This window comes from Amblyomma maculatum, chromosome 6, assembly GCF_055883805.1.
Source record: "Amblyomma maculatum isolate TAMU_Amacu chromosome 6, ASM5588380v1, whole genome shotgun sequence".
Lineage (NCBI taxonomy): Eukaryota > Metazoa > Arthropoda > Arachnida > Ixodida > Ixodidae > Amblyomma > Amblyomma maculatum.
In genome coordinates this window covers 46,808,925-46,953,103 of record NC_139349.1, presented here as the reverse complement: position 1 = coordinate 46,953,103, position 144,179 = coordinate 46,808,925, and the positions used below count along the sequence as shown (strand labels likewise).

The following is a 144,179-nucleotide window of genomic DNA, read 5'->3' as shown; positions in this document are numbered from 1 at the left end:
GAAGACCGCTTAGTTATCAGAGTGCAATTGGTACGCTTCCCACGGGTCACACTGTGCACGTCGCTGTTCGTGCTCTTCGAAGATATTTTTGTTGGTGTCACTACATATCCAACTCTCCTGACGAGTGCGCTAGCTCCAAAATCCTGTACACGCCCGTTTCTGGCGGGCAGGTTTGTGAATCTCAGCTTTCTTTTTTTTTTTTTTTTTTTTTTATCTCCTACTCACAATCGGCCACCATTCCGACATATTCACACAACCTTGATTATCTTGCCCGCTGCTTCTTCGCCCGTCATTCGTTCGTTGCGCCCGCCACGGCAGGCTAATCTTAGGAACAGCAACAGAGCCGGAAACAGGGACTTCAGTTATCATCCGCGAGGTTTCGGATCCTGTATAAAAAAAAAAAAAAAGAAAAATGCTGTAACCATCTCCACTGACATGACCGCCGTTTTCATCCTGACCATAGCCGAAGTGTATCATCGCCTGCGCGTAGTATTCCAGCTCCCAGTGTACTACACAATTCCTTGGATCTCTCAAATGGAAGGCTTTCTTACGCTGGCTTCTTTATATATCGTGCCTTAGTGAAAGTGCGTACAAAACTTTTTTTACGCGCGTTATTTTGCTCTGCTGAGCTGCACATGTTCACGTAACCGCCTATATTTTAAATTCTCTCCTTTAGGTATCTACATTCTTGGCGCGGACGAACTGGTTTAAATGGCAATGTTAGTTCCACCCTGCATTATTTTTTTTTTTTGTTCGAAACCAGAAAAGCCTATCAGTTCGGTCTTTTCTCAAGTGTTAACTCCAGGGGCAAGTACAACATCATTGGTGCTCAGTTCTGTAGTCTGCTGTCGACTCAAGAAGCCGTCCTAGGTGTCTGGGGATTAGGTGTTCACGGATTTAACAAAGCCAGCTGCTGGCATCCGCGGGCTACTCAGTTCGCCTAAAGGTCGTTCTGTGGGCGTTGAACGGAGGCATTAATTGGTAGCAGACACGAAGGCTGGTGAATGCGGTGGTACGAAGAAGAAAGATTACTTTTGCTAGGTTTTTTTTTTTTTTTCTTTTTGTAGGTCAGAGCGAGATTGAAAAAGAAGCAAAAACAAAGCTGATATTCACAAAGTACTGCTAGGTAAGCGGCGCGCTGCGCAGAGACGAAGGCGGCTACAAGTGGAGGCTGCAGTTCGCGGATGGGATCACCGCTCGCACGTTTAAGTCTTTAGTTTACGGCTAATGTTTCGCACGTCCACGCAGTTTGCACCCGTTACTGTACATACACCACGGAGCCTGTTTAGCGCTGTTCTCGCATCAGCGGTGGTTTACGCTTCTAACTTAATCTACACTCGAAGTGCATAATGTAATGACCACATTTTTTCATTGGGGCGAAGACCAGGTTGGCCAGTTTCGAAGGCTCCTCGGCGACCACCGATGGCTGGCTGCCGTCTCAGTTCGCTCGCTTACTGCACCGTATTTCTTGTTATATGTCGTTTTTTGTTGTTGTTTTTTACATTTCCCTTTTTTTTTTTTTTTGCCTTCTGCTGTGCATCACTGTGTAGCACTACATTGCAGCGCGTCCAGAGACGCGGGACATCGCAACATCGACACCGAGGAATGTAAGGCTTTATCTTACTCTAAACTAGAATCCAGCATGCGCGGAATTTTCAGTACTTGTGACTTCTGTGCAAGACCATGCTGTGTGAAAAACCAGCGGGGGCAGTGCGAATGCTCAGTGACATTAAGTTGAATGGATCTACAAGACTCGCTCTAGGGCTACTAGTTTGCTTCCTGACTGAGAGTCTCCAATGAAAATTGTCGTGGTGGACGCAGCCCGTTGGTCTATAGCTTCTAGAGTGCTCAGCCTTGAGTCGTAAATGGACCAGCATACAATGTCCCGCTATCTAGATTCGCAGCAGTGTCCATGTTATACAAAGGCAACACGGTGTTCATTCTTGTCCTGCAAGGTCATTATGTACTCTGCAGGGGAGCCATTGGAGATGCGCAGTTGTTGCTGAAGGGCATGTAACTTGTTCTTAATCACAACGTTGCTAACTTATTTACATACAAAGTGTTGTCCATACGCATGTTCACTGTGGGGGAGAAAGTGTTTATATATATACATATATATAGCGTTTCTATTGTGTAACATATATTTATCGCTCTCCAAGCGTCGATGACAACAGCTCGTGCAATTAAACTTCAAGCAGCGATGATAAGCGAGAAATCATATCATGTCTGTAGAAATATATATATAATATATATACACAAACATATATATAGTTTTGCATAAATATGTAATTTGCCCGCTACGTCGACGACTATTGTACATGCCTCGAGGGTCAGATCCGCGGGTTCTTTTTATTTGCAGTGTTCTTTGTAGAGAATGAAAAGAACCACGCCCGAATGAAGGAGAAACAATGCGAAGTCAAATAGGATCCGCGTAAGTCGATGTCTGATCCATGCTCTCCATACCGGATCTCACATCAAATGGGTCTTGCATTAGTTACTTTCAGCGTGCACTGCATCAAGCCCGTATCTCTAGTATAGAGGTGCCCTCTATTGTTCACTCTAACTGTGCGAAGTACAGTCGAGCCGAGTGTTATTAGCGTTATCGAACAGACAAAAAGTGAACGAGAAACTAATATTTATTCCTGCGCACGTGCGTTGTACTTATCGTGTCTGTCAGTAGAGTGCAACGTCTGTGTTAATTGGTACAAACGTTGATCATGTGGCGGAACATTATGCAGCACCAGTTTTAAGGAAGCAGTGGCATTTTCACGCTAGGACATGGGCATATGCTGCGTGTAATCAAGAAACTTAATCTGAATCGCTAAGCTACAATGGAGCCCTATAGGGTATGAAGCCTACCACTTTAGATTTTTCTTTCCTTGTTTAGTAACACGCCACTTCCGAGTGCTTGTTTTCGGATGTCAAAAAACACTGCTTCTATGTTTCTCTGGTAACTGTCCTTCTGTTTAATAAGTCTGCGTTAGAACTGGCGTCATTCTGAATTAAGCTGACATACATATTTTTTTACTATTTGTATAAATTGAAGCAAAATCCAAAAACTGTGGTGCCGGCTTAAAATGGCTGGAAACAGCTACCCCACCTGCTTTTACTGTACCGCAGCCATTTGCTTAGTCGTAGAAATGTAAATCAGTAAGCTCAATCACAAACTGCGAATATGCCCGCCTGTCTGAACTCGGTTACGTCGAATGTTGCAGCACAATGGGTGTTTTCGACGCAAGGACAAAGATGTTATCTTAGCGCGCATAAATTATGCTCGGTCCATCGCCGTGCCGGTATATTCTCCCAACAGTCGCGACTGTCTCAGCTGTTTTTATTTTATATATATAGCTTTGTCTACGTGTGTAACGTTAATGTACATACATATTCATATTACAACAACACACTCACACACTGCACGTACTAACGTGCGCCGAAGACATCATATACCTTGTCGATTTCAGTCGTTCCGAAAGACACAAAGGTATACATGTATACACAACATAAATATATATCGAAGAGGAAAACAAAAAAAAAAAAAAAACAAGTTGCGCTACTTTGATCATACCTGCCGTAGTGGTATTCTGTACACACAGTACTGTGTATACTGTCCTATCATGTGCAAAAGTGTGTCACTCGTCTGCAAACGTACTGCGCATGCGTCCCCAACGTTACCACCTCCGCGTCGGCCCGATTGACGCGCCGCATCCCCGGCATTCGGCTTTCTGTGAAGTCTCTCCGTACAACCGCCTGTAGTAGCCCTCGTGTAACGTCCATATATTCTAGCACTGGCGGCGTAACAGCTGAATGAAAACGACATGAAACCCTGGGAACACGTGACTGACGTAACAACGTGGTCGCCTCGTACTCTTTCGCTCATATGTTACGATCGCTGCTACTATAGCCCAACCTGTGAAGCTTAACTAAACGCGACCGCAGTTTCGAGTGCACCTAGCAAAAGTGTTTAAGCTTCAATAGCGCAAAAGCGGCAGGGAGATTTTCGAGAATGTTGGCTCTGCTCGGTAGTTTATTAGCTGGATTGCCAGACTCGAGACCAGCTACCAGTCATATTGGCTATCTATTGAGAAAATGGATTCTTTCAAAATTATGTAAAATGCTTCATTTACATGGTTGTCAGGATACTGTGAACAAAGTTTCGCGGAGTGGCTTCCCAAAAATGTAGCCTGCGTTGGCAAACAAACCTCGAAGAACTGTGAACGCTTCTATTGCACCGTGCTTAAATTTTTTTACAAAACAAAATAACGAAGTAAAGTAGACTTTACGCCGTTTTCGTTAGCCGCATACCTGCTTGAAGCATATGTGTTGCGAAGTCAGCACCCGAAAAGAAAAGGGTCGATCTTTCATACGCCGCATATAGCGTTGTTAAGCTTTCAGAAATTACAAGGGAGTTCTATATCGCACATTTCCTGTAGAACCCCCATCTTAGTAGTTGTTTGTGGACTCTGTACACATCCATAGTCTACGTACTTTTACTCGAATAAATGCATTTGGAAAGAGGTTACAACACGTTTCACGTTTATATTGTTCTCTCGCACATTGTCCGTTAATTGCCACACTGGAATGCGAGTCCGTGTGAGGTAGTTGATAAGAAGCCTGTGAAGCCACTACTTATGGCTTGGCATCCGTACTTCCCTCACGACTTATGTGTTTTGCTTTTCCTGATCTGCTGCAGTTTTCTGAATATCTGTGGTTTAACCTGTTCTCCTTCAACGTATTTATACTGCGGAACATTGTTCAGTGACACTTATTAGTATGTGTTTTATTTTTTCTGTATGTAATGAAACCGTGTTATATTTCTTGCGCCTACTGAACGTGAGTTTCGGTGCGAGAAGATGTCTGTAAATAACAAATGATATATAAGATGTTCTACAATTCACCTATTTATTTATTGCTGATCTGAATAAAAGTGCATGTTACCACTCTATCTATGTCTCATTTGACCTCCAGCACGGGATTCACTTGGCCGAAATAAGTAGGATTCACATTCTCCATTATCAGTATATATAACGACAGCACAATTTGACACCTCCTTAGCTCATGAGACGAAGTCTCGTCATATTACTTTGAAACGCGTCCTTCTTGTTTCACAATCACGCTGGGCCACTGTTTGGCTACCTTCCACTTCACATCTCTCCATCCTTTGTCATTGTCCTCTACCACTTGCGGTGTGCAGTGTCACCTGTATACATGTGATTCAAACCATCACTATCATGTGCCTGACATTGGGTTGGGTAAAGAGAATTGTGGGGAGACTAGATGCGCAAGGACACAGGGCAGGGAGCAGGCCGATCAGTGTAGAAAGAAATGTGGTTCCCGAGTGATTGCCCGGAGGCACGTGGCAGTAGTGATGATTCAAAACACACGTGTACAGGTGACACTGCACACCACAAACAGTAGAGTGCAATGACAACGGACGAAGAGATGCGCCGTGCCAGATAAGTCATAAAGACGGCCGCGTAAAGAGGAGGAGCTTACATGTTCACACACAATGGGGCTGCAGTGTTTGGCTGCAGGGACACGGCATGCTGCAGTGACTATACGATCCTCGGAGACATTCTAATTTTTGCCCAAGTCAGCGCAGCAGAGCGCAGAGGCGTAAGTACGAACTGAGTCAGATGAGACGCTGCAGCTCCTGCAGCTCCAATGAATACAGAGGATGCGAGCGACTGAACACATGAAGAGGCTGCCACAGTTATCTGAGCACGGAAGGCAACCCTAGGAGATGGCACACACAAAGGCGCGTAGATTGGACACCTCTTGGGAAGGTCATTTAGTAGCTATTGCAGAGTGATGGCACAAGAAGAGGTTTGCGTGCTGTATGGCTGCTGTATGGCGGGAATCTGGGAAACTGCCATGGAGTACCTGTTGGACAGCGGCGCAAGTAAGGCTGCAAGCACGCGAAAGTTCGCGAGAATAACACCACAAAGTGAAAACTGGATCACTGGAAGACCACAAGAAACCACCGCATGGCTTCCGCGAAAACAGCGCGAGCACGCCAACTGCCGTGCAAAGGAGGAGCCTGAAGACCTGAACGTGGTATCCGCTGCTGAAACTCGGTAGAGTTGAGATGTTACGTGCGCACACAGGCACCCGCAATGTTAGCTTCTTGATGAGGTATTTGCTCAGCGTGCATAAGGCTGGATGCAGGAATTCCGAAAATGCCTGCGTCAGTTCAGGCCTGCGGCGGGGAGACCGCAAACCCGGCAGCGCCCCCCCCCCCCCCCCCCCCAGTTTGGAAGCGGTGAGACAGGCGACTGACCCCATGCTGGAAGAGCAAGACGTCGAGCTGGAGCATCCTGGCAGATTTAGATATATATATAACGTTCCCTAAAAGCTTCTGATGTTTATCTACAGTAATGTATTCAATAAGGCAGGAACGAAGCACGTCTTTTACTATATGCACAAGCAGCCAAAAAGTCCTGCAGAATTTAGATCATTTTCCCGCGAACAGTTCTATCGTCTATGGCTTAAGAGCTGAAATATACTCAAGCATGCTTCTTATGTAACACAAGGCCAAGTAAGAGTTTGTCTGTTTTTGACTATAAAATAAGCACTGTGCTCTTTGTTCCTCTCTTCGTCCTGTTTTTGCACTGTTCCCCCTTTTTAGATGCAAAAGCACTCATTCGCTAAGCCTAACCGGGTTTATGAAGTTGTGCGTCGCCATCAGGAAATCGAATCGGCAGAAGCTGCAAACTTTGGCTTCCAACTTTAAGTCAGAGGTGCTATTCCTACGTCCTGCAGGAACGTTAATTCGTGCGACTTGGTTCTGAAGCGGGGCATTATATCTACCTCGTTCCTGCCAACTTGAACACGTCCTCCTCACAATCATGTTTCTGGCAGGTGGTAGTCGGCAGGTGACATGATTGGGTGGTCTATGGGATGAGTCATAACTGACTTGGTCGCACTCGAAATTTCGGTGGCCCACCCCCAATATAAGGTTGGAAAATTGTTAATGTGGATGGAAAGTCAAGATTTCGGTGCCTTCCCACAGTACTGCATTGGTTAGCAGAATGAAATCGTCTCTCGTTATTTTCAGACCCCCCTATCCTTACACGGATTTCTAAAGCACCGCCATATCACAGGTGCTCGCCAAGGCTTGGAAGCGATCGCTAATCGGGCCACGAGCTCCCGGAAAAACAACAGTACGTGCGCATAGTGCAGCTAGCGAGAAAGAGAGAGAGAGACTGAAACAATATTCTTGAAGGGAAATGACACAGAACTGGGGGCGTGAAAGAGAGCGATACTTTCAGCTAAGCAATCGCTCATTATTTTCGCCTTTCTCATTATTTCATTGTTTTGAAATATCAAGAAACTGCTGTTAGATAGCCTCACGTGACCTTTCAAACTATATGCGTTTCACAGTACAAGCAAAAAACTGAAACTTGTGGATCTCCCTATGTTCATATTAAGTGCAGTAACTGATACTTCTCAGTCTCGTCACATCCGAAGCTTTTGCGTTCTCATTATTGACGTTGGTTCTACTTGCATCGTTGAAATAATTAAGGTCTTTACAACTATCGCAGGTCACAATAACTCAAACATTGTTTTGATTAGGGCCATTTGAATGCTCATAAAGTCACTATGCTGATGCAGGGGCGGCATAAGCTCTACCTTTTGTGAGGTTAAGAGGAGCAAACTTCACATGCCTCATGCAAGCTCGTTTCTTTGTTCCAGAACATCTTCATACGAAGGGGCTACAGGGGCCGCGTGGCACGGTTAATTTCTTAGGAATCCTGGAGTGCCCTTTCTATGAAGTTTCTATAGAATGAGTTCAGATATCCGCAGTGCTATTTTAATCTATTCCGCGGTTATTGACATTGCTCCCAGCGACTGCCTCAATTTTGTGTGTTTATTTCTCTTTGTTTTGTTTTCTACTACCTCGGTTTTGTTCCTCCATCTGGCCCGCCGGCACTCCTCGAAAGCAAAAGTTGAGACACCTCTTCCCTCCGCTCAGTGCATTCCCTCAGTTCACAGACGTAGTGTGGCTCTCTTCCCTTCCCTCGCTTTTCCTTTCAAGCGGCCCCTTTGTGAAGAGTTTAAAGGCGTCGTCGTAATCAGTGCTCCTACTATAACCTCGCCCGCTCTTTTATGCCCTTTATGCCTTCGGCACCGTATATAGCAGTCGATTTGCCTGACCTGTGGTGCCATTGACCGCTAAGTCTTTTTCGCTGAATTTTTATTTTAAGCCAACAGTCAGCGACCTCCGTCTCTTTCTTGTCCTCCTTCTACGCGTGGCTTTCTGCTATGTTTACGGGAAACATGCAATACGCGCGGAAGCAGCACGCAGCGGTTGTCGCGGAGGCAGTGCTTTGAGACGACAATGCGTAATTCTGCGGTTGGCAACATCAGACCAGCAAGGAAAAGTGCACGCGGCGCCTGTGGAATGTCAGTACGAACGACTCGGCAATGATGTGCCATGAACGCGAGGCCAGCGCGGGAAGGTGGCGCTTTTTTGCCTCTGTCCATAATCTGTCCATGGGCAGAACCGTGCATTCTCCTCTTCGAAAGCTAAACATTCGAGAATGCTTCTGCTGGGAACGTGGTTTGGGGATGTTAATTATATAATCGATCTCCGGAAATTGCCCGAACGAAAATAAATTTTTCGTATTATTTTATCGCTTCGGTAAATCCTTTAGCGCTATTATGTTTTGCTGCTGTCAAAGTTAACTGGAACATTTGAGCACCTTTCAGAGCCAGAAACCCGAGCAGCTGTTGCAAACGTTATTCGTCCGTGTGATCGGGCAAAAGTGCGTAGGTACTATACAACGCAAATGAATGGGAACTTGCAAATGCTCTGGCGTAGACGGAAGAGTACGCACGCGGGGTATGAATTCGTCGAATAAAGCTTGGATATATCAACAAAAAAGAGGCTAGTCATTCACCACGAAGTCACTAATTTTATATTTATTACTCACCTCTCTGCGTCACCAGCAACATGAATGTCACAGTGAGCGAGATGCAGTCAGACGCTGTCATGTGTCTCTCATTCGTGTCTGTACGAGTATACAACTTCCTACTCTCGTTGCCGTGATGTAACTTAGGCTAAAATAAATTTGGTTGTCAAAGCGTGCCACAGTGTCTTTTCAGTTTTTGCGCATCCCGTGTATGAGATGGGAAGGACCGGAGGAGCATTATTTTTGATCGCAGGTATTTTTTTTCTTTCAAGACAGCTATAAAATTTAAAGGTCAGAAGATCGCTCATGAAATCCACCATTATTCTTTTTTTTTATCACTGTGAATATAAAACTAGCGGACTTTTTAAGACCAATACAGGCAGCTCTATAGGCCCATTTAATGTCTCAACGGTATTTAAACGGTCCATGCAAGCAAATCGGGGAGTATGCGCAGCCTCCTTACGTTAGGATACGACGTAATGGCGATGACAGTGCTGAGGAAGCGCTGAATGCTGTGGGGGAGGTCATCGGCGCGCCAAGATCGATAGGACAGCCCGATGTCGTCAATGAGTCGGGTGACGTCGAACCGGACTGTACTGATGGAATTCCCCTTTGCCTGTGGCAAAGGTTGCGGGTGCGAACGTAGCACACAGCTGCGGGCAATGTGCATTTCAATGCAAAAGCATTGGTCTGACTCCAAGTGCAAACTAAATGAAGGCAATAATCGCCCAACGAAACATGCTTGATCATGTGCGCACAAAGCACTAATATGAGTTCAATATGTCTAGAAGTGCCTATAGCGCTGGCGTTACCGGTCGAGGGATTGATAGGCAGCAAACAAGAATCCGCTTTGCGTTTACTTTCGCCAAACGCGCCTTAGACTCGCAAAGAACCAAAGTTATAGAAATTCAGTTGTTGCGGTGCACAAAATTTATTAGAAACACACTCACGAAAGAAACTGCAACAGACCAGTCGGCGAAAGCAGGATTAACAGTTCCCGTGCGCCTTCCAAGAGCACACGTCTTTATTCTTATCTGCAATAAATTATGAACGTAATTTAAATCTGCCCACGGTCTCCATGAACATTTTGGAGGATAGGTGACGAATGAGTCTCCTGCGGTCCGGGAAATCAGCTAACAACATTTTTTTTCTCCGCCGTGACCGTTTTGCACAAAGCAAAGGACAGTTCGATTGAATTATGACAGTGACATCACAGTCTGCTGGCTCCATCGAGCAAATCAGCTTGATCATCTTGGCGTACCTGGGTTCCTCAAATAAGGTGATAAAAAGCTAGGACTGCAGGTGTTTAACAAAACATAACAGTCACACGTTGCGTAGCTCCACGCACCTTCCCGAAGAAGATGAGGTGCTCCTCCACGGTAAAATCTCCGTATAAGATGTTGTCCCCAGGGCAGTAGGCGAGTAGCGTCCTTTTTGAGTCGCCGTTCAGGACGACGTCATGTGCGCCGACAGAAATGGTTCTAGAGCTGGGCGCTATCGACCCTGGTAGGAAAGAGGCGAGCCAGTGATACACAGCGTTACATTAGACGCTCTTCAGTGGCGCTTCTCAGACGCACACTCATGAGTCGCGCATACTTATTTGTCAATTTCAAAAAGCAATTAGGCAGACTTAAAGCCATATTGCACGGAAGGAGTGTCCTCTGAAAGCAGCAAATAAAGCGAAATACCCGTAGTTTTCGTTTCTAAACCAATCAGTAACCGGGTAAGTGGCATCAATTCGCAGGATAAGATTAAGAACATCCTATATCCAAATAAGAACGTTACGGAGGTAACGTTCTTAATTGTATAGACCCTATTTACCATCAGGTTTAGCTGGCGGCAGTTGTGGCAACCCTGTATTGTGGAGACGCCATAACGTTAGGCGGTTCGAAATAAAAGCACACAAAAAATGTCTTCGAAGCAATTCCTACTGCGCGCCGTTCATTTGTCGGACACGAGACGCCGTTTGGAACGCCGTCCAACCAGAGCTCGGATTTCATAGACGCCGTTTCATGATTCGCCATAGGCCCTCTCTCTCTCTCTTTCTTCCCCCACTACAATGTTGCGTTGTGCGTACCATAGTTGCCAGTGAAGCTGCAATGACGTCACATGAATAAACTCTATAACACCCTATTCACTATCAGGTTTAGCAAGCGGCCGTTGTGACAACCCTGTGCTGCAGAGACTACATAATGTTGGGCGGTTCAAAACTCGAAAGAGCTGAGTGTGCTTGACCCTACAGGGTTTACATGGACCCGACCCGACGAGCGCAGAGCCGGCTCTGGACGAGCGTAAAACCCCTCTATCTCTGGAAAGTAGCGAAATTGTAAGATCTGCCGCCGTTTCCCTCTCCCGGAGCTTTCCTCCTCACTCCTCTACGCTCCCCTCTCTAAAGAGAGAGTGAGGGCGGGTTTTCTGGTTTGTCGTTGGCTGCCGGGCCCCTTGACGTGACAAACACGTCACCATACGTCATCAGCGCGCGCAAAATCTTGTTTTGCTTGTTTTTTATTTTCTTGCTGCCGCCATTAAACTGCCTCGTCGTACCGTTCCTGTGGCTTGCGCGCTTGCAGTTTCATGCACGCGATGCCGTGCTGCTGCGCGTTTCAGTGTTTAAGTAGAACAGAAACAGAACATAAAATAGTAGAACAGAACGACTGCCGTGATTCGCTGATTGCCATCACGGCTCCGGCAAGGTTAATTGAGTTGAAGAACTTTTCACAGTCTCACATGTCACTGACGAACCCATCGCCAGCCGTAATCGAAACTGTAAAAATTGCTAAGAACTTTTTCCGCAGTAACAGAGAGGGTCTCCTCAAAAATTCAATCAGCACTGCACAACTGCAGGCCCGGATAAAAGATAGCATTTCATTGGTATCTTGCTTCCCAGCCTGCCACGATGTTGTAAAAGAGATTGTGAGTGTTTTCGTGAAAGTACGGATCCAGATTTTTGTCCGAGATGAAGCCTCCAAAATATCTCCAGTGACTAGTAGTAAATGCGGTAGCAAAAGCGTAGGCATGTGGGTCGCTGCAGCTCAGATTCGGTGACAGTGTGCATTCGTAATTTCATGTTTTAATAAGTTGAAACATTTGTGAAAGTTGTGGTTTGAAAATCTGCATACAATTAATATTTTGCCTGTCGCCTGAATGAATCTGTAAATTGTTCAAAATTTCTGGTAACTGCTTGCATTTTTTAAAGATATTCTCGTGCATATCTGAAGCTTATAATCATCGAAATTAAAATTGGATTGTAGCGTGTGTGAAAAATGTTTCTACGAAAATTATTTGCTTGCACTTCGTTTTCATATCTTTTCATTTCGTTAAGGTTTCTCAGCATCTTCCAATTGTCTAACAGCGTTTTTCTGTGCATTTATTTTTATTTGAAAATGTGTGTTTGCAATTAATGTGCCTGCGCCAGTCTTAGGACCCTTTTCAAAGCGACCTGTGCTGTGTCCGTAAAATCAAAGATGCTACTTGGTTCCAATGTGCAACAGTGTTTATCGCTACATTTCTTCTGTATTTGGAACTGTGTATTTTGTATGCGCCACATCTCACGACCTTTAAAGCAAACCAGTATTGTGAGAATAAAATAGGACCCTATTTTGCCTGAGTCACTTTGCCGATCAATTGATTTTGCGAAGAAATAAAAGCCACTTTTTTCGCCTACACTGCCTCTGATTAGCAGCTGTAGGAACACTGCTTCATCGTTTTCTTACAGATGTGATTTGAAAATGAAAACATACAACAATCGACGTTTTTGCTTATAGGTTAGCCAGAAGCGATCGATGTTAGAATTCGCCGGTTTGCCGCTCACACGCAAAGATGCAGAATATTTCTGAAGGGGTCATTGGCTCTCATTCAGGGTCATCTATCTGTCACCCAACACAGATGACACCATAATTGCCTGCTCAGTTTATTTCCCGTTCTTGATGCTTCAGAGTATCCGAGCGCGATGCTGAATGCAAACATTTCTTGCCGTTTTGAGCGTGTCTTCTCCTTCCTTCTTTGTTATTGCGAACAATATGTGCCGCTAAAACCAAACATAACATTTTCAAATCGATTAGTAGTTACCTGTGCAAAGCAGATTTAAAAGAACGCTTTAAAAGGCAGCACAAAAAGCCCCCGCCATTCACTATCATTGACCCTTCCGCGGCGCCCCTCGAGCGCAGGCAGGTTCAGCGTGCCGTGCGCAGCGGTCCCGCCGGTGGGAGAGTGAAATCAGAGGAAAGTGAGGAGGAAAGCAGCCGAAGGGAGGAGAGTTTCGCTACTTTCCAGATAGAGGGGTTTTAGACGAGCGGCGATCACAGCGACACCTCGCGTCAAGGCGAAGAACTAGAAGACGGCACCCGATTCCGATTTTTCCCCCACGGATTAGTAGCGTTTTCCGTACTGCTCTCATCTCCAACCATGCCCTTGCTCAAACCAACAGTGTTTACATGCTTCCTGCGAGTCAAACCTCCTCAATTCACTCTTTGCTCGGGAGTTGGCTAGATTCGGCCCGTCGTCCCCTCGACCCGAGCCGACGGGGTTTACATGAACCCGGTAACCGGTTTTCGACCCGATAATTAAACCCAACTCACTCCTGTCGGGTCCATGTAAACGCCGCTACAATGGGACTGGGGATTCATTGTATCCGCAGAGACTACACACCGCCCGGCCGAAGCCAGTGACGTAGGTCACGCACCACACTCACCACAGGGCTAGCGCCTTTTGGTGCGGGTGTAACTGAATTTCACAGTGTGACACTGCGCGAATGACATCAATTACAAATATCACTCGTTGACAGGGACGTCTAATTTTTAATTTGGGATAACGCAAATAACCTTGCAGCTACAGAATGGTACGGTGAAAATGGTTTTGAAAATATTTTACAGCGCCCGAATGCTGACAAATCGCGGTGCAGGCGCGGCTTCGGAGATTCCGCAGTCCCGCGGTTCCCAGAGAGACAGATCCGAATGGCGGTGCACTAGTCAACAGAAAATGACTGTACGCGAGAGCGGCTCTAAAATCTGGTCGAAAGAATAGTGTTAAAACCGACAACATAGAACGAGAAACAGCATAAGCTATTGGCTGAGGATAACACGAACACCTTTTGAAAGCTGTTATATTTCGGTTCTAGCTTCGCCCAAACCGGTGGCTCTCCCCTGTTGTGGCGCTTGTCCCACGTTTTTCCGTGTATCATGGGGCTATGCGAACAAGCTTGCAGTCTTGTAGTGACCGTCATCCAAACTACGTGTGGGAGGCGGCCCTGACAGGTGAAAAGCCTAGCACAAAGTACAAGCGAGTCCGGCTAGTACGCGAGTCGACTTCTGCCAGCATTTCAACCTGATCTGCTCTACAATGGCAGCCCGAAAAAGTTCAGCATCGAGGACAAGATGAAACCTGCGGAGGCCTGCATGCAGGGCAATCTTTATTTAAGAGCGCGCATTTGATTGTCAACAATCAAACCAGTCACATGCGCTTCTGCTGCTACAATTTCGCCAAGCTGCGTGCTCCGCACACATCGTTGCAGAACGCAGCAATGGATCTTATAATGGCGATGTCTATAAAAGAGCTGAATGAAGTCATGGAGTCTAAATAAGCTGCTACTCGGTCGATTGTGCCATGCAGTGTGCTTTCTGCTGTATTAAATATGACGGCGACGGCTTTTCTTTTTTTTTTTTCTATGAGTATCGGACAGGGGAGCTTAATATCGCGACGTATTTTCGTAGCCGTGCTGATAAGACTGTAGCTAACGCTCTTGCTCACCCAGAAATGCTTTCAACCTGCAAACGAATCATACATTTTACGTGTCAAAAGCACGTTACACGCTTCACGTGTCAAAAGCTCTGCATACTGCTGTGCCAAGAAGTGAATCGTTAACAGACGGTCACTATGGTATCGTTGAGGTGCCTGACGATCGACCCGATCGAAGAATTGGTCGACTTTAGAAATTGTTATTGTGTTTACGCTACGTGCGGTCGATTATCATGTCTCCGCTATCAGAGGAACTTGACACAGGTTCATCGATTGCGGCAACCATCCGCAGCCAGATATTGTTTCTCCACCGCCTCAGTCTGCGTGCAGACGCTAGCACATCGAGTTAAAGAATGACAAAATTGCTTCTCCGCAGCGCGCGTCCCGCAGTGCTTGCCGGGATTGCACCCTTGGAAACGACCAATTTTATGTGTACGTGGCAGGGCAACAAAAAACGATACCCCTACCAGGGCGCCCCGGTGCGGGCGATAGAGAATGCTATGAGACTAGCGTGCTAGCTAGCGTCTGCAAGCAGACTGAGGCTGTGGAGAACACAATATCTGGCTGCGGATGGTTGCCGCAATCGATGAAATTGTGTCCCCATTGCTCTTTCATACTGTGTGACCATCTTCTTCTTCGCGTTCTACCTTACATCAAGCTTACACGTTGACGGTGGCTTCTCACGGTGACAAACGTACAGAGTGCATGTTCTTATGCGCCCTAAAGGAACCTTCATAGCCAAGTATTGGTTCTAAAAACAATTCAATGAAGTGTTATCCTGCAGAGCAATGCAAGAGCAACAGCGTTTGTTGTCGCTGATAGTCCTGAATCACATTACACTTTGTCACGTTATCACTTTTTGCACGTGACACTTCCTTGCCAGTGTGACGTCTGACGCCATCATCTTTTTGTAAGTCTTTCTGAATCACATGACACGTCTTTGTTATCCTGAATCACGTGGCATTTATCATGATTTAACCTGATATCACTTGATTTGCATATAACTCACATGACGCTACATGAACCATTGTGCACTTTTATTTTCGTGCCTCCTGAGTCATAAGATATAATGACAATACATGATTACATGACCTGTTGCAAGCGTCCTAAAGTTTAATATTACGCTATATGATGTAACATTATACTGTTAAGGATTATATATGGCAAGTGAGGCATACTTCTTCGTACAACGGCAAGTGACCTTTTGGGACCACCACTTCCGGCGACACATTTTTTGTACACTTCTGGCGACTGCTTTTTCTTCCGTGAGAGATATAAGGCTTTCGCCTCATTAAGACGTGAATTTTGTGATGTGAAGGTTGAAACTGCACAATGCGGTATGGTGTCAGCCCAAATCTGCTTACGGTGTAGAATGGTAAGCGCTCTGGGTGCGTGCAAACTTCAATAGCAAAGAGAAAGCTTCGAAGGGGAAACTCAAGACGCCGCACCTTATACATGACTGAACAAGAAACAAAACAGCGCACTACACCTACACGAAAATAATGTTACAGGAAACACCACAGTCCTACCACACTAATGGTCCTCAAGCCTAATCCACGAAGTCACACTCATACCGTCCTGTTACCAAACGTGGCTGGCTTGCACGTTATCTCGGACGCGAAGTATACGGACCAAAGCCAAAGTGGTACCTTGTCTCAAGAGACGCCGCTGTTCCATAAGAGGAGCGTGAGGACGAGATGAAGGGAGTTGTTGGTGCTGCCATGTCGCCTTAGCTGGATGTCGGCGTTGGGGCGTCCTCGTACCGGTGACAAGGTCTCGGAGGTAGAAACAGACGCAGGCTGAGTTGGCGTTCCGGAGGCGTTGACACATGGCCCGCGTTCCGAATACGGGGTCAGCGTCGTTATCCACGAGACCGGGGCATCAGCTGATGGGGACCACCCCGGTCGATAGGCCTCACGAACGAACACCTCCTGCAGCAGCTGACGGCCGTGCGCCAACGTGTACACGTAGAATGTTCTTTTGTTGTTGTTGTTGTTATTGTGACTGCAGGAAAAAGAAAAGATAATGCACGGGCCTGCTACTGGCTCTGTAACTGAGCCACCTCCACTGCCTCGTGCAGACAGAAGAGAAAATAGAGAAGAAAGAAAGAGAAAGAAGGTGGCTGCTCCTGGCTCTACGGGGATGGGACTGGTAGGTCACTGCCGCTAGCGGCGGGGGCTAGCCTGCCACCGGATTTGTATCTGTTGCAGGCCGTCATTGCACACACCACCGCTTCGGTGGTGGACGAAGGCTGTTGCGACGCTCGTCTTCCTCCCTCTTTTGTCCACGTCTCACTTCATTTTCTTCTTCTTCCGACTCGTTTTCGGCTTCGTCGTCGTGTTCTCCATCTCCCAAAAGTACCTATGCACTCTCTTTTCTTCCCTCTTCTCTTTCTCTCCTGACATAGGGCCTCTTTGGCGTTATCTACCTCGCTACCCGTGCTGGCACCTGCCGGTGACCATATGGTCTAAGTATTTTATAATAGTCTGGTATAACATCGTGTCTGTGAAAATTAAGTATCGGGGACACGCGCTGGTGCGCCTTCCCAAGCCCCTTAGCGTGCGTAGCGTATCGGTGATGACTATCTTATAGTATAATCTATAATTTCTCCAAATCTAGTGAGGAGTTGGCCCTTATCATAATCCATGGATTATGGGCCTTCCAAGAAAATTCAGCTTAAACGCCAACCCCAACAGTACATGATAGCACTTAAAAGCTGCTCTGCTCTGCTGCTCGACATTCAAGCCCAAAGGGACTTGGTCCAGAGCGCTAGGATGCCGATTTCGGTCACTGAGGTCTCAGATTAGAGACATCACTTGTATGTAGATCCCCACTATGGGGTCTGCACCGCTGTTTATTTTGCAGTAGTAGTAGTAGTATAAAATCATTTATTTGGGAAAATGGGTTATGGGTTTAGGGCGAGGTTATCGGAGTCCTTAGTCCAGGACTCCGTTGGCTGAAGCGGCTGCACGAGCTCTCGCAACAAAGCTACTTTGGGCCGCAATGTCGGGAACTATAGAGAGGACCACTTCCCAATCCGCCCGCGTTCGGTTTTCTTGAAGGCTTGGTTTTTTTGCAAGGCTATACCATATGGTGAAAGTCTGCTTTCTGGCCGCACCGCAAAAAATGCAGTCAGCTGATAACTACGTGCGGTCTAGCTAGGCTGTTGAAGGACAATTAATGTTTGTAACCGCCCGAGCCGACACTCTTATGATTTATCGAGTAAAATATTTTCACCACCATCACTTACGCGGCACTCGGAATCCGTCTAAAGCAACAGAGCAAAGGTCAAAATGTGCAAATGCATCTCTTTATCTAACCATACTGTTGCATCACCGTGCTCCCGGTTTCCACACTTTGTCTTGAGGACATCTGTAATCCGCACTCAGTAACCAGGTAGCTGTGGCCAAAATCTTAAGGATATACTGACCTTTCTCGATTAAAACCTAATTTCAAATTATAATATGGAGTCCATTTTTGTGTAAGTCAAAAACTCCAACCTCTAGCTATATTGAAAGATAGACAGAGATTGAAAGATAGACAATGATTTCATGTGCTAGATTTATACAAAAGGGGATGCCAGAGTAGAGGGCCTTGGTGAAACTTCCGGTCGAAGACAACGACAAAGAGAAGCGACATCGTCGATTTGCCGATTCAGCTGCCTCGATCATATATATCTAAACGAGAGAGTTTTACAGAAAACGCCCTACTCACAGCAGGGAGGGACATACCATCATGGACGCTGCTGAGGACGGCGTGCGCATCCAGGGCCGGCGGCGACGCCGCATCGCACTCCTTTTGACCAGCAGCCGGCTCTACGCACTTGCGTCGCTGGTCTTCTTCGCCGCACTAGTGGCCGTCGGCCTAGTCGCCTACTTCATGCGCCTCGTCGCCGGAGTGTCAGCCGCGCTCAACGCGTCCACTGGTGGCGGTGTGCGTGCGGTCGCCACGGCCAGGCATGTCCTGAAGACACTGGCAGCGCGGCAGAGCACCGCTTCCGTATGACCTGTCCCGTCGCCCAGCGAGGAGGATGACGTACGCCTCATGACGAGGATAAGACGACCGCCAAGTGTGCGTCCGTTGCCGAAGGAAACGTTTGTCTTCGAGTATGGCGCGTCTGTCCTATAACCTGGACAGCAGAGGACTTTGAAAAAGCATCACGTGCCCTCCCCTTGACCTTCACTGCATGGCGATTAGTGCGTTTTATTAGTGCGCGAAGGTTCTGGCTGTTATGGTATGTCGCTAAGAAAATAACCCCTCTTCTAGTAATGCTTGTTTTTTTTTGTTTTGTTTTTTTTTTTCATAACTAAACACATAAGATGGCACCGCTGCCGTTCAAAGGGATCGGAAGGAATATAAAAACTTTATTCATCGACAGCCTAAACGCATTACTGTGTCGTTCGTGCTTATCTATTAAAAACATTCTAGAATTGCCCATTATGCTGCATTCTTGCAAGACTTTTGGGACACTGATTGAAACGGAAAGTTAATGCTAGACTTGTGTGATCAACACAACCTTGTTATCGTAAACAGAGGAACAAAATGAGAGAAATTCACATGGGAATTTCGGAACAGGCAGACGACTATCGACTAGGGAGCAGGCTCACAAAGATGGAAATAGACGAAAAGGGACACTACAGCCTTGGAAGGGATCATAAATGTATTAGTCTACAATGGGGACCCTTTTCAAGAGAGAAATGTAAGAAAGGTAAAAAGGAAACGCACAATTAAATGACTAACAAAAACCTCTGATAGCAGCCTGTATCAGGAAGCAGTAAAGAAACGCCACAGGCCAAAGTGGGATTATAATCGGGTAGAACTACACCCAAGAACGAAAATTAAAGAAGTAAAAGCAGCAAACCACTGGAAAGGAAGAAATTTGTTGTACAAGCCCTCGTCCAAAGTAAAGTAAAGCAGTCCACCGATCGCTGGACTGTTGGACCGCTGAACTGAGGAGGACCAAGAAAATTCTGGAACCATGTAAGCTTGAAATCAGGAAAGAATTCTAGATACAGAGCGAAACTTTTTAGAGGGAGACGACGATGTAAATTAATTACGTCCGTTATAGCTGAGTCATTTAGAAGCGACACGAACAGAGACAACAAGATTGAAAGCAGTTTTGAAGTTACCATTATGAACTTCAAGCATTGCTAAATGCTCATCCGTAGTGATTGATGAAATTGGTCCAAGAATCAAGTGCGCATTGTTGAAAGCTGTAAAAACCGTCATGAAGAATAAGCAAATTCCGGACGCTGGCGGCAGAGTAAAATGAATTTGATTTATAAAGGGAAAGGAGATGGGTTGCAGATTGAATCTTACAGGCTGATTACGATAGCTCCTGTTGTATACCGGCTGGCAATGCAACCGATAAAATTAAGAATTGAATCATGGGTAGAAACTAAGGTACTCGGAAAACTTCAATACGTATTTATAAATGGCATAGGGGATAGATGATAGCCTGTTCGTGCTTACCCAATGCATAGAAATAGATAGAGCGGAAAACAAACCTTTTGTATTTAGCATTCCCAGACATAAACGGGGCATACGACAACGCAAACGGGGAACTTTTGTGGAAAACTCTGGAAGGTGAAGGTCATGGGGTAACAGATTTCCTACAGGAGATATACCGGGATAATAAAGTAGAAATTACATCGGAATGGATAAGAATTAAGTAGAGAAATTGTCATGCATTCAAAAGATTAAAGTAAGGTTGTACTCTATCACCACTACTGTTTCTTGCTTTATAGTAATAAATGTTTTAGTGTGCCGTATAGACTAGGCGGAAAAGCCGTAGAGTACCGTTTCCATGGTTTATGTATGCGAACGATATTCATCTGCAAACTCTAATTCTTATGGAGACGAAGGGGACAAACTATGCTTCAGTTTTAGTGCAATTAAGTCGGGTCTAATTATTTACAATGGTTCAATATACCAGGTGTTTAAAATGCAAGGCCATGAAATACACAGAGTGGCAGAGTATAAATATCTCGAGGTATGGATTGGATGAACGAAGGATTGACATACATAAAAAAGCGCGAACAGTATATATGTTATCCCAAAAGGGTGAAGAGATGCCGGAATAATGAAACACAGGGCATTGTGCGGATACAGCAGGCATGAGGTGGTGATGGGTATTTGGAAAGGAGTTGTGGTGCCAGGGCTAACTTTCAGGAACGCGGTTTTGGGCCTAAATACTGAGCTACAATACATGTACCTAAAAAGCGTAGGCTCAAAATGGAGGGGGAAAAGCTGGGAAACTAACCAGAAAAGCATGCAGAGCACAAGGACAGATAAGTAAAGGACGTTAAACAACAAGTAAAAGACACAGAAGGTAAATATTAGATAAACTCTATGGAAAAGAAGCAGAGTGTAGAAAATATATCAAAACTGGAAAGGGTAGATCAGGAAGGAATCTTTCTTTGATAACTCGTTAGGCAGCGTCCTATGTTTTGAAGCTAGATCTGAGTGCCTTAGAACACGTAGTAGAAAAAAAAATTACAAGGATTCAACGCTTCTGAACCAAATATTGACCGAAAGCATTAGCTGCGGGTGACCGAGCGTTCTTCTTCTTTTTTTCTTCTTCTTCAGCCCACATATAAAGTCCCGCTTTAACCAAGCCGTTTGAACGTGCCTTAGTGGCCTATAGGGGTAACGTGAACGCCAGGGTCCCAGCACGCTGATTCTGACATAACCGTCCCATGTGAAACGAGAGACCCAAGTTGGCAACAGCCAGAAAGGAGTACCCAACACCACACAAATCCCTCAATAAGTTAGAAGAGAACATCCTTAGGAGACTACAAACCAACACATACCCAACACCAGCTAAATTACACCTGTGGTACCCTACACTATACTCTCCGCAGTGCCCACACTGTGGAGATGTAGCTAACCTCTACCATATGGTGTGGGCATGCCAATTTAATCCCTTAGTTGACCCCATTCCTAACCCCTCGGGGGAGCAGTGGGAGGCTATTCTGCTCAGCGATGATCCTGACCGTCAGCACTGGCTGGTGGGGAGGGCCAGCGCAGCAGCAGCAGCCAATGGACTACCGGACTAGGCGGCCCACCCACATGTTCTGAGAATACTGAATAAATAAAGATGTTTTCAATCAATCAATGGCAGCTCCTACCGACCGCTTGAGTTGGTAGCCCAGCTCTCACCCTAGTGTCACGTGGGGTGTGGCGTCACAGCGTCGCGCGGGTGAGACGTGGCTACCGGCCGCGCTACGCCGAAGGCTCAAAACCTAGAGTAGTATGTTTTGCTTTAGCAATAGACTTCGTCCCAGTCTTTCCAGCCACCTGGTTGTCGCTTTGACCACGTTCATCTGAACTTGGTTGGACCACTACCTCCCTCTAATGGCTTCCGGTACATCCTGACAATAATAGACCAATTCACTCGTTGGCCCGAAGCCGTTTCTATTCTGGACATTACAGCGGAAACAGTTGCCAAAACCATCGTTTCAGCATGGGTTTCCCGCTTCGGCTGCCCCTGCATTGTTACCACGAATCGCGGCCGCCAGTTCGAATGCGCCCTCTTCACTTCCTTCACCCGTCTGCTCGACACTAAACACTGCCGCACCACAGCATACCATACCTGTGCCAATGGCGTGGTCGACCGGCTCCATCGTCAGCTCAAGACTGCCCTCACTGCTTGCCTTGATCGCGTGCACTGGGCTTAGCATCTTCCTATGGTGCTTCTTGGCCTACACGCCGTTCTTGGCAGTGACTTTGGCTGTTCGGCGGCCGAACTCGTCTTCGGTGCACCCCTGCGACTTTCCGGAGACTTATTCGTTCCTTCGGCTCCTTCGTCCCAGCCATTGCAGTATCTTCAACGCCTTCAGGACTGCATTCAGCACCTGTGTCCAGCCTCGCCTCGATCATCTAACCGATCACCTCCAGGTTTACCAAGTCTTCGGAATGTCAATGCAAATGGCAGACGCGTCCCAATTGCGTCGGCGTACAAAAAACCCGGCCGCACAAGAGATCAGCCAATCGGACAGTGTCGCCACGGTGTCGCCAGGTCCAGTGCCAGAGCACTGAACCCCACGCCAGGCATTCCCGGAAAGGGAATGGTTAAAGGCTGGTTCTGAGAACCAAGGCCTTTAGGGGGGTTTCGACCCTTAGCATCGATCAAAGCGCTTCCCTCGGCCAAAGGCCGAGATATAATGACCCGAAGGTCCAGCACTATACTTTTATCTTAGCCAAAAGGTCCGCTGGCATCAGTATACAGAGAAAATGATTGCGTGCCCCTACTGTGCGACTCTAACGCGCGGCGGTATATCTCATCTACTCTGGGATTGCCCTATTTTTTCTACTAGACGCTTCGAGACCGAACCCCACCGCCTAAACTTCCGTTTCCTTCTAGAAACTGATGCTAACACACAGATGATATTTGCCAAGTATGGCTCCCTTAGTGGCCTGGTAACAACAATATGATTTGAGTGACGGCCTGTGCAAACAAGGAAGATACTGCCTACTCCCCTTTACCCCCACTCAAGGCCATGGGTTTCTGGAACTCTCTTGCTTTTTCCATGATTTAGCGAAGGCTGGCAATTTGGTCTCTAGTTCCTCTGCCCTTGCGAAACCCAGCTTGCACGTCCGGAAGCTCCCGATCCACATACTGCTGCAGCCTACCTTGGAGGATTTTCAATATCACCTTGCTAGCATGCGAAATAAGCGCGATCGTGCGGTAGTTGGAACAATCTTTGGCACTGCCTTTCTTTGGAATGGGGATGTAAACTGACCTTCTCCAATCCTGTGGCCACTGCAGGGTTGTCCAAATCTTCTGACATATTAATGTATGCAGAATGTTAACAGCGTCATGGTTGAGGTTTTGAAGCAACTCAGCTGGAATTCCATCAATTCCGCTAGCTTCGTTCTTAGCAAGGCTGGCTAAGGCCCATTCAACTTCACTCTTCAGGAATGAAGAGTAAAGGAATGAAGTACAGTTCATTCCATTCAAATACAATCCAATCCTGCCCAATTCAATGCAAACCTGTCCAATCCAAACCAGTCCAATCGTGTCCAATCCAATCTAATCTAGTCCAATCCTGTCCAATCCTAACACAACACGCTACTAGCATCTGTACTAGCCTATCATCACTACTATCAGCCTCATGCTAGAGAAGGAAGATATGCTGCTCACGATCCCGGGCGTGGTGCAGTTGGTTAAAGCGCTCGACTAGGGATACGAGGGATGGAGGTTCAATTCCCGGTGGAGATCGGCCCAGCATAAAATTAGCAGTGGCTTAGCTCGGCTATGCCATCTTAATATTGATTGCAAGTCCAGGTTTGTGTGGTTGTCTAGCTATGTTACTCTTGCATTAAATGACATCTTCTTCTTATAGCAATTGCTTCTTGATTGCCAGATGGCGCGCCAGCTGCAGTGGTTGCTAGGCAACGGCTCTGTGACTCCTCGGAGCACCGCCACAGCGAGACCGCAAATTCGTGGCCAATGTAGCTTTCGCTACAAAAATGGCCTATTATACCCCTAGTTACGCAATGGCTTCACAACGTTATACGAGAGGTGGTCAAATGGCTACAACGGCAGCGTTTGACTAAAATGCTGCGGCACTTTAGTCACGTGGTGTATCGGACGACGGACGGACACGAAATGTGCAAACGAAAGTAGTAAGTGCTTACGCTCTTAGTATAGTCACCAAAAGGATGAAACGCAAAAAAAGTTTTATTTTTAAAAATTCTAGAGGGCACAATGCACCACTAAATTGCGATGAGGCGAAATCTATTATAGCGCGGTGGATCGTAGCCCTGCACTACGGTACCTCTATCACCCTCTCACCTTTCACTCCCACCTTTTTCCCTTCCTTTACAGCGTGGTACAAGTTTGCGCGGAGAATCGTGACAGATACTGCGCCTTTTCTACCCTGTAAATCAATTTCAAACGCCGATGCCTGCTTTACTAACGCCTCCCAGACATCGGCGTTCGAAGAAGCAGCAAATGAACGGCGCTGCACGGATGCCTATAGATCGGATGCCTGGCGGTGTCAGCTTCGTATATGAAAGAATCACCTGGTGACGTCATGACCTGTCGTGACGGTACATCGCGCGCCCCTTATCGAACACTAGTGGTGATTGATTGATTGATTGATTGATTGATTGATTGATTGATTGATTGATTGATTGATTGATTGATTGATTGATTGATTGATTGATTGATTGATTGATTGATTGATTGATTGATTGAACGTCCTTTATTGAATAGGCAGCTTTATTGATTATGCGAAAGCGTTTGACTGCGTAGATCACAGCAGATTGCGGCAAGCTCTCCAAGAGATGGGAGTTCCAATTCACCTCATCTGTCTCCTCAGGAACCTGTATGAAGGGCAAGAGGCCACAGTCAGAACTGGGCATGGTCTTACTCACTGGTTTCCGATTGAGAAAGGAGTGAGGCAAGGCTGCATACTGTCGCCCTGCCTATTTAACCTATATGCAGAGTGCATCATGAGGAAGGCCGGTCTGGACGAGTCTTCAGCTGGAGTGAAGATTGCTGGAAAACGTATCAACAACCTTAGATATGCGGATGATACCACTTTAATGGCAGAAAGTGAAGCGGAACTCGAGACTTCTGATGCGCGTACAAGAAGAGAGTGAGAAGTTTGGGCTTAAACTGAACATTAAAAAGACAAAGATCATGGCGTCTTGCCCTATCAAGTCCTAGAGCATCAAGGGAGAAGAAGTGGAAGCTGTGACAGATTTTCTCTTCTTGGGCTCCAAGATTACCTCGGAAGGAGACTGCAGCCATGAAATTAGGAGACGCCTGCTTCTGGGAAAGAGAGCAATGGTTAGCCTTGACCGCCTAGTAAAGAGCAGAGACATTAGTCTGCCAACCAAGATCCGTATTACTCGTGCTATGGTCTTTCCAGTTGTGATGTATGGATGCGAGAGTTGGACTGTGAAAAAGGCTGACAGCCAAAGAATTGACGCGTTTGAATTGTGGTGTTGGCGAAGACTCTTGAGAGTTTCTAGGTCTGCCAGAAGATCAAATCAGTCGATACTGTCGACCATAAACCCTGACTGCTCATTGGAGGGTCAAATTCTAAAGTTAAAGCTCAGCTACTTTGGTCATCTGATGAGAAGAGAGGAGTCGCTGGAGAAAGATTTGATGTTGGGAAAGGTTGAGGGTGGCCGGAGAAGGGGTAGGCAGCGAACGCGATGGTTACATGGCATCCTCGAGGCACTGCAGATGAAGTTATGTGATGTTAGGAAGATAGTGAGAGACCGGAAAGCGTGGCGTGACATGGTTCATAGGGTCACGAAGAGTCGGACACGACTGAACGACTGAACTGAACTGAACTGTACTTGATTGGACTGGATTGGTTTGGATTGGATTAGATTAGACTGAATTGGATGAGATTAGATTGGATTGGAAAGGACTTGGCAGCCCAGCGCCAGGCAGGCACACATGCTTTCGCTGCGTATATCCTGGCTTAGCTAAGTTAAGCTACGGCCAAATTTTTAACCTACACTAGTGTAGTGTAGCAAACTGCGCGGCGCGACGGAACGCCAACGCGCCGTCGCCGTGCTGTACAACATGCAGCGAAAAACAGGCGGCTGTCGCCAGGCGCGTAGGCACCAGACTACGAAATTTGCACGAGCTGGCCCGATTCAACAACGTACAATTTTCGCACTAAATCATGTTTCAAGATCAACACATAAAATATGCAGAGTCTGAAATGCCATCTGATAGTGCTTATATACATGAAACCTTCTAGTACTCTGTCCGACGCCGCAACAGCTGCATACTGCAGGACCGTCTCGTCATGCAGGATCGCCACTTACAGCTCCGGATGACGCGAGCTCACCAAAGCGATATTGCCCCCCAGTGAGGCGGACGACAGCCTTGTGGACGTACGCTGCGCCATTGACTCTAACTCGCAAGTTCTAACTCACAAAGCGCGAGCCGGTGCAGCGTACACACCGGACATCCTGAGTCAATGGCGCCGAACCAAGATCAGCTGCCCCAACTGCCCTGCTGACTCCGTTGACCTGCAGCACTCGGTCTGGACCTGTCCTGGCACGGCTGGCCTCCGCGCACGCTACACATCTGCTCACCACATTCAGAGTTACGAAGACTGGACAGCCCCCAATACCAACGCCAAGCGCAAGCTTAGTGCCCTGCTAGACTTCATGTCGGAGTCTGGCGCCCTCAACCTCACCTAACCCACCCCCTTCCCCTCTAGGCCTCAGGTCATCCGCATGAATAAAGGTTTATGAATGAATGAATGAATGAATGCTCCCCAGTCGTCGCTAGGCCAGTACCGTTTCGTATTTTTTAGAGCGCAGTTCTTTGGCGCCCGTTCGTGGGTTTCGCGTCGTCGTCGCCGTCGGCGTTGTCCCTCGTAACCAGCTCCACTTTCACTCCCACCTTCCTTCCTTCTTATACGGCGCGATTCAGGTGTCTACAGAAACAAGTGTGACAGATACTGCGCCTCTCCATTCCTCTCCATTCCTATTATGAAAGGCACGCTTCAGAGCTCAAGTAGACGTGATCACACATGGTACACACTGCAAAGATAATAATTCATGAATAATAAGCGCCCACACCGAACTGGAGGGTAACATATGCAGTAACCGAAAATTTATACTCTCATGGAGAAAAGCGTCATATTTCGATGTAGTTTGCACATATGCAGCTAGTTTGATAGTCCGGCTCTCTAGCCGATCGTCCCTTGACTTTTGAGGAAGGCCTGGCCCGGGTCTAGACCGCCCTCATTATTCTTTAAAACATACTGCTAGAAATTAGACGAGACGCTTGCTAACTTGGCTACAACGTTTTCAAGTCAGTTTAAGATATTTGCTAAGGTTTTTTCTTCTCGTCTGCAGCTATGTGGCATTAGTCTCTTCGCCGTGCAACGTTCCTATGGGCTCACGCTGCCTTCCGCAACCTCCCGATGCCCTCTTCATTTCTCCTACCATAATACTTACGTCATGAGAGTCAAGAACTATTAGTGTAGTGTTTCTAGAAGGAGTATTTTTGAAAAATAAAATAGTTGTCTGTAATTGTACATACATGTCTTGCTCGAAATCTTTGCCTCAGTCCATCGAAAAGGTGAAACAGCTGATGAGCTGCGCTCAAATTGCGCGTTAGAAAGTAACGTAATCGTCGGCATCTTTTTTTGTTTTGTTTTTTTAGATCAAACTGCAACACGCTCATATATTGTAGCGTGTGCAACATCAGCCGCTAGGCGGCTGCTCATCGAGAGTCTCGTGCGCGCACTTGAAGAAGTGGCCCCGTGGCGTTCGAGAAGAAGCTGAAGTTAGCCGCCGTCTCTCGGTTCTCCGAATCTGCTCTTCTGCGCCTGTAGCTGCTCAATCCCCCCGTTAAAACCCAACCTTCTGGTTACGGGCCTAAACGGCTACGTGACACTGGTGGAGGTGAGGCCTTGAACTACATGTCTCGGGCCTCTCGCAGCCGCTCGTCGAGTCCCAACCGGCTTCCGCTAGTATCTACACCCGTTCATCGCTGCAGCCGTCGCCTCCGGGGTCTGGCGCCGGAATTCGCTCCTCTACCTGAACCGACGCCAGCTGACCAGCAGTTAGAGACTTCTGGAATGGACCAGGCAAGTCAGCATCAGTTGCTGCTTCAGCAGCCTCGTACGCCTCCCAGTTTGCATGGTGGTACTGGGGAAGATGTCGACGACTGGATCGATCAGTTCGAGCGAGTGGCGCAATTTAATCAGTGGAACCCGGCTCAGAAGCTGCGCAATGTATATTTCGCGCTTGAAGACTGTGCTAAAACGTGGTATGAGAATAGGGAGGCCAGTCTTCAAAACTGGGATTCCTTTCGCCAGCAGCTGCGGGAAACCTTTGCCAACCACGACCGCCGTGATCGCGCACGCCGCCTCCTAGAAGCTCGTGTGCAACTACCGAACGAAAGTGTGGCCATGTTCGCCGAGGACGTGACGCGTCTTTGCCGACGGGCTGATCCCGACATGACGGAATCAGCGAAGTTGCGCCACCTGATGCAGGGCGTAAAAGAACCCCTCTTCGCTGGTCTGGTTCGGAGTCCACCTCAAACCGTCGCGGACTTCATCAATGAAGCTACCCTCATTGAGCGAGCCCTGCAGCAAAGATACCGGCGCACGGAGTCTGCCTGTGGTCAGCCCTTCAGCACTGTGGCCACATTGAACGGGTCCACTGACGATCACTCTCTGCGTGAGCTGATCCGCGAGGTAGTTCGCGAGGAGCTCCTCAAGTTCAATCTTGGAACGCCTAAACCGACTGTCGTGGCTGTCACCGAAGCCGTGCGGGAAGAAATACGTCAAACGTTGTCACCGCCTGAGTCACTGTCGGAGCCACGTTCTATGAACTACGCAGCGGCTCTTCGTCGGCCTGCAGTGCCTCCTGCGCAACAGCTTCGTTTCGAAGCACAGCCGCCGCCCACTTTGCTGCCACCGTTGTACCAACCGTCCTACCAGCCGCCATCTCAGCAGAGCCTCGTCATGTAGCCGTCCGCTCCTCAGCCACTGTTCTACCAGCCGCCATCCCAGCAGAGCCCCGTCATGCAGCAACCGGTTCGGAAGGCAGACGTCTAGCGCACTCCTCGCCAGCGGCCGCTGTGCTACCACTGCGGAGAACCCGGCCACTTGTACCGTCGTTGACCATACCGTGAACTCGGTCTTCGGGGTTTTGCTCGTGATTCCCGCGTCCCCGGGTCGGCGAACGCCCTCCAGAAATCGAAGAATATCTGGCAACCCGTGAAACCTCTTCGAGCGACAGTACACAGTCTTCTCCCGTGCGCTACTCGTCACCCGGCCGCCGTGAGTTTAATCATGTGTCGAGGCGCCGGTCGCCAAGCCCACACCGGGGAAACTGAAGGCGGCGACCTCAGGAGGGCAGGTTGCTGACGAACGGAATCGATGTCCCGAAGACCCTCCCGTGACGACTCAGCCCGATGCTGTGACTACGATGCCTCCGCCGCCCCATGAACCCGAAACTCCCAATCAACCCCAAGCCGATCACGTTGTTAGCGCCGACCTTTCCGTTCTCGTCGACGGACATCCAGTAACCGCTTTGGTAGACACCGGAGCAGACTTTTCAATAATAAGCAAGAATTTCGCAGATCGGCTCTCCAAGGTGAAAACTGAATGGCTGGGGCCGCAAATTCGTACTGCTGGCGGTCACCTTATGACGCCGATCGGACGATGCACTGCCCGAGTAACCATCGCCGGTTCAGCCTTTGTAGCCGTTTTTGTTATCGTCACAGTCAGGTGCGACGACCAGTCCTGTGCTGCCGGTGTTGCCGAACAGAACACAGAGCTTCTGTTACATCATGGAGTCTGTGTTGCACGCGGTATAGTTCATCTGACTAATGGTCTAGCTCACGTGCTGATTACGAACTTCGGAAACGAACGGCAACGCATCGCTAAAGGCACCACGGTAGCTTACTTTGAAGGTGTCGCAGAAGCTGCCCACGACTTCTTTGTTCTTGAGACCAACACGTCTGCCAGCCAAACGCCCAACTTCGACCCTGATGTGAATCCCGCTCTATCACCGGCAGAGAAGGAAAGACTCGTCAGGCTATTCTTTCAGTTCCAAGACTGCTTCTCATCCGCCTCCGCGGTTAAACAGACGCCCTTGACTAAGCACCGCATAATAACCGACGACCGCACCCGACCAGTCCGACAGAACCCCTACCGAGTGTCACCGCGGGAACGCGAAGTCATTGCCCAGCAGGTAGACGAGATGCTAAATGACGGTGTCATCCAGCCATCGAGGATTCCCTGGGCTTCGCCTGTTGTCCTCGTCAAGAAGAAAGACGGAAGTCTAAGGTTCTGTGTGGACTACCGTAAGCTCAATCAGGTCACAAAAAAAGACGTCTACCCGCTGCCACGCATTGATGACTCATTAGACCGGCTGCGCCATGCGCGCTACTTTTCACCGCTTGATCTTAAGAGCGGTTACTGGCAGATCGAAGTCGATGAACGTGATCGCGAGAAGACAGCGTTTGTCACGCCCGATGGACTTTATGAATTCAAAGTCCTACCTTTCGGATTGTGCTCCGCTCCAGCGACATTTCAACGAATGATGGACGCAGTTCTATCTGGTCTTAAATGGCAGATGTGTCTAGTCTACCTGGACGACGTTGTTGTGTTTTCACCAACGTTCGAGGAACACCTCCAACGTCTCTCCGCTGTGCTACGGGCTATCAGATTTGCGGGCCTCACGTTAAAACCACAAAAGTGTCACTTTGGCTATGAAGAGCTCCTGTTCTTGGGTCACGTCGTCAGCCATCGGGGAGTTCGTCCCGATCCCGCTAAAACAACAGCAGTCACCAAATTCCCTACTCCATGTAACAAGAAGACAGTTCGCCGTTTCTTGGGCCTCTGCGCCTATTACCGCAGATTTATTGAAAACTTTTCGCGCATTGCCGCTCCGTTGACACGTCTCACCCGGGATGATGTCACCTTCACCTGGACGGACGAACAGCAAAAGGCATTCGACGAGTTACGGCACCGCTTGCAGACAACACCTGTGCTTGCCCATTTCGATGCGAATGCCAAGACTCTGGTCCACACAGATGCCAGCAACGTGGGTCTAGGCGCTGTACTCGTCCAGTGGCAAGACGGTGCCGAGCGAGTTATCGCATACGCCAGCCGGACTTTGTCCCGTGCCGAATCGAACTATTCCACCACCGAAAAAGAATGTCTGGCTGTTGTATGGGCGGTGATGAAATTTCGACCCTATCTTTATGGCCGGCACTTTCGGGTTGGGAGTGACCACCATTCTTTGTGCTGGTTAACGAACTTGCGAGACCCCTCCGGACGTCTTGCACGATGGAGTTTACGGCTACAGGAGTTCAACATGACCATCGTGTATAAGTCTGGACGTCAGCACAACGACGCTGACTGCTTGTCCCGTTCACCTGTCGAGGCTGCGCGGGAAGACGAAGGACCAGACTTTCCCCTTATCGCAGCTGTCCACTCGCTCACTGTTTCGCAGCAGCAACGTAACGATCAGGCTCTCGCACCACTTATCGATTTTCTGGAAGCGCGCACTACAGAAGTTCCCCGTCTCTTCGCCAGAACGCATTCATCGTTTTGCATGCGAAACAGTGTCTTATACAAGATCAACTTCGCTCCGACGGGAAGAGATTACCTCCTCGTCGTACCACAGTCTCTTCGCGAAGAAATCTTACAGGCATGTCATGACGAGCCCACCGCGGGTCACCTGGGGTATGCTCGAACTCTGGCCCGAATTAAGAAGAGTTATTACTGGCCGAACCTTGCGGCCGCAGTACGACATTACGTGAGAACATGCCATGATTGCCAACGAAGGAAAACACCGCCTGTGAAACCGGCCGGTTTACTGCATCCTGTTCAAGTGCCAAGATGCCCATTCGAACAAGTTGGTATGGATCTGTTGGGTCCTTTTCCAATTTCTGATTCCGGCAACAGGTGGATAATTGTCGCTACAGATTACCTCACGCGTTACGCTGAAACGAAGGCCCTCCAGCGTGGTACGGCAATCGAGGCAGCGAAATTTTTCATCGAACGTATAGTCCTGAGGCACGGCGCCCCGACAGTTATAATAACGGACCGAGGCACTGCTTTCACTGCCAAGCTACTGGAATCTGTCATGCAGCTAAGCGGCACTACCCATCGCAGGTCAACCGCCTACCATCCACAAACTAATGGCTTGACAGAACATCTGAACAAAACTCTCGCCGACATGATGTCCATGTACGTGGATGTTGAACATCGGTCTTGGGATGACGTCCTCCCGTACGTCACGTTTGCGTACAACACGGCGCAGCAGGAAACAACGCAAATGACGCCGTTCTCCTTATTGTATGGCCGCGAAGTTTCGACAATGCTCGAAGCCATGCTGCCTCATGACGGCCGTGACCTCGAAGTTGGCGCCGAGGAGTTCACTCAACGCGCAGAGTAAGCGCGACAGCTGGCGAGGGCACGCATCCGGAACCAGCAAGGTCGAGACGCCCAGCGTTACGATCACCGCCACCGTATAGTGACTTTCGCACCGGGCGACAGAGTGTGGCTCTGGACTCCGATTCGACGTCGGGGACTATCTGAAAAACTTTTGAAGCAGTACTTTGGGCCATACAAAGTGCGTCGTCAGCTGAGCGACGTCACGTACGAAGTGCTTCCGGGCGGCTTTTCTTCTACTCGTCGCCAGCAGAAATCCGAGGTTGTCCATGTCGTGCGCATGAAGCCGTACTTTTCGCGAGAAAATTAGCGCACCGCCTAACGCATGTTTCTTGCTTTATTTTTTTTTTCTCTCTGCTTTCGAATTCATCAAGTTGACATTTTTTTTTTTTTTTTTTTTTTTTTAGAGAGGGGGGTAATGTAGCGTGTGCAACATCAGCCGCTAGGCGGCTGCTCATCGAGAGTCTCGTGCGCGGACTCGAAGAAGTGGCCCCGTGGCGTTCGAGAAGAAGCTGAAGTTAGCCGTCGTCTCTCGGTTCTCCGAATCTGCTCTTCTGCGCCTGTAGCTGCTCAATCCCCCCGTTAAAACCCAACCTTCTGGTTACGGGCCTAAACGGCTACGTGACAATATTCTGCACATGACACATAGCGATATACAACACAGTCATCTGCGCACAATCTCACATTTGAAGCAAGGCTGTCAGTTAAATCATTGATATAAACGAGGATCACGAGTGACCCCAGGACGGATCCCCGTGGCACGCCTACCAAAACGTTAACCGTTCGTGATGTCACAGCCACTCTTTGCTACCTTTCATACAAGTAATATTTAAGCCAGCCATAAAGTGAATCAGGAGGACGAAGATATGACAGTTTGTGTAGAAGTAAGTTATGCGGGACTACGTCAAACGCGTTTCGGAAATGAATGAATGAATGAATGAATGAATGAATGAATGAATGAATGAATGAATGAATGAATGAATGAATGAATGAATGAATGAATGAATGAATCCTTTATTTAAAAGAAGGGATGGCTCTCGGCCGCTGTTTGGGTACTTAGAGAGTTAGGAGGGATGGGAGTGTAGCTTCGTCTTCACGGTTATTCAGTCCGTTGCTTGTTTGCCATGCGGCCGATCTTCGCGCTGTAAGTCGACCTTTCTCACAGTACTCGAAGCAGGCTGCTCTCAATGCCGCATGTAGCAATGGAATGTTGTATTTCGGTGCTTGATAGAATCTGATCTGCTAGGGTGGCCATATAATCTAAGCTTGCTACTTCATATAATCTTCATACTTCATATAATCTAAGCTTGCTGTCGTGTTTTATTTTGGTGCGTACATAGTGCATCATCTATCTGCCAGGGGAGCCTTTAGTGAATTTTAACCGACTCATATGCAGCGATTGCAGAGCTGACGGCACCAACTACAGACGACGCAGTGGCCAATGGCATCAGAAAGAGGCTGAAACGAATGCGGGAAGTTGGAATAGAAATTCAAATTATATGGACACTGAGACATACTGGCATAGACGGCGGAAACGCAGTCGCGCAAGCGGCCGCCGCAAAGCGGATGGGCTTGCTGAAAGGTACAATGCCCCACACCCCAACTCCATGCCTAATCCGGAAATCAATAAAAACAGAATCTGTGTACCATTGTTTAAACCATATGCAACGTCGTGGATGAATTCAACAAGTTGTGTGCTACTATACAGAACAATCACGAGCGAAGTCCTTGCTAGATTGAGATGAAAAAAATGATGGTCATAAATGTTCTTATAATAGGTCCAGAATAAATAGCATGTTCCAAAGTTTTATGATAAACAGATGTTAAAGATACCGGTCTATAATTGATTATCAACTCACGACTGCCACCTTTCAAAATAGCGGTTAAATTTGCAATTTTCCAGTCATTAGATAGGTGTTGAAAATTTAATGACTTGCCAACTAAATCAACCAAAAAAGGTGCAATACTTTCGGAGCAGCGCTTCAAGACGTGATTTGACACGCCATCTGGACCGTGTGTAGTATGCGGGTTAGGGTTGCTCAAGAGCACCCTAACTCCAGTTTCATTCACAACAATGTCATCCGTTTGAAGTAACTGCTCGTACATTTCAGGTATTGGTGTATTATGGCATGCTATGAAAACAGAATTAAAATATTCATTGAAGCAGTCAGCCTTTTCAGTATCATTAGAGAAGCTAGCCTCTATAATTTATTTTGTTAACAACTTCCCTTCGTGCCTGAGAGCAGCAACACTAACACTTTTTTGTTACTTACGACGTATCACCATAATTCCGTTTGGGTTAGAAACCCAAACGCTATAGGTCGTTTTTACGGCTACTCCAGTCTCTGCGAATATATGCAAACACGAGGAACACACATTTCACGTTGAAACTGGTCAATGCATTAATGAGCACCGCACTTCGCTCCAGCCAGGAAACACGGCATATCTGCCAAAACCTTAGAACCACTGTAAAGACTACACCCTCTCCCCCATAATGTCAGACTCATCTATCGCGTGGAAAACGCAGATAGAAAAATAAACCTTAAAAACTTTTAAAATCAAGAAGTTAGGCACTGATTGCGTCCGCGCAGCCTTGTCAGGTTCACGCCAAAAGAGTACAAATTAATGAATGGGACAGTTTTGTCTCATTATATCATCTCCAGCACAATCAATGTCTTCGTTCTCGTTGTTTTGCTGGATTTCGGTGTTGCTTTCACGCATGTGCGCCTTGCTGTGTTGCTGAAAATTCACGAAGTAAAATATCACTTGTGCTCTCCTTGTGAACGCGTCCTTACCGCTGGTATTTTTTTTTTTTTTACGCACCTAATTTCTGCTTGTGCCTAGCTCCTATACTGAATAATTTCAGGCTATAACCATTTTTTAGAGCGTGCTCCCTTTCCTCCATACTATTTAGCACATTCACCTAATTATTGTTATGCCTAGCTCCCCATTTGCCGCTTTCAGGCCCCCAATTATCTTCATTTTATACTTCGTTATGTCAGTCACGTTAAACTTACTACTTAACTTTGATATCTCTGCTTGTTCTACGTTATCTCTTGCGCTGGAGGCTTTCATAATTTGATGTTTCTTAATTACATTTCCCGTCTCGTTAGATAATTTACCAGTATCCTGTCTAACAACACTATTGCCTGCAGTTCTAATACGAACGAACTCCTTAATGATATCTCTGAAATTATAGTTCACTGCTTTAACGTTAAGGCCATTCTCATCGATTAAAGCAGAATAACTGTTCCAGAGCGAGATCCTAAATTTGTCTACAATCCATCTTACAGCTAACTCATTGATGAAGTTCTTCCTGAGTAGTTTGTTCCGTCCCCTGCGTATACTGATTCAGAACCTTTTATTACATGGCCACTACATCTCAAATTCTCGATGACCTCTACATCTTGTGCGCCCAATATGAAATCTATTTCGGGTTATGTCTCGCCATTCTGACCCTTCCGCGGTTTTCCCGTTTGCTGAAGAAGGTAGTCATCATTCGTAAATTATTTTGTTCTGCCAATTCTACAAGTACTCCCCCTAATATTTCTAGATCATATGCCATATTTCCTTAGTGCCTGGTCTCCAGCCTGCTTCTCAGCTATTTTAGCATTGAAGGTGCCCATCAGTACATTTAACTGCAGTATTTTTCTTTACTCGTTGCCGATTCTATACATCTTCAAAGCAGTTTTCCACTTCCATAGTCATCATGACTAGATGCAGGTGCGTACATTAAATTTATACATCTCATTAGCATTAATTACAATAACTGCTACCATCTCATTGTTGCTATCAAACTCATTCATGTTACAGATATATGCACTTATGGACCAACAATCCCCATCTAGTTATCGTCCATTAATTAAAGCACAATGTAATTAGTACGCGCCCGGTCTTTAGAATTACAAATGCCTCGTTAGTCCTAACCTCCCTGAGCCTTATGACATCCCATTAATATCAGCTAGTTCCTTAAACAGTGCTAAAGTAGCCTCACTAGAAAAAAAAAAAAAGAAAAGGTTCAGTTTACAAAGATAACCTTGTTCGAAGTCCGAGATTCTTACCCTCCGCTGCGTTAGAAGTGGTCATTTGCCGCTGTGGTCATTTGCCACCGTGGTCAACGCCGTGGTCATTTGCACCGCGCACTGACACCACATTATCCTAAAGCATGGTTGTCACAACACCGTTGCAGAGCAAAGCAGCTGTAGCGCCAGCCAACCCAAAAACATTGTCCTTCAAACATCGAGCGGTTGAATTATTTGGGCATAACAGACATCACTCAGTGCATTTTAGCTAGCGAGGTTCTGTTTGAATGCTGTCGCTGTTCGCTCCGCAAAATGAAGATCGTAATCATCAAATGTATACGATTTGTGCTCATTTGTTTAATTCGCCAAAACCTCTCAAGAGCACTTCACCGCACGAACTCGCTAGAGATTTGATCATTGACTTGATCATGCAACATATTGCCTCAGGAGACTATCATCAAAATCGACAAAAAAAATCCTTTTAATTAAAGTTCGTTTGATTCCAGTGCAGCAGATGTCCCACAGAAAAACATCTGGGGCGACGACCTCGACAGAGGAAAAATACAGCTGATGAAGGACGTGACTACCGAGGCAAGAAACGTGCCGGCCACTGCAGCTCTGATTGACAGGGGTCCCGTGCTTTCCTGGATCTCTACTGAAATATTCAACACCTCTGCGGAGTTCTTACTGCAATAGGATTATGTATCCAAGCCTTACCGTTTACCCTGCTGTCGGACGACGTCCATACACACTCCTTGGTAGATTAGATCTGAATACATGTTTAAGTTAATTGGGCTTCTCGCCGACAAGGTCACTTGTTACGTACCATGTGGTCAGCATTATCGAGAGTCCATCTGCACCGTACACGTGTCGCCCATTCCTCCAGAGTTAGTGTACGCGACGGCCACTGGCGGTCAATTGCGATTCCAGCCTCGATTATGGACGGGCAGCGGTTGTTACTTCTGCTCTTAATTGTTCAAGATTCTTGGCCGCTTACGTCAAACGCGCAGATAACAAATAGTTCCGGAGTATAATCAGCAGCAATATGGCCAGGCTTAGGTTATTGCAAATAATTTATGTACTAGGGTTAATGAGGCAAGGCGCAGCCTGGAAAGCCACTCGCGGCGCTTTGCCGATAGTGCATTTGTCTCATAAATATTTGTCAAAATATTCGACTCTCGTGTTTTCCTCTCTCCCCGCTTCCATCTGGTCAACCTTCTGCCTTTTTTGTCGGTTATTTCTCCAGCTGAAAACATATGGTTACGGGGAAACTGATCTTGTAACATCTAACGGACAGTCGCTTATGATAACGGAGCGAACTCCGATGAAATAGAGGCGTATTAGGGAGTAGCAGAAAGCCATGAGGGACAGTGAGGTCAGGAAGTGTGCAAAGATAGGCCAGGAGTAACTAGCTTGGTTTGCAACTTCGTTTATCAAAAAAAAAAAAGCAACAGATTATCACGGCCTGCTCACCTGTGCTGCACGTGCTTTATTTGCGACTGTATTCAACATGCTCTTGTGGAGTCACCCTTTCAGCCATGCAAGTGGATCGCGCTGCATTGCATCATCTGTATGATATATGATATGATATATGCTATATCCAGAGCAAAGCCCTGTATGACCAGTGAGCTTTTGATCATCATCCTAAGGTTACTTTCTTGACTGACCTTTGAATGAAGAACCATAGCCTCCCAGCTGCCCACGAGCGACGGCACCAGGCTCGAGATGACTCGATCTTGGCATTTCTCCGCGCTCAGGGGTGGCCCACTTTTCCATGACCAGGAAGTTTGGCACGTGGACAGCTCGTGTTTGTGCGGGCGCAACGTACAGACGGACACGCCTACGAAGGAGCGCTGTGTGTTCATCCTTGCCCCCGTGCCAGCCGACGCTGAGGTCCGTCCACCCCGAGTGATGTGATACAGTGGGCACAACTTAGCCTACAGTGTCCGCCACACGCAGTTACTCCTCGAAAAAAGCAGTCGTCTATTAGAACTTGTATTAGTAGGGAAGCGAAAAGCTCACCATCACTGAAAATTGTAAGCTCAAACATTTTTTTGTCGCTGGCTTATGATTATTTGACCTAGCGACACATCAAAACGCTGATTTAGTTCACTGCTGTGACTGTCGGCCCACTGTTGCTAACCGATGTTTATGCCTCTTATAACGTTATCGCAATTGCCCTGGATTCCGCTGGCAAAAATGCGCACTGGCTTATTTATTTAAAAAATATACCGACGATTACGTTACTTCATAATGCAAAGTATGAGCGCAGCTCATCAGCTGTTTCAGATTTTCGAGAGATTGAGGCAAAAAATTCAAGTAAGAAATGTATGTACGATTACAGACGTTTTTTCACGGATATATATTTCATACCAACTATAGTTCCTCTTCCCCGAGTGACAGATACTGAGCCTTTCCTTTCCTGAAAACCTCTTAACTGGCTCTAAGTTTTGATGTAGGGAAGGGTGGCTGTTCCTGGCCCTACGGGGCTGGGACGGTAGGTCAACGCCGCTTGCGGCGGGTGCTAGCCAGCCACCGAATGTTTATCTGTTGTAGGCCGCTATTGCACCCGCCACCACTTAGGTGGTGGGCGACGGCTGTTGCGACGCCCGTATACACCAACACCGTGTTTACAAACAAAAGGGACGCTCACGGCGCCGCAGCCGACTGGGGTTGAAAAGTAGAGTTAGCGCCCATGGGAATACATGGAACCGAAAGATTTCTAAGCAGTTTTCTCATTTCACAGGGCACATATGATGTCGTTATTTAGCACAGAGCAACCATAAACATCCTAGAACAGAAAGTACGAAATCTCATTAGTGAGGCGAAGTATCTTTAATACACCGCGAAACGTATGGGTTGTTGTTGTTGTTGATTGTGGCTGTAGGAAGAAGGAAAAGAAAATACACGGGCCTGCTACTGGCTCTGTAGCTGAGCCACCTCCGCTGCCTCGTGCAGACAGAAGAGAAAATAGAGCAGAAAGAAAAGGAAGAGGCAGAGAAAAACGCGCGCTGCAACAGCCGTCGTCCACCATCGAAGCCGTGGCCGGTGCAATGACGGCCTACAGTTTGTGCGAGTTGGGAGGGCGACTGATAGAAACACATGTAACACAACTTACCGCAAGATTTTTCTCGGTTCAGCAGCGTTGAACCCTTCTCATTTTTTGGTGAACGTCTTGTACCACGCCCCGACATCATGTTGCATGGTACACCACATTGCCTTGCAGGTACTGCAAGTCTGACGACTTGCGGGACCAATCACAGCACGATAAACTGGCCGCGCACAGTTGCAGACGGCAATGCACCACCGGCTCTATCGCCAGCAGGCGCTCCGGAGCTGGAGGCGGCCGCGGTGGGTATCGCCAGCTGCGCTGTCGTCTGGTTGGTTCACAGGAAGGGAAAGGCGCAGTATCTGTCACACTTGCTCTGTGGACACCTGAACCGCACCGTAGGGGAAGGGAGGAAGGTGGGAGTGAAAGTGGAAAGAGAGAAAGGGGAGCCGTAGTGGAGGGCTACGGAGTAATTTCGACCACCTGAGGATCTTTAACGTGCGCTGTCATCGCACAGCACACGGACGCCACCGAATTTCGTTCGGTCCGTATTGTCGTATGGCGTTTGACAACTGCTTTTTAAATGTAATTCTGTCTAGGATGTATCACTTGAGCGACAGTATTATCAAGCTAATTTACCCCATGCTGCAGCATATCAGACTGTAAACAGAACTGCGCGATTCGCAACATGAGCATTTTGGGGTGTCTGTATTCACAACATAGATTATTCGGTGAGTTTTAAAAGTACGCGCCTCCGCAATGACGCAAAATACTTTTTAAAAGCGCTGGACAATGTTTAACGACCGGCCACCACAATTTTGGTGCTCTGCGAAACGAGAAACATTTTGCGGTAAGTTGTGTTTGTGTTTTTATGGGTCGCCCTCCCAACTAGCACACCCATGCGTTTCGCGCTGTTTTAAATATACTTCGCCTCGGTAATGAGATTTCTTACTTTCACGATCTGTTCTAGGATGTTCATAGTTGCTCTGTGCTAAATAACGACACCATATGTGCCCTGTGAAATGAAAAAACTGCTTTGAAATCTTTCGGTTTCATGTATTCCTATGGGCGCTAACCCTACTTATCACCCCCAGCCTGTCCAGCCTGGCGACAGAAGCGCCACCGCATCGTGCTAACGTCACAGATCGGTGTTGGTCTATTTCTTTCACTCTTCTTTTTCTTTCTTCTCTACTTTCCTTTTTTTTTTCTTTTTTTTTAGGAAGGGAAAGGCGCGGTAACTGTCTCACTTGTTTCCTGTGGACACCTCAACAGCGCCGTAAGGGAAGGGAGGAAGGTGGGAGTGAAGGTGGAAAGAGAGAAAGAGGAGCCGTAGTGGAGGGCTACGGAGTAATTTCGACCACCTGGGGATCTTTAACGTGCGCTGAAACGTGCGCTGACATCTACTTTCCCTCCTGTCCACACGAGGCAGAGGACGTGGGGGAAGGAGGTGGTGAAAGGTGGCAGTTCTTGGCCCTACGGGGCTGGGACGGTAGGTCAACGCCGCTTGCGGCGGGGGCTAGCCAGCCACCAAATTTTTATCTGTTGTAGGCCGTCATTGCACCCGCTACCGCTTAGGTGGTGGACGATGGCTGTTGTTGCGGCGCGCGTTTTTCTCTCCCTCTTCTTTTCCTTTCTTCTCCATTTTCTCTTCTGTCCGCACGAGGCAGTGGAAGTGGCTCAGCTACAGAGCCAGTAGCAGGCCGCGCATTTTCTTTTCCTTCTTCCTACAGCCACAACAACAGGCAGCGGAGGTGGCTCAGGCCCGTGCATTTCCTTCTCCTTCTTCCCACGGCCATAACAACAACAACGGTGTAGGTAAAACGAAGAGGCGTCCGTGTACTTCGCGATGCCAGTGCACGTTAAATATCCCCAGGTGGTCGAAATTACTATGGAGACCTCCACTATGGCATCCCTTTCAATCTTTCCGCTTTCACTCCTCCCTTCCTCCCTTCCTTTACGGCGCGGTTGTTCGAACCCGACCTTGATGGCTGCGTTTCGATGGAGGCGAAACGAAGAGGCGTCGTGTGCTGTGCGATGTCAGCGCACGTTAAAGATCCCCAGGTGGTCGAAATTACTCCGCAGCCCTCAACTACGGCTCCTCTTTCTTTCCACTTTAACTCCCACTTTCCTCCCTTCCCTTACGGTGCGGTTGAGGTGTCCACAAAAAACAAGTGAGCCAGTTACCGCGCCTTTGCCTTCCTATAAATCAGTCAGTCAGTTAAGGTGTCTACAGGACAGGTGTGACAGACATTGCGCCTTTCTTTTTCTGTGAACCCATTATTATTGTTATTGGCTCTCATTAATTACCTAATTAAACTACATCAATCATTTTGTCACTTGCATACCTTTTCTCGCCTCTCTATCCTATGCTACCATTATTTTCCGATAAACCAACTAGTTCCTCCTGTACAGTACCGTCAAAGTCACGCCCACTCGAAACCCACCTCGGCTTCGGAGCTGGTTACGAGGGAAACGGTGGCGTCTACGGCGACGCTGCGAAACACAGGAACGGACGCCAAAGAGCTGCGCTCTAAAATTCCTAGAGCACTGGGGAATCTACACTGCAGAAATGCGAAAGCCAAAGCATTGCTGGCCCACACGGTGCATCACGTTAGCTCCCATTATCATTATCAACTAAATGTCCCGTCATTATGATTGCTAATGTCATCATTATCGTTATCACTAACTGCAGCGTCGTTGACATTGTCCGACTAAAAGCGATGCATTTCACGCACTCCCAATCGTCTTCAAATGCCCAACTCGACAGGATCTATGTTTCGGCTGGCACATTACCTACTGTGTATGGATACTGGGTGAGACCGATCATTTTTAGCGAACACTGCATGGTGTCTGTTCAGATAGGAAAGCATACTAGACGTCTTCTCCAACCGCAGTGCACTGTCGTGACGCTGGGGCTAAGTCGACCCGGCCTTCACTTGGTAGCGTGCAGAGACTCGGGGTTGAAGTAGGATTGAATCTTCGAAGTTGGTGAAATTTGTACAAGCAGGTTTAATGGCACTTTGAGAAACTTATTTACAAGATTATTTACAAGAATATTTACAAGAAAAAGAAGGGTACATCGGCAAAATGGCAAGCGTTAAGAGTTCATAACGAGAAGCGACTGGATGAGCCGTTTACCCAGGGCCCAGAGCGACATTTCGTGCTCTGCAGCGTCCTTAAAACCCCCTATGTCCAGCCCCTCTCTGAAGATGCTGACCAACCAAATCCAGGGCACGCCCCTCAGATATCGGCATCCAATCGAACACATCACTGCACTGATGGTCTGAAGCACTGACTGGCCCGGCATTGTTTCGTTGAGCCTGGTCACTTGTTGGCGGGAAAAGCTTGGGAACGGCGAGGAGGTACATTTCTATTCTTCAGCCAAGAATCGATAGGCAGCTGGTTCCGGCAAGTGGATTTACTTCTCAGAAACCCAAGTGCACGTGGGCGCCGCACACGCTCCCAGCATTGTCCGTTTTCGACAATTGCAAATCTTTCCTGCATTCCCGGGAAATCATCTAATGGCCGTATGCGTCATGCTCCTTTCTTGTCCGGCATTCCCAGGAAATCCTCTAATGGTCGTAATCACCTTGCTCGTTTCTTGTCCTGTACGTCAGCGGACGTGTCACTCTGTCGCCTCGTTTGGACAATAGGCATTCCTTACTTGACCATAGCGCTTCTCGACGGGAAGGGTGAACAATTGAATGAAAGCACTTCCGGCTATCTCCCGCAGGGGACATTTCTTTGTGTTTTTCTAGACGTTCTCTTGACAGGGTCAATTTGGCATTTGCAGGGTGTCCACAAAGCAAAACAGGCTTACAAAACAGGATTCCTGGAAACAGGCTCACTTAGAGCCATTGGACCATCACCACATATCCACAGCACTTATTCATGCCCACAGGCGAACAATAGAGCGCGCCAAGGCGGATGCACGGTCGTAACAGCACCAGCTAAATAAGTGAAATCTTTCAGATAAAATTTTTCAACGCGCTGTAGCTACGTGCTTCAAAGACACGTGGGCTCGTACCGATCTCAGTCCCAAAAGTGGGCATCATCTCGGATCCCATTCTTGAAGCGCCTTCACATTCGTGAATTGACGCACACCTTGAACGAACTTTATAAATTGGAAGAATTTATCCTGGGTCGTATCTTGATGATGTCAACAATATTAATGCACAGTTACAACATTTTAGTACAGAAAAATATAAGGGTGCCTTGAGTAGGTCGCAAACACAAGAGGTTCGTTAATGAACAACCATCTCGCCGCGATTTAATATGGCGCTCTCAATGGGAGCCTATGCGTCGAGACTCTCTCTGGAGGCTGGTGGAGCTAGACTTCAGCACTTGTTTGTTCCCCAGCTTCTTTCAAGGTTATTTCTTTTTTTAATAGCAAGTCATCCCTTATCCCTATCTGTGTTTAATAGGCGATTAAGTGCCTATTTGCCTAATTTGTTCGCGCTCACTGGTCATAGTAGTGAGGGTCCTTTGTGGGGTTTGCTTAAGGAAATTGCCGACACATTCCATTTTCTCACCTTAAGGTTTCCCTGAGAATACATATACAGTCTATCCAGAAGACAGATGACAAAAGTTCTGACTGACACGTTATTTCCTGCATCGATGTATTGGCAACCTTACCTCCCATTTCCAGACAATAGTGTATCAAAGCGGTAGCAACGGATGTATATACAATCAGCCGCAAAGACTTTCTTTTTTAAACTTCACACGTCAACCTTACCTGTCAAAACGTGGCTTCTTGCAAAAGGGACTTTTGAGCCATGGTCATTGGACTGTCGCCTGTGTCAGCAGCCAGAAACTATAAATCATTGCTTTGTGTATTGTCGTGATGCAGTGTTTTTTTTTTTTGTTTTGTTTTTTTTAGGGGGGGGGGGGGCATTCATCAACGGACTCTCAGAAAGGACATTGATATAATGATCTTGCCTACAATGGAAGTTTCTTAGGTTCCATGTGATCTTTGTGTGATCATGGGACTGTTTAGCCTGTGGAAGAGCCGCATAAGAGATCGCCAAGCAGAGCCATCACGTTCATCGAAGTCTCTGTTCAGAGAACAGTGTGCTATAGTGCCGGGGTATGTATATACTGCGCAGGAGCGACCTCCTGCCCGGTTACCTTTACTCGATGCACGTATGTGTATCCCGGAATTTTGATGTGTGGGCAAAGTGAGAGCTCGGTGCTGGTGTGCCTCTTACGACAGGGTTCGGGATTCGACCTGGTTAAATCAGGCTTCAAGTATTTCCATGCAATAAAGTAAAAAAAATCCTGGGTGTAGTGCAGTTGGTTAAAGCTCTCGGCTGGGGAGCCAAAGGATGGAGGTTCGGTTCCCTATGTTGATAGGACTTATTATTTTATTTATGGAGCTGGTTACGAGGGATAACGCCGACGGCTACGCCGCGAACCGCATGAACGGGCACCAAAGAGCTACGCTCAAAAAGACATTTTTACGCATAGATAGCACTTTTATTTTACCATTGATGCAGGAAGCAAGAAACGGCATTTTTATGTATAAACATTGCAAATAGTTGAGTACATCTATTGTAATTATGGAAGGCCAAATGTCACATTCGACCACCAGAAAACATTTTATTTCGAATTCGCTTTATTTCCCTTATCATATTTGTTGGACAAAGGCAAAATTTTGTACGTGCATTTAGTGTGTATATTTTATTCTACCGCCAAGACAACTTTTCAGACTTTTAAAAACGAGGCTTTTGCTATATTTGCGGTGTTCAGCATTTGTTCAAATAGAGGCCTACGAAGCATATGTCTAGCTAAAATCAGTTAAAAAAAAAAAAATGATGTTGCTGAATCCTTCCTCAAAATAACCCTGACGTCAAAATACTTTTTCAAGAAACATATCGAGTAAATATAATCTTTAAATACAGTGAACGGAGAAGCTTTTTTTTTTTTTTTCAACTAAATGAACAATGATAGACAAAAAACGCTCGATCATTTAGCGCGGAATGAGCCGTTATACTTACTATCTCAAAAGACTAATAAAGAAAGCAAAGTAGCCGTCTTGAAATACTTTCCGTTTCCCTTTGCTTGCGCGGCTGTCCGAGTCGCATACATGATGTAATCTGAAGAACCATGATAACCACAGTGGCTTCAGCGGCTCTTAATTGCCGTGAGTAAAGGTGCGGACAAAAGTAAATGTGGCGCACTATAGCCATTAACCATTTTTCAAGTGTTGACTGATTCAGACTGTCAGCTATGGTTTCTGCGGGCTGGTAAGTCTCATTATTTGAATTGAAATTTATATGCATCTTATGACATGAAAACGCGAGGAAGAAGGTGCACGTCTTAAGGGCACCCTATAACAAACCCCCGCGTTCGCATAGTAGAATCACAAAACAACATTCAAAAGCAGAATGATCAATACAGCAATGACGGTATATTTATGCATTCACAGTGAATATAGGCCCGCATACGGCGCAACTGAGTCAAAAGCGAAGATGAGGCAAACCTGGCCAATTAATTGAAAACAAACGTAAGCAATTTAAAAGCAGTGCGCAAAACACAATAAAAAAAAAGCACACAAATTCGCGAGCCGACTTTACATCTCATTGTTGCAAGAGTTGCTGATAATTGCAGGTATTGATTTTAAGCTGACTGCATTCCGATAAAGAAAACATGAATGGGGTTAGAACATATCACGTCAGTGCAAACATGGATGTGTGTATCAGGACCTCAGTCTTCATATTAATAGCAATGGACAAACTTCTTCAATCACGTGGCCGTGAAAATAAAAAAAAAAAAGAGTGGGAGGAAAACAAAAAGCCTTAAAAATGTCAAACACGCCCCCGGGAGGGCTCGAACCTCCAACCTTTCGGTTAACAGCCGAACGCGCTAGCCGATTGCGCCACGGAGGCGAGACGGGACGGTTGTTAGTTTTTTTTTTTTTTTTTTTTTTTTTTTTTTTTTTTTTTTTCTCCCGACTTGGACATTCAAAACAAGACGATGAACAATAAAATGTGCCAGCACACTTTCGGGGACGGTTGTTAGGACTGTTTGTTTATGAATTATTGTATGTGTATTTATGGTGCTGGAAAGAGCTCGATAAAATTAATTAAATTTAACTTTCGCCACGGAGCGTTCATCTCTTTCGCAAGTAACACACATTGCAAGCACACACACACAGCAGAAAATGCCAAAAGCACACTGGAAAATATTTTTTTTTTTTCCTTGCATGAGTCATTTACGATGCTACGCTAATAGAGATTAAAGAGCAAAAAAAGGGAAGGGTTTAATGTGCCGTAATCGTAACCGATTGGCATCGGTCAAACAGCTTGGAAATTACCCGTCGTTTTATGCTCCCAACATGCCCAGCCACGTGCCTGCAAGCACTTTTGCGCGGTGCCGATATTAACACCGGATATATTGTTTTTGCTTTACAAGTGACCAAATGTGGTGTCATTTGAGTGTGTACCAGTCCATGAGCCGACAGGCAAGGGTGCATATATGGGGTGACGGTATATAGTTCATTCTGAGCGCAAGTGTACAGAAGACGTCATATTGAAACAAACACATCCAGTGCGACATTGTTTTAAGTGATAAGGTTATCGTGTTACTCCAACGGTAAGATTGCAACGCAACAGCAAGTACTGCTGGCAGCTGGCCGGAAGCGGCAGCTATTTTTACGGTTAATTTACTCTGTGTCATTACAAAACGTCGTGGCCGGCTTGGTCAGCATGTAGGTACCTCAATCTCACGTGCAATGCAAGAACAAAGCGCATTGATTCATTTTGCTCTCTAAAAATGTTTCATTACATTCCATGCAGCATCCTGGCAGTATCTCCACTGTGATGTTTCTGCAATCAACTTTCAGCTTATTTTTTTTTTCCCCAGCCAGACGAAAATAAAGTACGGCTACCTAAGCGACTCGTAGATAAGCTGCATGCAATACGAATAGCATGGGTTAATAGCTGCAGCTGTTCTAGCTGTCAGCGCGACAGAAAAGAAAAGCAAACATGAATGGACAGCGAAAAATAAGCAGACCTTTTTCTCTGGTGGCGTATCAATGCAGCGATTGCATTTGCTGTCTTTCAGTTTAGAAGTGGTCTACAGATTTTAGTTTTATCGAACGATGACTCCGGAACCACTTTTGTGTGTGCTTAGGGAAAACTGATCGTATGGTATGTATGTCAGACCAGCTACGCGAATTGGTTCCACGTTCTGAGCACTACCTTAGAAGCCGCAGCATCAAGAGCTAAAAAGGACCGCCCCGCGAGAGCGCTGGGTGCGTCGCCCATCCGTTTTGTTACGTGTGACGGCAAACGAGCGCGTCCACTTTTACTCGTCGCGAAATCAGGAACAGGAAAACGCCGCGGCTGCTTCAAAAATGGTGACGCGCGCCATTCCCAGCCACCCAGCGCGCCACGCGCTTTCTGCGGAGCCCGCGAGATGGCGGGGCCTTTCAGCAGGGCGCGCGAGTAGTGAGGGCAGCCGATATTTTGCCATGCCAGTTCTCGCAAAGCCGCTATGGCTGCAGGGTCAGCTCCAAAGTTAACCGCGTTTGTGGACAAGCTCAGCAATTGTACCAAGTGTTTGCGCTTGCCAAGACTAAGTTCACACAACGTGCGGTGGCAACATGCGTCGTGGTTTGCTCTCCGGCAGGTAGGAGTGCTCCGCCGGGCAGCTTTGCATCGTCCTTTTTGCACATGTACTACACCAGCGAAGGCTAAGCCTACCTCTCGACGTCGTCTGCTCTTGTGGTTTCACCTTTGGAGCTTCGATCAGCCGCGTTCTGTGTGCATGTGGTTTATGCGTGCCCGCCGTGGCCCTAAACCTGTTCGTGCAACGCACAAGTAAGTCTCAGCGCATGTAACGCCTTTCTCGGGGCCGTTCACGAGATTGCAGCGAGCTGGATGTCACGAAGTGATGCGGATGCGCCTAGCAGGTTAATTCATGTAAGTAGGGCTGCGTGTCTGCCTCGACCGCGGCGTAGTTTGGCGCCCCAGGAGTTCGGTGATGCCTGACCTTGCCTCTGGAACAACGCAGACAGCTCCCATTCCAAACGATTCGGCGTACGCCACGTTCAGACGATCCATATTAAGCCTACGCCGTGCGAGGAGGATGCGAACGATTCTTCCCGTTCTGAACTTGAACTTGTTCACGGATCGTTGCCACGACGATGGCCCAGCACAAAAAGCAGTTCGGGGCCACGCAGGCACTCAGTCGCCGCGTTAAACGCCTCGCGTTTTCTCGTAACCGGCCTGTCGATTGCAGTTAGGCTGCACAGCTAACAGGCTGGCCACATCCGCCGAGCGTAGTCAGCAGCTAAGGTCACCTGCCGGCTCGCTGTTGCAGCGTTTGTTGCCCGATCAGCGGCTGTCGACTGCAGGCTGGCCGCAATCGGGTCACCGTGCAGGAAGACTGCGATCTCGGGCCCGTTTCGAGAAACGTGTCATTTGTCTCCCTTCCCTCCTTGCACTGGGAGCAGCAAGCGCAACGTCCAGGCGTCGGTTTTGCGCTAGCCTGCAGGCACCGCCGCGCTATCAGACGGCGGCGAACACGTGCGTCAGTTGTGCCGCTCGCTACGCTCTTTTCTTTTTATTTTGTTTTCGACTGAGGCTGCCTCCCCGATTGTACGCGGGTTATTCAGATGGTAGGTCTCGCGCGCCGACTGCGACCCTTGAATTCGACGACCGTATACGTGCGGTAAAACCATTCGTTCTGCTTTCGTTTCGCCCAAGATCACGCGTCTTGATATCTCAAAGGCGTGTGAGGGTCAGCCCGACATCAGCATCGTAAGCGCGCTTGCAGTGTACCTTGGATGAGGCCGTGTGTGTGCGTAGTACAAGGCGCCGCTGCGATCGCTGTGTCCGGTGATTTGCTGCGAGGCCAGTCGTGGTAAAAGTAGTATCATCCGACCGCCGTACGACGGAAGCAGGTTACATGTGGCGGAAACGGGTTAAAATCATTGATTTACGTTAGCACTGATTATATGGTGCTGATGTGGGTTCATTGTTTTGAGATAACGCTGCATGAATCTAAACAATGCTGTGACTTTATCATTTCATACACAAAAAAAAAATAATAATTGTAGCCATAGCCTGATTGCATGTATGTCTATTGCCAAGTTTCTAGTTGGTACTCATGCCTTCTTCAGAGTCATTTTTGTCCTTGCCACTCATGCATTGTGTCACGACTTTCACCCTCGGTATCTGGCTGTGACCTGGAAACTTTTGTGCCTTTTGATTACAACCAATGATTTTCCTGCGTACACCCCCTAAATTTGTGTTATTTTGTGTGTGTGTGTCACAAATTAATTTGTGCAGAAATTCGTTTCTAGTACCGGACTGGCTTATTTTTCAAACAATAGTTGCAGAGTAAGGCTGGTCTCGCCTAGTATGTGCAGAGACGCATGAGTCATCTATGAGCGTACCTTGACATACTACCCCTAACCGCAACAATGACAGCAGAAAGATGGCGAACCTGGCCATGTCTTCTCAGTTGAGGCAGGCTGTAGGAGGCGAGGACAATACGGTTCGTCCCTTTCGAAAGCCTAGAAGATGCTAGCACTTGCAGCGAGGGACGTCGTTTCCTGGAAAAGCACGTGCAGCGAAGCCCTCCCCTGTTTTCCCGAGGCATCCCGGCGAAAATGGCGATCGAGGAGGCTTCGCGCATGCGCTGTAGCGCTAATTGAAAAGGGTCCCTTCCCCGGCAAACCTTGATTAAAACCGCCTTAACATACAGTGGCTGCCAAACTTCTTGTTGATATCGGAATCTTTTCGAAGCCAAAGTGTAGTGTCTGTCGGGGTACCCCGTTCCTTCCGTCTTTTGCGAGATTTGGGTCGTGACTGCGGTTTATCGCGATACTGTTGGCCTTCTGTCTACGCTGCAGTTATCGCTGCGATAACGCCTTGTGTGCAGCATCTCGGATGACGTCACGCGGCTTGCGAGATTCAGCAGGCATTCCGCATTCTTCCCTGATCTGTGCCTATTAATCTAGGCTGTCATCTGAAGTATGTGTCTTCCGTGCAACGAAATGGGAGTGTAGTATAATGTCCCGCATCTGTTTTTTTTTTTTTTTTTTTTAATTTACGCTGCAATGCAGCGGCTGTCGATTTAAGCGCCACACTGTGCCACTTCACCCAAGTTAGTTTGAAAGCCACTTTGAGGTGCAGGACAGACTCATCATGATCACCAGCCTGACTATACCTAGTGCAGGGCGAAGGTCTCTTCCATATCCCTCCGATTAAACCTGTCCTGTGTCAGTTGCATCCATTTCATCGTACCAGCTTTCTGCCGCCCCTTGCTACGCTTGCCTTCCCTTGGAATACACTGTCCCCTAAGGGTCCATCCGTTATCCTCTCTTCGCGCTTTGTGCCCTGCCTATGTTTGTTTTTACTGCTTGATTTCAATTAGGATGTCATTAAAAGTTTGTTCTCTTACCCGCTGGGCACGCTTCCGATCTCTTACACCTACCATTTTCGTTCCATGAACTCTGAGTAGTCTTCAATTTGAGTTTAACTCTTCTCGTTATCCTGTATGTTTATGTCCCGTAGATAAGTACCATGCAGATGTTATATACTTTCTTCTTGAGGGATATTGGTAATCTGCCAATCATGATCTGGTATTACTGGCCGAATTCACTCCTTCCCAATTTGATTCTTTATATTTCCATTTCGTGATCCGGATCTGCGGTTATTACTTGTTCCTAAGTAGACTTATTCCCTTACCACTTCCAGCTATTTGCTACATATTGCAGGCTGCTGATCATTTCCGAGGCTGTTGAACATTACCTTAATCATTTGCATGTTGGTTTCAAGCTATTTTCTTTTTAGACATTTTGCTATTTGCAGAGTGCATTTTGTGGGGTTCCCGTGCACACTTAAAAGGTGCGAAGACGCCAGTTATTCGATTCTGTTTTGTTCGAATCCCCTGTTTGAGTGGTGCCAGATCTCAGTGTGTAACCCGGGATTGATCCCGGCCACCTTGAGGGTATGTGTGAAGACATTCTACCGGAGCGTCCTTTTGCTTTTCAATCATTTCGTCTGTAACGCGACACTATAGGTGTTCAGCGATCGCGGTGATATCCGAGGATATCCAGTTGCTCATAGGAATGTGAAGGGAAAAAACTCTCTGTAGGTGACACGCACAAAAAGAAAGGGAAAAAAAAAAAAGAGGTGGCGTACGAAGCAATGCTGAAGTAACGCAATGTTGTCAGACTCCATTCTTCATACAGTCCGGCGTTGTGGGCGGAAGATTATGGGCATATGGCTATACAGGCGAGAGTTTGCAGATAACACATGACAAGGCGCAGATCGGTCGATGAGTTGACATCACGAGACCACGTAACATGGCAGGGAGCTGCCAAATCGGGTTGCCCCAACCGATGGGACTCGAACCCACCGGGACCATTGAACCTCCTGTCAGACACCTACTGCATCTAGGGCATGTATTTCCATTTGTACGGTTTGGTGCGACTCCGCTTTTCGTCGACGCTGAGCGGTCTTTCATGTAATGTGGTATATATAGCTTACGACTGTCCTCTAATGACACCTGTGAGGTTATAGAGGTACAAACTAAAGTATCAGCGATTAAGGAAGTAGCAAAGGGCATGTACGGGTACCGTTAAAGGTACGCTATCAATGCTGGGCTCAGATGCCGGCAACGACTACCTCATCAGCCTTCTTTTAGCCACTGCCCCATCCATCGCTGTCATTGGAAAACCAAAGCAACGAAAGTAAATTCGCCTCATTCTAACATGCGTATGCCCGCATGATGAAGCCTGTCTGGGTTTTTTTTTTTCTCTCTCTCTCTCTCTCTCTCTCTGCTTTACAAGAATTTCCTGTACGCTCCACAAAAGTCCTATATTTTATCGTTTCGCAGAGACGATCGTAACATCGTCACTTCGTTTTGATAAATGTTTCTGATATAGAAACAGCCGGGCGTTGTCTTCGAAATGGGCAACCACCTTTCTCACCTGCCTACGCCGGTCTCATGGAGAGCAAGCGCGAAGAACACGCCAGCGCAAACTCCCACGTGTTTTCATTGTCATAGTTCCATGCATTGTACCTATTTCCAAAAAGTTTAGGAAGAACCGGTTCCGCTGCGACTTCCACCGTCGCACGAGGGATAGGCTTCTCAAGCGTTTCCATCACAAACCGCGGCAGTCAGTGAACCAGCAGTGATTATTTGCCCCAGGAGTACCTTACAAGTGGAGGTCTGAGTAATATCCTGCGCGTGCTTCGGCTGCTATTTTTGCTGATCGTGCTGGGTGAAAACTGCGAGGGGAGTAGAAAGGTGGAGAGTCCCATGCACCTGTTCTTCTGTGGACGACGTTTCCTCAGTCAGTGACACCATGAATTTCAGGACAATCAATAGGTATACTGTGCTCTTCCCAATGGTGCCTGTCTGCACCTGCCTTTATACAGGTCAGGTTCGCCAACATTGTCAGTGCAGGGTGAAAGCATTTTCTTTGCGCTACGTTCCTAAAATACAAATGCACTAACTCGCCCAATTCAGCATTCTTGTGCAGGGTGAAAGGTTTCTGAGATGTCTCTACTCACGCCTGTCTGCACTGGCAAGCGAAAGCGGACCCAGAGGCCACTCTCGCATTATTAGAAGAAACGAACAGACGCAAATTCCCCTCTCTAAATAAACTGAAATGTCTCCAGTTGACTTCAAGGTGACTCATGGAGAGGCGTGGAAAATACCACCCCTTCGTATGTAAAGAAGAGGATGAAAGGGGTGGAGATTGTCTAGGGCCTTACTTCTCCAGCAGATTTTCCGTGAATTCGTCAGGCTCACTCCCTGTCACGTTTCGCGAATCGCCAGCGTGAATGCGCCGGGAAGAGGCATCTGCATCTTTTTTTATCCAGAAAGAAAAAAAGTGTGGTGTGTGTATGTGGGGGGAGGGGGAGGCATGCCTGTGCACGTTGCCTGTATCAGTGCGGACAAGAGCAAACAGAGCAGGCTATTTCCTTCTAGACGTTTTCATGCTTTGCATAGTCGAAACAGGCACTAATGGTATATGCGAACCGGTAGTAGACCCTAAAGTCTTTAGTAGACGCCAGTGCCCTTTAACTTGGGCAAATATTGTTTTCTTATCTCTGGTGCAGAAGGCTCGATTTTAATTTGAACGGGAAAAAGCGTGCTCCGTTTACTTATGTCGGCACCTGTACGTGTCCTGCTCTAATGACGCCTATTTAGGGCGCCTTGTCCCTGTAATTTGTGACCTAAATATAATAAATAACAGTCGGCGTTCAGACTTGTAAGCTATTCAGAAGTAGCTGGTTTGTACACTAATCAATTATTAACAGTTTCTGGCCGCCTCGGTGATTTAAGATGTGATTAGGCAAAGGGTGACTAATGGAATGTATAAAGCTCCCTTTCTCCTTGTAGCCAAACCTGTTTGGGGCGGAAATTAGATGCAGTGTAGGAGAGGTCTATTGTGACAATAATGGACATGTCCATTTCCTGCACCCCTCTTCCTTATGTTGCTGCAGCAATTATGGGATTAAGAGCCCCTCAGCAAAACCAATGCCTTGCAAATGCTATTCATACTGCTTCCCCCGCCCCTACTTCCTCCTGGTTTTCAATAGGAAAGGAATTTCGCTTTCCGAGTTTGTGTATAACATCAGGCTTAATTATAAAAGTATTCTGCCCTGCAACTTCTGCCCCCAAAACACGTTTGGCCGCCATGGTGAATGGGTTTTTGCTGTGCGGAGAAGCTGACTTCCAGAGTTTTTCAAAGGGTCCCTGGGAAAATGTCACCGGAAAAAAAGGCCCCTGAGAAAACAGCAACCAGGAATAAAAGTCCCCAAGGCGAAAATGGGCCTTACGAATGAATTCTTCTAGAATGATTTCGGCAAAAAAATTTTACATTTTGTTGCATTTTATCTTGACTTTGAGAATAGATGTATCCATAATTTGGGATCTAGGTCCTCTGGCGCCTGACATGATTGCAAGCACTGCAGAAGGTATTGTAATAAAGCATGATGAAAGCCCGTCTAAAGTGCAGTATATGGTCCTGAGCTCCATAGCTCAATAAGCACCCATTAAGACACGTCTAATCGGCTGGTTATATTACTGTGAGAGGTGCTACCGACTTAGCGCGTGGTAGTCTTGAGGCCCAGCCCACAACAGAAGGCGTGACTTGACACACTCGCCAGTCTTACGTCGATAACAGGGAGCAGACCCATCCTTAACAGGTCGTTGACCGTGGCCACGTGCACTAAAGCACTGTTTCAGGCGTCTGACCAACCGAATCAGTGGTCAGCGCACCCTTTCTCATATCAAGTGAAGACACGGCGCTGTTACTTTCAGTTGCCGTAATTTTTTTATATATATATGAACGCCCAACATCGGTTCAACGTTAGGCCACTTGCAGCTCGTCACGGGGATGAGCCGGCAACTAATCGTCAGTGACATGCTTAGCCCCTGCTTGAAGTTAGAGCAGGCTAACACCCTTTTGGGGACATTTTTTCCTACTTCGCATGGTGGGGACTTTTCTTGGCGGAGATGTTTTTTCCGGGTACGTTTTTACCGGAACCCTATCATCGCATATCCCGCGTTATCTTTCGCATGTCAAAAAGTTGCTAGTAACTACACAAGCACTCGTACATTCTTGTTATTCATAATTGGCTAAGGTGGTAGTATTGGCCTCGAGATCGAGCAGAGTCGCCACCTAGCGTCATAGTGGCGAACCCTACCCAGTGTGGATGCGTGTTCGCGTCGCGTGCCAGCCCGAAGGGATTTACGTGCGCGCGTGCGGCGTGTACAAGGGTGATTTTTGTTTGTTTCGCGGTTCCTGTGCGCTTTTGCTTACTTATTTGCCCTTAGAAAAGAAAATAACCAGGCTATTACCCTACGCTTCATTAAAAGAAAAATACTTGTCCGTATTGAGTATGTCACGCTGGAAAGGACATATCATCAGTCACGGTCTTCGGATTCTTTGACAAGCGGTTGCTTCAAACGAAGCGCTGCTTTTGCTAGGCGCCGAGTCAAAGCAAAAAAAGGTTGCTGCCTTCAATACAACCTAATGCAAAAGCTCAAATATTGTATATTCCCGTTTCTGTTTGGAATAACGCAACTGCTGAAACATGCGACCGCAGACTGCTGCATAGCAAAATCAAGTTTGAACAAGCCACTCTGTGCCTTCGGTATTCACGATAAAGTTGTCTGAGTACTTTTTTTTTTGCTGTTATCATCATCATCATCATCATTTATTAACCCTTAAAGGTCCCGTTCGGGACATTACATAAGGGGGGGCGGGTGTAGTATGTTCAGCAGTCATACATGATCATAAATATAAAAGTAATATAGAAGTATAGAAAGAAAAAGAAGTATAGAAACCTCTGTTGCGTTGTCTCAGTGGTAGGGCGCTCGACTGCTAATTTCGAGAACGGGGGGTTCGATCCCGGCTGTTTCGAAAGGCGCTCCTCGGCTGTGGAATTTGACTGCACGTTAAACAATCCCAAGTGGTCAACGACACCGAGGCCCGCCCTTACATCATCCGTCATATACCCGATGTCGCACGTTAAACCCATATATGCATTTCATTTCTTCTTTTTTTTTTTCTTTTTTTTTTCCGTTGAAGGATTCTGCGCATCTGTAAAAGCTGGTAATGAGCACAATTCGCTTTAGAGAAATGTTAGAACGTTTGAGAAACAAATCTTCGCAGCACCTGTTACACTAAATATTACATTATACTCATAGAACAATGTACACTGGTAGCCCATTAGAATCATATTAGAACCCATTTTCGTCTGTGCTGTCTTTCGAGCAAATTGGTTGTGTCTGACAAGGGGAGTAAAATAGCTTTATATGGGCTTAACCATCGATGTTTAGTCGGGAATAAATACATATTTATAGTCTCATGATAAGATGAACTCCATTTCTTTCAGGATAGTTTTATATCCGGCACCTACGGCTTAAAAATATTTACAATAGTAAAGAAATCTTCAGCCTTCAAAATTTCTTGCCAGAACATGACGGCGACCAAGCACAGTTTTTACGATGTCTTCGCAGCTACTCATTCGTAGCTTGCACTTTAACGTTACTGAAAATTAATCGCTGATAGTCCTAAATTTTGTCAAGTGTGTAAAAGCTCTGTCACACGGGGAAATTCATTGTCATTGGAAAAAAATTACACTACTAACCTACCATTTATAAACATCCTTATACTTCCTTATAGTTCCCTCAGTTTCAGGAAATCATTTAGAGTCATTTCACAGCGCAGCACCAAATTATCTGCCGCAAGAAGCATCCGCCTTGTTGTGCGCTCGGCAAACTCAGTCTACTCACCGCTCTACACGTGAGCAGTCAGCTTTCCTGTGCGGCGAGGTTTCCTGTGCAGTGTCGGCGTAATCTCATTTTTGGGAAATACTTGTGCCTGGTTGTCTAGCCAGAGTTGATGTCCACTCAGTCTACAGCAACCCGACGGGCAGTACGCTGTCAGTGCTGCATTTCACCTGCATAATCATGGAGTCAAATACGATATAATGAACCATGCCGCATCGATTCAACCTAAATCACTGCAGGTCAGAGCACGAACCTTGATCTGCGTGGGCTTGACACTAAATTTGCCTGTCTCATTCGTATAAGACACGCGCAAACTGTTGAAGAGGCGATATCTTATGTTCAGGCCCAAGTATCAGGCCTGTGAGCGCCGTACAACGCATAAGGCGTGCAAAGCGATGCCAGTAAACCTAAAGACGGGCGGTTGCGTGCCTTGCTTTCCTAAAATCCAAGGTTTTTTTTTTATTATTTATTTATTTATTTATTTTATTTTTTTGCCGCATTGGCGAAATCCACGGATCTTTTTATGCTTCGTGCAATATTGGAGCACTCTAGACAGTATATTGCTAATACGTTGCTTAAGACACGTTTTCATCGCCAACATACTCGCCGTAAACTCAGAAGCAGGCATACGCCGCGTGCGTTTCTCCGAGCGCCGCCGGCTGACGATCCCCACTATCGGAGCGACGGTGGCGCCACGGTCGATCTCGCGGCGAATAAGCCAAGGGGCAGCTTAAGCTTCGCCTGAGTAGACAAGAAGCGCCTTTAACACTACCCTTTCATTGCGTGACTTTTCACAATTTTTCTTCTCTCTCAGTTCAATTTTAACATTAACATCTGCACATATCCCAAACACACGTTAGTAAGTTAACTTACCACGACGCGTTCACTAGGTACTCGTGTAGTATACGCTTAGTACCAAACATTCTTCGTGGCATATGCGTTGCGTGCCCGTCTGGCAGAGGACCTGGGCTTGAACCCCAATGGCGACAAATTTATTTCATGAAGTACTTCTAGTTTCGGAAAGACCTCAGTTAGAGGACCGTCCTCGCCAATTTTGTTTTCATTTGATCCCATCCCCAATCCCGCACGAGGTTATGGCTTATGACGTCATAACCCTGTCGACCAATCAGGATTTTTCCGCGCGAATGTTTCCAACAAGCGGTGCCGACTACTACGCTGACCAACGTATTTAAATACGTTGACACTGGCGGTATAGTGCTCTAGTTTCAACGAAAATATTCACTGTCACGTCGGCCACGAGGGGCGTCGCCGTCGCGAATGCAGCCGCGTGGAGCACCCCGCGTTGTGCGCTAAAAGCTTTATTTTCGTCTATGTACACCTCTACACGGTGTCTGTCACGACCGGATGTCAAGCCTTTCATTTGGAAGCAAAAAGAGAGAGAAAAAAAAAAACGCATAACGGCTCAACCACTCGGATTACGAGAGGCCGATGGAGCAGCTGCGGTTTGTTCACAACATACGCTTGTTCGTATGACGGGACTATGCTTCTGAGCAGAGTCAAGGTACAGTGAACTAGAATATTAGTTTACTGTAGTCAAGGTTTGGGCGAGTTAGTGCGGCATGCTGTGGTAGAAAATTGCGCTACAGGGATAAACGTGGACTGTGAAAGAAAACATACACGCAAGCCCCAACTTTGAACTTTAATGCCCAGCTGCCCATATGTGGCAGCGTAGTCGAGGCTACGTCACTAAAGGTGGCGAATTTCAAATAAACTCTAGTTTCGCCTCTGTCTCAAAAAGAAAAGAGAAAAAAAAAATTGTTCCCGCAAACATTTTTTGTTTGTTTGTTTTTTTTTTTTTTATACCAGACCTGACGCAATTGGCTCAGTATGCCTGCGTAAGCTCGCTGAAGGTATTTATACGCTCTCTCGAGTCGTCCAGGCCCGAGTCTGCCGCCGCCGCCGCCGCCCGGTTTATTTAGTCCTCGGGCGTGGACGTTGGCCTCGTTGCTAGGATTTCCGCGGTGTGCAGGCACCCAGATGGGATGGTTCAGGAGAAATCGATTCTAGCATGCGGTATGCGTTTCCATGAATCCTGTAGTGTTTACGCGATATCCCTTGCACATTGTTTGTCCCAAGTATTAAAAAAGTAAGTACGTAAAGTAAGAAAAGATGTAGCAAGAGTCCAAGCTGTTTTGGTGACGTTGGAGGGCGGTCGTGTGCAAGCGTGCAAAAGCAACAAAAACGCACATACGCAAACAAAAGGAATCCTGACATGCTGTTTTTTTTTTTTTTTTTTTTTCGCTGTATCGTCGGAAAACAATATTCTGCTCGCCCATTAGGCTTTAGGCATACTAAGTTCTGACTGCGAAATCAGGAGCGCATCAGTAGCTGTGAAGGGCCTTATCTCGGCCTCGAGGCGATTGTGAGCGTTGATCAAATCGTCGACAGACAGCTCATAGATCTTCTTTTTTTTTTTTTCGATTGTCGGTGTTTCTTATCTGATCGTCACTTTCTCTGCGCCCTTAGTACATACTATATCACAGCTGAGACCTCGCGGCCGACCCCCAGACGTGTCGAGGCAATGAAGATGAGCTGATTGCTTGCCTTGAGAGGAAACGCCAGGAAGGTCGCGCACTTGCTCACGGTCCTGCGGTTCGTGCCATGCGCTGATGTGGATTCGGTGCATCGCTTATGCTACAAACTATGCACCAGCAACACGATCAGAACTACCACGAGTGCAGGAAGTGTATTGTGCTCAAATTTTCTCTAGGCGTATGTTGAATATACATCAGGAGGCGAAATACCGTGCCACCTATGCATTAATGCTCGCGGATGTCCAGGTCATGATTTGCTAATTTGGATTCTAATCATGTAACCTGCCAGTTTTCTAAGTAATAATAACTGGTTCACAGGAAAAGAAAGGCGCTGTATCTGTCACACTTGTGGGAGAGGAGGATGGGAGTAAAAGTGGAAAGGGAAAAAAGGTTAGTGGAGGACTGCGGAGTAATTTCGACTACCCGGGATCTTCAACGTGCACTGACATCGCAGACTCCCCTGATGGGGCTGGGACAGGTCGGTCACCGCCGCTTGCGGCGGGAGCTAGCCTGCCACCTAATTTTTATCTGTTGTAGGCCGTCATTGCACCCGCCACCGCTTAGGTGGCGGACGACGGCCGTTGTTGCGGCGCGCGTCTTTCTCCCCCTCTTCCTTTTCTTATCTATTTTCTCTTCTGTCTGCATGAGGCAACGGAGGCGGCTCAGCTACAGAGCCAGTAGCAGGCCCGTGCATTTTCTTTTCCTTCTTCCTACAGCCACAACAACGTCACTGACATCGCACAGCAAATGGACGCCTCTCCTTTTTGCATCGATCGAAACACAGCCGCCGCCGGTTGGGGTCGAATCCGGGAGCTCCGGCGCAGTAGGCGGGCATCATCTATGTGCCGAAATACCAGGGTTGTTTATAACCTTTACCCCTTTTTTATTGCCTGGACATAGCAACCTTGACGTAAACCGAAATACGTTACGTGGCTTGAGCCCGACAAGCATTGGGCAGTGTGTAGCTCGCTTAACTCACGCCGCCGTCAAGCATCGCTTCTTAGTTATTTCATCTTCCTGTTTTCAAGGATTTCTCGCGTTTAAGGCGTCTAACGAGATCGATCTCCTGGTCGCAGCGTGTCGACTGCATGTGGACGCGGCCGGCCGCTTTCCGCCGCCGCTTTGCATGGATCGCTTGCGCGGAGGGACGGGTCGGAGTTTGCAGTGGCGCTTGTGATCGCTACCTTTCGTGCCGTTACTTGTGATTCGGGTCTCCCGTCTTCTGTTCAAAAAACAAAATGTACGAAGTATGTACGTCACGAACAAAAATTCAGCCCTGTGGAGCCCTTTGATCGAATGCATCACTGCGAACACTGCTGTTGGGCTTCCTTGCGGCAGATGCTTTTTTTTTGTGGCATGGGTGTTAGTGGTAACGATGTGTTCGACACAGCAGCATCGGTCTTGCAGCAGAGCGAGAAGCCTTCATCACCACGGTAACTATTGTTTTCCCCCAGTTAACCACACCTATATAAGGTGCGTGAGCATTAATTGGTCGAACGCCATGAGCTTTCTTAGTTCGCCGTTTATACGCCTCTGTTACCCGCCCCGGTGGCCTCGTGATTAAGGCGCTCAGTTGCTGAGCCCGATGACGACTGTAATCCTGGCAGCGGCGGCTGCGCTTCGATGGAGCAGATACGCGAGACGCCCGTGAAATCAGCTACATTTCAGCGTACGGTAAGGAATAATAATAATAATTGGTTCACAGGAAGGGAAAGGCGCAGTTTCTGTCACACTTGCTCTGTGGACACCTGAACCGCGCCGTAAGGGAAGGAAGGAAGGTGGGAGTGAAAGTGGAAAGAGAGACAGGGGAGCCGGTAGTGGAGGGCTACAGAGTAATTTCGCCCACCTGGGGATCCTTAACGTGCGCTGACATCGCACAGCACACGAACGCCACTTCGTTTCGCCTCCATCGAAACACAGCCGCCGTGGTCGGGTTCGAACCCGGGAATTCCGGCACAGTAGTCGGGCGTCTTACCACTGCACCACTCCGGTAAGGAACCCCAGGTGGCCAAAAAATTCGCCGGTAGCACTCCACTACGCCTTCCCAGAGGCGTCCGTGTGCTGTGCGATGTCAGCGCACGTTAAAGATCCCCAGGTGGTCGAAATTACTCCGAAGCCCTCCACTACGGCTCCTCTTTCTCTTTCCACTTTCACTCCCACCTTCCCCCCTTCCCTTACGGTGCGGTTGAGGTGTCGACAGAAAACAAGTGAGACAGTTACCGCGCCTTTCCCTTCCTATAAATCTATCAATCTATGAATAAATCTATCATATAACCCACGTTCCGCCGTAAGAACACCGTACACTTTACCATATTGTCCGCGCCTCTCTGTTTGAGACGCAACTAGGCAGTCGCTTGTCGACCGTTAGAGCTTCATGAATCATGCCTGGTTATAGCTTACTCGTTCCGGCCAGCGCTTGCGTCAGAAGTAAAACACGACCGACCTTTTCGTACGGGACACAACACTAAGTCCGCGACTTATGTTACAAGCTTATGTTACAAGCTTCAAATCTGAACGCATTGTTGAGCACTGGCTGTTCTGTATGCTATTCTGTGACGTCGTTTGGAGTAAGTGGGCGGCTACATTCTTTCGTAAATGGTGCTGCCAACGCATACGGTGTTGTCACTGGTGACTCGCTGTTCTCAGGTGCAGTAGCAGCACTTCCGTATATTTGGAGACCATGCTTCTTATCAGTTCCATCATTTTTTTTTTTTTTTTTCCTTGCCGTTGTTCATCGTCGCTAGTCTGGTATGAGCTGTGCATACATTAGTTCCGTTCTGACACCGAAACAACCCCCTGGCTTCGCCCCTGCAGCCTAACCGGTACTCTTTTAATTCTATTATCCTACACATAGCCATCAGCGTACTGTCGTATAAATACCGAATTATGTGAAAGACCACCTGGAACAGTACAAGCGTGCTTGTATGCCTAACTATGGGCAGCACGCCTAACTTGAAATCGATAGGTCCTGGGAGGCAGCCTTCTCGGGAAATCTGAAATGCGATGCCCGAGTTTGCAACGCCTGCCATTTAGACCGTTTCATGCGGTGTCGTGGCGTCACACCACCCGGCGACCAGTCAATGCACGTCACCCTGCAACTATAACCGGCCAGATCCACACCCTTGATAATTTGCTCACAACGCTCCAACTCAGGCAACATAACGTTTTTTGGAGAGCAAAGCCTTTAACGTTATCGCGCTAAATTTGGATTTGAAGTGAGAGGCGCATAACGTTGTACTTCGCGCTGGGCACCTCAAACGCTGCGCGAGAGGAAAGCTGGAGTGAAAGAAGACGAAGAGAATGTGTCCATGTGTGAAAGGTTCTGCAACAATTTTCCGGAGTTCCCGGGCCGATTCCGACCGCCGGCGGCTGCGTTTCGATGGGGGCGAAACGGAGAGGCGTCCGTGTGATGTTCGATATCGGTACATATTAAAGATCCCCAAGTGGTCGAAATTACTCTAACCTTCCACTACGGCTCCTCTTTCTCTCTTTCCACTTTCACTCCCTACTTCCTTCCTTCCCTTACGGCGCTGGTCAGGTGCCCACAGAAACAGGTGTGACAGTTACTGCGGATTTGCTGACGGAAGGGGGCGGCGAGAGGCGAGGTGGAGGTGCAGTGGTCGCCGGCCGCGCGTCGGCCCGGATGCTGTAGACGCCGCTCGTTCCCTCGTTTGTGGAGGGGTTCGAATATTTCCGCGCGCGCGTTCCGGTCCCTGAGCGCGCGCTTCTTCGCCGCAGGTTTTTTCTCGCACTCGCGCGGAGTTGTTGCGAGTCCGATCCGGCCACCTCTCTGAATAGAGCGCGTTCATTTTATTGTTACTTTTTTCGCGGGCTGTGGTTGGGATTCCCCCCCTCCTCCTTGTGGGAAAATAGGACATTCCTTATCTGACACACTTTTATTCACGACGGCGACTAGGGCCCACCAGAAGCGGAGCAGAAAAGTAATACGTGCTGCTCACGAGCGTAGGGGAGGGCGAAGGCACGCGTCGCCGCGAGAGATGCTTCAGCGACGGCTGGCGCTGGCTTCCTCCAGAACAGCCGCCCGGCGTGATTGCGTCCCGACGGGGTGCTTCTCGGATGAGCGCTGGCTGCCTCCTCCTCCGTAGCTGGCCAGAGCTCCGAAGGCGCACTTGCGATCACGCTGCGGGGAAAACTTCCGCGCGTAATTTGTGCTTAGCCCCGGCCAAGGAGGCAACTCCGCCTCGGTACGTCGCGTACATTCATATTCACTCACTACGAGGCGTTTCTGTGGGGCGCTAAATTCAGTTTTGGTTGTCGACGGGCGTGTCTGCCTCCCGAATATAGAACCGTGGATTCGTGCGCGCGCGCAGATGCTCGGTTCCTTGTCACGGCGTTCGCGGAAAGGTTCAGGGTTCGCGCAGGTCACCCGCACTGCGGCGGCTTGGCGGACATGGCTCTCTGTTCCTGCTTGCGGTGACGTAGGTTCGGTGACCTGTCGCAAGTATCGCGACGTCAAGTTCATTTGCGCGAGCCTCTGTGGAAGATTGCGCTGCGAATGTAGACGACCCGGCCATGCGCCGCGTTCTCGGGCGATCGGATCGGTCGCAATGCGCGAGGAGCACTTTCACAGAGACACTTGTTGGTCACCGATGAACCGGACGGAGCTTTTCGCTTCGCCCGAATGGATACCAATCGAGCGCCCGCCGTCACCCTCCTCTCCAAAGAATATCCGATATCAGCTGCCCCATCTCCCCCTACGCACGTGCGAAGAGAAACGCGATCTGGAGGCAGCGTCAGGCGGATTCGGATTTGTAGTGACAAACTGAATACGTCGCTTGCCAAGCTGCGTCAGCTGACCTATACCAACCACGCGCAGTGAGAGGACGCTCTGCTAGCCGCTAACCCTGCCCTGGTTAAGTTAGAAGTGCAGAACCAGAGCCTGGATCGCTAAGGGTCGGAGTGCTGCAAGATAGCGGAGACAGATGCATCGAGGCACCCCATTACAAGAGCAACTGTAGCCATTCAAGTTTTGGTGCGAGAGCATCAGTGTATCCCATGATGAAAAACTTGGTGACAGTGGTGTCGGCGTCGACGACCTGAACTCTAGCAGCATAGAATCACTAGCATGGCTCTGTCGGATGTGGTAGTTGGTAGTCGACATGGCCGGGCAGTGTGGTAATTAGTCGGAGGTGATCGAAATAGCGCACTGGCGTCGATTTCTCTTTCGCTCATACAAGTCTCCTACAGACCTACGATTGGTCGACGGGTTATATTGACGTCACGCGGCCGACAATTTCTAAAGAGGAGAAAGACCAAGATTCCATAACATGCGAGGAGAGGGGCACTCTAGACCACGTAATTTGGGAATGTGCTGGCAGTCCGGGCGCTGAGCAAAATATAGATAGAGAAGCCTGAGAGACCTTGCTGCGGAGCGGGAACCGCGCTCAACAGCAACAAGCCATCCGCCTGGCGCTGAGGCCGTGAAGCAACAATGTATCTTCACCAGACCTTAGTTTGCGATGCCCCCTGAGTAGGGCTCCCTTAGGCCTGCGTGCCGGGGGGTCCAAAAAGGAGTCTCATTTCGGCGGAAATAAAACGTTTTGATGATGATGATGATGAAGGAGCTGCCAACCCGCACGGCTCCTTTCGTATGGAAGGTTTATCGAACACATGAGACCCTTGCACCCTCCCTGAAGCCTTACTGCCGCCTCGGAAAAATCCCGAACAGGCCTTTGGGAGGTTGGCACTGTAATGTACGCACTTCTCTGACTACATGACTATGGTGATTCCATTTTGAGTTCGAAACCTTCACCTGAAAGTAATGTCAACGGCTACAGTACGTCCCATGTGGTCTAAGTCACATGAAACAAAAATGGCTTTAATTTCTTTACATGGGCGATAGCATAATTATTTATCATGGTGTAGAAGGGTAACGTGCTCGCGGATGTTTCGCGTGAATCTCATTTATCGTTTGTGAATATTTTTTCCTCCCCAGACTTACATGCAGGCGATTTAAAAACTGTTTATCGCGACGTGAAACATTACGAAGCACAGTTTGTTTGCGTCGCAATCGCTTATCCCTCGCTCCGGCTTGCTTGTTTTTGTTGTTTAATTTATTTCTCCCTGTTCCGCCCGCGCTGTCATTTTGCCTTTGTCGTTCGCCTGGCTTGACCTTAGACAAACTGGGACTTCATTTTTTTTTTTCCTGTTCACTCCTCATTTTTCTCGTTACTTTCGAGGTGCCTTGAGAGGAAAATCCGGTCTCATCCACATTCCTTCAGCAGCGCGCGTTCTCCATGGGGAGAGAACTCGGGGCTTCGTCGTGCGCGGAGCATGCCGTTCAAGTGTCAAGCGCTGCCTCTTGCTTCCCTTGATTCTTCTTGGTTCCCGCTGCATCCTAACGTCTTGGACGCTCAAAGTTTTGAGCGAAAGTGGGCCCGCTGAAATGTTTTACCTCAGAAGCTGCAGCAGTGCGACGCCAGTTGCCCACTAAATAACATCGTTAAAAAATGCGTAGAGCAAAGTTTTCGGAATATTCACTCTTAAAGTAGATACACTAATAGATTTATCGAAAGGTGGTGAGTTACGAGTTCTGAATTCGCGAAGTATATTACGCATGAAGGGACCCACCGCTGTGGGTGACTACAAGGCTATAGGGCGCCCGACTGCTGAACCGAAGGGGGTTCAATTTCGGCCGCTTCTTGATGGAGGTAAAAATCGAACTACCCGTGTACTGTGCAATGTCAGTGCACGTTAAGGAACCTCAGGTGCTTGCGATTTCCTGAGTCGCTTTTGGGTCGTTAAGCCGCAGTTGAAGGCATACCTCTAAGTTGTTCGCCTTTCCGTTGGAAGAAAAAAAATATATATATACAACACCTGAAAAATAAGTATAACGTGGTTTCTGAATAAATTGTACAGTTTCAGCAGTGGCATACGAATTGTCTAAACGGAAAAGTTGAAATTTTTTGCGTTTATATAGTGTTGCAGGCGTTTCTTCGGGCACCGTTTTCTTTTTAGGTCATACTCCGCCACACTATTGTGCTGCCTTTTACGTCACGCTAATCACACCGATTGAATGCTGTCCGAGTGGAGCCGTCGAGCTCTCCAGCTGTTTACGCGGACTGCGTGCGTCTGCGCGAAATTCCAGTGTATACGGTGGTGCTCTTCGTATCATGCTCCAAGCGAAACTCGGTCAGTGCAGCGGGAAATCGCACCCGTGACCTCGATATGGAGTAAGTCTGGCTTCCATCCCGGAGAGCGAGAAAAGGAAAAGAACAAAAAGAAAAAGAAAGCTGTGGAATGCCGAAAGTAACATGGCCATTTTTTTTCTTAGTTTTATTTTTCCGTTTCCCACCTTGTTTCGCGGACAATGTAGTTAGCTTTCTAAGTGGTGTTTCCTCGCAAAACGCTACTGGGTGGTTGAATGAGGGGAGGCGGGCCGTGGGCGCTCACCAACGTGGTGCGACCAGAAAATGTTTCTTTTTGCCCTCGGCAATGGCTGTCGACAAATTTTAACGTGTAAGCCACAGTGTGACCGCTGAAGGAGACTGGATTGGGGTGAAATTTTGACGAAAAATCGAAGGTCGCGTTTTATGCTGAGAAGAGTCTGTATATATTGACGGCCGAACGGGAACGTGCAAGTTTAAATCAACGCGAATATGTTCTCGGTAAGAGATGACTCCTTGCCGAGGCCGTCCCTCCCAGTTATATACAGTGGAAGAAATTTCCTTGCTTTGCATAACAATAGTTAATTTATTAATACTTGTTCCGTTTTAATCTGGTTTTATTCATTTATTTAGGGTCTAAACAGCCGTCGTTAGCCTAAATTCGACGCTGTCTTTGTGTCGATCACTAGATCGGCGACGAGGCTATAATATTAGCGGGGAGGTGCAATCTTGGAACACAATGGCGATTGCAAAGTCGTTCTCTGTGCCCACCTCCGCTTCCTCGTTATTCATTTTTGCTATTTTCGCAGCCTGCAAGTTGCTGTCACATTCAATAATCCCGTCTCCAGCATCCGATTCGCGACGTCTGTGTGTATCGCTTCGGAGCTAGTGAAGAAACATCGGCAGAACCCTGCCGCGCGTTGCGCTAGCTGACCTTAGCCGTCACTTCCCGCCAAGGCCACGTGTCGCATCATCGCATGCTCCCACGGAGACAGCAGGAGTCCCTCGAGCGACGGGCCCGATTTTCGCAAGTGTCCCTCGTTTCCTCTAGGTCCAACTGGCGTTGATTGTTTTGCACACGAGGGGATGGGGAAATTTGATTGCGTTGCGCTTACGCTCGGATTGATACACTCAGGAGTAAGAACCGCACATGCAGCTTTATATATATATGAGTTCGGGAACCATCTCGATCTTCGGAAGTTGACTTTTAAGCCACCCGCATCTTTCACATGTACTGCTTGGTGCTTCTCGTAGCATGCACATTGAAGAAATATAGCTGACTAGCTCAGTCATGGGCGGCACCACCAGTGTGTGTGTGTGTGTGTGTGTGTGTGTGTGTGTGTGTGTGTGTGTGTGTGTGTGTGTGTGTGTGTGTGTGTGTGTGTGTGTGTGTGTGTGTGTGTGTGTGTGTGTGTGTGTGTGTGTGTGTGTGTGTGTGTGTGTGTGTGTGCGTGCGCGTGTGTGTGCGTGTGCGCGCGTCCGTCCGTCCGTCCATAATATTCACCAATATAACTTAGCTGTTCCTCTGGTTTAGGACGCTTCTGAAGTGCAACAGTGGCGTCATTTGTTGCACTTCCACGATTACCGTCAGTTGCACGCTCCGTGCACGATTCCAGTGCAGAATACCAGGTTATTATTTCGCATCATTTGCACGGTTTCACTCGTAATGCTGCTGGATAAACGTACGCGTGTCGCGAAATTAATGGCTATCGGTTTTGTGGCCAATTTTATAACGTTGACCTCTATGTGGCGTCGGTATCGCGTCTACGCCATGCCAAAGCACAAGCTTTGCTTATGAGTGCGGGCATGTGTCTATTAATTGCGCGCATTGTGCAAGCATAACCCAAGCGAAACATGCCTAGGCAAGCATGCCACGAGGCTTGTTTGCGTTGGCTCCGTGCCTACAAGTCGCGTGTCTCGTTCGCTCGCTTTGTTTTGTATATGCGCTGTCTGGCAGAACAGTTCGAAGCGAAGTGTCACCGTCGTGCCGTGCCAAGGCGACGGAGAGGTACAGCCTTTGTCAAAAATATACGGTCCAAGGGGTTCGCTTCAAAGCGCTCTAACTAAGCCCGTGGAAGCAATACTGGAATATATAGGTAAGCATAGACAAGAATGGGGACTAGATTTGTCGTCTACTAGATTTTGAACGGTGTAGATGCGTACTGAGCTCCGTTACGGGGCTTAGAAGCTAAATCCTTGAGCTGTATATTTTTGACAAAGACTGTACATTCTGCGGACTGGCTATTCCTACAAAGCAGCGCTGTCTTCGCGCCGCGCTTTGCTTCTACCATTATTCGAGATTAAAAAAAAAAAAAGTCAGTGGTACGACCGTACGAAGCACTGGGCGTAGCGGTTACGTTCAGTCTCTTCTGTAGGTTCCGGAAAGTCCGGTTGCTAAGCTTCCTATCGTTCTACTTACTGCACTCATTTCCCGCTAAAACGGGAAACCAGAGTACGCACTCTCCGGTGTGATCGGGTCAGTTGTGAAAATAGCGTATAAGAGAAAACAAAGTGAAAGAGGAAAGTTTTACCGGTCAAAAAAAAAAAAAAAAGTTGATGCGGTTTGGTAATTTCGTACAGTAAGTGCGATGTCCCATGGGAAATGTGCGTGGAGGCTTTGCAGCGCGTCGACTTCGTATACGATGTCCCAGTCCCGAAGTGTGCAGCCTCTTTCCCGTCGTCTTCCTCTCCTGTACAGGTACTAACGGGCGCTGGGCGTTCGTTTCGATTCTGTGCTATCGCCGTGTACTCAAGCCTGTGCAAACAGTCTAGCTGTGCTCGACCGCTTTATCCCGCGGCTCCGAGGGACGGCATCGTTGTGCCACTAGGCGGGAAACTGGAGGGGAGAGAGAGAGAGAGAAGGCAGTAAAAAAGGAAAAAGATCTGGATTTGGGCGCCGCGAGTTTGGTGCCACGTATTCGAGAACAAGCCTGCCGTCTACCGAAAATAAACGCTCTCTGCGGTTGTCCGCGGCACTTCCTACATTTTCACTTCCCCCTCGCCGTGGACGGACCTCGATAGGCCGAGTGTGAGCGCTCGCTCAAGCAAACGCACATACGCCAGCGGTTGCCGACACCCGGATCGAGACCTGTTTCTTTTTCTGTCCGGTGAAGTCTTCGCACTGTGGTTATCATGCGCAGCGCGCAGGCAAGAACCGGCTGTGTAATGCTTCGCGAATACAGGCTTACTTTGCATAACTCAGCGCAATCGCTGGTCGTATGTTTGTATGCGTGCACGTCGTCTTCCACACTGCACTGTAGATGCGGCACGTGGACATATTGTTACAAATGAAAGCACCTGTACTTTCGTAACGCGGTCGCTTCTAAAGGTACCGTCTTTGCCGAAAGTAACCAGGCTGCGTGTTCCGCCTCTCAGTCGCGTAGCAGAGAATTGGTACCACTTCTCAAACTGTAAATCTCTGCAAAGTAAAGACGAGCTCCTGTGCTCACTTCCTCAACAAATTGGGATCCTCTGGGAATCCATGTTGGCTTTAGAATACAAGCGAGAAGCAAAACACGCAGCCTGGTTACTTTTGGCAAAGACTGTACCTGCTGTAGACGACAGTGCTGCGCACTGCTGCTTCCGGTAAAATGAGCTATTGCGCATGGAGACCCACCCGTGCGTACCCCTCTGGTTTATCGACGATACCATGCTTGCTTAACTTTGTACAGTGGTTCGACCGTTTGGCCAGGAGCGGCTAGAGAGGAGGGGTGTGGGAACGGCTATACTCGCGCATATATGAGCACGGTCTTCCGGGAAAGTGTAATGACAGCGCTGGGGAAGCGCACCGTACCTCCGGTGCGCATTGTGAAGCTTAAGGAGAACAGCCCTACTGGTATGATAAAGCGTGCCTCTGGATAGTTAGTCGAGTGGCCAATTTCCATAGTAGCATTGTAACGTTAGCATTGTGACTGCACAGTACACGCTTCATTGTCTGGTCGTGGAACAGTTGATCAGTTTTCGTATGCAGCGGTTTTGAAGCATTTGAACCTGGCATTCAAATGAAAGGCATAACGTTCTCTATGTTTCCATGAATGAAATAGCTTTGGTCGCAGCCAACATAAACATAGGCCACGACAATTAAAATAGAATGGAGAGTTGCAACATTCTAAACAAGACACAGCGCAATAGACAAAGGACAAGCGAGTAGACAGGAAAGCGCTGACTCTCAACAACTCTTTTCTTTCGCAAAACTCAACCTCATCCCTCTGCTGCGCTCAATGAAAATACCCAATCCGTGCAGATACCAAAATAATATCTAACAATATGCTTTCGGACACGACGTAAATAATGTTTTCATAAAACAGCTACATATTTGCGATTCAGAATAGATATATCGTCGAAACAACAGGCCCGAAGCACAAGATCACTCCGCCGATGGCAGAGCGGCAAGCCGTTACGCGATTGTCTGAGAGGCACTCCTCGCATTGGTTTACTCCTAGCCTCTTGCTTCTGCTGTGTGTTAAAGGAATGGCGGGAACCGGTACGTTTGATCCATTTTAATGAGGAAGTCACATGGGACAATAATTCAGAGTTAATCAGAGTGCTCGGAGAGTATAGGACGAATTCCGGCATTAAAAAGACGAGTTAAAAATTCGTTTAGTGCACCTTTCGGGTATTACTGGCCGCACAATGTTGACGAATGTACAATAACACGCCTTGACTGACAACAAGCCGCCTTCCCCTATTCCCCCAAATCCGTTTCTATCCCACGCTATCGAAAAACAAGCACTGCGCCCGTGAGCACGCGCTATTAATTTCTCCTAGTTCGTATCTCCTCTCCCGTAGTCTCACTTGGGAGGAGGAAGCATCCTCGGAGCAGCTCTTTGCATCGTCGGTCGCGTGCAAACGTTTCCCAATGGCTGGCAAGTGCCCTCACTGTGACTGTTTGCGGTGACTGTGTAATGTGAGACACTTGTGGGCGTGCCCAACTACAACTTCTCTGAGACAATGCTTCTGTAGGAAGGTGAGTCTGCGGTGAGACCGCGAATGCAACTGTCGGAAACGGACTATGTATAATTGATTCTATTGATCTCAACAAGACTGGTCTACAGTCGTGTTTTATTGATACCACCACTGATAATATAGACGACTGGAATTTGAGATAGTTTTTCTGGGGACCAAACTTTCTCAGTGTATTTTTACGCCTCGTTAATATGGCAAGTCGCTGTCAGGATAATGGATAAGTAGGAAGTTCAGAGGGCCCTTCAGGCCCATGTATTTCTGTACATATGGCAATATATGTACTGCCCACTCAGATGTTTCATCTTCCGAACTTTGATTGCAGGCCAGTTGAGGAACAATTAAAAAGTGTAAATCGCTGAATAATTACCCTTTTATTTTGTGGTTGTATGCTTTACTTCGAGAAGTTTCTCAGCCGATGTACTTTGACATCTTCCGTGTTGTGTACGTGAATGGCTGTCAAGAAGGCTCTCTCTGCAGTTTGGGCAAAGTAGAAATTCAAATTTAGTCGGTTTTGAGCCGACTTAGCTCCGATGTCGTGTATCTGAACAGAATTGCTCTAAATGTTGACCCCTTTATCTGTCGTACACCCCTGAGCTACCTTAGAGCAGTAGACGCGTCAAGTTGCACCGCATTATTTGTCATAATGGTGTCTCATCAAAATCAAAATACTGAATGGAAACAACTCGACTTAATCGTATCCTATAGCTGAAATCGAGAAATGAGTGTGCGCAGGGAATTTCGATGCCAAGGCAGCATAATGGGTGTTCCCTTAGGGTAATGAAATACGTACAGTCCAAGAGAGGGAAAACGTATACCAGGGAGCGAAGTGGCCGTACGAGATTATGACGTTTGCTGTCGCAGCATAGCCGCAGCTGTCTTGTTTAGCCATAGCGACTTAATTGGACCACGGATATGTTTGGCCTTTGGCCCAGCCAGCGAAGTTGGCAAAGCCAGCTACGCAAGCATCTCTCAAGTGCGACAGACCACGTGCCGCCGGCGTCAAAGGAAACGAGAGCAGCAAAAGGATGTTTTTAGCTTATGATAAGTGAATACTTAGGAACTTTATTTCGGCTTTAATGGCACTAACCCCCGTATTCACGAACCAAACTTTACCTTCCCTTTCGAGGTTCTCACCTTTGCGGCTCCTTATCGCGTTTCAGAAACCAGCCTTCCCTTTAAACTACACCTTTAGCCGGCCTTTCGGCCTCGGAAAGGGAGCGTTCGCTAAGGTAGCGCCTGACCTACCTTCAGCAGCTCCTTTATACCACGGTACCGCTTCGGTGATCGGTGGAACGAAGCTGCATTTACAAATATCATAATTTATAACGTGGTTTCAGGAGTACCGGAGTGCCGTCCGACGAGGCGTCAACAGCGCTGTCAAACACCCCACGATGGCAGCACCTCCTCGACCGCCGTAAACACCGCCGTGGTAGCCCCTCCTCCCGTAAACCGTGCGCGAACGACACGGCGGATCGCTAGCGCCGATGTCCGAAATAAACGTTATAAATTTGTTGGCGTCTGGAATACTGAGCCGAATATCAAGAATGAAGCACTCGTGAGGATCGTTGACCAGCAGCAAATTGCTGGTATGAGCGATAGCCGCGATACAAGCAAGTTTCTGCTCAAGCCAGCTGCCGCCGGTGCATTGCGGTTCATTCGATCTGCTTGTACTAGCTCTGCGATTAATGCGTCGCCATGCAGACATAATCCTATCATTCTTTTACTATGGCAGAACAGGTCAAAAATAAGGCAGTTTCATAAGTAGACGATTTACGTTAGCGTTGATGAGTTCCAAAGCGCCGACCGCCGCGGCTTCGAAGCGAAACAAAATTAGGCCTAGCGACGACTAGGGACGGTCACGCACGGCGCCGTCGTGCGCCGCGCTCTCGATAAGTGTAACGTAGCTCAGCCTGCTCGCTGCATCCCGAGCTGAAAGCGTTGCAAACTCGTGTACTTTCATGACAGAGCTAAGGCCGCACATTTTTTTGACGTTCCGTTCAGCAACAAGCCGTTCAAATGATGCTGCAGGCAGGACGGGGCTTCAGTACGCAGTCGCTGCGCTGTCGGCCGTAACCGAAGACGTCGGGCGGTAGAGTAGACACCGCCTGTTTTATGCATCGATCTTTAAACGTGATGAAGTTGGAAAATGAATAACATTGTGAAGCAGACCCGTTCGATACGCTTCGCGCACTCGGGCGCCGACGATCGAGTAGCCTCCGTCAACAGACGCCTCGCAGTTAACGACGCAAACCGAGGTCGCCAAGCTCGGTTTGCGATAACCGCGGAACCGCAGTTTGGTCCGCCGTAGCATGGTTTCGCGTAACCGCGGTTAACCCTGCCCGTCAGCTCCTGTGACTGCTGATCGCCCTGTGCTTCTATGGTGCAGGGACATTTCAAGTTGCGACAGGTGATCCCGTGCTGTATGCCGTACCATCTGCGTACTGGTGATCTCGCTGCCTGGTTTGCCGTCTGCATGCCCCTGTCGACTTATTCTCAAGGGAATATGCAGACAATAAAATAAAAACGATACTCGCGGAGCTTTACCTCAAATTCTTCTTCAAAAAAGATAGGTTGGCGTTCGCGCAATGATGACCACGATTCCACTTGTACTACGTTTTCCGGCTAGCAGACGACGCGCACACTGTCTTGTAGTACTGTTGACAAGGTCTACTAGAACGCCTCGCTCATTCTCCGTAAATGAGCGTCTTTTTTTTTTTTTTTTTTGGTTCCCATTTTGAGACCACAAAAAAAAAAAAAAAAAAAAAAAAACGAACGCTCACACAATGCAGCACGAAGCACATGGCAGCTCTTGCATATATTTAACTGCAATTTCTAGGACAAAAACAAGCTATGCGAACATATGCTGCTGATTGAAACATTATTATTTGTTTAGCCTCGCTACCATATCGCTTACAACCGCGCTAAGGCGCCCCTTCCGGAAGGCTGCCCTAAGGTGGGTCTTTGAAACGCGGCTTGGCCTTTGCGTTACCATCCCCTTTCCGTTACCTTTATGAAGGTCGCCTTTGCAGTTGCAGGAAGGTAAAGGTTAGGCCGGTTTGTGAATACGGAGGTAAGACTGTTGCGTGAAAGCGCTTGTAGACCCATACCGTATTTTTATTCTCCGTGAGCTGTTTGTGTTATTCTGTTTGCGTTTCATTTCACGATGTACATGCACTGAGCGGGTCGCAAACAAAGGCTGTTATTGAAGTGATTCTAGTTGACAGCGTGTTATGGTGACGCGCGGTTTCCCAGCGCTGACGTCGGCGCCGTGACAGGGACACTTATGGAATCCTCGTGCAACTATACGTAGAGACGTGGTCAGCACGTTGTGAACGTGTGGCCCGTATTAAACCCAGAACAAGAACTTTGTCTGCATTGCATAATTCGCCATTTCGGCCTGCAAGCGCGAGAGAGGCTCCACCCGCTGGAATGGACATCATCTGTGTAATGAAGAGCAGAAATGAAATCTGATCCGGCCGCATCCTGCAAACTTGTCTGTAACCGTCTACGACGCAAGTATGCGCACGGCATGCTTATTGGACGTCAGCGCCGGCATTCAATAACGGCACCAATATCCCATGACGACATGTGGCCTGTTTGTTGTGCCTATACTGATGTTTTTCGCGCGGTAGTAAGAATACGGCGGAGATAAACTCCTCGGCGTTTCGGCAGTATTCGTAACTTGAACTTCATGCCAGCCACACTGAGTTTGCCCGCCTATATCTAGCTGTGTACTGCAGCGCCACCTAGCGTCTTTAGCAGGCGGAACGACTGAATGGGCTCGCAACTTCAGTCTGGATCGGAAGAGCGCACGTATGCCAGTTGTGCAAGCATGGGCAAAGTGCATTGGTCACCCCTTAGCCTGTAGATGTGCGGCTCACGTGATAAGCTGCGGTGTAGAGGGTATCCATCGGGGCGCTCGTAAGGGCGATCAGCTCGAGCTGTCGGTTCTTCGCAAAATGGGGTCTGCAGCGGGAAGTCCGGCAGACGCAAGATAGCGGCGGGCCGAGCATCGAACAACGCAAAGCTCGGACGGTCTTTCGCAAAGCAGTGCGGTCTTTCTAGCCCACAGGCGGGGAGGGAAAGCGCACCCAGTTACGCGAACGGCCACTGGCGTTATGCAAACGAGGAGGAAGCGGCGACCGCGCAGAAAGAAACAAGAGGAGCCCCCCCCCCCCCTCCCCCTCTTCTTAAACGGGGCGGTTCCTGGTTGCAGGAGAGTTTCGTCGAGGGCAAGTGCGCGAAAGTATTATGTCGCCACGTGTCCCATCCGCGGGAAGGTTCGTTTCCTGCCTCCGGTTATGGTTGCCGCTGCTCAAAATGCCGTTACACACGCTTCATGCCGGTTAACCAGCGCGCGCTGGAGCTCACTCGGACCGGCTTGCGCGCGTAACCATTCGTCGCCCCCTCCTCGTGCGCGTGATTATATAGGGCCGGCGCGAATGCTTTTACCTCGCTCAGTTTTATCTGCTGGCCACTTCGACGTAACTATAACCGGCTGACCCGCTTCTTCCAGACGGCGTTATTCCGCCGCGGTGCGATAGAATCGCCTCTAGACCTCCCCTACCTCTCTTCATCGGGCGAAAGAAAATGTTCACGCACGTTAGGTGCCAGTGTCCGGCCCGCCGCCATTTTTGTCTGCTCGGTGCTTTTCCTTTGAGGAAGGAGACGCGCAGAGGCGGGTCAGCGCGAAGGGAAGAGCGTGACAAGCCACGGCAGCGAAGGTGACGCGAAGCTGCGGGACGAGCGCGTCGTGACCGAGGAAGCGTGAGGCAGGGCCCGATGATTATTGGGTCACGGAGCGCGAAACAGATTGTATATATAGGTTGTTTGGTCGTTCTTGCGCATTTTTGCGTTGCCATTACTTTGTTGCCAGAGTTGCAATTTACGACTGCCGGTTGGTTTTTTTATGGCCCGATATTATTTTGCTCCGTTCCATGGGGCTGTTTATACAGGGAAAAGAATTGTAGATTCAAAAGGCATGTTTGTCTCTGGTTCTGAGCAGTTCTGGAAGATAAACGTTCGGCTTTGCTTGTGACTAACCGCGCAATCGCTGTGGCGAAGTTATGAGGCGAGTTCCGTCTTTTGGGAAAGAGCTGGAACTAAATGGCGTTACACTTGCGACCCGAATGAGTTATGCATTTAACGAACTCTTGGAACAACTCCATGTAATCATTGTTCTCGGTAAAATCTCTATTCTCTCGCCAGGTATGTGCTTTTTTTTTTTTTTTTTTTTTTTTTTTTTTTTTTTTTGTCAGGCAACAAAGTACGCTTTTACCACTGATGAATTTGCATCTAATCTTCCCTCCAGTTCGGTTCAAACCCGTGACGTTAACACAAAAATGGACTGGTTGCCAACATCTTGAGTGAACGGCGGCATAGCGTGGTCTCCGGGATGCGCGCGCCTGAAAACCCGGTGCGGACGCGAGCATTTTACCTGCAAAATCGGCCGCTGATGGCGGTACCTGCGCTTTCTTCTTTTTTTTTTTGTTTTTAATGGGTGGTCTTGGTCTGATTGGAGCAGATAAGCGTAACTTTAGCTGCGTCTGATTTAAGGACACAAGGGCAGAGTGTGAGGAAAGTGAATGAAAGCGTTTGCTATCTCGTGCGAGTTCCTTGCTACGGAAAACTCGGCTTGTTTACCTACAAATAAGCAACGAAATGTGATTCCGCTTGTTGTTTTAGATAACGACCAATATAATTTGTTAATGAGAGCTGTAGTGCTATTAACGCGTCGGACGGTACAGCGCTCTTGGACCCCTTTTTCCGAATCCGTACTGACTCAAGAGACGGGCCATTTTGTTGTCCTGGACGTGACACAGTCGGCTTCTGCATAAATGCATTAAATTTGGGATGGAAATATAACGCGCGTGCGGACCACGATGCAGGGAGTGGCAACTGTGACGCTGTCACAGTAATATCGCAGATCCGCTCCATACTGTATTCGACAGGCAGCGCGTAATGTTAGACTTGCAGAAGGCGAATGTGGTGTGGTGTATGGATTTTAACGTCTCAATGCGATGCACGGTCCGGAAAGCCTTATAGTGGAGGTCGTCGGATTAAATTCTGCCACCTAGGATACTTTGACGTGCACTGACTTCGCCCAGCAGTAGACGGACGTCCTGCACTGCGTCCCCATCGAAAGGAAGAATGCGTTTCTCAGGAGGAGTGCCCGAACGGGGGAAAGTTTCCATCGCAAGCAGCTGTCCACCAGCGTCCATGACGCTCGTTGTCCGGCGCACGTCGCGACGGTGTTTACGGAAGAACGCTTTCGAGGAGCTACGATAAGCGGGTCAAAGCAGTATTTTTTTGCCGGACAGACTGCTTGTAGCACGCAGCCGACCAACGAAAACAAGGCAGGAAGCCGAACGGAGGCTACGGCATTTTGCAACTATAGATAAGAAGTGGCCGGGTGTGCGACAACCGGCCGAATTCCGATGGATACGAAAAGTCTACATCGAGGTTTCTGCATCAGTTAGCGAAAACCGGCTGGTCGCTGCGATTGAAAATTCAAGTTTATTTTTATTTTATTATAATTTTTTTTTTTTTTTTCAAGAAAGCTGGCCAGACGATGCAACCATGCACGAAACAAGAGACAACCGCTGGTGGTGTCGGCCGCACCAGGTGTTAACTTGTAGCAGTTGTCACCTGCGTCGGACCTTTGGTTGAGAAACATCTAAGCAGCCGCGGGTCGCTACCTATTAAAGCCGCCGACAAAGCATGTATACACACAGGCCTCAGAATAGGGCCCTGCTAACTTTCACCAACCAAAGCGGCCTCTACCGTCTCCTTTAACTTATGCCGTAGGGCGCATTCGCGCTACGAAAATAAGAAAGAAAAAGGTGCTCGACCCTAGCTTGCGTCATAGTGCTGACGTGCAGTCGTACAATTTATGAGCGTAGACAGGGCGAAGCGTGCCGCGCTGTACAATCAGTGCAGCTTATAACGAGCGCTGGCAGGGTGTTCACATATATGGAATACGCGCGGCTAAGGCTGTCAGATGAACGGATGCACTCCCTCCCTGCCATCAATGCGTTCTGTTGCCTCGTCTATAGCCGAGCAGTCTGGTGCCTTAGCTATCTACAACACGTGGCAATAGCAGATAAAGAAAGGCGCGCGCATATGAATGCTACATACCAGGGAGCGGAGTTAGCAGGCAGTGCGTCCACTCATCTAACAGTTTTAGCCTAGCACGTACCTCGCACTCGAAATCACTGCCAGTACGCTAAGCCGTGATGATTGTAGAGCGCAGCGCGTTTTGCCATGTTCACGCTCATAAATTTCATAACTGTACAGCCGCAGACTTGGCGTTTTCGCGCAGTGACGGCGTTTTCGCATCTAGAGCTGCTTATCGGCTGTGTCACGTGACTAAAAGTAGGCTCCCGGATCCAGCAAATAAGACTGACAGTAGACACAATGATAACACCAGTGGCAACGCACTGCCGAGTTGTCTACGCTGGCGTTATCGCACTCAACCCTTTTAAATGTTTGCAACAAATTGCTACCAACTAGCCAAAGCCAAACATCTGTTGCATCAGTTAAATGTCTTCTGGTGCAATTCTACCTTCGCGTACGCGTCAGAGGTGCTACGCATCGCCAGGACGTCTTTTCTGGGTGGGTCGATATGACAGGTCTGTTGGAATGCGGAGGTCAAGCAACGCAGTGCGTAAACAATGATGTGCATACAAGAATGATGACGTTCAGAATGCGGGAGCCAGGTGATGGTTGAATCAGAGTCGTTGAATGTATCATGCCGTGTTGGTGGTACGGCGTACAGAAAAGTTTCAGGTAACGCGCGCCTTATTAGTGTGGAACAAATGAACACTGCGTGTAAGGACGTGGAACAAATGAACACTGCGTGTAAGAACATGTTTTTTTTTTTTTCTACTGAAATTAATAACGCAATACAGTACCAGAAGCCCGCATGCACACTGCTTATGTTCGCGTGCGCTTGGAAGAGGTGCATCCGAGCAGTTTTACATCAGGCAGGGCGGGTTTCACGTGGGCTGACAGGCGGCTTGCGTATGAGCCGCGCCTTCTCCTCGTTTATGTTTAGGCAACAGCGCAAAAGGACAGAGACAAGTGGAAGGAGGTACACAACGACGACGACGACGACGAAGGAGGTACACAACGACAACGATACACTGCTTGCGCGCGCGCGCGCGCGCGCAAGCAGTGTATCGTGTGTAAACTGTTGCTCATAACATTGAAGTACACCGCAAAAAGAAAGATAATTTTCGCTCGCAATTTGTCTGCTCGATGAGTGCGTAACGTACGTTTCAACTATAGTGTTCCGTGCAGTTTCAAATAAACTGGTCGCATGTCTGTCACGCCTGTCGGCGCGTTGAAGAGGGGCCGATGACTCTGTGCAGTGTCCCGCACTCTAACTGTGCGTGACGTTCGCTCCGCGTGTGCACTAGAGCATATGTGCTTGCCGGCGCTTCAGTACTGTTGCCTGCATGCGAATAGCGCTACTGTCTATTGCACCTTCTTTCGCCTGGGAACATCGTGCCGCGTCGTGATTTCGCGCACGAGTTACCGGCACCACGTGGGCGAGCTAGATCTGCGTCGGCCGAGCCGCGTCGTCGTACTGCGAGGCGGTTGTGGCACCAAAGCGCCGGATGGACGCTTTCGTGTCTCACGCGAACAATAGCCGCCGCTTATGCAGGCTGCAAGCGTGAAGGCATTGTGCTTTCTTTTTGGCTTCGGTGCACCTAGAGCCGCGGTGCGTGCACTCAATGCGCGAGTGACTTAAAAAGTTACCACCGGCGAAGGTGCCACGTGCGTGCACTCGAGTAGGGATCGTACGAGCACAGTGCTCGCGTTGTTCTGATAGGTCCCTTTTTTTTCTTCCTTCTTTGTCTTGTGCGCGCGTTGAAGAAACCGTGAATTAACTAAACACTCGTCGCTGACAAGCACTTTTCACTGCGTCACAGGATGCAGCGCAGCGCACCTTAGCTGGACATTTGTTCTCGCGTGCACGACAGTAGTGAACTGAGAATCGGGGTCCACGGGACAAGAACTGAGCGAGATCGATCGACCAAGCTGGTCCAAAATTATGCGCATATTCTCGGAAACCGTATTCGAAACGGTCGATCGTGTTTTTGTTACTTGGATAACTTGCAAGTCGTGAGCAGTATATACGACCGGACCCGCCGCGGTGGTGCGGTGGTTAGGGCGCTCGACACGTTAAATAACCCCAGTAGGTCGAAAATTCCGGAGCGTATACCACTACGTCTACTATAACCTCAGTCGCTTTGGAACTTTAAAACCCTGTAAAGCTAAACCTAACCAGTACACGACCGATTTTTGACTCGAGGTGCGCCAAGATGAGCTCCAGGTCTATCGCTTTTTGGCCACTAAGATTCTGCAGCGGAGTACACTACGGGCCTCTAGCAATAACAACGAGGAAGGCGGGCGCAACTCTTGTTAAGCTTCAAGAAGAAAATAATAAACGTACTCGTAATTTCCGGAAATCTTACGTCTTCATACAGGAGGGCACTGAGCTGGTATTTCGCTCATTTTAACTTACGTACTTATTTTTATTAGCATTCTGTTAATTTCGGCAGCTTGTCCAGAAATGTTTCCGCACTTGTCCTTACTTGCCCGAGTAATTTATTTCGGAGTGTAAAGCCTGTTTCACCCAGTGTTTATTTTAGTTGAACGTGCACTCGTTGACTCACCTCACCTTTTTAGATTCCTAGAGGAAGCAAATGTCTTAAACAAAACACAGAGCGGATGCACTGCAATAAAAACCATCAACGAATTGATAACTTCGTGCTTGGCGCATGTTAGCCAGAGCTGCTTTTGCTCCATAAAACCTTTTATAACTATATAACTGTTTTGGAGCATGTCAAACCTGGCGCCATCGATCTCACTTAGTATGGGTTCGCTTTGCTACATCTACTGGTTTCGTGACTTGCTGCTTGTGCAGCAGCGAACTGTAGTATGTTGCGCTTCATTCGTCCGACTGGTTTGTTTGAAAACGTCCACGTACTGACCAATACTCCGTTCTCAAAAAAAGAAACGAAGACCACTCGTTTCTTTTTTGCGCAACTTTAGGAACATCTCGAAGCGCTGGAAGCTTGCGATGGCAGAAATATTCCGCCTTTGAGTTAGCGCTGGCGAGAGCAGCCCAGTGCTGCGGGCGTCACAGTAGTGCATTCGCTCTGACTGGTTTGGTTTCGAAGTACGTGGCGAGACGCCGACGAAGGACGTTTGCGTCGAGACAAGCAAAACGGCGCAACTCAAAGGCCGCGGGGGCCTCTGCACGCGCCGCCCCCGCTATATGCGCCAGTGAAGCGTTGCCGTGCTCTCTGTGCGCCTGACCTAGATTTTTCAGTTGAAAGCGCGCCATTTATAGCGTGTCACGGAGAAGAGTGCGTCCGCATCGGCAGATGCGATAGGACTGATCAACTGATGGAGGGAAATAAATCGGTCAACTCATGCTCCAACCACGTGCTAAATTAACACGCGTTAAGCACCAACTACGTGGTATGAAAATTTCATATTTTTCGCCGCAGTGACCTCGGCTTCACTCGTATGTCGCCTTCTGAATTTGCTGCTTTCTATCGTGGCATGTGAGGTTATATGTCTCGACTCTACGTGACCTATGAGGAAAGCTCTCTCTCGAGGAACTCAGTCTAGCGGTCTTCGCGTGCTCAACTTGAGGCGCAGTAGCCGTCGATCATCCTCGCGTCGCACAGGAATGGCGATTGGCGAAGCCAGCTCTGCACAGTCCGGAGGAGGCGCGCAAAAACCGAAATTGCTTCCGGAAGAAGGCAGCGCGCGCTGTTTCTCTCCCGCTACGACGCAGCTTCCGCGCGGCGCGTTGCGGAAGCTATGGCTTTGGTGGCCGTCGCTCGCTCTCTCCCGGCCCGCCTCCTCCGGCGCCGACCTGGCGTTGATGCGCTCCCAATGACCGCCTCCCTCCGTGACGGAATCCGGTCAGGCCATTGTCCACGCTCATAGTGGCGCCGCTTCAGCTGCCGCTTGCTTTTCCTGTCTTCCCTTGGCGTTGGTGCACGGGTGAGCGTTAAAAAACTTAGCTCCTCCAGGAAATTTTTAAACTGCTAATTATAACGATTTATGAGAGCTGTCATAGTGCAGGCAGCCAAACTACTTTAACACAATGAGGATAGTAGCGGCACTGCATGACAAGGATTGTAGACGATGTGGACGAGGAGTCTAGCTCCTAGTCGTGCCGCCAGCGTTGGCCCGAGAAGAAAATTGATTGGTCGAGTAGGTTTATCGTCCAGCTCGAAGCGACAGAATAAAAAAAAGGAAGTACAGTGTACTAAAAAGAAAATTTGGTGAGGGTGAGATGGGAATCGGACCAGGAACCTTGGATCCCGATTGAGAAAAGCACGCTACCCCTGGACCACGCAGGCACGTTTATACGGCTTGTTTATGTTTGATATGAGCAGGGCTTTATATCTGGCCGCTGCTCTCGCATCACGGCGGGTGAACCACTGCAAGCGAGCAGCTTGTTGCTCGAAGACAGTCGCGCACCTCTTGCGGACGGTGTTATCCGATTGACGACGTTAACTACCGCGTTAACTACCGTGTTAACTACCGCGAAATTTACTCCGGGGATAACGCGCGTCGGTTTCATGCAAAGCGGCGGCGACGTCGCCTGGCAGAATGACCTTTCGCCACCTTTCGGATCGAAGCCGGGTTCCGTTAGAACCGGTCGTTGTCGCAAGTGGAACCCCGAGGGAACTGCGCGCTGCTGTCGGGAAAGTCGCGCTGCGCGTCGCCAACAGCTGTAGCGGCGCGACACCGCTACCTGGAGCTCAAGCGGCCGCCGCCGCTACAGAGTGGAGAGGGGGTTGCCCTCCAAATCGGTCGCGTCTTGACAGCGGACGAAAGCGAGCGGACGAGCGCGGAGAGGACACCCGCGGTTCCGAAGGCTGCGGGAGGGCGTCGAAAAATAAAAGATGGACGAAATCGGCCGTTCTTGGTCTCTCTGCGGGGTGGCCCGGCGATGCTTCCGGGACGCCCCCGGCGGCATCGCCGCATTCCGTTTTGTTTCTGCCAAGGTCACTAGCGGACGTCGACCCAGCAGCGCCTCGTGCCGCTCGGCCGAGAAACGTGCGCGGCGGCCAAAGCAAGAAAAATAGAGGACAGTGCCTAAGGGCGCACGCCTCTCCCCTCGGCCTTCTTTCCCCTCCTCGCTAGTTACGGTATCGCTGGCGGAGCCCGCTGGAGGAGGAAGAAGAGCGGTCCAAGGGAGGAAAGCCCCTCCTGCAAGCCGCCAGCATCATCGCCAGACGCTCGCGAGCCGTCGACGCGGCCGCCGCTTCGCTCGTCTCTGACGGCCACTCGCCGCTCTTCTAGGCCGCGCCGCTCATTTCATGGCCGAGTTTTTTTTTTTTCTCTCCCCCCCTTATATTTCGAGCCATTTGGTGTTTTGATTTGCCCCCGGAGCCGTTAGCGGCGTGGTCTAGGGCGCGGTGTCTTGAGAAGCGTACGGCGTGGGAAGCACTAAGCCGTTGCATGCGTATTAGGCTCGGCACAAGAGGCGTGAAGGCGTCGAGCGAAGTGCGGTTATCGCTATTCCCCTGTGGTTGTTGCCAACATCCACCCTAACCGTTCCGTCTGGGCTCAGTGGTCATTGCTTTCGGCTGCAGGGTACAAGGTCGCGAGATCGAACCCCTGGTGAGGAGGCCGCATTTCGGTGGGCGCGAAAAGAAAAACGCCTGCGTGGTGTGCGGTGTCTTCTACGGTCGTTAAAATACATTTGGCCGAAATTATTCCTGAATTCTTCACTAAGGCGCCTCTTTGTGACTTCCTTCAACTCCCCAGCCCTATCATCCGTTCCCTCGCGGCGCGGTTTACATGTCTACCATTTGTTTGTCGTGTGAAGACTGTGGACGTGAGTTCACAGTAAGCCGTATATTTTATTCTCGTGTAAAAAACTTGAAAGACTAATGAAAAAAGTGTTTTAGACAGTTTTACATCGAACATATACCTCTTCTAAGCAAACTATAATAACCTAACAGTGTCAATCCTCCCCCGAGAGAATGCAATACACCTCGCACTTGACTCATGTAGTTACTTATGCGCCATGAGATACAACACACTTCTTTCCAGCGGAAAACTGCGTCGCATGTAGTAAGGTACATCCTTCGCTCTCTCTCTCTCATTAGATAAATTCAAAATACCCACATCATATACTGTTGCATCCATATTTATCTATCCGTTCACTTAGGTTGTATCGACAACAAGAGAAAGAAGAAAAAAATGTATGGTGTTGGCATCGCGTCTCCCCAGAGCTACGTAGCTCAAGTGCGTGAGAGGTGATTCATTGTTTCCCTGCACTCTCATTATAAAGAATACATATAAGAATGAGGCGAGGTGAGCTTCCTCGCACGGTAAGCGGTGGCGTCGGCACTTTTTTCCCCCTCTGGCGCGCGTGACTGGCAGAACGAGGAAAGCAGAAAAAAAAAATAAATAACAAAGACGCGCGGGGTCCCTAAGATGTCGGTCGCCGCTGGCCGCCATCGCATGTGCCGTATTTTCGAGCGCACTATAGGCGCATCATTGCCGCGGTGGCGACAGTCCATGCTCCGTGCTGTTTCCCCCTGGCCGCCAGCGACAGTTCAACGAAGCAGGCGAAAACAAGCGTCAAGTTCTCCACGGCGACCCCTGCTCCAAACGAAACCGTTCGTTTCGCCCTCTACCGTGTGCGGACTGGCTTTCCCGTCTTATTACGTTTGTTCCCTTCGCGCTCTCGTCAGCGAGCTATTTCTCTCCGTCGCCCTTCTCTCCCGATGCCTTTCTCTCCGCGTGAGTGCGGCGACCTGTAGCTTTTTCCTCGTGCTGCTAAGCGCCCTAGCACCCAGAGAAGGCTGTCCCGTTCAAATGCACCCGAGGGCGCACGAAATCCGTCCCGCTCTTGTTCGTGAGAACGAGGCCTGCTACCCCAGGAAGTCTTGACGGGACATGCTCAATAGTGCTTGCTAAGTGCAGTGGCGAACCCGGAGGTTCGCCAATCCGCATGGGTTGCCGTGTTGCTATGTCAGCAACAAACACCGAATACAGGCACACGCCAATGTTCGGATTTGCCATGGTCTGCAATTCAAACCCTGCCAGCTTGTTAATGCCACGCGTTTAGACTGCATCCTCTGTCCGCAAGAGCAGCGACTGGCTGTGCTGCTCTAGTTGGGACACAACCATCAGTTAGTAACAATGGGCTATGTTGCGCGGCGTCCTCTTGTATTACTCCGCTGATCAAGCACACCAGTAAACGCCAATCAACTAACGGCCACTGTTATAACGAAATTCGGTTATTACGAACTAGCGTAGAGCTACAGTCAAAACATGTGGTATACGAGGTTTAACGTCTCGCAGAGGCTCAGGATATGAGGGACGGTGTAGTGCACGGCTCCGGATTAGCTTCGACCGCCTGGGGATCTTTAATGCGCACGGAAATCATGGAGCATTCGGGAGTCATTTCCATTTCGCCGTGAAATGCGACCAAGGAAATACGGGTATACCGAATCCGAGTACTCCGGCACATTAGCGCAGCCCCTAACCGCTGGGACCCCGTGGCGGGTCAAAATAAATGTAGAGGTATCGCACTGCGCCTCAGATGAAACCAACGACCGTGGTCGCACCACTCGCTTATAACGTACAGGAGGCCTCGTTCTCGAAAAGCCCCACTGGTACGGTGCTGTGGTTACGGCATTCGACTACTGCGCCCAAGAATACGCGATCGAATCCCGGCTGCGGCGACCGCTTTTCGATGGAGGCAAAAAGCTAGGCGCCCTTGTGCTGTGCGATGTCAGTGCACATTAAAGAACTCTAGGTGGTCGGAATTTCCGGAGCCCTCCACTACGACGTCTCATAGCCCGAGTCGCTTTGGGATGTTAAACCCCATAAACCACAACCATCGTTCTCCTTTGAGAGCGTGATGCTACAGCGTTATTGGCTCCCCTTTTGTTCGCCTGTCTACTGTCTTTTATTACTGTCTTAATTGCTAATCCATTAATTGTGCCTCTATTATCTTGTAAGTATACGTTAGCATAGACTAAAGCTGTCACATTGTGTGAAAGGCCACCCGACATATACGAGTAGACATATAAAGCCCCGCTTTAACCGAGCCATACGAATGTGCTTACATGGACTCGAAGTAGCGCGTCCGACTCGGGATCTAACGGTCCCGGGTTCGATTCCCCTTTCACCCTCTCATCTGAAATAAGCCGGAGTTTGCAGCTCCTGCCAACTCGGCCATCAACGTCACGTGATCTCGTGACGTCACACAACCTGCCGACCAATCAGTGCCGGGCCACATCACCTGCAAACTGCATCACCTGCCAGAAGCATGCTCATGATTTTTCGCTCATGCGCTGTTCCCGCTAGGTCGAAGACCTAAGATTGTCTTCCAGCTTCCCCCCCTCCCCTTAAAAAAAAAGCAAAAAAAAAAACCTAGATGCACTTTAGTCTGCTTACGTACAGAAATGCGAAAGCATTGCAGTTCTGTGCCTAGCTCCGTTGCGAGTAATGCCTTTCGTTTCTTGGTAGCTGTTTCTACTGGTGGTCAAATTCGGACGAAGTGAAATTTAGTGGGTCAAGGATAGAATAGAATAGTATAAACTTTATTGCTCTACTTTCTTCGTTTCGTTGATGGCTTGAATTGGTGAGGTGGCCCACCTAAATTTGAGTCACCATTGAGTAGCCATACTGAAATTAGGTTTGACAAGAACTTTGGTCATATTTTGACGAAATCAAATTTAAAAAGTCAGGAGGAAGGGGATTTGGGGGTGGCCCATCCAAAACTTGCCTGGCTCTTCGAGCAGACACATTCTGGTGACAGGCTTTGTCCATGCAATCTGCCGATAGGTTATTGTGCCACTCATGAGACAAAATGCTCTCGCATTAAATTATATTATTTTGTTTTATGGAAATAATTTTATTTCCATCCCTGTAAGTTAATGGAGTAGGTGGGGATAAAACGATTAACGCTTGACAAATTTGCTCCCACCCCCTTTAGAGCAAGTGAGCAGTGGCATCATGTGATGGCACTTATATCACAATAGAAAACAAAGAGACGGGAAAAAATAAACAAAGTTGACTTGAACGTAAGCACGAAAAAGCAGTGTGCTTAGAAAAAGAAAACACGCATCAATACAACAATAACCGCAACTAAAACCAAGCTTGTAAAGCACAGATTCTACAGAGAAACGTTTGACATGCATAATGAATAGGCACTAAGAAAGAAAAGTTTCACTGAAAAAGACGTCGAGGAGGTTGGTGTAGCTAACGTCCTGTATGTTTACATTCACATGAATTAATTTATTAAGCAGTAATGCTTAATAATTAATTGATGCTATATATATAATATAATGGTGTGTGTGTGTGTGTGTGTGCGTGTGCGTGTGTGTGTCATTGCAAGTGCTGTGAACCACCGTCCAAGCGCGCCCTGACAGGTTGCATACTTGTGTGCTGTGGCTGTGCAAAGCGTCGAAAGTGGAAGCAAGCTTAAAGGCAACATGGAAGATGTAAAAGCACGTCTATTCCACATGGTCGATGATCAACCACTGAAATTGGTTTGCAAAGTCTGAATACTAGTCACCACTCATGGTGTGCGTCACCTGAGCAGGCAGCACGTACACACGTCTCAATCGCCCCTATGTGGACGGGTAGAGGTGTGCGTAACTCAATAACTGATTGAAAATCGGACATTAGGCAACAGCTTTCAGTAAAGTGTCATTTTCCACTTGGTTGACGGGGCGCTACCTTGGCGCAAAGATGCTCCCCTTTATTTTGGGCCCGATATGCACCTCGGATGCTTTCCACATCACGAGTTCTGCGAGCACATGCGTTGCACTAGCATAGCTGCCGCATACATGTCGAGGATCGAAGGGGAGGGTGTTGGCCTGCCATCACGTGACATGAGCGCCTTAATTGCTACTGGCCTTAGAGTTAAAACATGCCGCACGCTCCGCTACCGCCAGTGCGCACGCGATCTGCCAACTTACTGTCAACCTGCACGTGACGTGCGATCTGCGCATGCACCAAAGTGGTTGGACGAGACCATTCTGGAGAACTTAGAAAAAGCCTGATAGGCGCCGGTTTGACGAAGCTTACGCTCACAGTGGACTTCGGTGCTACTTTTGCCTGCTGACTGCACTTATTTTTTTGTTTACTGTTCGCTAACTACAAACTTTGAATACAATAGAAGCAATCAAACAAGCCAGATGCGTAAAAATTCTTTGTGTTTTGCCTGTCTTTGAACTAGGAAGGTTTTAACAAAGCACAATTTTTTTCATGGAGGAATTATGTGTGGCAGACTTCAGCAGTCATCTGCAGAGAGTGACTGGATGAGGAGCACATCACTGCCCTGGAGAGCTAGAAAGTGGCCTGATTTGTTTGAAGAAACAGACACCTATATTGGACTTTTTTAAAGAAATACTGCAACTTTTACCTGAATTTGCATTTTTTTTTTTGGCTCTACTAATACTAAAACTATTACGTTCTGCTTTATCTTCTGCTCGATTTGTGGGAGAAAGATCCATTATATGCAGCGGTAGGATAGCCCCGTAGCACTAGGTCTGCAAGCATCCTTCAAAGTTCCCAAACATTTGTTCTTTATTTTGAATTTTGCAGTCTTCCTTGGCAGCCACATGTTGGTCTAGTTGAAGAAGCTGACTGGTAAAATTATGTCCAACTCTTCTTTCTTTATATCCCAAACACTCTGGGCACTAAAAGTGGAGAGAGTTGTGTTAGACAAAGATGCTTTCACTCGCATTAATTGACATGAAGCAGACACTATGATCAGTTAGAAAGGTGGTTTGCAAGCTTGTCTAGCACTACTGGTACAAATGTGTGACGAAAATTTCGCAAATCTGTTGATCCTTCATCTCAGTACAAGCCGCAGTCAGGTACACAAGATTCACCGACTGATTTTTTTTTTTTTTTCTAATGTAGGTAAACCCAGAACACTGGCCTTCCTGCTGCCTTTACACTAGGCGGGCAGTAACATGTAATGTGTGTATAAATGCACATGCACTCAAGCAGGTACAGTCTTTGTCAAAAGTTTAGAAGAGCCCAGGGGGTCTGCTTCTTAAGTCGTGCCGGGGCGCTCCTTTAGCATTCGTGGAAGTCCTTCCCATTGGAGAGGGCAGGACTTGGAACTCTGGAATACTGCGTTGCAAGCCATACGATGTGGCTCAGAAGCAAACCCCTTGGGCTCTAAACTTTTGACAAAGACTGTACATTGTAAATCTCAACGTGGTTACCTTCGGAATGATGATTTATGAAATCCTAACCTTAAAATTAGCATAGATACATATGGACACAGACGTGCATGGGACAAAACAGTGTGCTTTCCTTCTGAAATCGCTAGCCTATTAACTGTCATGTAATAAAGAAAAAAGTAGTTACTTCTGATTTTCGCCATTCAACACCCTTACAAGATGTATCATTTCCAATGCATTTGTGTGTGAAACGTTTGTTTGTAAATACTGATTATTGATGGCTTTTTTGTGCCATTGTCAAACCATTTCTTGCAACAGAGACCTTTCTTTTTTATTTTATTTTTCTTTTTTATTTTTAATATCAATTTGCAACACATTTTTCTACAAGTGAAGCCAAAACACGTGTAAAAGTCACAGTATACTTTGCAGCTAGTTGGAGGTAACAGCACGATGTGAAGTGCATTTAGAATGAAAATGAGGCATAAGAAAATTTGGGGGAGACTTTAAGCTCCAATTTCATGACAGTATTAATTAATGGCTCCAGTTTGTGGCTCCTCTTGTGGATCCTCGTTCGCATACATACATACACTCTGCTACTATACTCGCTCAATCATTAATTCCTTATTGTGCCACTATTATCTCCTACCAACGTAATATAAAGCTCCTTATTAGCAAAGCTATACGAACATGACTGCATGACCAAAGAGTAGCATGTCTAATCATGGAGGGTTTGATCCCCTTCTCAACCTCTAACTTTTTTTGAGAGTGGGACCTTCAATGCATTCACTTTAAAACTCTGCTGCAGGGTGGTGTCTTTTTTTGAATGACTTCCTAAATGCAGTTTGCACCATGTTGGCATGCAGAAGGCCCATGCTACCACTTACTGTATGCTTAACACAAAGCGTTACAGCACAGCAATATGGTGGCACAAGGGTATTCACCGTTTTTACAAAATTCTATTGCTCTAAGCATGGTCAGCTGTAAATGCAGAAATCTGTTTCCTTGCTCAGCAAGCTCCCTCGTACCACGGTCATGCACGGTCATGCCTGCCACGGCAGGCATACGAATAACACTAGAAGACAATCTGTCACTGCGTTCTTTGAGCAGTATGTGGAATCTTAAAAAAGTTGGCATTATACAGTCACAACTGGTTACATGTGTCTGTCTCTGTTGTTTAGTGCACATAGCATTTTGTACATTAGCAAAACAGATTGTTTTGCTAGACAAATAACTTGCCCCTTTTCACACAAATCAGTATGAACAGTGGTTCACCTATGAGTATCACTACATTTCGGTAATGTTTAATTGATCCCGGTGTTATTTCTTAAACTGTTTATGCAAGATGTCTATCCCCTTCCAAGCAAATAATATAGGGTTTGTTCGGACTATTGAGAGAGGTGCCTGCAGTGCTTGTGCCGTGTATGATTGCAGTGAGCGAATAATGCCAACTTGTTTACATCCCCCGACACAGGACAGGAGGTTGCAGCACCCCCTTGGCGGCGGCGGCCAAGGCGCGCGGAGCTGCTGCAGCTGCGGCAGGCATGGCGGCAACAGCAGTGCTACAGCGACACCCCAGTTCACCCCACACCGGACGTTCGTGACGACGGCCTCCTGGTCTCAGGCACCCCTGGTTCAGCAGCCAGGCAGCTTGCCCGAGACCAGCACAGACCCATTCGAGCTGTCCAAACAGGACCTAGCCGACATCTACGACGCCATCAAAAAGGTTGGGCTCGTTTGCAGCATTTCAAGGAGTTCTAAAATCAACCCTTTAACACCTCGTTGTCCAGATTGTCGCCAGACATGGTTGACTTTGCATGCACCCAGATGGCTATAAGTCTGATAAGTGCCTTTTTGGGCTGCTACATAAGAAAGGATGAATCGTACCTGATGACTCTGTTAGGGCTTGTAACAGGTGCGCACGCATCCATATCATTAGATCTTCTAGTTTAAAATCACAGTGTGCATCATATTCTACCCTTTCTCAGCCTTCCACAAGGGCTCGCTAAAGGAGCAAGGCACGGTGCAAGTGCGAAGCAAGAAAGTTGCATGCAGCAGAACACAGAATAACATGCAGCGCACAAGAAAATGAACACCGATACACTTTTCAGGGCACACTGCAGTGGATTTTCTCTTCAGCCATCTATATAGACAAAGTTCAACAAGTGAAGAAGAAGCAGTGAATATTTTCAGTAGTTTCGACTGCACAAATAATACAATATCTTTCCAAAACCGCTAACGCCATGGCTACAGCACTGATGAAAATGTGTTATTGCTGATCATTTTTCTGGGTATGGAACTGTGGCTGTCTACTAATTGTCTATTTTTGTTGAAGGATGGCTTAAAAGGATGCTTGATTGAAGATGCTAGGATCTGTGTGGATAGCTTAGAGATAGCAAAGGTGGCGAACACAACGGCAGTTTGGTTTGACCATGCTGTTTGTCATGACATGTTACCGACATCATGCATTGCATGCAGTTGTAGTGACAGAATTTGGAAAAGAGCCAAAGCCAAAATCCTGGCCTGTACCATCACAGACTGTGATGGGCTAGACCAAGATTCCACAGAAAATAAAAAGCACGGAATGTTTCCTCCCTGTACCATGCTCTAGGAGTTCCTACTGCGATAATGACCCGCTTTCCTAAAATAAAGACTGAGCATGCTACTTTGTACTAACTAGCACACTAGTTAGACAGCTTTAGAATCCACAACTATTTAGTGTATGCAATGAGCTTGTGCGGACTGTAATGCACATATCCAAAATGAAAACAAACTAATTTTCCTTCTTAAAGATCAAATGCTTTGAGTGCATTCATTACTGCCATTATTAATACAGAAAAAAAAAAGTTTCTTCAGCATGCCGTCGTGAATAGCTTCAACTTCTTGTCACTAAATGGTATGTAATGCTTCCCGGGCATTGCTTGTCGTGCTCTGCTATAACTGTTTATTGTTTGCAAATTGATTCTGTGAGTTATAGCCAAAAGAAGCATTCATTTTTTTTTTCTTCTTTGCAGGAACTTTGGGTGTCGAAGCCACAGCTGAACGAAATTGCCAGCTACTACTTTGATGGCCAGGGAAAAGCGTTTCGCCCCATGATCTGCACCTTGATGTCCAGAGCCGTGAACATTCACGTGCACAATAGAAATGTGTAAGTGAATACTTATTGATAGGCAAGCAGCAAAACAGAGGGTTCGTGCTTTTAAATGCATCAGGAAATAAAAGATAGCACTAAGAAAGTGCATGCAAAGAAAAATGCCTGTCAACTGTGTGCAGGTTTTCCTACCTTGCTCAATGATTGCCAAGTGCAGCGTAAGGTGGCATGGACAGAGTACATATTAATTTCTTTACTATGATACCTTCAGGGTCCAAAGGGTTATGCCTTATTGCATCATGTTTTTAATCTTTTTGGTATTTTTTATTTTTATGCAGCATGCAAGTACTGTAAAAGTGGCTTCATTTTCATGTTCCTCTCATAATTTCCTGAAATTGTTTTTTTTTTTTTTTTTTTTCCACAGACTCTTAGATTTTCAAAAGAAAGTGGCTTTACTGTGCGAAATGATCCACACTGCCAGCCTTGTCCATGACGATGTCATCGACACTTCTGACACACGGCGAGGAAAGCCTAGCGTCAACGTGTTATGGGGACAGAAAAAGGTGAGTGCTGTGTATCAGTGAGCAGTGTTAGGATGCGTGTGCCACAGTTGCACTTAACTTTTCAGTTTTCTGTAAAAAATTTACGAATTTGATGACACTTAATATTTTATGAATGTTGCCCGAAATTTCAGGGAAAATAAACTGCTTTTAGAAAATTTTAAAATTCAATTTAAATCACAGGTTGCCAGTCGCACTGCCATAAGAGGGTGGTACGAAGCAGCAGGAGCTGTAATGGTGTAATGACGTCCATCGTCTGTCACTGCAACCTTGATCATTCCTGACAAATTTTCAAGCGTTTGATAATCATAGCATAGTGCTGCCCCCAATCAGGCTTGCGCAAGTATGCATTTCCTACGCGAGGCTGGCTTCAACGTTCAACTCTCTCAGAAAGTAGCAAAAAAAAAAAAAGGGGGGGGGGGGGGTTAAGCAGTGAACCACTTTGAAACTTTCAATATTTTTTAGTGGCTGGGGCTTTACCACCGATCATTTTGGGACTCCAGACTGTTTAAATATTCAAGCACCAGCCACAAAAAAAAAATGTACCAAACGTGGCTTTCGTGTACATATTTCATTATGTGCTTATTTTAGTAACATCCAGACTAAATTTGGCATACAAACTTTAAAGCATTTAGAGTGCAACTCTTTAGGCTTTACCACCGATCGTTTTGGGACTCCAGACTCTTTAGATATTCAATAAAAAAAAATGTAGCAGATATAGAATGTATCACCATGTTGTGTGCTAAGGGAATTACATTAATTTGCTTAGCTGTGCACAGTCGAGTGTTGGGGACAACAAAAACCATTGTGCACTGGTCTGTCATTCACACCACCATTTCTGCACAAGTTGGCACTGTTACTACATATGGCGCAATTTTCATTTGCCTATCTTTGATGGCACATGTCCCCTCAACACTTCTCAATATGCACCATCTGTTGCAAAACATTGGTGCACAATGGAGGCAAGGTCACAGATGTGACCAGAATGTAATGTGAGAACTGTAAACACAGACAGTACGCATAAGATTTTTTTTCCTTTTTTTTTTTTCATCATAAAACATTCCACAACATTTGAAGCCCTGTAATATTTACAGGCAATTCTAGCGGGCGACTTTGTGCTCTCCCGGACAGCCCAGTTGCTTGCCAAGATTGGGAGCAATGATGTCAACAGTTTCCTGTCTCAGGTGAGTGGTGCGGCATATCCGTTTCCTCGAAGCTGTTGCAGTGTTGCGATTACTCTTTTATTCAGCTGTTCTGCTTCCCAGCAGTTCAGCTGCTTTCTGAGAACTAACCTTCCTTTCACGTGCTCATACTTTTACGTGAAGGCACTCTGAAAGCAGTTTTACAAGCCAGAATATGTGAACATTCTACCTTGTAAACATGTTTCAGAATGGTTGGCTCTTTTTCCACGCCTTCCAACGTATCTCACTGCTTCCAATGCCTGCAAAGATTACAGGTGTAAACAAAAAAGAAAATCAGGACTGTTTGCCAGCAGCACATGTCATTGAAAAAGATTTGCTGCAGACAAAAAAAAAGAAAGGCAAAACAAGCACGGCGTGGCTACAGCCCAGTCCTTTGAGTCATAATGACCTGATCAGTTGTGAGGTTGTTCCTTGTTCGCCTGCGGATTGTCTTATTCAGGTGCCATTGCTTTGACAGGTTCTCGTGGATTTAGTTCAAGGAGAATTCATGCAGCTGGGTTCCAAAGAAGACGAGGGAGAACGATTCTCTCACTACATCCAAAAGACATTCAAGAAGACTGCCAGCCTCATAGCTTTCGCCTGCAGATCGGTGAGTGGTTCACGCGCTTATCATCGAATTGGATGCCTCTCGGAAACTGTCTAGATTATATCTGTGATACAATGGATTTTGCAGAAAGCTGAGGAAAACATTAATGGTACTGTCACTGCTCTACCAGTATTTTTAAATGATTAATTGCAGTGGCGTTGATCTTGCTTTGCAGTTCGTTCTGCTGTTTCACATTCATGCAGTGCTGTGAGCCAAACCTCCCTGACCTTTCAGCTTACATATATGTAACATAGAGTTAGTGTCACATTCAACTGAGGGGAGAAAAATAGGCACAGTTTGCTCTGAAGGTGGCGCGCCTTTCCATTTTGCCTGCTTTCAGGTGTCCATACTTGGCGGCGGAGACGAGAAAATCCAGGAGGCGGCCTACCAGTATGGCAGAAACGTCGGCATTGCATTTCAGGTGAGCCGTGAAGTTGTGTTGTTGCGCCGACCCCTTAACTGACGTCAACTTTGTGTGACCTTTTTTCAGTTGGTTGACGACCTCCTAGACTTCGTATCCAGTCAGTCTGACCTGGGCAAGCCTGCTGCTGCTGACCTTAGGCTAGGACTTGCAACTGCACCTGTCCTCTTTGCCTGTGACAAGGTGTGTGAAGTTTTAGCGGTTACATCGCAGCCATTTTCCTCAAACCAGACATCTCCACTCCGCTGCAAAGCAACACCATTCATTACTTCTCATTAAATATTGCTGGGTCTCCCTTCAAACTCATATTGAACAGAGTCAATTGTCTCTCATCTAGCACATTGTTACTAGCACCATTTCTGGCATGTCATCGAGCAATATACTATGGAACATTTCAGTGTTAAGTAGCGTTTTACTTCTTTCCAGTACCCAGAGCTGAATGCAATGATCATGCGGCGTTTCTCGGAGCCTGGAGATGTCGAGAGGGCTTATGAGGCAGTTCTAAAGGTAAGCAACACAGCTCTATGCTGTCAGCCATTATGAGCTGAAGTCCATTATGAAGAAACTCTCTTAGTGTCATGAGAAATGCCAGTGTCTCTCACAGTGCTGTGAAGAAGCCATTGACCTTGTGACCAAACTTCTTTTCAGAGCGATGGGCTGGAGCACACGCGGCTGCTGGCGCAGAAGCATTGCAGCGAAGCCGTGCGGCACTTGGCACCGTGGGTGGACTCTCCCGAGAAGCAGGCCCTCATCAGCATCACAGAGAAAGTCCTCAACCGCAAGAAATGACCGCCACATCGTGAATGTTGATGTCCCCGAATAGCGCACTTGCCGGCCCATGCTGCCGAAAGCCGTCCATTCCAGAAGCCTAAGAGCCGAAGCCAGGCCATGCAGTAGGCGCACAGAAGGGAGGAGATTTCTACGGAAGCTGTACATAAAACAGAGGCTGCACTCTCGCGAGCCTTCTTCCGAGGCACCCATTTTGCAATGACTGTGGAGCCCAGGTCGACAGACATGCGGCTGGGCTCTAATTTTATTTTGCTCGACAATCGAATGTTTGACAAAGATATCTGAGAAGAATCTGACAAAGTGACAATGACTGTTTGCGTGGAAAAAAAGAACGAGATAATGTGGATGGACTCTTTGCAAGCAGCCAGTCTGGAAAGTAGATCCTGTGGGAGCCATTGCAGGAGACAACGAAAGTGCGGCTTCTCTCTGCCTTTCTAATGATCTTGGGAGCTGCTATCATTTGTCCCGCTTCTTTCAGCATGTGGGAGAATAACTGTTAGCGTGGGCAGTGCAAGTGCTGCAAGAAAGCTTAGTACATAGCTAGATGTGTAAAGCAAGAGATATAACACGGGTGCTAGTTGTAAATAAGAGCTCACTCTGATTAATGTACATAAAGGTTAATGTTGCCTCGAATGAATATAAATAATAGAAACACAACAGCTTCTCTCTCAGATGGAGAATAAAATGTTCACTGTAAACTATAATGGCTTGTACTTGCAAAAATATAAGGATCACTGTGGTATGAAAAAAAAAACTGTTTAACAAGACGCATCTGATAAACCTATTAATATTGTATGTTATTTATCTTCTGCAAGCTGAACACGTCTGCAGAGTATGTATACTACCCAATAATGTTAAAAAAAATAACCTGTACATAGAAGTATGTTTTGGGAGGTAAAAATATGAAAGATGATTGCATTTGAAAAAAAAAAAAAAAATGAACTCAAAGGACTGTTTTACCTTTGTTACAGGATTCATTGACATTTTATTATTAAGCTCTCATGTAATAATAGAGCACTAACAAGTCTAAAGAACTGAATAAACATTAACAAATGTCACTAGACTCTGTGTTACTTTGCTGCAGATCTTGCTTTTCTAATAAGAACCTCTATCATAATAGCAAAAAAGAAAGCCTGGGATGCTTCAAACAAACTTGCTATGAGAAGGTATATATATCAAGGTAACATAATTACTCCTTTTAAAAAGCAGGAATGAAATGTTATTCCCTGGTTTAAGACTACTGGAAAAGCCGCTTGTTTGCTTGAAAACACTGACAGCTAGAACTCTGGCAAGTGTGTAAAAGGAAAGTTGAATTACACAAGGAAACCTTGCTCTAAAGTTCTCGCCTTTTGTAAAACAGTTTATTCATTTTGAATTGTGCAACCATTTTCACACACACTGAATCACAACTTTCCAACGTTAGAAGACAAGGGGAAATGCCATGCAATATGTTCCTTGTACAAGCATCACCTAGTCTGCTGAACAGCCTTGGTTTCCACAAGAATAGTAGTGTTACCTCTTTTAGTAACAAATGCAATGTACAGAACGTGTGAAAGGCGACAAGTGGCTTGGCACAAACAGCAACAGCACGACAATCGCTTCGAACATGGTCAAACCAAACTGCTGGGGTGAGAGAAATGGGCCCACAAAAGCCCTTGCCATAAAGAATGTACAACACATAGCCAAAATCAATGTCAAGCAATGTCACCTTTTTTCAACTTTTTTTTGCTGTGACATCTAGCAGGATTCTCCCCTTGCAGTTAATGATGCATCCTTTCCTTGATGAGCACATGTAAGTCTCGGTGACCCATATGTTTTTGGATAAGGCCGCAGCTCTTAGTCATGACAGATGTAACCTAGCATCTTCCCTTGCCAACTATGCCATGTGATACCAGCCAACCACTGGAATTCTGTTGGCCTTCGGGCGTCTCGTATCAGAGGTAATGAACCGGACCAAGCAAGGAGGGTTACCTTTTGCGGATCTGGGACAGGTCCTTTCCGCTAAGCAGTTGCTTGACGTCTTCAGCGTCGAGAGTTTCATACTTTAACAGCGCCTCCGCCAGAAGCTTGTGCTCTTTCTGGTGGGTTTTCAGAATTGCCTTAGCTCTCTCGTAGGACTCCTGCATAGCAGAGAAGGAGCATGTTGTCACAAAAAAAAAAAAAAAAAAATTATTGCGAGTAGGACAGGACTAACACTGAAAAGCTAAAGCTGAAAATTGGCAATACTAGTATGTGGCGCTCAAAAGTCCCTTGATGAGCAAGCCAAGGCCTTCCCCTTCTAGAAAAAGTATCCTTTGTAGCCGTATGGCTGCGCTTGGGTGGATGCCAGTGAGTAATTACTCCCTTATTATCATTCACTTTGTGCAACATTCGGTACAACAGGTGCCGGCATCTCGACTTGTGACTAGGCTTGTGCAAATTTTCGCTACTTCTCGCACACAAGAGAGAAGGTTGATTGCTACAGCGAGCACTTTCGGAATCGTGTATTTTACAACAAACAAGACCACTGCGCAAGAGTTGCATCGACCTTTTGCAGAATTGGCCATCAAAATATGGGCAGCCCGCAACACACAGCCTGCCTGTTAGCGGCAGAGCCGTATATCCCCTTCGGGAGAGTTTGGCGAGGGGCGAGGCCAACAACCACCCAAATTTAGTGGCGGCGCTGTCCGCCATTTTGTGCTGAGGCACCCGAAGCTCACCTTGGCGACCGAGCTAGCACTGGGTCTCTGGCTAAATTTTATAATAACCGCTAATAAATGCGCTCAAAAATAATAATAAAGAAAATAACCGCTAATAAATGCGCACTTGAAAGTCTTCACAGAAAGACACGTCTAGAGAAACAGAATCTTAGATGCCTCAAAGGCAGGCTTGCATTTGCGAGTGGACATGCACTGCGAGCGGCGGTTCGCAATAGAACTGCTGCTGTTCACTGCACCTCGCTGTGTACCACATTTGCGCACTGCCTGCTTACATTAGCCACATAAATCAAATAAAATCGCCCTTCAAGCGCTGAGATACATACATTCGGCTTTTTGTTATGTTGGACATTCATATAAGTGTTGGCGTTAAAGGTTTTGACAATGCTTTTTATTCACTCACTCAAGTGCATGTCTTCTCATTTTTTTCGTGTCCCATTTGACAACAGTGGCGCAAGTACAAGATCTTATTTCTTTAGGTCTTTTTAATGCTCTACTGCTGGGTAGTGAGAAAGCGAAGTAGCTTTGTGCACTGACCAAAATCTAACCAGTTGTACTTCAGCGCACGCCAGCACCCGAGTTTTTACAGGTGTGCAGTGATAGAACATTTATCACTCGATTTTCGTTCGTAAACAAACCTGACGAGTATGCATTTGAATGGATTATTTGAACTTGCCACACGCTCAGTACGGGCCCTGGCAAATGGGGTCATCGTGAAAAAAAAAAAAATCTACAAAGCATAGCATGAACAAAAAACTCAAATCAGTAAAACTGTCCTAACTATAATTTCAGTGATGGTAAAGAATGATAATTGTGGCTTGTCTCACTGAGAGCTATGTATTTCAATCGTCTATGGTCTGAATAAAAAATATAATTAGCAGTTTGTTAACAGGTATTGTACTACATTTTGCGCTCTATCACCTGGTTATTTTTGTCGCATTCATGCATAAACGTGATTGACACCTTTATTTGCTTATTCATTTATGTAGTAAACCTAAAGGGACATTCTATAGGTGGCCAAATGCAGTGGACTAATTGCAAGATATTAAAAAGTGGCTGTTGATGGCTTCCTCAAAAAAAAAAAAAAAAAAGAAAAAAAAAGTAATTAAGATGGCACACACAGTTTCAAGTTAAAAGCTGTGTACAATAATTGAAATGCTCATATGTCTCTGTCCCCTTTAATATGAACACTGCAGGCAATACTGCATTCAGTTAGCAGTGATGGTTGTCATTTGTATCTATCAAATTTTGCTCTGCTCTTGCAAAAAAAGCCTCAACAATATTATTCAACTTAGGCTTAACATTGCATAACAATATTATACAACGTGCACGAATAGCAGCAAAGCTGCAAAAGGTCGGTCACAAGAGCAGCACAACCACCGACTGCAACTCTACACGCACAGCACTGCGAGGAGCTAGCCACCATAGAGAAGCCTCGGCACAAAACAGTGCCGGCGCGGCGGAGATGCTATGTTTCCAGACGCCACTGCAGTGGTATCCAGACTGGCGGCGAGATCAAGGAACCGCCAAACTCTCCCAAAGGGGATTTACGGCTCTGGTTAGCGGGACCCCCGACTGACGATCTTAACTGCCACTGCATTGCAGCACAGCTTTCAGTGGAGATTCCACAGACATCTGCAAGGTATAAGAACCACACATCAGAGACTGAAAAGGGCCCCATATTTCGTGCCTCACCCTGGTTCCTTCTTGAGCTCGATTAGCAAATTTCATGCGGAGAGAAAACTCCACAGAAAGCAAGTGACCTGGCAACACTGTACCAGGTGTTCCGCTGCTGGAGATGTGTACAATGATTTTGGAGTAGTCACAACTGCCCTCTTTGAAAGCTGCCAGTATTTCCTCAAACTGGGTTCTCTGTCCTGCCCTGTGGAGTTACTAGTACCAGGTTATGCAGAAATACATTGCGAACTTACATGAAGAAGTCTTTTTATCTCCACATCGATAACTTCAGCCGTGTTCGGTGCAAGCTCGTTGACGACGATTAGTGAGCTGCGATCCTCGTCAAATGTCCTCACCCCAACCTAGAAGACAAGAACGTCCAAAATACAAAGCCATTTGAAGTGATGGCACGCACATAGCAATGAATGGGCAGTAATGAAGGAGTGAAACGGAAAAACGTTTGCTGCCTGTAAACACAACAGAAAGGTCACAGTTTCAGACTTGCCGTAGCTGGACAAACCAAGCTGCATTAGCAGTTCAGTTGCTAGCTTTGATGGTGTAATTCTTGCCACAGGGCTCTTGGTTCACCATTCACAACAGATGAATGAATGATAAAATTTTTCCAAGAGCTAAAATATTTGTGGACTTTGCTCCTGCCACTACAGCCACTGCAGCTTGACCAGTCAATGCAAAATTGGGCATAGAGCTGAACAATCAATCGCTATAGCAGATAATTCACAAATAGAGCAAAACCTGATATGTTCCCGATTCATATAATTTCCTGGTTCATGTAGTCATAATGTTAATGTATTCCAGAATAGCACGACTTCCGGGCTGCTAGGTTCAAAATGCCAACAAATTTTGGTTGGCATTTTTTATAGTAATGAGGACATCGGACATGAAGAGCTCAATTGAGTGACGCTCACTCTCGCCGTCATGGCTTATCCGCTGTGCCTATACTTGCACGCAACTTTTTTGCAACTCTGCAGCGAGTACTAGAGGAGAGAGGAGAGGATTTGGGCCATCGCATTCGTGCTGTGGAAAGTGGGTTGCTCACTGCTCGTTTCGGGGATGCGGAGGAGTGACGGGAGAGGTGGTGCAGGTTCATTAGACCCAAGGTAGGCCACAATCCACTGGACGAGGACAAAGGCCCATCTGCTTCCCATTTTTTGCCTAGCCTTTACAGCAGAGCTATCTATGAGTGTAATGTAAAGGGGGCGAAGAAAAGTAATGTGCTGTGAGAAGGCCTTTACCGCAGAAACGCGAAATGGAGGAGACAAACGTGACTTCTTTTGCTGTGCCATGGGGGAAAGGGGGCAAAGAATCGAGAACTAAGTCTATGCACTTAGGTATGAGTGGACAGGGTCTAGGGAATGCAATATGACGAGTAAAAATGCGACGATAGTCGGCCATCGTGATGGCTTCTCCACACACTGTGATGGTGTAAGGGCACAAAGCATCCAGAAAAATAGAGGAAGAGATCCCTCACCACTGATGTGAACAGACCGGATATGCTCCGAAATTTGTTTAGTGCTAACGACAACTGAAATGCGGAACGAATTCTGGAAGTATGCTAAAAAAGGAGCTGTTCACGCCTTTTGCGAAGGAATGCTAATCAACATTTTTATGAAGTGTCAATAAATGACTCTGTGCCCCATCCAACAGCTGCGCTGTTCAAATCGGACACTTTGGATCATACATTCTTCTGAATAATCCTATTTTTTTCTCTATGATGTACCGACAAGGTTTTAATGTAGCACAGTAGTAACTTTTTGGGAAGCAGAGCAAGAATTTGCCCTACGGAGACAAATTACTGCTCTAAATCAGAATGAGCACTGCAGCCACTACTGGCTACGTACTATGACAGTCTATGAATTAATGGGATACTGGGGGCAAATTCTCTTTTCCACTCTTTTGTTTTTCCGAAAATGAGCTCACAACACAACCAGCTCAACTTTCTACATTTGTGCAAACTAAAGCTGGCTTATATTGAGTGATTAGCATCATGTTCTAATGACACTGAAGGCTACTTTCATTGAGAGCAGCTTTTACAAGTTATAGATATTGTCACGTACACGGTGACTAAGGATGCCAATGATAGCAGGGGGTAGCCCAGACACAAGAACACAGCAGCACAGACGCAAACGTGCAAGCGACACTTTTTCGTCCTCTTCAACTTCGTCCTCCTTTCACACCTCAGTCATGCGCCACCTGGCAACGCTAGGTGGCATTACCCCCTCCCTCCGAAAAAAAATGAGAAGGGCCGGTAAAAATGGTGTGAAAAGCAAGAGAGTGGTCACAGCGGGTGGCCATACGCTACCGGTGGTAATACGGCTTCAGTCGCACAATGTGCACAATGTCCGAGCTGTGCTTTCGACGTTTTGGTTGTGTGGCACCGTCTGGGATAACTTCATAACTGAGGTCACTCATACGGCGCAACACTTTGTACGGCCCGAAGTAGCGGGAAAGGAGTTTCTCTGACAAGCCTGGACGGCGAACTGGTGTCCATACCCAGACTTGGTCTCCAGGCTTGTAGTCAACCTGGTGGTGCCGGAGGTTGTAACGGTGCGCGTCAGTGGTCTGCTGCTGCCCAATGTGCACACGGGCGAGCTGGCGGGCTTCCTCAGCGCGGATGGCATATTGCTGGGCATCTGAGGATAGCTGGTCATCATCTGGGCACGGGAGCATGGAATCGAGCATGCTCTGAACTTCGCGTCCGTAAACAAGTCGAAATGGTGTGAAGCGCGTTGTCTCTTGTAAGGCTGTATTATACGCAAATGTAACGTACGGCAGCACCTCGTCCCAGGTCTTGTGCTGCACATCGACGTACATTGCCAACATGTCCGCAATCGTCTTATTCAATCTTTCTGTAAGGCCATTGCTTTGTGGATGGTACGCTGTGGTTTTGCGATGGGTCGTGCAACTCAGCTCAAATATGCGGTCGATCAGCTGTGAAGTGAAAGCTGTCCCTCTGTCGGTAATGACGTAGGAAGGGGCGCCATGCCGCAAGACTATGTTGTGCATGAAAAACTCTGCTACTTCGGAAGCTGTGGCATGAGGGATTGCCTTTGTCTCAGCGTATCGAGTCAGGTAGTCAGTAGCGACTACTATCTATTTGTTTCCGGCCTGCGACAAAGGGAAAGGGCCAAGGAGATCCATTCCAATTTGGTCGAACGGCATGCGGGGTACTTTAACGGGCTTGAGAAATCCGGCAGGCTTCTGGGGCGGTGTTTTACGGCGCTGGCATTCGCGACAGCTTCGTACATAGCGTTTCACTGCTGCGGAAAGTCCTGGCCAGTAATACATGTTGCGCACTCGAGCAAGAGTCCGTGAGCAACCCAAATGACCAGACGTTGGTTCATCATGGCAAGCAAGGAGAATATCCTCACGGAGCTCGCATGGCACTACCAGAAGGTAAGTTCTGTCTTGGCTCTGGGAGTTTCTTTTATACAAGACGCCTTGCCGTATGCAGAAGGAACCAAGGTGCCGAGATAGGTGTCGAGGCAGAATCGTACCACGCCCTTCCAGATAATCGATGAGTGGAAGGATGTCTGGATCAGCTCTTTGTCGATCCCTGAGCTCAGATGCGCTGAGGGCTCCTAGAAAACCGCTATTGTCATCGGCTGTAGTATCGCCAGTGTCAACGGGTGCTCGTGACAGCGTGTCGGCGTCTTCGTGTTTGCGGCCGGACTTGTAAACAATGGTTATGTCAAACTCCTGAAGCCGTAAACTCCAGCGTGCAAGTCGTCCAGATGGGTCTCGCAGATTTGCCAGCCAGCACAAACAATGATGGTCGGTGACGACTTTAAATGGCCGGCCGTAAAGATAGGGACGAAACTTCATAGTAGCCCATACGACCGCCAGGCATTCCTTTTCTGAGGTGGAATAGTTCATTTCGGCACGAGAGAGAGTGCGGCTAGCATAGGCTATTACTCGCTCAAACCCGTCTTGATGCTGAACAAGGACCGCGCCAAGACCGATACTACTGGCGTCAGTGTGTACCTCAGTGTCAGCCGCTTCATCGAAGTGCGCCAGAACAGGGGATGTTTGAAGGCGCTCACGAAGCAAAGAGAAGGCCATCTGCTGCTCAGAGTTCCACACAAAGGAGGTGCCCTTCCTTGTAAGGCGCGTCAGAGGTTCTGCGATCTGAGAAAAGTCCGCAATGAAACGCCGATAATATGCGCACAGGCTGAGGAAGCGCTGAACAGCCTTCTTATTAGCTGGAACGGGAAATCGTGCGACGGCAGCAGTCTTATCGGGATCCGGGCGCACCCCATCAGCGCTTACAACATGGCCGAGGAACTTGAGTTCTGTATACCCGAAGTGGCATTTCTGGGGCTTCAGCGTGAGATCAGCAGAACGGAGGGCTTCCAGGACAGCTCGAAGGCGTTCGAGGTGTTGATCAAATGTTTCAGAAAAAACAACTACATCGTCCAAGTACACAAGACAGATCTGCCACTTGAGGCCAGTGAGGACGGTGTCCATCATCCTTTGGAACGTAGCTGGGGCAGAGCACAATCCAAATGGGAGTACTTTGAATTCATATAGGCCATCTGGAGTGACAAATGCGGTTTTTTCTCGGTCTCTTTCGTCTACTTCGATTTGCCAATAGCCGCTTTTTAAACCAATAGATGAAAAATACTTCGCACGTCGCAATCTGTCCAGTGAGTCATCGATGCGCGGCAACGGGTATACATCTTTCTTTGTCACATTATTCAATTTCCGATAGTCGACGCAAAATCGAAGAGTGCCGTCTTTCTTTTTGACAAGGACTACTGGTGAAGACCACGGACTTTGTGAAGGCTGCACAACACCATCATCCAGCATCTCCTGAACTTGCGTCTGGATCACTTCTCGTTCTTTGGCAGACACACGATAAGGCTGCTGTCGTATTGGGCGAGCGTCGTCATAAGTAATGATGCGATGTTGTGTGATGGGCGTTTGACGAACCTTCGAGGAAGAAGCAAAGCAGTGCTTAAAGTCTAGCAGCAGTTGCTCTAAAGCCCACCGTTTCTCCTTTGACAAGTGACAGTTAATGTCGATGTTGTCAAGAGATGGCTCGTTAGTTTCTACTGCCGTGGATGCAAAACAGACCGGATCGTGCGCAACATGGTCAGCAAAAGCGATAGCAGTCCCCGGGAACAAGTGTCGGTACTCATTAGAAAAATTTGTGACAAGGAGTGCAGCCCGGCCATTGTGAAACGACAATAAACTTCGGGGAGCGCAAATGCCATGAACAAGCAGGAGTGTATGGTTCGCCTCCGCTACAGCATCACCGGTACGGAAATCGTCACAGGTAACTTCCACAAGAGCACTGCTTCGCGGCGGCAGCGAGACACTCTCAGCGGAAACACGAAGTGCGGTATTGCAAGGACTGCTACTATCTGGTTCGGTAGATTGTCCCATCGAAAACGTGACGAGTCTATTTCGCAGGTCGATAACTGCTCCGTACTCCCGCAGAAAGTCAATGCCGAGGATAAGGTCACGGGAGCAGTCACTTAAAACAACGCAACTAACGACGAACGTACGTCCGTTAATCTGAATGCGAGCCGTGCACATCCCCTTTGGAGTAACTATATGACCGCCGGCGGTTCGAAGGTACACACCTGGCCAAGCAGTGAGCACCTTCCTCAAAACAGTCGCCATGCGACCACTCAAAATTGAATAATCGGCACCGGTGTCCACTAATGCATTGACCGTAGTGCGACCGTCTAAAATAACCGGAATGTCCAGAGAAACGCTTTTTGCTTCCCTAGGTGACGGTACCAGCAGCTCGCGGTCGGATCGAAGCGGCGACGACGGAAGGTCTTCAACGCAGCGACTACCAGCGGCCTCGCCCCCGAAGGTCGCTGTTTTCAGTTTTCCCGACCAGGGCTAGACGAGCGGCCTTGGTCCTCTCGCGAGGAACCGTGAGTGAACGAGGAGGAGCGCCTTGGCGAAGGGGAGCGGGGCTGACGCTGCGAACGAGATGAAGAACGCTGCTCCGCCAGGTACTCCTCAATAACTCGGGGTCGTTGACCAAACCGGGGAGGAGGCGAGTCGATGCGGAAGCCGTGGAGACCGAGGCGTCGATACGGACAATCCCGGTAGAGATGTCCTGGTTCACCGCAGTGGAAGCAAAGCGGACGGCGGTCAGGCGTGCGCCAAATGTCGGCTTTGCGTCGGGGCAGCGGACGATTGTCGAAGTTCTGCACTGGCTGCACCGAGGGCAGCGGAACTGTAGGCGACGCGAGAATGGGCGGTGGTGAAGGGGGAGCCTGACTCTGCAGAACTTCCGCATATGTGGGACGATTGTCGGTCCCCGACAGCAATGGCGGGCTCGGAACTACAGGCGAAAGAGGGCTCTTGAGTGCCTGCCGCACCTCCTCCCGCACTATAGCAGAAACGGAAGATGGCGATTGCTGCAGAGGACTCCAGAACTTGCTTAGTTCTTCGCGCACGACGCTGCGAATCAGTTCGCGCAATGCATCGGGATGCCGCTCTGAAGATGCAAATGATTCCGCGATTGTGCTTGTATGAAAAGGTCGGTCATAAGCCACGGCACGTTGGTGTAGCACCTTTTCCATGGTGGTGGCCTCCGCAAGGAATCCGTTTACAGTCGACGGTGGGTTTCGCACAAGGCCTGCGAACAACTGCTCTTTCAAACCCTGCATCAAGTGCCTGACCTTTTTGTCCTCGGACATGGCGGGATCGGCTCGCCTGAAGAGGCGTGTCATGTCCTCGACGTATGCTTGGACACTCTCATTCGGCCTTTGGATGCGAGAGTGAATGGCACGTTCTGCATGCTCGCGACGATCTGCGCTAGTGTAAGCCTCGAGCAGTTGACGACGGAATTCCCGCCACGAAGTTAATGCTTGCTCTCGGTTCTCGAACCAGATACGGGCGCCGTCCTCAAGGCTGAAGTAGACGTTCCTTAGTTTGGCAGCATCGTCCCACTGGTTGAATGCAGCGACACGTTCAAACTGAAGGAACCAGTCCTCCACATCCTCAAAGAGGTCCCCATGGAAAGTCTTCGGTACCCGAGGGGCCTGCAAGGTGTAGTTACAGGCCGGTGCGACGCCCGTCACCTGCTGCGCAGGAGCACTAGATGTCATGGCGGCGGGTGATGGCTGAAACTCCGGAGACAGTCCCTGGAGCCGTTGACTGGAGCGATGCACGGGGGTGTCCAATGGTACAGGGCTGGCGCGACGTCTTGTAGATGGAGATTCTTGCATAGGCGATCGTTTTTCCCAGCAGCTCCACCAGAATGTCACGTACACGGTGACTAAGGATGCCAATGATAGCAGGGGGTAGCCCAGACACAACACAGCAGCACAGACGCAAATGTGCAAGCGACACTTTTTCGTCCTCTTCAACTTCGTCCTCCTTTCACACCTCAGTCATGCGCCACCTGGCAACGCTAGGTGGCAATATGTTGATGAGATCTTGAAAGAACATGTATTTTTGCCTGATGATTCCAAATTATCATTTAATTTTTATGTAAAACAAGTCCTTGTGCATTTACACAATTTGATGACGTTTAAAACTTGCTAAAATGCATGCTGCTGGTTTTTCCTGACATCAAAGTAGACATTACGGGCAAAGATATCACCTGCCTATTATAGCAGTCAGGTTACAAGATGGCAAAGTCGCCGATTTAGAAACGGGAAGAAAAGTTTCTTTCTTTCCCTTTTCCCTGAAGTAACAACTTCAAAAACAATTGGCAGTGACTTAGCTCTGCTATGCCTAGATATAAGTAGCGTAAAGTTACAGATATGCTTGGTGCTGAGTCTGCCCTTTCATTCAGTTTTATCGTGTGTTCAGTGCACCGACGAGCCTTGGAATCACTTTCTTCATCCTCCTCGTCCTCTTCCTCACTTTCCTCCGGCTGCTGTTGCTGTTGTTTAGCGGCGACCATAGCACGTTGTTGAGCTTCCTGCCGACGTCTTTTTGCTAGGCGTTCTTCTTGTTCTGGGAAAATTTAGTATTCCGGGCCTTTATTGTGCCGCTCTTTGAAAGCATGTTGGCGTGACGGTACATCGTGTGCCCCTTGTTGAACACAACTAGCATTTCATTGACCGCATTAAATTTCACTGGCATTCTATAATTCATCTACAGGAAAGGAAAGGCGCAGTATCTGTTAGTCGCGTAATCCCGCTATCACTCTCACTGTAGACAAGGGGAATTATAGAGTGTTTCACGATCCAGGGCGTGGCACAGTGGTAAAGCGCTGGGCTGGGGATCCAAGGGATGGAGGTTCGATTCCTTGGTGGAAGACAAGGTTTATTAATTTATTTTTTAAGTATCGATTAAATGGTGATTAGGCATGAAACTTCTGGTTGGTCGCTTCGAATCTGGCGGCTCTCACGCATGCGCATAACAGGCAGTGAAGAATTACACGAAACTCGGCTCTGGTCCGCGTAGTGTAGCTTTAGTCTACAAAACCATTAAAGCAAGATCTTTTACATGCAGCATGATGATTTTACCCTTGTTGCATTCTTTCACTTCAGAAGAAAACAATGGTACGAGTTTCCCGTAGCAAAATGTCTTGAGAGCTATTAAAAGAATTTGCAGTGCTAAAGAACAACATAGAGAAAAGGAAGCACAGGACGGCGCTTCCTTTTCTCTGTGTCGGCCTTTAGCGCTGCAAGTCCTCATAACTATAAACCAGCAACCCCTGCTTGGAGTTTTGCTACGATATCTTAAGAGCTCTTGGCAAAGAGCTACATAACATACTGGATAAGTGCACAATGGCTGTCACGTAAACATAAATAACTTTAGTTTCAAATCAGCATGCAAAAATATGTTCCTTGAAGATTACATAGGTGATAAGATTGAAGGGAGGGAATATTTCTATACCAACTAGTACAAATTTACCAGCAATGACTGCATCTCTTTCTACTAGACAAATGCGAATAAGGAAGTAGCAGACTTTGATATCGCGCACCTTTTCAGACATGCCCCACTCTTTCACCATGTTGGTAGCGAGGGCGGTTGCCTGCTTCAGGTCACTTGAGGCACCTGGCACGGAAGGCACGGAAGGAAAAAAACACATTACTCCCAACGTGCATTTGTATCAAGTCCACTAGTATCAAAAGTGCTCCAACTCTCATCATTCAATGAGTGCCATATTTTTTTTTCTCGGAACATGTTCACAACATAACTTACTGGCACCTCAAGTTACCATCCATATGACACAAAAGCTATGATAATGAGGATGCATGCTACAGAAACTTAAGACAATAGACATTTTAACCCTAGCACATGAAGGAAAAAAACAAACAGCACCAACTACTGCTGAAGTTGTTTAATCTCAAGATCATACTCTTATCTACTCTTAAAGGACAACCACATTTAATACCAGTGAAGTACCCTAACAGACACTTACAAAATCCCACGAAATAATGCGATCACAAGCATTCTAACCAGTCAAGGGTCAGACCAGCTGTTCTAGCTGTCGAAATGTAAATGTTTGCCAATTCATTATGCCTCACAATAAAATTAATTCTCCTTTCCCCAACCTCAATTCCAAGTCTGTGTAGTTTGTGAGGAAAAAAAAAGTGCATTCATTATGCAAGCAAATATGGCAGGCATAAAATCCTGCACTAGGCTGTCCCACAACATGCTCACACAGAGTGAACAACTGCCACACACTTGTGCTGATCCGTCACCTACAAAAAAATTCCATGGGCGCACTTAAGTCACCTTACTTGCAGCAAGATGAAAGCATTTTGGCCACCATGCTGCCCCCGATTCCTCGAGAGAGAGAGACTCTCCCAGTCTTTCTCTAGAAAGTGGGAGGGGGAGTGTCTCTGTCTTTCTCTCTAGACTAAGAGAGCCTCTTTTTCTCTCTCTCTCTTGAGAAATCGGGGGAAGCATGGCGGCCAAAATGCTTTCACCTTGCTGCAAGTAAGGTGGCTTAAGTGCACCCCTGGAATTTTTTTTGTAGCTGAAGGATCAACACAATTGTGTCACTCTCTCTCTCTAGAAAACGAGTCTCTCTCTACTCTCTCTCTAGAGAGAGAGGGAGAGGTGAACAGAGAGAAAAAGAGGAGAGGTAAGGAGAGAAGGGAAGGGGAGAAGGAGGGAGGATGTCTCTCTCCTTTTTTATCAATGACTATCACTATCTATCATTAACTAATAGCTATTGGTCACTATATATACGAGAACCCCACTGATATTCCGCTGAATTTTAGACATCTTCCACTATACACCTTTGCATCGGGTGAGGGGGACGTGAAAACGCCTCCTCTCTGAATTGTTGCAAACCGGTTCCGCTGCCGCTTCCACAGTGCTAGCGTGATGCGCACACACCTGCCCAGCGAGCATTATGGCAATGCCCAGAGAGCCCTCGTTACCAAGGTCTATATACCAGAAGCCCTCTGATCTTCCACTGAATTTTACAGACACATCTTGTGCACAGATTTTGCACACAGTTTCTGTGGATGCCACTCATGAGCTGTTAAAGGCTTTCGTCTTAGTACTTGTGGCCACAACCATTTGCGGCAACTCTTAATGTCTTGCCACAGCGCTTACATACTCCTATTTTCTCGGACTTCACAATCACGTGGCCACGGCTAGTGTTGAGGACAAGACATACTGATCTCCTATATATCAAATGTTAAACCCACAAATAAAAGCGAAGGCATCGAAGGTGGCTGTTATTTTGCAAGAATTTCTTGTCGGCAACAGTAAGCAAACTTGCCAACCCTAATTTGACCCAACTATCTTTCTCAGTTTTTCACATGCAACAGAAGCGGAGGTTTCTGACCTGACGTGACCTTCTCAGTCCCGAACACAAGCTCCTCAGCAGCCCTGCCTCCCATGAGAGTATCCATCGTTGCCATCATCTGTGCCTTGGTGACGTGGTAGTGCTCCTTCTCGGGAATGTAGGCCGTCTGCAAGGTTCAATGAAAAAATCACTAAGGTCTTGGATATCAGGCTCCTGAATAGCTAGTAGTGTTCTCAATTATTTTTGCTCCCATTCTCTTGCCACTGGTTTTGTTCACATGTAACTATCGACCACCACACAACAGAAACTTGGTTGGATTAGTATACATCCAGGGAATTGTATTCTCAAGCAGACTCCCATACTTGGACTAACGCTCCCTAATAAAATGGTACGCTTCAAATCTGTTCTAAAAGCTATATGTTGCAGGCGTTCCATTTCTCAGGCTAGCTTTTTCCAAGTACTAGAGACATCAAGCGATGTGACTGATTTTGGAACGTCCACTTCTCTCTTCTTCATTCTGAGCATCGAATCCCATGAGGAGAAGGTACAACCACCTTGCTTACTTCCATTTGCCCGTGGCCTTCGGCTGCCAGTACGTGCCACCTGATCTACATCATATCTCCACAGGACGGACTTTGTAAAGAACAGAGTCAAGTTTAAGAGCAAATGCTGCAATTTGAACTGAATATTAAATACCATGTTTTCCTCCCTTCTTTCTTTTCATGTTGTAAGGCTAGTCCATGACAATGAATGCAACTTGTAAACTGTAGGGTCCACAAGGGTTGAATGGGCTATGAGTGATGCGGTAATGGAAGGCTCCAGGTTATTATAGCCTGCCATGGGTTCTTCATAATGCGCACTGACATCGCACAGCCCACGAGCATATTCACATTTCGCCTACTTGAAAACATGGACGCCATGGCTGGCATCTCCATTACTCTTGGATCGGCCAGATATTTAGGGGAATCCCTCAAGGTGGAGTAGATTTGCAAAATACGATAGCAAATACTCATTGACATCCACCCAAATGCAGCCACACAGCTACAGAGGAAAGCCTTTTTCAGATACTTTGTAGTTAAAGAAAAATTTGTCTTGGTCCAGGGATCAAACTCAGGACCATTGCCTGAGGAACTCAATACTATGCACTCCAAGGAACGAGAAGACTCTTGAAGAGCCCAATTTGAGAATCCCTGCTGTAATGAAAGACAGCTTCCTCTAAAGTGAGTTAAGATGTCCCCCCCCCCCCAATGAAACACAGTTACTAAACCAAGGCACTGGACTATGATCCCAAGCCTGACACCAGAAAGCCATGTCTGTCGACCCACTGCGGTGTGCTTTTGAAAAGGCACTCACGTGTCCCAGAGAAGGCCCCCTGGGTATGATGGTGACCTTGTGCAGTGGATGAGCCTCCTTGGAATAATGCGCCACGAGTGCATGGCCACCTTCATGGTAAGCAGTGATCAGGTTGGCCTCCTCATCAGGAATGCGTGACTTGCGTTCGGGACCTGTAAACAACCCATAGCACGCACCAACTGTACAGACCAGAACAAAATGCCTCAAGCAGACATTACCTCTAGACTATGTGCAGTCTGCGTTATCCTTGTGTAGAGTGCACACCAGACAATAAAAACTGGTACTAGAGACCAGCTGATAGTTTTTGGGTAGAGTGCTAGCATCCACATAAGTGATACGTCTAGGTGGCTCTACAGTTAAACCTCTATGTAACGAACCTCTACGCAGCGAATTCCTCGATATAACAAAGTTTTTAAATCCCCCAATGCTGCCCCACTTAAGTGCATGTATATTAAAACTCGCGTACATGTTGCAATGATGGACCTTGATGTAACGAACTGACGGCACCGACTATCTCCTAGCTAGTGCTGAATTACTGAAAGTTTGGCAGAACACTGCAATTTTCATGACGATAAAACACAAACGGACGCGAGAGGACTAGAATCACACAAGCGCAGCAAGGATACAATGCGGCGTGTTTCATCGCCGATGCAGCAGCCGTGTAGATACTTTCGCTTTTCAAGTGTGGAACTACAATAGATCATGCTCGAAAGCAGCAGAAAATAACAAGACAAAGAAAAAGACACGAGGCAAGCTGTGTGCACCCGTCACCATCACTTAGTTGCTTGCGAGATTTATGCACTGATAGCTCTTGCGTGTTGGTAGCGAGAACAGCTAAAGGCGCCGGCAACATACGGCGAAAAGTCGATTTACTGGTCCGTGTGTGTCAGACTATTCTGACCACAGTTTTTTGGATTTCAGCACATTTTTAGATTGAGCTCATACTTGTAAACATCGACACTGTGCCTGATGAGGATAAAAGATTTTCATGGCATGTTGGGCAGGTGTGCCTTGTAGGCCATAACTAAGGTGAAGGTGTAGTACGCACCCATGAGTACCTTGTCCCGGGCATTCTCGAGGTAGCGCATAGAAACGGCCGGTGCAGCGTCAATGGCTGCCCTCAAAGCAGCCTGATTCACCACATTCTCAAGGTCGGCACCAGTGAAACCTGTTGTCCCACGAGCGAGGACGTCAACTGACACATCTGGTGCAAGCTTGACCTTGCCCAGGTAAAGCTGCAGGATCTCCTTCCGACCTGCCAAGTCCGGTACGGGCACCTGGACTTCTACATCGAAGCGACCGGGCCGCAGCAGTGCCCTGGACAATCAAGAAAGCTGACTTGCAGCCCTCAAAAGGTGGTTCCAAAGTGCAGAATCAGCCTAGCTTTTGCACTTAAGGGGCCTTCACAACATGGCCTGGCCTTTGCTTGTATCATAAACAGTCCGGATGAATGCTAGCCAACAGCATCAGACAAAACGCAGTATACTACGCACTCCACAATAAGATGCTACAAGCTCCTTAAGTCATCAAAAGGACTTGACGTTGGCATCACAGTGCACCACCACTGGTCTGCAAGAACATTTACTGAAGCACACGCACGGAACGCAAAGATAATGCATTGAGAGGCTGGTGTGTGTGTGGTCCAAGCTCCCTAAGAGGCATACATGCTACAAGGAATGCCGTAGCAGATGGTCCTAAAATTCCGCTGCGCAGCAAATCCAAAAATTAAAAAAACTGATTCTTATCCTATCATGGCAGCATTTCTGAGCTTTCATTAGAATTAACGGGGTTACAACAGCCCAGTAAAAATTGTGGGGTTTAAGCATACCTTGAATACAGTGACAGAGCAAAAGCTGTGAGTGTTGCAGCGATAGCTTCTGTAACAGCGTCTCTCCAATCCACGGTTTTTCATAATGTTTCTTAAAGTTAGGATTTGGGAAAAGAAGGTGCCTTATAGGTTGTATTCACTGTCAGCAGCCACGCGGGAGACGACGGGAAAAATGAAGCCATTTTCCGCTTCCGGTCCGCCATAGCCTTAGTCATTGTCATCGTCTGTTGAGATTGTTTTGCGTGGGTAATGCAATAAAGCCAAGGCACTGTGAACCCTGTAATTTGCTACAATAATGGTCAATTGCGCTGCCTACGGACTCAGCAATAGGTCCTGGTGTAAAAACGCTGAGAACAGCACAGCTGTAAACTTTTTTGAGATATATACCTGCTGTGGCGGGTCTTGCACTGTTGCTTCTGCTGCATCGTTTTGCTAAAGCATTGCCATGCTGACTGTCCCGCTCGATGCAATATACACGCGGTTGTGTTTGTGCAGTGGTCGCGCTTACTCAATGACAACTTCATAAACATACTACTTTCAACCCAATCGGAAGAGAACCTTTCGGACTGCTGCCCCTGAGCTCCCAGTACATGTTAAAAGCCAAAGCTTATGCAGCACAACTGCAAGCGCTAAAGGAAAGCGACGAATACCGTCAAGCTGCTGCACGTTACTAATTAGCTCTTGCTATCTTTTCTCTGTGACTGTGGGTACCATACATACCGCTGCACGCAGCATACAATTAAGCGTCGGGCTAAGATGATTGAGACGCCCGTTTGTGCCTGCTTTGTGGTCAGACAAGTCAGTCCCTCAAAGCCCGCTTTCCTCCGGCGTTTAAGTACAATACATGTTACGCTCTACATGCTTGGGCACCAGGGTTTGGCTGAAAAACTTTCTGCTACAAAAAAAAAAAATTGTCGTTCGTGAAGAATCCGAACTGTTAAATAAGTTAATTTGGTTCACAGGAAGGGAAAGGCGCAGTAACTGTCACACTTGCTCTGTGGACACCCGAACCGCGCCGTAAGGGAAGGGAGGAAGGTGGGAATGAAAGTGGAAAGAGAGAAAGAGGAGCCGTAGTGGAGGGCTACGGAGTAATTTCGACCACCTGGGGATCTTTAACGTGCGCTGACATCGCACAGCACACGGACGCCACTTCGTTTCGCCTCCATCGAAACGCAGCCGCCGCGGTCAGGTTCGAACCCGGGAACTCCGGCACAGTGGTCGGGCGTCTTACCACTGCACCACCCCGGCGGGGCAAAATCCGAACTGCAAAAACGCTGCTCGCGGACGGAAGCAAAGCACTGGAAATCGGTGACGTTAGGGTCACGTCTGCAGTGTACTAGAATATTCTAGCTCACTATACTCACGTAATGACAGATCGCCATAGTGCTTCGCGATTTTGCCCGTCCTGAATCACCGGACAACGCTCCCCACCGGACAACGCTCCCCCTTCATGCAATGATGTCACATAAAATGAACCTATACTTTTTGGTCGACGCCTACACCCAACTAGATCAAGGTCATGTTTGAAATTTTGCTTGTAAAATGTACACTGGTAATAAGAAAGGAAAGGCGCAGTATACGTCAAGGTCACTTGAAGATCAAATTTAGTGTCGCGTGAAAACTGTCTCTACCTAGCATAGCAAAATGCACTTTGTCATTCACTGCGTACCAACTAAAATCGCATACATTGCCATCAGGTGCTCATCTATGGGAAAATGTGGAAGATGGCAGGGGCACCTCCATTGCATGTCACGGCCAAAGTTTACACCCTTAGTTCATTTTGCAAGCCTTCTTGTTCTGTTTCATTTGAATGCACTGTATAGCACAGCACTCCTCTGATCGCAATTTTAGTGCAAAAGCACTAATCTCAGGGTTCAGAGCCTAGCAATATTGTCTATCATTTGTAAGTCTGCTTCCGGTAGGTGTCCACCAAGGAGTGAGGCAGATACTGCGCTTTTCTTTCCCCGAAAACAAGCTAAAACTTTTAGTTTAGTTAGTTTAGTTTATAGGGTTTAGCATTCCAAAGTGGAGCAGACTATAAGAGACGGCGCAGTGGAGGGCTCCGGAAATTTCGACGACCTGGGGTTCTTTGACTGGCATTGGCATCACACAGTACATGGGTGTCTCGCAAACTGTGTGTAAACTACAAATTGGCGTATAGGAAAGTAAAGGTGCAGTATCTCCCACACTTCTCGCTGGACACCTGAGTCACCCCGTAAAGGGAAGATGGGAAAGAAAAAGGTATTGTAGTGGAAGGCTACGGGATAATTTCCACCACTTGGCTACTTCTATGACTATGCCAGTGCCTCAATGCTAAACCGCCAAAAAAAACAATGCCAAACAATGCTTTCGCATGTCTTAATCGGTTTAAGCAAAGTTAAACACCAGCTAACTATTTCCACATCCTTTCACCATAACTACTCTAGGCTGCGTCAGGAATTTACTGGTGCTGTGGTTTTATCTCCTTACATTGCAGTGGGGATCAGTCAAGGATGTCGCACAATACAGTGTGGTCCTTACCCAAGTTAGACAGGGCCCACTGATGAATAAAATACAAATTTGCCTACAAACACTTTCCAAACTGTGCATCTAACAAGCTCTTAAAGACAACCATAAATCAATGCACCGGTCACAAGGAAAAAAAAAAAAAAGAAAGTTGCTATTTATTACACAAAACAGCTAGCAATACAATGGCATGCTCACTTGTCAAGGTCGTCCCTTCGGTTCGTAGCACCAAGAACAATCACTCCTTCATTCTGCCTGAAACTGCACATAAAAGAGAAAGAAAAGCGAGAACATGGCAAGTGCATTTTAATAATAAAAAAAAAAAGAAGCAAAAACAAATAAAAACGAGGTGAAATACTATGAACTCGCATTGGAAGGTAACTGACAATACGCAAAAAAAGACTTATATGACGAGAAGTCACACACACAAGCACTTACTTTGAACTAGCATTTATTAAGCAACTTGATTCAGTCATTTTTTGTTTTTTCTCTTTTCCACAGTTACCACATGCACACAAGTACCCAAATACTCATTAAATGCAAATTTCCTTACAGCATGCACATGTTTGGCTACTTCTCGATGACATCCCATCTCATCCTGTGAGCTATTAATGGCTCAAGATGTTCAAGATACCAAGCTCCGACTAATGCGCTCATCAATTTCAAACTATGTAACAGCCATCACATAACAAGGCTTTTACAAAGCTTTGCAGAATTCGAGCAAGAGAATAAAAAGGCGTGCCTGCACACGTTTCTTAAACCTAAGACATTAAAACCTGCGAAGTTTAGTTTAGTTTATGTAGTTTTATGCCCCAAAGCGACTCAGGCTATGAGAGACGGCGTAGTGGAGGGCTTCGGAAATCTAGACGACGTGGGGTTCGTTAATGTGCATGTGCAATGACATCGCACGGCACACGGGAACCTTTCTTTTGGCCTCCATAGAAAAGCAGCTGCCACAGCCGGGATTCTATCAGGCATCCTTGGGCCCAGCAGCCGAGCGCCCAAGCATGCCAAAATCTACTAAGGAAAGCATGCACATGACAGACAGCTTGCACATCATACCCATCCATTTCTGTGAGCAGCTGGTTGATGGTCTGATTAGCATACGGATGTAGCACAGAGTTGGTTCTTTTCGCCCCCACAGAGTCGATTTCGTCTATGAACACCACGCAAGGAGCCCTCATCTTCGCTGTACCTGGAACAAATATTGCAAAGATTATTAGTGCCAAACAGCTCCAGAGACACTGAAGAATTCGCACACACTAGCACCTAACACTACGGAAAATCACCAAATCTAAGACAAACACCGTTTTGCTAAAAAGGGGCCATTACTAACTTGTGGAACAAGATACATATGAGACGGTGTCCTCATTTGAATGGTTGCAGTTTCGTTTTGTGGTGTGATGCAGCTAATTCACGATGATTTGCAATGAAAAGGGAGCAAAATTTGTTTAATGCTGACACAGCTAAAGTGTCAGTCAACATAAACCAGCAGTCCAAATCAATGAAAGTCTACCGTACCTAAGTGTAATCATACACATAATAATTTGCATCAACGTATAGTATTGACCTACAAACAGCCCTTGTGAAAAATATACAGCCCAAGAGTTTTGCTTCTAACTAGCTCCAGAGCTCTTGCATAACATCCACGGATGCCCGAGGTCTCGGATGGATGAGGAAGAATGTTCCTGTCACCGTAGATAGATTTCAAATGCTTCAATGCATCACACACCAAACACAATGGGCTGCATATTTTTGACAAATGGTATAGCTGTGTGTTCACGGAATTCACAGATAAGATATACAATGTGAGACCATCTGGCTGGTTTTTCATAACGTTCTATATAAAAAAATTAGCGCAAGGTTTCCTCTATGAAAAAGGCATGCCACTAGTGAAATCTTGTTACAACGAACAAACACCACATTAACAAAATTTTTCAAACTCCCCAGCAGATTTCTCAATGTAGGAATACTTCAGAATTACGAATTTCAAAATAATGTATATTTTAGAATAATGTACATATTTTTTCTTATACAATCTAGGAACGTGATTATTACGAATTCGGCTAAAATTAACAGTGCTGAAGCTCGCAACTCTTGCATGGAAAAAAAGAAAAAACGCCATTTCTGTATGTATGGCCCGTAGGCTGTAGCTATCATCATCAGCATAGCTATCATCATAGCTATCATCACCAGCTCCTAGCGCACCAACAAAGCTGTGGTTTGTTACACAGTAGCCAGCAGGCCTAGCCACCTGCCTTTTTTCTTTCTGTGTTGTGTGTCGTTCGCTGGTCGGTCGTTTGTACCATTCGCACATGCAGGAAGGTACTTCTTTTCTTTTTTTTTTTTTGTCGCAGATTATCTTATTGCCAAGCTTGTGCGAAATCTGACAGTGATTGCAGCCAGTGAAGTGCCAAAAATACAGGAACGCAGCTTTCACTGAAAGAAATGAAAGCAGGAAAAAACGCGAATCTACCTCTGCAGACAGCTAGCAATGCCCCATCGACCGCCGCAATCATTTTGAGATACCGAAAATAGATTTTCAATCTTAAGGGAGCACTGAAGATGAGGTAATATCGAACTCTGATGTTCTTTTGCACATGGACAAAGTCCGTACTTCCATCGTTTGGTGCACTCATGCACCCGGTGATGTGTTGCGCAAAGTGGAAGGTGTATGTGCTGTAGTGGTGTAATATAGTGCGTGGCTGTGTTTGCTGCACGCGAAAGAAGAAAATAATTGATTTCTTCAAATAAACCATTTTTGGAATTAGTGCAACATTTTCATTTGAGGTTTTGCTTGTCTACACACGTGCCTACTGCCAAGGTACGTCATTTTCATACCTAGGTTTGACCACTGGTTTATATCGCAGATTTTTCATAACAATGATATTTCAAAATAACGAACGATTTTGTGCGGCCTTGCAGGATTTTGTTATATCGTGATTTGACTGTATAACATTCATGTTGATAGAGATCTGACATTGTAAAATCTCGGCATCATGCATGTACAAACACAGGTATCAGATGTTTGGACGCACCTAGCATGCTCACATTTCCGTTAAGATGAACTTCTGATAAATGTATCATATCATTTGATCCGCTCAAGTTCACCTTAATGAGAGAGTCTGCAGTAAATGCAAAGAGGACAACTCAACCATGACCACAGAAAAAAAACAAAGATATTAGCTGCTGTCTTTCTGTACTTCAAAATAAAACCAAACTCACCAGAATATGTATTCAGTTTCGCTCATTTCATTTGCTGCTGAAGCAAAAATATTCAAAGATGATCATTCACCCAGCTGCCTGGACACTTAACAACAGCACTGTTCTCAGATTAAACACAAGTGTCTGTACCAGATAAATCTAAACACAATCTAGTCCGATTCCATTTCATTTGACTGGTTTGACACAAGAGAACAAATAATGGCATGCGTTGAAACTGCTGCATCCAAAACTGGCTAGTACTCACTGAAGAGGTCCCTGACCCTCCGTGCCCCCTGGCCAACTAAGATCTCATCAAACTCAGGGCCGGCCGCATGAAAGAAGGGAACATTTGCTTCGCCAGCAACAGCTCGCGCCAGAAGGGTCTTGCCAGTTCCAGGTGGGCCCACCAGCAGCACACCTGCAAGGAACGAACATGGTTCTCAATCACCGACAGGACTCGTGTGAAACGCCCTGTAGAGAAAGAAAATGTTTTGCCCATTCTCCCAGGTGAATAGATCTCTTTGTCAGTAATTTTTGGGGCACACAATCAGCTATTACGTTAAACTCAACACACAGCAATGGAGCAAGTGGACCACCTCCCCCTCCCCCCTAAAAAAAGCAACATGCATACCTTTGGGCAGCTTGCCTCCAAGAGAGGAGAATTTCTCCGGGTTCCTCAGAAACTCCACAATTTCCTGCAGTTCCTGCTTAGCCTCCTCAACCTAAAAAGAAGATAGACATATTAAAAAAAAATTTATACAAGCCCAATTGCTGCAGTTCAAAGCTTGCTTCAAGTGGCCAACAAGTAAAGCATGGACAGAGTTAAGAGATTTCTAACATGGTAACAGAGCTTTCCACAGCCATTAACATAGAGATATGCTTTCATGTCATAATTCCTTTGAAAACAATAACATCAAGTTAGACAATAGTAAAAACTGTTACCAGGAAGTAAACTGCAGCGATGCAGCATCAAAGCTTTACCAAACGCACTCTCTAGGAGTGTAACAGTTCCAAATCTGCTCAAGGGTAACTACAAGGTCCATTCATACACCAGTTTCAAACCTGCCTTATGCGTGCATCCACAAGATGGTACTTGCCAGTGTGACTGCATTTAGTGCACGCTACGTCTACGGCAACTTAACACACAGCAGATGCAATTCAGCTTCAACGTCACACTGCTCCCCCAGGGTCAGCACTCACCCCCTTGACATCATCAAAAGTGACGTCAATGTCCTCTGGCATCACTTCATTTGTTGTCCCTATGAGAACTCTTCTAAAGGGGCCACCTGGAAAAGAGGCAAGCTCATGAGAAAGTGTCACACAGAGAATGTTTGTGCTGTACACACAGAGCCACAGTAGCAAGTGTTCTTTCCACACACCAGCTGCCAGATCACCCAAAGGACAGCCACAATCGAGCATAGCACACATCAATAGTGATAAAACAAGTGCGCTGATTCTATGACAAGTAGGTACATAAACTTTTACCTGCAGATGCCCCTAGACCACAACCAGAGGCAAAGCAGTAGCATTAAGTTTACATTAAATGGGGCTTACACCAGGTGACAGACACAAACGGCAAAGTAAATGCAATTTTGTCACATGCTTTTCTGCACTGTCTTCTCTCAGTGGCTCGCAGCATCATTACCAGTAGCATAGTTCAATGTGTAGCATTAATAATAACTTGCAAGAGTAAATGGGTGACGACCAGCTCCATTCTATATAAAACCATGGATACTGCAACAAAGAAATTCCAATGGTTTTCAAATCATTGAAGGAGACTGTTGAAATGATTTCATACATTAGCTCCTTTTCCAGAAGGCAAAATCTGGAGCCTTTTAAAATGTATCACCTGCTATTCTCTGCTCGTGTAGCAAAATTTCTTCCACAAGGAAAGCACCTTTGATGAGGCCACCAGTAAACATCAAGTTATACTGCCCAAGTTTTTTGTGGTCCAGATGACAAATGATAACCTTCACGACATCAGTATAGCAGTTCCAAAGGACATGCTTTTCTTGCTTTTCACTGCAACAGCAAACTCAGTAGAGTGGGCAAAGCATTATCATTTTGTGTTATGAAACCATCTGTATGTCTAAATCTCTTCCTATTAGCTCAGTGAACAGCTTGAAAGCACTATGAAATGCCTCGATACTGTCTCGTGTAGCCTTTACTACAGTATGAATTTATAACAGAAATCCACTCTAGCAGCTCTTTCAAGGGATTTTCTTGTTAGCATTTTGAGTTTATAATTGCATCACATTCTTTAGAGTCGCCTCTTTCTTATACAAAAATATGTTTTCAAAATATTAAATATTATGAATTTTAAAAGAGCAAGAACTGGAAAACAAAATCACAAGTAGGTTTGGAACCACCTATTGTGTGTGCATTGATTAGCTGAATTGCTGACTTTAAGATACAGCTATAATCACTATTTGTCTCTCAAGTGACCAAAACAAAGTGCTAACTTTTATACTGCAGCAAACGCAAAGCTAGTATAGGTGGCCATGCACATCACATACTCCAGATTTCCCGTAAAATCTCCTCGACTGAAGACATGAAATGAAAAAATTTGAAATTTATTTGTGCTGAAACAAAACATTGAACCGCTATTAAATTTGGTACAAATGACCATCAAACTGAAGAGAACATATGGTGAAAGTTCCAGTACAACCTGAAGAGGTTCCAAAAACACCAAAGTTGCCCTTTTGAGAAACAAACAAACAAACAAACAAAAAAAAAAAGCCCAGAAAACTAGGGTGTGCAAATGTTGAAATTTTCGCAGATGAATCAAATTCGAATGTAGGAAAAAATGACTTTGAATATTGAACCGAATAACAAATATCTGATCGGTAAAAGTAAAAATTTTAGAAACGTAAGCACTGCTGATCTTGTTTATTTCGGAATGCACATGGTATACCCTACTGAAAAATAGAGTAATTTAGGGAGTATGCACCTATGTCATAGTCTCGGCCATTTTGTGGTGCATGAAGCACGGCGAAAGGCTGCAGGCAAATCTAATCGGTTTATAGTTAATCCTGCACTGCTGAAGCTGTGCTCTGCAGCACAAAATGGTGCCCATGATTTCACTTGAACCCATATATATGGGATTCCGTATACTGGTTTATTGTACAGGAACGATTTGCACGAAACATGGTGAAGCTCTCAAATTGCTGCTGAATACAGTAGTACATTGTCTTTAGTTTTGCCTTCAAAGGACCAGAAAAAAAAGAGAGCAGTTTGTCATTTTCTCATGTTTGATTCTTACTATTTCTATTCTATTTAAAACTTTAAATTTTTATTTCCCTTAACGCCCTCCAGCATACTTACGCTAGACAAAAAGAATTATGAACCCCTTCACAAGAAGCCGGCGTAGAGCGGTGGTTAGCACACTCAGCTCGGACACAGAAGGATGATGGCTAGAGTGCGGGTGTGGAAACGATTTTTTTCTTATTATTGATTGACAGCTCATCAGGATACGCCATGGTGACACGCTCTGGTGACATGCACTGTCCAGAGATCCTGCACATACTGCTCAAGAGGGAAGAAATGCTTTCGCATTAAAATGTTCAAATTAACCAAAAACTTGACTTCTAATGAGGGAGTAATTACTCATTGGCATCCACCCAAGCGCAGGCATACGGCTACAAAGGAAAGCCATACAGCTTTCTCGGAAACATTGTAGTTAAGGAAAAATTTGTTCTGGTCCGGGAATCAAACCCGGGACCACCGCCTTTTCAGGGCAGTCACTTCACCAATGGAGCTAACCACGACGGTCAGCAGAACAAATGGTAGGGCGAGAGCGATAAAGAAAAATTCGTTATGGTAAGAGGAGTATTTACTCCCTTATTAGCAACCTACTCCACCTTGGTGGTTTCCCCTAAATATTTGACCAAAGCTTGACTTATCGAATGGACCTGAAAAATTGCCGAAAGCCGCCTGTATCACAGTAATTTTATCTGATGAACACCTGAACAATGGTTGTCTGCATTTGAAAAGATACTCAAGAAAGAATGACGTTTTTTCCCTGTTTCGTAGAGTGCTTTGATTTGTGCATGCTGTCGGGAAAGCCTCCTCTACCTTTTTCGTAGTGCGATGCGATAGCAGTCATCCCTCTTTACAAAACGGCCCCGTTTCATTTTGACAGTTTTTCACCGGACAATCAATGCAGTCACGCTTGGCGGCAAAGTATACAGTGCGGTGAAGTGAATTCGAAAATATTCGGCGTACTATAATTTTTAAAATTCGAAAATTCCAAATGTCAGTTTATTTAATCAAATACAAATCGCATCACAAACTTATTTGATTCCTGCTCAAATTTTCAGATATTCACACACCCATATAAGCAACTTAAAACCAACCCAAACTACTAAAAATTATTCTTTTTTTTTTTTGCAAAATCAAGTCGTAGGTGGGTCGTAGGTGACAAAAAAAAGAAAAAAGCTTTTCCTGGTACCAGAGAGCTCACCCATGAAGGAGAAAAGGATCGCCAGGATCAGTATGATGCCCAGCAAATCGCGGAAGATGTTGAACACCCGAAGCTTGGTGCTTGTCCGAGCCTTGGGATCGCAGGCCAGATACCCTTCGGCAAATGCCACCTGCCCATGCCATAAGCAGGAGTGAGTTTTAAGCACTGAGGCATCATCTCAGCCCTGCAATCATCATCATCTGTACGCCTACCATTTATTTCAAATTAACCGTCTTGCATGGCAGTCGCCGAAATAGTACCCAATGAACAATTACGTTCCCTCAACAGTTCCCTCAACACCAACCTCCTGTTTCATCTTCCAGCTTGTCGTCCTCCACTACACCACCTCTCATAGCCCACAAAACAACCTTGAACCAATTATCGTTTTGATTTCTTAGGACTCCATCGACTTATATTTTTTCCCCAACTTGCACACTCTGCTCTAATCTTTTAAACCAACTCTGTAAGTCCCACAAACAAAAAGCTGTCATAAATCTAATGTACTCTATTTCACAGGAAGAGATGATAGTTTTGTTTTATTCTGACTGTCAGTTGCTTACCACAAGAGACAAACCATATCAGAAAGTTTTCATTGGATAAGCAATGTAAAAGCATGAACTCAAGGAACTGTCCTTACCCTGAGCCTTTGTTGCTCCTCCGGAGTGAGATTTTCATCAGACAAGAGAGTCTTGAGACGCTCATTTTGCTCAGCTTCTGAGTGCACTTTCTGCTTGTCCTATACAAAAAAAGAAGGAGCAGTCAATGGCAAAGAATAAGGAAAGGGAGAAAAATAAATAAACCACAGTCGATTGCACAAAGCGATAGGACAAATCTGTGTTACCAGCATTGGTTGGACATTTTGCTTTTACACTGACCACTTTTCCACTAAGTCCTTGACTTTGATTTCACTATTGCTTTTCTGTTTTGCTGTTAGGTGGGCTTCTGGAGGGTGGAAAATGTACGATGGGTGAAGGGTGAAGGGTCAGAAGAGGACGCTCACTGGCCTTCTGATCCAGGGGTGGGGGCTTCTCTCTCTCGCATTCATGCATATGCACATGCTTGCGCATGTGTACACATGCACATGGGGGGTTTACGAGAGAGAACTACATTGCACAGTACAGAGTGAACAGACAAGAACAAAAATGAGACTGCAGTGCAGAGCTCCAACTTCCTTTTTTTCCATAGAACAGTATAAATGCTGCTGCAGATCAGGGAACACGCTGTTAAATTCTACCCAAACTGGGCATAAGCAGTGCAGTGAACAAGGTTGGTTAGGCTTGGGGTAAAGTACAGGGAATTCCACACTTATCTGTCTGGCTAGAAAAAAATTTCCCGTGCGAGCTATTGGACTAAATATTGAGGCTCCAAATGCCACCAGAGAGTAGCTTGCAGTGGTCTACGTTTTTGATAATAATTTAACATTAGAACGTGCCTGATATTTTCAAAATCGAAAAAAAAAAAGAAGAAAAAACTGCAGTCTGCTGCGACAGAATGCTTCGTCAAAACAAGCAAAGCAGTCGACTTGGCCAGCTGCGCCATCTGGAGAACTATGCGGCCTGTCCCCACTCTGTTCAGGACACTGGTTGCCTCGTAGCTTGGCAGATGGCGCAGCCTGTCAAGTTGGCAGCTTTCTTTGTTTTAACAAAAAGTTCTGCTGCAGCTGACTGCAAGTTTTGAACGATTCTAGAAACATCAGGCATGTTTTTATGTTAAATAACTTATAAAAATGTAGACCATAAAAAGGTAGCTTGTGGCTGGCCTTTGGGTCCAAGTAGTCCAATAGTTCGTGCGGGATAATTTTTTACAACCCAGACAAATAAATGCAGAACACCCTGTATATTTGCAAGAAATACGGTCCCTGCATTAAAAATAGTCATCCCAACTCTGCCGACACTTACCTTATCCCTTTTAGTTCTGAGGCCTAAAAACCGCTCATTAAAGTCGGGTGCCTTCATCACAAGGGCTGGGTAGACGTCCGCAGTCTTACTGCTTCTCGTCTTGAACTCCCGAATTTGGTATGGCATATACACTGCAAAACAAAGAAACAGAGAACGGCAAGAACCATCAATTTCTCATTTATCTTGGTTACTGAAATGGAGGATGTTTTAGAATGCAGCCTCAATGACATGAAACTCGTGGAATCAAAAAAGGCCGGCATCATAAAAATTACCGTCATCAAAATAAAGTTTGCACCCTGAAGCAGGGAGAATGCACTTATAAAAATATGTGCACGACTCATGGAATTTATTAACGGTCACAGGCCCCTGCTTGGCGCTCATGCATGCGGTTGCTGCTCCCGCATTCCGTACTGCTGCAAGAGTGTTCAGAACACCAAAGCGTCTGCAAACTGTATGCTATGCACGTCAGCCCGAGAATTTCACAAATTCACATGCTGCCGAATTCATATCATCCGAGACTGTGTCACTGAGATTCCAATGAACTAGCCGACGCATTTGTTTGAGTGTAGGTAAATCTCAATTTTGCTAAATTCACTGCTTGAAACGCACCAAATTTCACGTTCCATAATTTTTCGCTCAATAATAAAAATCATATTCCCTCGCATTTCACAATACAGAAAACAAGAAGTACTTTACAATTTCTTAAATGGTACCCTTACCTCACGCTCAGACCTTAATCTTTGTACTTTTTAGGACAGCAGTCTGACTCTTCGTTGCATGAAAAATTGACTGATTGCTTGATTGATTGGTTGGATTAATTAATTAACAAACAAACAAACATCCACTCTAACACTCATTGGTTCAGAGGTTAAACAGAGACAAAAAAAATGTTAAGCTCATCAATGGTGCTTGCTTAAGCAATAATCGACAGGAGCAGAACACAAGGGCAAGCAAACAGTGCACTTACGTGGCCGCGACAGCAGAGGTGACGCAAATTTGGATGAACAGGCACTTCCGCCCAGCAGCAGACAGGACAGCAATGGGGTGCTTCTCATCAGCTGCTCTTTTGGGAAACCTGAGTGCGCAAGACAAAAGCAAGCCAGGTGCAAGCTTATAGCAATGCGTTTTCCACTGTCCCTGAGGACAACATTACATAAGTTGACAGACAGTGATGTCTTAGACCATCTATATTTTAGTCCAATTAATCTTGGAATTGTCCTTATATATATAGTACACCCTTCTAGGAGAGCAAGGCCGTGACTAACAAAAATACTTCACAATAGTCACACCGTTAAAGTTGCAAAAATACTGGATATCATCACCATTATCAACCTAACTACATCTATGGGGCTCCAAATCTGCCAACAGGCAGAGAATACAGAGTAAAAAGAAAAATAAACTACTTTTTTTATAAAATGCTCTTCAGTCCAAGCTTGTACTTCAAGGAATCATCTTCATTCTCCCTCTCTCACATTACTTCCTTTGCAACGTGCAACGATTTTAAAAGTTTTTCACGGTGACAGTTTTTCAGTTTTATAAAATTAATGTAAAGACAAAATTATTATATAATGATTTTTTTTTACCACTAATTAAAACTCTTTGTTGATTTAATCTAAAGTTGCTGCTTTCACTAAGCAGCTTTTCTATTCCAGCTGCTTCCATGTTGAAGTGACATTCTGCTGCCTTTATCTCTATGTATAACCTTTCTTGTAGAATGTGCGCATCAATTTTCCCCCGACTGCACACTAGATGTTGTTCACATTTACTCAACTGTTGGTAAAACAAAGCTGCATGATGTGGACTGACACTCACATGACAAGTCCATCCATTTCTTTATGGCTACCACAAGCAAGAACAATGTTTTCTTTAAAATCATTTCAGACATGATCTGCAGTCTAATACCTTCTTCTGCATATATATTTATTCACACAATGACCACAACACCATCATACTAAACTAAAGCCAAATTTCAGTTGGTCAATCCCAGGAATAAACACGGCAAGTGTTGACTTCCCAGACCTGCCGGCATTGCTGAAGTGTACTGTTTACTGAGAACTAAATGAAAGTTATTACACCTTCTAACTTTCTCATACAGAGCGAGACAGAGAGAGAGAGACAAACAGAAAATAATCAAGTGGCAGTTGTAGTGCAACTTTGCAAGAGGAGATAAAGACAACGACGATGGCAATATCCTAAAGCGGCATGAAAGACTGGTTGGTTCGGTTTACGGGGCTTAACAACCCAAAACAACTCAGGCTATGAGAAATGCTGCAGTAGAGGGCTCCCAAATTTTCGACAACCTGGTGTTCTTTAACAAGCACCGACATCTCACAACACACGAGCGACTAGCTTTTCGCCTCCATCGAAAAGCGGCCACCATGGTAAGGATGACATGAAAGACTGAGAGCTAAGTACACAAAGAAACTGGCTAACAAGGTAGAGCTGTGGTCAAACACAGTGGCCAGTCTCAGCTCAGCCTGGGAGTGAAACCCATTGGTCCACAGCTTTTCTTTCTTTCTTTCTTTTTTTTTTTTTTTCGAGCATTTCCTTAAAAACTTCACAGCACTCCTATCAAAATACTAGAATGTGAGTACTATTTCTGCACTAAAAGAAAAATTTGTTGTAACACTGCACTAAGCATAAATGATGTGCTGCACCAGAGTCAATATTTCTTGTAATATTCCAATGCCACTGCAAGTCTGCAACGCCAATAACCTTGAGGACAATTGTAACCTAGAACAAGAAACATGAAAATTACATTGGATGGGTAGACATCAAACAAGTTAGAGCATAATAATGCAGAAATCCAGAAAAACAAGGATCTTACCATTCTTGTTCTCAAAGAATGAGTCCGCAGAACACCAAGAAACAAGCCAAGGAGATCTGCATCGCTTGTGTCTAAATCCTATGCTGGAGAGTGCCATCCGCTTCAGCTGTGCCTGAGACAGGGAAAGCCTCGCAACTTCATGCAGGCTAGACTTGGAGAGCCAAGAAAGTACCTAGATAAAGCAAAAAAGAAAGATAATCTCTCCGTCAACAAATCAGTTAACTGTTACAAATGCGTGCATATCTCATAAAACAGTGCATGCAGTGACCAAATCATACACCTAAAGAATGGGAAAAAAAAAATTAAGTCAATGGAAAGCGTACTGTCTCACAATAGGCACTGCAAAATAAACTACTATTCTGTGTTTCGCCTTTCCATGAAACAGCGAAATCACAGACCCTTCTAAAGGCATTACCCAAGTCCCATACAGACTGTTTCTCTTTTATTCATATCTTGCACAAGCCACTAAAATGGCACAAGCAAGAAACTGTCACCAAAAAAGAAAAAAAAAGCACAAAATATAACAGTTCATCAAATGTATAGCAGAATAGTTACAAATGTAAGCATAGTGTGCAAGCATAAAAGTCAAGACGACCTACTGTCAAAAGAGAAGGTGCCTAGGTACCTTATGGGGCGGCATGCAGCTTCTAGGAAATTGTGCATGAAGGATTTCAAACCATACCATAGTTCCGTAATTCGACGTGTACCAGAAAACACACAAGGCACTAGCAATGTGTGCCACTGATGTCAGCACCCTTTGGTCAGTCACTGCTTCCAAAACTTGCACTACCATGGAAACCATAGTTACCAGCAGACCACTGACTACCACTAACAGAATTGTGCACTGATGATTGCATATGCGTCACGTGCACTAACCTTAAATGGTTAACCAGACATATTTCCAAGGTTCACACATTTAAATTTACACTTTTACCACAGATTCTCTAAGTCCCCTCATCTTTCCAAGCAGATTTCACAACCACACATGAATTTTAGTCTTGTGGTTCATTTCCTAACCCCAAAACTAAAGCAATTTCAATGGCCGACCTAGCATTTGCGACATCATGAACTACCCACCCGTAGATAGCTACTCTACAGTAGGCTTGCTCTATACTAAACGAACGACTCGAGGTCGGGGAGGTAGCGACACTTTCGATAACGATGCAAACTCAGAATACGGATCCAGATTTCTCAACAAGCTGATTTTCAACTAAAACAAGCGAGTCATTTGACTTGACATTGCATGCTTCGCCCTCAGAATCCAAAGTGTGACCAAGTACAAAAGGATTTGTTAGCACTAAGCTACAAGAGCAAAAGTAGGACAAAAGCATGCACATAATATGAAGTGAAATTGTAAATTAAATTCTAGAAGCACATATAAATGTTCTCATGATAAAATGTAAAAAATCAATGGAACTGTGAGCTAGTGAATATGCTAGCATGACACCCAACTACTATCGTATGGGCCAGTAAGTTATGGCAGTCAATAAATACTTGCCCATTGTTGTGCAATAAGGCTACATTCTACTCTGCCTTCAGTTTTAACTATGACACACATACGTGATCTTTATCCAGATCAAACAAAAAGGCCCTACATGACTGGCTGCCAAAAGGTAGGCAGGCACAAATCGTCTGGAAAAGCCATGGGTGCTTTAAGCCATCGGCATCAAAACAGTAGAAATTTGCATTTCCTATGGCCAGACAGATGCAGACAAGCTCCATCCACATTCGTGGCCACCACACAGAATATTCCTCCACGAAAAGATAATACCCTCCTGTAAAATCTTTTTTTGTGACACATAAAAAGAACTAATTGTAACACAAATTGCAAGGTTAACAATATTGTTGCTGTCAGAAAGTACAGTGAGACCTACAGGAGAGGTGTTTGCACTGCAGATGCAACATTGAAACATTAAGCTCACTGTTGCAATTGGTCAGCAAAGTCAGCAAAGTAATAGTACAGCATTTGTGGGCGATTACTGGTATTACCGGCGGGCCCACTATTGCCAACAACTGTGTGTGTTTTTTTTTCTTTTTTTTTTTCCTATAATAGCTAGAACATGTTGCAAGTGATGTGAAGGCAAAGTAGTGAAATGAAAGGCAATGTAAAGACAGAACTTACATTGCCAAAGCTTTCAGAGCACAGGACATCAAGTTCCTGAGAATGCCTGCCCTGCTGTTGGCAAGCCTTGGTGGCACTGCGGGTGGTACGATGGCTTGTGCTTTTGTTTGCTACCAGTGATGCAATATGGCTCAATGGAAAGAGTACCTAGAAACATCAATTCCCAAATTGAAACATGCACTTGACCTTTTTGAAGGACATGATCTACTCACAGCTACAACTTCTAGGGTGCACAACGACTGGCGCAGGAACATTTAGATGGAGGACTTTCAATTTCATTTTTGGAAAAGCTGAGTCAATTAATTTCTTGCTTGCTGATACAAATTAATGAAAATATTACATTTGTCTTAAAAGAGCAAGCAGTACAACATAGCTAATGCAGGTTTAAATCCACCCATACAATGCACATACCCACTACAAGCACCGAACAATGCTTTCTCTACTGGTTCTGATAGTACTGATATTGTATTCTACGCAGTTGTGTTCAGGCCACATCTGAATAACTTCAATCATTACTGAAATCTGGCAAAGTATTTACTATAGATAGCCTTGCAGACAGGACAAATCCAACATTAAAACCACTGCTGATATTTTCTCAAAGCAACTCCCAAGACACCAATCTAAAGTAATACAGACAAACATACAACACACACGTTATGGCTTAGTTACAGAAAAGCAGGAAGCACTCAGAATACCAAGAATTCGTAACAATAACTGAGAATTACATCATACAAAAAACAATTTCATAAAAGATAACTCAATCAAAGAATATACATTTCAATTTGTCATTTTGTTATTGTTTTTGTAATTAGCAACACACTTTAAACTCTCTCCATAGATATTATTTCTCATTTCGCTGCATGTGTGAGAATGACAAAGTTTTAAGTTCCAGTGTTCTGTTGGCAGAAGAGCCACATTCAACTATAAGCAAATGATGACCCACCACTGGTTTGTTTAAAGAACAGATATTTTGAAGCTACGACGCACCCTGAAGCTCGATATATGGTCCCTTTCAAATTGCTTTACTAGAGGCACAGTTATATTTACCACTGAATTCTATATTTGTAGTACTACCATCAAGTATGCTGTGTATTTAAGCCACGATAACTTCTACGATTGAATCCATAGTAATAAAAAAATAGGCAGAGGTTATTCAGCGAAGACTAGTACTAAAACATATATGTTCCGACAACAACCCACCAGCACGAGCATTTTTTTTTTTTTCTTCGATGTCCTCAAGTGAGCACTACAAACAAGTAGGCATTAATTTCACCCATTTCAGCCGATACAATTCCGCACTACGCTGTCGATAACAGTGAAACAACTCATGCTACGAAGCACGGAACTTGTGTCACGTACAACAGTGACTACCGCGAAACGCAGCTGATTGCAGATTCCGCAATGCTCGAGCAACACATCGCAGAAAAGGTTGATTAGCTTTAACACTTTCACACAAACCTCCGGTGAGCCAGTTCAAAGTGCCACGACGCTTAAGCCATCAAATGTGTCCGCCGCGAGTACGCCACGATCGCACGAAACCGCCACGCACGTGCACGACCAATTATGCGGATGCCTTGCAGTTACGGTTCGCAGTAGCTTCTTTCAAACATATGCCAGATTCAGCCAGCCATATCAGTCTGCGGGTAAAGTTGCCTAGAGTAGTAAATGGCAGCCTTCTTTCTTTGGCGTGAAAACGGCTGTTTCACCGATGTATCTTGACTTCCTAACTGCGCTGGTACTTCTGCTACCGCTGATCTCTGATCGATGGACACACTCGCGCAAAACAATCTCTTTAGGCAATGCGAGTTCATCGACTGAAAAGCACATCATGTGTAACAGGCGGTCTTTAACATGGCTTACAATCCATCTACAATTTCACCGAGGGAGCGAGTACCAGTGGTTGCAAATTTTTACTTGTATGCTGCTTTTGTAATACCCACCTGACCTTGCAGGCTCACACCGTGGCTCATAGAAAGCATGGTCACCACCGCACGTAATCTTCAGTAAAAGACGTTTTATGCTCGGTTCTTCTGGCAATCCCACTAAATAAATAGCGCTAAATTAAGCCAAATTTCGTTGAATTGTCTGGTTTCATCTGGAGACGATGCGCCCGCCGGCATTGAATGACCACAGCGCCATCACTTCCATGATGGTCCCCAACCTAGGCAAGGCTTGATAGTACTAATGCTTGCCGGTGCCGTGTCGCCTAAACTAGCAAGGCGCTGGCAAGTATGTAGAAAACTAAATTATAAAAATGGTTCTACTTTAAAATCAATTTCTAACAAAAATTGTGTTTTGAACCACCAAAAAACTTTAAAATTGCATTTGTATGTCTTGCAAACGTGAATGTTTGCGGGCTTTTTTTTTTAGTTAGTTTCGTTTTCTTTAGTTCCGTACGTCCACGTGGCAGTGCGAACTACGGTGGTGCGAACCGTGTTGTGAACAGTGCGAGCGAGTACCTGCGAGTAGACCATGGTGCAGTGTAGACATAAACGATTTCTTACTTTAGTACGCAACCTGATTGTAACATCGCGATTTCTAAAGAATAGCAAAAATTGTATTTGCATTAGGGAGCCTCGATGCAAACGGCCTTTTTTAGGGTGGTGCCAGCCTTTGTAAGGAAGGGTCAATGCTGCCGCCCGCTAGATCGCCGTCAAAAACCAGTCGCCATTTTGACTCTCACGTCTCGCAAGTCAGCTTCCTTGTGAGGCAAGAATTCATGCACAATATGAGAGAACCTGACTCAGGGATAATAGTTAAATGCAGTGCATGCATCTGCTAGTCCACGCAGCTTGGGATGCAGTTCCCGTCGCACAGGCCATTGTGAGCGAACAGGTTTTCGGGAATTCTTAACGCGGGAATAAATAGGGGAGCACTGTCACCCTGGGTACTGTACCCTAGCTGGGGGTGAGGAAAGAAGATTTAGAATAGGGGGCGAAAACCAGTGTTGCTAGCATATGCAGTTGCCATTTTGAATCTCACGTCTCACAAGTTAGCTTCCCTGCGAGGCAGGAATTCATGCACAACAGCGACACAGCTCCTCGCTGCCCATCACCGACAAGAGAGAATCCCTGATACAATTCACATATACACTGACGCTGCAATCACTAACAAATTTGCCTCTATGGCATGGGTATATATGCGATGACAACCCCAAGGAGGTAGTATTATATAACCTCCTTGGACAACCCTTGCCTCTCGGGCGTTTATGCCTGCCACCTACCTCAAGGTACCCTGCTTCATGCTGAATTCGCAGTCTGAGGACCCTTGTCAGGAGTGCATTGCAGCGGAGTTGATTCAATACGCGTATGCAACTGCTAAGGCCATAGAGTGCTTCCTTAAAAACCACCAACTCGCGTCCAGAACTGTTGTCATTCGGTGGACCAAAACTCACACGGACGAATCAGAGGGTAATGCGACGGCACACGCCGCGGCTGCCTTTGCAGGTAGGATGTTCACATTTACTTCCTCATCCCCTTTCTTCATCCTTACTCGACCTTGGGCGGGCGACACACTCCTATCTCTTGCCCTTATTATGCACTATATACACGGACCAGACTTCGTAGCCTCACCTCAGTGAAGCAGCGCATGCATGTGGTCACACCGGACCCACCTTTTACGCATAAGGCCCATCTCACCCGATGTCAAGAAGACTTCTTGAATAAGCTCCTCGCCCATGCAGCTTACACATCACTCTAACACACAAATGATTTTTGCCAAGTATGGCTCCCTTAGTGATGTATTCAGTGCAATGTGAGATGAGAGACGACCTGTGTAAACATTGAAGATTCTGCTCACTCCCCGTTACCCCCATCCATTGCCATTAGCATTCCTAGTCAATAAAGGGCGTTCAACTTACCTCAACTCTGATGTAGGTGTAAACTACAGTAGATCCGCTGCTTTCTTCTTTTAATTCGCAACTACCTTTACGAAAGCCTGCCCAAAAGATCCGCCGCTAATTAACAGAACATGATTTAGCAGTGATTATACGCAAGCTATTTTTTTTCTTTACTCAAATGATCGGAACGCGTGTGTGTAACACCGCTGTTCAGCAGTTGAGAGAAACCATAAGTGAACGGTAAAAATTAGGGGGACAATTAAACTCCACCATTAACGGTCAGACACGATAGCCTTTTACATACACTAAAACAGTTTTCTCAGTTTTTATCTTTATTTTTATGTTTTCTCTGCCCCGCCGCGGTGGTGCACTGGGTAAGCCACGCGGAGGAGGTAGAAATCTTCCTGGCTGCTTCCCAGCCTCAACCTGGCCCGGTCACACGGTGCCCGGTCACAAGCCCATCGAGTCTGTAGAAAATAGTTTTTTCCATCCATCCATTTCCGGGGAGCCGCCGCCGCCGTTTGGTATGACGTCACACCGCTTGCCTCATTGTTGCCTGCGTGCCGGGGGAGAGAAGTAGGGGGCCTCCATTCTGGTGGAAATAAAGCTTGCACGCACGCACGCACGCACGCACGCACGCACGCACGCACGCACGCACGCACGCACACACACACACACACACACACACACACACACACACACACACACACACACACACACACACACACACACACACACACACACACACACACACACACACACACACACACACACACACACACACACACACACACACACACACACACACACACACACACACACACACACACACACATCGTTGCGCTCGCCTTCGTTCGCTTCGCCAGTGTGATAGGCTGTGTCGCATGCCTGATAGCACGTCGCGATGATTGAAAAGGAGAGCCCGCGTGCGCCGCAACCACAGTTGAGGCGGCAGTATGGACGGCAACAAGTCTGCTAAGCAAAAGGAAGTCTGCAATCGGCATCGGAATGAGATGAAGAGGAAACGAATCGGCTAAGAAACCGAGGAACAGCGCGCCGAACGACTGGATAAACGCCGAGCAGCCGGAGGAGAGACCTGAGTCCTGCTTCACAGAGGGCGGCCCGTGACGAACGATGGAATGCGAACCAGAGACTTCAAAGCCTATAATCTGGCCTAGCCGAGCTAAACCACTGCCAATTTTTATTCTTTTCATTTCCACTCCCACCTTTTCCCTCTTTCCTGAAGTCTGACAGATACCGCGCATTTCCTCTTATAAACCAATATACAATTTACAAGAAAAATATGAAAACATAATCTTTACCTGGTTAGGTGTGCACAATACCATGGTATATACATTCCCAAAAGTATAAGGCGCCTTCCTTTCTTCAATAATAATAACTTGGTTCATGTGAAAGCCACAGTATCTTGTAACACTTGTTCTTTGGACACCTGAGCCGTAAACGAAGATGGGTGTAGATGTGTGCACGGGTCGAACTTTTGAGCCCGAGCCCGGCCCGAAGCTACAGACCCGAACCCGGCCCGGCCCGACACGGAGTGGGCTTAAAGGGTCGCTGTCCAGGGAAGGACCTTTTAAACAAAGGAGCCCAGTGTTTCGATCAGGTACCGGAGATAGTCTGTGCAAAATGCTACAGTTACGCGCATGCCGCAAAGCAACGAAAATACAAATCAAAGCGTCAAAGCTCTCTCATAATCTCCTTCGGGAAGCCAGCTTCCCCGTTCCCTGCGATGGCCCGTCGAGCCGCAACTATGCCGTCGAAAACGACGTCCATTGGTCAGTCTCGCTTTCTGATGTTGAAGGATGGGTGTCTTATTGCCGAAATTATTGGCGACGCGTGTCATGCCCAGATCAAACAATATGGGTCCAAGAATGGAGCCCTAGGGCACACCCCTATCCAAGTAATAGGTTTTGGGCACCTGTTCCGAAGCTATGACAAATTAGGTGAATGGGTCTAGATGTAAAGAAATTGCGGATCCAGATTTGGGCCCGAGTATTAGGAAAGCGTTTGGCGAGTTCCTCTAGGATCACCTCATGGCGAACATTGTCAAAGGACTTGTATATATCGACAGCCAGGAGACATCAGGCAGAGCTTTATGATGAGCTCTATTCAGAACTCTTCGAAACAGCCAGTCACGAGTCCCGAGGTTGGGGCGGAAGCCGGATTGGGTTGAATGAAACACGGGACTGACGTGTTCAATGTAGTGACTAATTCGGGTATGAAACAGGCACTCGACGAGGTTACAGAGAAGTGAAGTAAGGACGATTGGACGCAGATTACTAGGATGTCGAGGGTTTTTGCCACGTTTATGGATAGGGATAATATGAGAAAGCTTGACATAATCCGGTACCGTTCCGGTCTCCCAGTAAGAATTAATGATGCCGAGAAGGGCTCCCTGGGCTGCCGAGTCGAGAATACGAAGTTCCTGCCAACTGACTCGGTAATGCCCGAGTGCGGCGCGATCTCGGCCTCTTCCGAGGGCTGCTAGCAGTTCTCCCTTAGAGAACGATCGATCGAGGTCTGGATCAGGGTTTGTGACTAGGTAAATGGAAACTGCTGATGGAGGCGTTGGACTGGCATATGGGAAAAAGGTGCGTATAACTTCATCTTCAATATCAGCCGGCTTGCCATTGAGGAGGAGGTCGGTGAGAGGTGGGGCCCCGCGTGCCTTGCCAATTAAGCCACGAAAGATGCGCCAAAGGCGTGATATGCTTGGTACTTGTTCAAGACGGTCGCATGTAGCGTGCCAAGCCTCACTTTGTAGGTGAATTTGGTATGCCCGGATCCTTGTGACGTTTTCCGTGAGTCCGAAAACGTTGTGCGGGGTGATCTGCGCGACGCCAATGTTTAGCCAGATGAGCATCCATGCCAACTGTGGAGTCGTCACAGGGTATATCTGAGAGCTTGAGTGCGGGCCTCTCGGAGTACAGACAAGGAGTCAATATACAAGAAGGGGGTCGCAGTATCGGCCTGAAACTTGTCCCAGTTGAGAAACGATTGCGCTGTCTGGACGCGAAGGCGTTTACGATTGGGAGTGAGCCAGATGGGTAAGTGATCAATGCCCCACGAATTAGAACGGTCTTATCAGCGCCGGAAACCGTCGTACTCAGGGCACCAAGTACGCTAAATATCTCCCAGGTGAAACCCTACGAAATTCTTCAAGCCATTGCCTCAGCAGCAGACTTGGCGCCACATGAGCGACAGGCTCCGACTGCAAATACCGCCAGAATGTCACCCTTCGAAGGCCCCTCAATGAATTCACTGCACGAAGGGTAGCAGCAGTTACCTCCTTATCTATTCAAACCAAAACTCATAACACAGGGGTGGAAGCAGGCTTCAGCATTTTGGAGCAGCTTTGGGAGCAGTAATAAAGCCATTTTGGAGCAGCTTTGGAACAATGCAACCAGAATTTTGGAGCAATTGAATTATGTTTTGGAGCAGGTTTCTAAGGTCAAACGCCTCTGATGGTCGCAGTTTTCTCCTTCTGAAATACAAACCTCCAATCTGACTCCTTTCAATGCCTTGCCTTTCCAACTCATCTCTGACAGGACAAAAGGTCAACAAACTTGGAACAGACTAGCAGCAAAAGGAATGTTTCCTGGTGCACTTCATAACTGAACACCGAGCGTGACCTAAATAAAGCATTTGCCTATTTTGACTTGACAGATTCAAATGTCGATGTCTACCACTTCGAAGTGCTCAAGCAGCGCCATTAATTTGGAGCTCAGATTAATGAGCACGACATTTCTGCTCTATCTTGAGCATATCCATTTTGATCTTATGCATGTGCTGATAAGTTCCCGAGCCTTCAGGAAAGAGAGACAGCAGTGAAGGGTGGCTTTTTCATCCTTCAGCATTTTCTACTTCACTGTCTCCTGCCATCATTCTTCGTCATCATTCTTTACTTGAGCAATGCTGGGGCTCATTTTTAACATCTTGGCATAGGCCCTGTATGGCTTTCCAACACTCTTGAGAAGGTTCCTAGTGACTGGAAACTTGGCGTACCAACCCATAAAGATTCAAGTATGGTTTTGTCTTCCGTAGGCCTGACAAGCTTGTCATTGACAAAGAGGCTCAATGGCGAAGTCTTGTTTTCACACCAGAATCATTAGAACAACTCATGCAGTTATTGCAGTCGTACAAGTTTCCTAATTGGCTCACTGCAGTTTGCGCTATCTGCTTCGCTTGCTGCTGTCGCTTCTCTCTCCACCGGCAATTCAAAAGGCGGGAAGGAGGTGCTATATCACGTGCACAGTGCATTGTTTTTTTTTTTCAGTTATCTTCAATTGCCGGTGGCTCATACTGAATTTACTTGCGGGCAAATACATGCACCACGCTTCCTTCCCTTATGAAAATTTCATTAGTATTAAGCCCAGTGCAAGATACCTTTGCCACTGGTGCAATGACATTGTACCAGTGTTCTGCTAAATTTGATGGCAGAACATCACAACAGCCAGCTTGGAGCAGTTTTGGAGCAATATTGCATTTTGGAGCAGGATGGAGCAGGGAAAGCAGTTTGGAGCAGAATGGAGCAAATGGAGCAGCACTTCCACCCCTGATAACATCCAATCTTAAGTGACGGCCCTGTGGTTTCGTGCCGGGTTGTAATTCATGGAATCGAGAAAGGTATTTCCGAAACCGAACTTTTAAAAGCGTTGAATCGTGGCTTGCGACGATTCTGTCTGCTCGTATGATGGGAGAGATTGAGTCAGTGCTAATAACGTTTGAAGGCACCCATATACCTCGACAAATTCTGTTCCGCCGTGCCTTGTACAGATGCAAGCCTGAAAGACCCAATGCTTTGAAGTGCAGCAGGTGCCGTGAATATGGATATCGGCTGCTGAACTGCTCTCACCCTCCGACATATCAACGCTGCCCCACCTGCTCAGCCCAGATCGACCAACCAGATGAACCGCATCGTTGCTCCGCCTATTGCTTCCCCTGCGGTGGAACCCACTCTACTTTTGACTAGACCTGCCCTGTACATAAACAAGACCAAATTGCCGCAAAACTGCATATGACCGAAGGAAAGTCTCGGGGAACAACTGGAACCTTCCGACCAAGAGCAGAAAAAGCCATCTAATTCCCGGCATTTCACTATAAAGCGACTATCGACAAACATAGTTTGGTAACCCCAGCAAAAACCACCATCACCCTCCATGCCGCGAGGACTTCCCCCCACTATCATCGGCGAATCAGGAGGCTGCACGATCCCCTCGGACCTGTTTCTGGCATAGAGAAGTTCAGGAACAGCCAGCTGCCCACGTCCGCTTCTCAATCCAGCTACTCTCCCACCACCGAGTAAGCAGAACCCGCCACATTCCATATCCCCTCCCAAACCTTTCTCCCGATTCCACACCAATTATCACATTTGAGAATTATATGCACTTCATAAAAGATCGGAATGACCCTATTATCTTGCAGAAATTTCCACCATTCGCCAAGCATTCGAACTGATGCATACCCTCCTTAGTAATCTCCTGCAGGATGACGAACGCATGGAATTCCTCTCATTCTCTGAAATGGCCCCGTCCATCTACTTTCACTGAATCAACTGCTGCATCCTCCTCCGTCTGCCCCCCGAGAAGTGTGCTAACATAGCTGAAAAATGGCTGTGAGGAATAGCATGCACATTGTACAGTGGAATAGCAGAAATCTCAATACCAGTCGAACCCTCTTTATCCAATGGCGCCTGACTTTACCCTCGCAGCCCCACGTCATTCTAATTCAAGAATCGCATGCTCTTAAAGGTATTTCGGGTTACCGTGCCCTGCATGCAGCTCATGACGGCGACTGCGCCCCATTAGTGAGCACTTACATTCGTCGGGACCTCCGATATGAGGCCATCAAAGTTGCCTCTCGTCTTCGATATCACCTCATTGCGTTTACACTGTATTCTGATCTCGCTCCATTTATCCATTCTCAACTTTTGTACCCCCACACGTTATCTGAGATTACCACGCACCTTCTGACCTGGCCGCATACCCAACGACACATTAAACGGAGTAAATATAACTTTATAACACCCCAAATTCCATTACTCTGGAAGATTACAGGCACCAACAATCCACCATGCCAGACCTCTCAATGGGCCGCGGACTGCGAGATGTCGCCTGGCAGGTTACAGATGAAAAACTGATCAGAGACGATTACATTATTCAAATCACTGTCCCTAGCTGTACCCCTCCGCGTAAGCTTAAACTTTCCCACACAAACTGGAGTACCTTTCCCCACTTTTCGCAACACCTTTCATACTACTGGCAGTCTTCAGAGCTGGACAAAAGCATTCAAGCAGGCCCAGAAACAAGCTACGCAGGAGAGCTCCCCTTCAGCACCCTCAGATAATCCGGACCCTTACCTTGTATGCATCTGGAAGAGGCGGTAACGACTCTTGAGTATCCTTCGCAGTCAGCCCAACAATTCTCGCCTGTCTGAGTGTGTCACCGAATTGACGCGACTGGTTAAAGAACACTGCGTTACACTTGACACAAATCACTGGAACAAAATTTGTAACACTATCAACGGCACGCTAAATCAAAAATGAATCTGGCACATAGATAACTGCTCGGGCCTCAACCGGCTCCTGTTCCCACTCTCGAGAAACACTATTCGCTACTAGGCGCGGATGCCTTAAAGGGCCACTGTCCAGGGAAGGCCCTTTTAAGAAAAGGAGCCCAGTGTTTCGATCAGGTACCGGAGATAGTCTGTGCAAAATTCTACAGCGACACGCGCGCCGCAAAGCATCGAAAATACAATTCAAAGCTCCCTCATGCTCTCCTTTGAGAAGCCAGCTTCACCGCTCCCTGCGCTGGCCCGACGGGCCCCGATAACGACGTACGTATCGGGAACGACGTCCATTGGTCCGTCTAGCTGACTGACGGGAGAAGGATGGGTGTCTACCGCTCGCAGCGCGCTTTTCCCTCGCCACGGCCAGACTGAATCCAGCGGCGCGCGCTCCCTCGACCGTTTTTTTTTTTTTTTTTTCGCGCTCGCGGAGAGCCACGCCCCACCTCCCGCCAAACGCGGAGGAGGAAGGGGAATTTGTATTGCGGAGGCTAGACGACCTCGGGCAGGATAGTGAAAAACCTTTGCGAGGGAACGGAAGGAGAGAGGCAGGATAGAATCGGGTGATTGAGGTGGCTGTAACTGCGTTATTAGTTACTCTTTTCAAAAACATTTTGCGGCCTTGCGTTCCAGGGGCGAAGTCTCACAGTCACCGGGGAAGAAAATATTTTCGACCGGAGGGTGGACAGTGGGCCTTTAAAAGGCCACTGTCCAGGGAAGGCCCTTTTAAGCAAAGGAGCCCAGTGTTTCGATCAGGTACCGGAGATAGTCTGTGCAAAATGCTACAGTGACACGCGCGCCGCAAAGCATCGAAAATACAATTCAAAGCTCTCTCATGCTCTCCTCCGGGAAGCCAGCTTCCCCGTTTCCTGCGCTGGCCCGACGGGCCACAGCAATGACGTACGTACCGCGAACGATGTCCATTGGTCCGTCTCGCTGACTGACGGGAGAAGGATGGGTGTCTACCTCTCGCAGCGCGCTTTTCCCTCGCCACGGCAAGACTGAATCCAGCGGCGCGCGCTCCCTCGACCGCTTTTATTTTTTTCGCGCTCGCGGAGAGCCACGCCCCACCTTCCGCCAAACGCGGAGGAAGGGGAATTTGTATTGCGGAGGCTAGACGACCTCGGGCAGGAAAGTGAAAAACCTTTGCGAGGGAACGGAAGGAGAGAGGCATGACAGAATCGGGTGATTGCGGTGGCTGTAACTGCGTTATTAGTTACTCTTTTCAAAAACATTTTGCGGCCTTGCGTTCTAGGGGCGAAGTCTCACAGTCACCGGGGAAGAAAATATTTTCGACCGGAGGGTGGACAGTGGGCCTTTAAGCCAACCCAGCGATCTCTACTACCTAGGCTTTATCCTCAATACACTGGTGCTACCAATGCAGAATTTGATGAGCCGTTTACCCCCTGGGCGAAGTAGCTAAAGCGGAAGTCTGTCCCAGGTGAGGACCAGATTACATACTCACTCATTCGAAACCTCTCTGACAAGGACAAAGAACATGTTCTAAGCATTATAAACTTACACTGGGAAGAATGTACCCTTCCAGAATCTTGGAAACAATCACTTTACTGCCAAAGCCAGGCAAAAAAATTCCTCCCGCAACGTGGCAGGCTTGGTTAGCCTCTGACCAGCTGAAGGACCAGTTGGCCTTGGTGACCCTGGCCCAGAATATTGTCTAGTGCGTTGAATAAAGTTGTTTCCTCCTCCTCCTTCAGACACATTTCTAACAAACCTGCACATTTTCATAGCTTCACTTTCAGCCATGGTAAACACACTTTCCTTGGATTTGAACAAATTCTTTGGGTGCATCCCAACAGAAGAAGCTTGCACAGATGGCATGAGCTACAGCAACGATGCAGCAGAGCAACCATGCAGTGAAGACTGTGCACAGTGGCCATCCTGTGGTTGAACTATCAACAGCTATCAACAGAGTGGCATACCTGCCAACTCAAAAATCAGGTGAATTCAAGCCAAAGGGGGAGGGGTTGCTTCAACCCAAATTTTAGAATTTAATGCTGAGTCCAAATAGTTCCTTTGTAGCTGCAGCAGCTGCTTTGGGAGCCTTACAGAGAATGCTGTTTTTGTTACTG

General features: G+C 47.0%; 3 protein-coding genes and 1 non-coding gene across 11 annotated transcripts in view; 2 read left to right on the top strand and 2 right to left on the bottom strand.

Moving 5' to 3' along the window:
* The window catches only part of Dgk (diacyl glycerol kinase 1), a 523,491-nt gene extending 519,947 nt beyond the window's left edge, over positions 1–3,544 (top strand). For all 6 annotated transcript variants that reach the window (XM_084606564.1, XM_084606561.1, XM_084606562.1 and 3 more), the window contains one exon: positions 1–3,544. This exon is cut by the window's left edge and continues 1,124 nt beyond it. The gene's annotated coding sequence lies outside the window, so the exon portion shown is untranslated.
* Positions 3,545–46,435: 42,891 nt separating this feature from the next.
* On the bottom strand, positions 46,436–46,509 carry TRNAN-GUU (transfer RNA asparagine (anticodon GUU)). Its single transcript has one exon. It is a non-coding gene; the product is annotated as a tRNA-Asn (tRNA).
* Positions 46,510–48,072: 1,563 nt separating this feature from the next.
* On the top strand, positions 48,073–97,191 carry qless (decaprenyl diphosphate synthase subunit 1 qless). The gene is made up of 10 exons (XM_084606560.1): positions 48,073–48,253; positions 91,212–91,463; positions 92,752–92,885; positions 93,253–93,391; positions 94,483–94,572; positions 95,048–95,179; positions 95,517–95,597; positions 95,667–95,780; positions 96,024–96,104; positions 96,246–97,191. The coding sequence occupies exons 1-10, from the start codon at positions 48,119–48,121 to the stop codon at positions 96,384–96,386; spliced, it is 1,299 nt and encodes a 432-aa protein (XP_084462686.1). The 5' UTR covers positions 48,073–48,118; the 3' UTR covers positions 96,387–97,191.
* YME1L (ATP-dependent zinc metalloprotease YME1L) lies at positions 89,096–133,846 on the bottom strand. 3 transcript variants are annotated; one of them, XR_014708011.1, is made up of 20 exons: positions 133,610–133,846; positions 131,670–131,816; positions 129,548–129,719; positions 127,688–127,795; positions 126,721–126,851; positions 125,460–125,558; positions 124,811–124,952; positions 121,561–121,646; positions 120,992–121,082; positions 120,626–120,778; positions 118,219–118,351; positions 117,355–117,417; positions 113,872–114,140; positions 112,824–112,975; positions 111,510–111,636; positions 109,686–109,759; positions 101,014–101,121; positions 98,358–98,506; positions 94,760–94,829; positions 89,180–89,245 (listed from the first exon to the last, which is right to left on the bottom strand). XR_014708011.1 is itself a non-coding variant. In XM_084606558.1 (19 exons), exons 1-19 carry the CDS (start codon positions 133,646–133,648, stop codon positions 89,176–89,178), a joined length of 2,313 nt encoding a protein of 770 aa, XP_084462684.1. In that variant the 5' UTR covers positions 133,649–133,846; the 3' UTR covers positions 89,096–89,175. The 3 variants fall into 3 exon arrangements, 2 of the variants coding, with proteins under 2 accessions (XP_084462684.1, XP_084462685.1); XM_084606558.1 differs by lacking the exon at positions 94,760–94,829 and having other exon boundaries at positions 89,096–89,245; XM_084606559.1 differs by lacking the exon at positions 94,760–94,829 and having other exon boundaries at positions 89,096–89,245; positions 124,823–124,952.
* Positions 133,847–144,179: the final 10,333 nt, after the last annotated feature.

Coding starts and splice junctions, on each gene's coding strand:
- qless (XM_084606560.1), top strand. CDS start 48,119: ATGGCTGCAGGGTCAGCTCCAAAGTTAACCGCGTTTGTGGACAAGCTC. Junction 94,573..95,047: donor TCAACAGTTTCCTGTCTCAG/GTGAGTGGTGCG, acceptor TTGCTTTGACAG/GTTCTCGTGGATTTAGTTCA. Junction 96,105..96,245: donor CTTATGAGGCAGTTCTAAAG/GTAAGCAACACA, acceptor ACTTCTTTTCAG/AGCGATGGGCTGGAGCACAC.
- YME1L (XM_084606558.1), bottom strand. CDS start 133,648: ATGCTTTCTATGAGCCACGGTGTGAGCCTGCAAGGTCAG. Junction 114,141..117,354: donor CGAAGGGACGACCTTGACAA/GTGAGCATGCCA, acceptor TTGATTGTCCAG/GGCACTGCTGCGGCCCGGTC. Junction 101,122..109,685: donor AGTGGGGCATGTCTGAAAAG/GTGCGCGATATC, acceptor CTTGTCTTCTAG/GTTGGGGTGAGGACATTTGA.